The following is a 141,819-nucleotide window of genomic DNA, read 5'->3' on the forward strand; positions in this document are numbered from 1 at the left end:
TGGCTAAGTGTGTTAAATATAAAAATATATAAACATCGTTATCTAACGGCTTAAGTTTTTGAGTAATGTTTCTATACTTTTTTTTTTTTGTTACCATTCATTCACGTGTATTCAACGGCTCAGATTTAGTTTTTTTAAAATTGTGACCTGCAATAGCAGGTCACTTTAGGAGAGGTACCGATTACTAGGTATCTCAAAAAAGAATATTTTTCTCTTTTAATACAGGGGCAATTTAGTCATTTTACATCTACTATATTTTCAAAATTTTTATTTTTTCTTTGTTTCCTTTTTCTCTCTCTATCTTTCATTTCATAATTTGGCATTTCATACAAGAAAAATTTCAAATGATTTGACAATATAATCATTGAATTTAAACTTTAAATAGTAATATGAAATTCCTCTCATTTAAATTTCACTTTTAAATTTAAAATTTAATATTATATTCAAATTTATATTTTAAAAATTTAAGTTTCATATAAATACTTTGAAATATGGTAAACAGAAATAATTGTTTGAATTCTAATCTTCTGGTTTAGGTTTGGTTTTGGGTTTCGAAAAATTGGTCAGTTTTGAATTTGGATATGGATTTTTGAAATCCGTCGAGTTCGGAAATAAGTTTTGTAATTGTTAGTCAGATTCGAATTCAAATTCCTAACTATTTTTTTTCTCACCAATAATTCTAATCTTTTTAATTTATATGTTTAAAATTATATTTAAAATATTTATTAGCTCTAACAGTTAAATTATCATTCTGTTTAAAATATTTATTATCTTTACCGGTTCCAAATTGTTCTTAATGTTATTCGGTTCAATAGGTTAAAATCAGATTCTTGATAGAATAGGTCAAAGTCTGATCAGTCAAATCAATCGGTTCAATCTAGTTTTTAAATCATTGAATTTAAAATTTAAATAGTAATATGAAATTCCTCTAGAGAAATCTAGTTGTAGAAATCTTACTCTCTAAGTTTTTTATGCATTACGTTTTAAACTGGTGCGAATAAACTGTATTTTAAATCTTGGTAGAAATTTAGTTTTTAAATAGTAATATGAAATTCCTCTAATTTAAATTTCACTTTTAAATTTTAAGTATTTAATTTTTAAAATTTAAATTCATCGTATTTAGAAATAAAACTATTTCTAAAATTTCTATAATTTAAATTAATGCATAATTTGAGAAACACTAAAACATTTAAAGTAGATTCCTAAATTAATGCCTAATAATTGCATAAATTTGGTTAATCAATTAATTTCCTAAATTAGTGCTAATTAATGCATAAATTTAGGACCTCAATTAAAAGTTTCTTTAAATATTGTATTATTTAATTACCAAACTAACCTTGAATAAAATAATCCTTTTACCTGCTAAGTATTAAAGTTACATTTCTACCCTCTATTAATCAATGGTTAAGATCTTTTTTATTTTTATTTTTTACAAAGTACCGAATCATTTCTCTAAATTTTTAGAGTACAACGGTTGTTTTACATGGTGTCAAAGTAGGAGGTCCTAAATTCGAGTCACGCCAGGCTCCTAGTATATTAATTTCCTCCCAGACGTGAGGAGGGGTGTTAAATATAAGCTTAAATTTTAGAGTACAACGGTTGTTTCATAAAGTGCCCACTTTTTTTTTTTGTTTTTTTTGTTTTTTTTGTTGTTTTTTTTTCAAATGCCTAACTTTTTCATAAATGAAACAAACTTGCTTGAAGTGAAGTTCACTGAAAGTAATGCTTCATGTCTGAGTTTACTGAAACAAATAAGAGTTCATGACTTTTTAGTAGTCACTGGGTGCGGAGTCTGTTTGCTTTACCATATTTTTAAAGATGCCTGAAAAAGGGATGTCAGAATTATGAAATCCCATGTTGGTTTTGTCACAAAAAATTTATGTGACAGAAATTAAAAATTTTCGTGGAAAATTATCTTAGGGAAGATAATTTTCTTTTTCTAAAAATTTGATTTAGAAAGACTAAATATCCGTTTGCAAATTTTATATAATTTCCAAAATTTAAATTGAGTATAAGAGATGAATAAAATTATGAATTCCCTAAATTTAGGAATATTTAAATAGATTTTATATTCAAAGAATTATGATTTTTATGTAATTAATTTAGCGTAGATTGATATATAATTTGTGTCTATAAAAAGGGTTTTGTGGTAATTTTATTAATATAGTTGGGTAATTTCTATATTCAACCAAATGCAAAAATTATATATATATTTATCTATATTCTAATATATTTACCAAAAAATTCATAAGACAGGAATTTTATCATAAGAATAGATTTTTCAAAAATTAATTTTCAGTAAAAAAATTAAATTAGTGTTTTTATTTTATAAAAAAATCAAAAAATAAAAATACTAGTTTTTCATGAAATATGAAAAAAGATTTTTCAAAATAAATATTTTTCTTCAAAGCAAACGGGCGAAAAAAGATTTATCAATAAAATTTTTACTTGCAACACTTTTTCCAAGGAACCAACAGCCCCTAAAGGGGAAAGGTCTAGAATGCAGCAGTTATATTGCTAATATGGTGTCCACAACGAATCAGATTATTTTTTTGGGTTCATCCATCCCATCATGGTTATTAGAAAAATATTGTTATTGTATTTTCCTCAAATAGAAATATATGATTAACTGGTTATTAATGATGTGGTGTAAGTGTTACATAATAAACTTCCTCTCATAAAGGAGTGGATGTTGTATTACTTTGTTATATAATATCTCCTGCTCTGATACCATATGAATCATTTAACTTCTTTTTGCTGTTACTCTGGTCTATCTTAATGTATGATAAAATAAAATAATGTCTTTCATTAAGTCAATCTTTCCTTGAAAAGGCTTAAAGATCTTCTTTCTAATGTGAAAAGGTTAATCAAATGCAAGCAATTAGGTGTTTAGTACTTTGAGCTACAAGTTCCTCAAAGTTAGGCTCTTTTATGCAGTGGTCCAAGAGAGTGGAAGAATAAGTATTAGCGGGCCGGGTCGGCACAAGTGATGTGGCCCAGCCCAACATTTCGCCCGCATGCGCGTCGTAATCGGGCCGCACTATCTCCCTCTAGCAATCAACCGATAAGGGTCTGTTTGGTCTAGCTTATTTTGCATCTGCAAGAGCACGCCAATCCATCTTTGTAAGTTTCGCAATTAAATGAAAGAAATTTTTTTTCCCTTTTTGAAGGGGGTAAATATACATGTTCTATGAATAATACTTTTTGGGGGGTCATTTTATATATTTATTTATTTATTTATGTAGTTATGAGACTCAATCTCAGCTCCATGAGCACTAAATAAAGAGTATGTTTGAATTTTGGTACATTTCCAAAATTTTTGTAAACATTTTTAATCATTAATCTTAGTGATTAATATATGAACTTTAAATTGACAAGAAAGTGCTAGCTCTTTCACAAAAGTGATTACAACAAAAATAGCACTTGTGGTGCAATCACACTCATAAGTGGCATATTCCATTACCTTGAATTAATTATTCTCTTCAAAAAAAAAGGGGGGGGGAGATTAAAATATTAAGATATTGTGAGAGAAAAGTGAAATAGAATCTAGCCAATAAAGTCAACAAATATATTGAACATGAACATGCTACTGCTTTAAAAAGCAACATTAAAAACAAAGAGCATTGATTCATTATTACTTGATAATTTTTTTATGGGGTGGCCACTCACTTACTGTTGCCACCATCTATGAATGGATAGGGATAGGTGTAAATTGCACTACTAGTCCCTAAACTTTTGCTCTAATTTTGTTTTAGTACTTGAGCTTTTTAGAATATTTGTACTTTGGTCCTTGTTCATTTCACTATGAAAGGAAAAAAATTGAATGCAATTTTTTCTTTGCTTTTATTATTATTATTTTTTTGTTTCAAAGTTGTTATCTATTATTTAGGATGTGCTTGTTTCATTTGAACTTGAGAGAGGTGAAGTGATTTTTAGTTGTAAATTTTTTACTTTTATTGTTTGATTCACTGTAACTTTATCTAAATTCAAAATTAAAACTTAATTCACCTAAAATTCTATTTTAATCAGAATTTCACTTTCCGTGAAACAAACAGCACCTTATCGACTAAAAAAATAATAGAAAAATTTTGCCACTACTGCATCAAATTATATACAATTACTATTAAACAAAAATGGTAACAATGCCAAACAAGCCTTAAAAAGTTTGAGAATGAAAATAAAAGTAGGGACTAGTAGTCCAATTTATCCAATAATTAATAATAAATTAAGAAGAGATTAAAGTGGATCTCCATGTTTGTGTTGGGTGATGGAGCTCCACATCAGCTTTTCTTATACGTCCAAAAAAGCCCTCGTGCGTTACACCTGTTATCTACTGTGCTCAATGATTAGGAGTTGTTCATGGCCCATGCAATATGGGGGACAAAAATTTGGTGGGCATTATACCCAAACAACGGATGGGCGCTGCATGGCGTGCGGCGCTCATCGTGACCGTCAAAAACGGGAAAAAAAAAAAGAAAAGAAAAATATGTGGTCTCCTATTTTTAGAGAGAGAGAGAGAGAGAGAGAGAGAGAGGGGCGGTGGCGATGGACGTCCGTACACACACGGCGCCCATCGGCTTCATCACGGATGCCCACCAAATTTTTGTCCCAATATGGAAACAGTATATGTTATACGTATCTCATCTAAATAAATTCATTGTTTTTAATTAATAAAACATAAAATATTAAATATTTAAATATTATGGCGAAAAATCTCTCTCGCGATTACACTTTTCGAACCAGTCATTTCAAATAAGTGCTATTAAGAGCACGGAGGTCTCTGTATTCTTAAGTCGTTTTCGATGATGGAGCTTTCGAATCGACGATCGGCTCCATTAGACTTGATCTAGCATATTTGAAATATCTAAAAAAATATATTTTGTAATTTTTCGATATTATTTACCAAGTGATCAAAAGGATTTAACATCAACGGCTGAAAATGAAAATCTAATAAAAAGTGATGGTATAACACTAAAATTTTCGATGAGAGATATTAATCTAGTAGTAAATAATATAAAAAAAATTTTATCAAAATTTCATCTGATTTGAATACTTCTATCTTTCAAACGATATACATTAACCTTCTCCTTTCTCTCTCTAGGTTGAAGCCGTTCGCAAAAAGTCTCTTACCTACCCTAGTGTACCGGTACAACATCAATGTTGTACCGGTACACGCAGCAAAGATGGCAAACCCGAGAGCAGTCTGCGCTGGAAAACTATATGGGGTACCGGTATACCCCTTTGTACCGGTGCAAAATATAGAAAATCTGTAATTTGCAGATTCCAATGCTGATTCCTGCTCTCGCATCCCCACTGAGTCCGTTTTGCATTTATTTCGCGCCAACGCGACTCGGACTTGTCCCGACACTCTCCCAACGTGTCGACAAGTCTCAATTGCTGCACTCCAGGAATACTACACAAATATTTTGAGGCTTGATGTATATAGAAATATATATTGTTTAAAGATAATGATTTTTTTTTTATATTTTATATATATCCAGCTAAATTGTACTTTTGATACTCAAACTTTAATTACATACTTTTCACTCAAACATGTTAAACTATTGCAATCTAAATTGTACTTTTGATACTCAAACTTTAATTACATACTTTTCACTCAAACATGTTAAACTATTGCAATCGGTCCGATTTACTTGGTTAAATACTGGTGTACTGCTAATATAATACCGATGTGATATTGTTATAATTGATAACGTGGCAAATTATGATGCCATAGCACCACCATATAAGCAAAATATCAGTATCTAGTCAAATAAATTAAACCATAGCATTTAATTGAATAATTTTAAAAACTTAAATCAAGGAATTAAAATAAATTGGAGGACCAAAAAGTCACGTGCCCTAAAGTTTGAGGACCAAAAGTGCAATCTAGCTTTTATATTTTCAACATTAACTATGAGAACTAATTGTTAGTGCGAAACCGTTCTTCATGCTTGCACTCGGATAAATGCATGAAGTTGTTGGTAAAATAAATATATTTAATATTGGATTAATTGCGTACAGCTCTATGTAAATATATCGAATTGCTGGTATACCTTTTAAATATATATCGAATTGCTCTATGTAAATATATTTTATTCCTGCAAAAGTCCTATCGTTTTCGAATATACCCCTTGCTGTTAGAATCCATTAGAAAAATATAGTTAACCACAAGTAAAATACTTAACCCTTACTAATGAATAAGTTAAATTAACCATTTTACCCTTCTTATATTATTTGGTAAAATACTCTTTGGGAAGACATTTCTGCATAGCAGGCTTTTGGAGGGATATATATATATTTGTAAGGGTAAAAATATAATTTCATATATTTGTTGTAAAAAATAAACAACGCTCTGATGGTAATAAACCAGAGGGATAAATATAAATATTACTGGACTTTTGTAGGGATAAAAAAATAAAAAGTTAATTAAACCTTGTTGGGATATATTTGCTATTCGATCTGTTTACAGAAAGCTATATGCAATTAACCCTCTAATATTATATGTTGTTGATGCTAATTCAGATTAAGATTATCTTTAGATTAAATTAAATATAAATTAGTTGTTATCCATATCTTCATCAGTTATTTAGATTAGATTTGACTTTTAATCTTAATTAGTTTAAGATAGAATTGAAATATTTTATGTTGTTAGTGTTATCTATGCTTTTCTTTTCCTCAAATTATTATTTTACTAGTGTAGTTATCCGCACGATGCAGCGGACAAATATTATCGAAGCTATTTTTTTATTATTGTTGATCATCGATGATAGTTTGAAATTGTACATATATCAAAAACAAAATACAGTGAGGAGATGAAGAAAGAAAAAAAAAAGAGAAAAAAAAAAAGAGGCGCAAAATAAAGGAATGACAAAATAATTTAAATAAAATTATTAGCCAGATTAATAATTCAATTAATTTAAATAAAAATAATTTAAATAAAATTAGCTCAAGGTGCTATAAAATTTTCATATATAAACTTTAATATGATTTAAATTGTATTTGTTGAATTAGATTTTAATTGTATAATAGTAAATTTTTTAAAATTATTCAGTGTATATATAAAATTGTAAATTGGGGTAAGCAATTATTTATAACATACATACAAATCCTTTAAAAAAACATCTAATTCTAGAAACAAATCCTATAAAAAAAATATTTTCTATCAGCTTATTGTTTAACAATTTTACATACATTTAAATAACTATAAAAGAAATTGAAAAAAGCTAATAGATAAGGTAGTTTAAAAAACAAAACATAAAAGAAAAAGTAAATACAAAAAATTCCTGATTACTTGATTATCACCATATATATATACTATCAATAATAAGCCGCCGCATCCAAGATCTTCATCTTCTACCACCACTGCCATCCCCACCAAATACACGACGGGATCTGCGGATTCTATGGACTTGACGCGATGTGACAGTGATGAAAGCGAGCGACTTTTACGGGAGAGGGAGAGGATGAAAAAAATTTAGCAAGAGTTGAAGAACGAAGAGATTAATGGAGACATTGGGGGAAGAAAAAATTAATTATTAATTAAATACAATAATAAAGAGAGAGAAGTGGGGTTATTGGAAGGTAAAGAGGTGAACATTAAAGAAGAGAAGAAGAGTTAGAACTTTTGAAAGAAAAAAATAATTTTGAATTAATTATAATAATAATAAAAAGAGAGAAGGTGATGTTATTGGAAGGTAAAGAGTTAGACGTTAAAGAAGATGAGAAAGAAATAATTAAATTATTTAAAAAAATAAAAAAATGAGAGCTTGCCACATCATCATTTGATATTGGGGATTCATATAAGAGTATAGATATGCTTCATTATTGAGTTGATTAAGGCTTAAGCCTCCCAACATATTTAACTTGTCCTTGTTTGTTTAATCAGATAAGCAACTACATATATTACATATTATATTCATGGAACTCTAGCTTCAAATTTTACAACTGCATATACATACAATAAGTTTACTTATTGAGCTGCATTCTGCTCTGATACTATATAAAACAAAATTAATTTTTGTTAACTTTTGTGAGTTTTCATTCTAAGTAGTGCTTGATTTTTTTTTTTAGAGAAAGATAGCACGTTACTCATTTCATTCATTCAGACGATGATCATGGTGAGGCAGCACTGGCCTCGGAGGATGGCAGAAAAAACACTACGGGTTACAGTTAACACTGGCCAACACTAGCTATCATTACTAGTTACAGTTAAGTCGCTCTGCTGGACTGAGCTTCTCCCACAAGTTCATCAGCTGATTAATCTTGTGAATTCCGAGGGTCGGGTCTGTGTGTGTTATCCCGAAGATCGTTCTATTCATGATATCCCAAATAACCTACCAGCATGCTATAAGTTTAATAAGCCTAATAAATTTAGAATGAGGCCTCATCTTTCCTGTCCATCTATTCCAAATAAAATGCACATCTTCTCCCATATCTCCCAGTTGGACATTCTCCACGGTCAAGATCATAAGGAATTTGATCTTTAATAAGGCTCTTTGATGCTAAAATATGGATGCTTCGCAAACCCTAGATATTGAAACTAAAGATGAATGTCATGAAGCAATTCACATGCATAATGTGACAAATTTTCTCGCATCTGGACTAGAAATTTTTACAAAAATTAATTTTTTTTAACCTCCGCCACTTTCGGATAACTAAATATGTCCGGAATAAATTACGAGAAAATTAAATAAAATTGGAGGCTGGTGAGGAATAGAACTTTTAGAACTTTTTACTCTAATTGTGAAAACTAAAACGTTAAGCAATCGCCTTATGATTAATCTCGAATAACTTAAATTGCCATAAAATAATATTTTTATATTTTAAATTCCTTACCATTTTAACGAAATAATTTTTTGATTTCGTGCATGTGCATGAGCAAACATAGGCGAAGAATCCGGTTCTAATTAATTTGGTCGCGTGTCTTAGACTCTGGAACCTACTATTAAAATAAATTTCTAAAAATAAAAAATCCCACTTTTACTTTTATGTGAAGGAAATATTTCCTTGCTTAAAAATCGTATCGTTTTAAAATCATATCTAATATAAGATAAAATATTTAATAAACGATCTTGATGAATATCTTCGGAATTGAAGCAATAATATTAAACTTATATAGATCCTCCTATTCTCTTTTAAAGTTATGGATCCTATACCTTTTGATATTTTTTAAAATATCATTTTTCTACTTGGGTGCAGCATAAAAAATCTTTAGTTAATTATTATTATTATTTTTATATAAAATAATTATAATAAAGAATACTTATGCTTAGTTTTGTATTGAGCTACATCCGACGTTATTAGATAAAATGAACTTAGAAATAAAATATATATGGATATAGTTCTGCGTTCTTCGATAGAATCGCAGAAAATATCGTAACTAATTTATCATAATGTACGAAACGAAATATCACGTACAAAAATAAATAGAATATTTTTTTTATGATAATGTCTCATCGTGGGTGTGAATTGATCAATCTTTTTTTTTTCTTTTTGTTTTTTTTTGAAGAAAATAGATGCTAAGTTCCTCTCCCCCTTACCTTCTTTTTGTTTGCATCTAACCCTAGTAGTGGAATCTAGCCTGGCACCACTTTGTCATTTTTGTCGTTGGTGTAGCTGCGTGGGGAATCGCTTCTCCCAAAAGTCATTAATAACTAGCTCCACATTTCTCTCCAGGCTCAAGCTCTTCTACTTGAAAAATTATTTTGGCTACACCACGTGTACAAATACATCTCCGAACTGTTAGATCATTGGCGCTAATTATTAATCCCAAAAGCTTGAGCTGTTAGAAATACGCAATCAATTCACTTAAAGCGTATAAATACAGCGTCCACGGATATCGATTGTGACTTGATCCAACCAGCCTCACGCCACTTCGAACATGACTCGACCCAACCCAGTCTCACGTCATTTCGAACATGACTCAACCCACATGGCCTCACAGCACAGGACAGGATACTAATCCATTTAAGCCAACACTAACATCTCAAAATCACGCGACAAAAATCTCAAAATCAAAATTTAATTTCTCAGACACTAAATAATCAAGACTATTTTTGATGCTATACTTTTTATAGATAATTGTTTTAGATAGTGTATGTTGTTTGTGTGGAATTAAATTTTGATTACAAAAGTATTTATTATTATGAAAAATTATATGCCGTACACAGAGTCATACATATACACTATGTTTACGCAATAATTTTGGTCTTTCTCTTGTCCCCATTCAACTCTTCTTATCCGTACATTTCATTTTCTCCCTCTTATATTTTTTTCTTCTCTTTCTCTCTTTTTGTGTGGAATTGGGATAAAGTTCATTGTTTCTTTCCTTTTTCTTTTTCTGATAGAAAATAATATTTTTACATTTTACAGTGGAGTGTATATCTTATACCTTGTATTAATTGAGTAGTATATAATGTTTATATTTCATGATGTAAATTTTGCAACTACGTTATTGTTGTACTTATATCATTTCTCATATTTTATTCCTCTATTTTAGTTATTTTTTTATTAGTAAAAATATACAGAATATATCTGAACTATAGACGCTTTCAAATTTTAATTTTACTATTCAATTTTTCAATCTGTTTGATTTGAGTAAATCAACCGCACTTGAACCTCAAAATTTGAAAGCGTTGGTTATTTTTATAAGTTCAGTATATATACTTCATAAAATTCTAATTAATTTTATGATGATATGTCACTAATGTGATAATGATATAATATTTTATTCATCGCTATGTCATAAATTATGTCGCCATCATATACTATCATATTAGCTTATTTAGTCAAAATAAATTATACATTGGGACTCAATTACAACAATTTAAAATTTTAAATTCAAAATATTACAAATTTTGAGAACTAAAATATCACTGTCCCACAATTTGAGGACCAAAGGTGTAATTTAGCCTTAATTTCCACGCCTTAATCGGCCTTATGTTAGGAGTATGGTAAACATTTTGATAAATTAATAAATGTGATCTTTCACTTTAGTTATCAAATCTTTCCATTTTTATAATACGATCCTTAATTTTTATTATATTCATTTCAATTAAATTAATAATAATAATTTACTCTAAGAATTAAAAGATTAAAACTTAAAAGTAAAATATCAGAAAAAGTTTGGAAGCCAATTTGAATTTTACTCTTCACCAATTTGAATTTTCTTTTGACCCATTCAAACTCCCATCTTTAACGGCTACTAAATCCAACGTATATATAGTGCGGCCGTGTGAGCTACTCACACGTGCGGTAGCACGTGCGTTGCCATGCACACGAGCTTTCACGCTCGGCGTCGACGTCGTGTGGATTTGTAGAATGGGTGCGTGAACGTGCCCTGCGGAGACACGTGTGGCGTTTTTGTGAAGTTAAAAATTACAACGTATGTGGCACGTGTCACGTGCATGCATGCTACGTGACAAACACTATCAAATCTTAGGATAAACTTCAAATATCACACCTATAATTTTATATTTTTTCACTTTAATACCCTATGGTTTAAAGTGTATCAAATTAGTATCTTGTGGTTTTATTTTTATGTCAGCTTTTTTGTTAATATTTTATTAAATTATATACAAAATTTCAGATACCCTATCTAGATTTATCGAATATTCACTTTAGTACTCTTTACTATTTAACTTTAACATTGATTTAACGAAAAAAACAATAGAATCAATAATAAAAAGAAAAAAATACACTTTAAACAACAGAGTATTAAAGTGAGAAAGTATGAAATCACATAGATGGTATTTGAAATTTTTCCTAAATTTTAAGTTAAACCTGTTTTAAATTCGAATTCAATAATTATGCGTAGTTGATTGATACCCTCCAATTTCGTCCCATATTTAAAACATATTTAATTTAAATTACGCAATTATATCCACATATTATTTTTATACATTAATAAAATAATTTTTATTTATTGAAGCATGTAAAAATATATATATATACATATTTATTAACACATGAATAATATATAATAATAATATTGTGAAAAATTCATAGCAATGGTCATTTTTAAATAAAAGTGATTTTTATAAAAAATAAAAAATTATAAAAAAGATATGGCGCACACCTTGTTAATTAGAAATAATTACAATCTCATATTGTAAATAATTTTTGATTTGTAAGAAATAAATAGACTTAATTAATTACACTTTTTTTTTTTTTACTTTTTATACCGTATTTGTTTTTTCAAAGACACGATCGAACTTTTTTTTTTCATTTTCTAGAAAATAAACAATAAATCTATAATTTAGATGAAATAAAAAATACTAATTAAAAGTGGTAGAATATATATTCAGCTTATTTTAACAAAAAAATAAAATGTAGAAATAAGGAAAATATAGATGAACATAACGTGATAAAAGTTTCAATGAGCTTACCATAGATATTCATAATATGTTTTTAATATTATTTAACTAGTTACTCTTAATAAAGTTGTTAGATTTATTAACAATAACTAGTTGACTGTACTTGCAAATGCACGTAATAATTATTTTAATTTAGTTTAAATCAATATAAATTTGTATATTATATTTATTTAAAAATTTATAATAAAAATTATAATTTATAAATTTATATGTTATAGTTTATTAAAAAATATTTTGTAATATTTTACATGTTACTTTTTATATATACATTAATATTTTTATATTTTTTTAATTTATGATGAATTAAAATTAAATATCTATTTTAAACTAAAAATTAAAATTTAATTGATATTTATTTCAAAATTTAAAATTTAATTTTTGATCCATTATTAATTTAATTTTTTAAATTAATTATTCAGTCAAATTGATGTCAAAAATAAAATTACAATTTACAATTAAACTCAAATTTAAATTTTAATATAAAATAGATGAAAAGAAATGCTATTTTCAACAACGTTCATTTTTATTTAAATATTTTTAATAAATTGATTATAACCGTTCGTAAAATTAAATTTAATAGATAGATATAAATGCTTTTTTAACAGATTCATCATAACCGTTTGTTCTTATTTGAGATTTTTTAACAAATTGATCATACCGTTTGCAGGGATATTCTTTTTTCTTTTTAATTTCGTCTGTCATTTCTATATATTTTATATATAGTATTGATATTGATATATAGATTGACGAGAAAAAAATAGTTTTGTAATGTATATAAACAAATAATACAAGTGAAAAAATAAAAATAAATCTAAAATACAGCGTAGAATAAATTTCATTTTTTTAATAATAGAAGAGTATTTTGTAAAAAAAAATTGTAAAGTCAAATAAAAATAACACTACATGGAGGTCCAATGTACATCACATCCATCTAAAAACTACATTAAGTTTTAATATTGTTTTTAAATTTATACTTGCATAATATTATCATCCAATAGTATTATATATATATACTATATATATTATATAATATATATATATATATGAATTAAAATTAAAAATTATAATAAAATTATTGATTGGGTATACAGTGCACCGGGTTACGTAACAAAAAGGCGCAACGGAAGGGAAGGAGGGGAAGCTATGAATAGAAAGAGAGAAAGAGAGACTTCTTTATCATCCATTAAATTAGATTCCGATAATTAAATCTTAATTCATTAAATTAGTTTAATAATAAGATTATTTAAAATTTACGTTACTAGTGATAAAGTTTAAAATTAATGATGAGATTATTGAAAGTGTATTACTATTAGATATATATTATATATTATAATATTAGTATATATATATATATATATATATCATTGTAGCTGGACTCTATACATGTATAGGTATAAACTAATTGAGTGTACTTGCAAATGTATTTAACAGATATTTTAATTTTTTTTCAAACTAATATAAATTTGTATATTATATTTATTCAAAAAGTTATAATAAAAATTATATTTTATAAATTTATATGTTATATTTTATTAGAAAATATTCGCAATATTCTATATTATTTTTTTATATAAATTGAATATTTTTATATATTTTTAAATTATGATAAATTTAAAATTTAAGTATGTGTTTTAAATAAAAATAAAAAACTAATTCATATTTAATTTAAAAATTTAAAATTTAATTTGATCCACTATAATTAAATTTTTTTATTGTTAATTCAAATTTGATATCCAAAATTAAATTTAATTCACGATTTTAACTATTATTTTTTAACGGATTGATCACAACCGTTTGTTTTTATTTGAAATATTTTTTTATAAATTGAACTCAAAAAAGGACATGCTCAAACATTATTACAAACGTTTGTATGATTGGATTTATAGATGTATATAAATATTTTTTTTAATGAATTGATTATAACTGTTCATTTTTGAGATATTTTTTAATATATTAATCATAATAACTATTTGTAAGGAATTTTTTTTTTGGTTATTATATGATTTTTTATATTCTTTTATTAGTAGATATAGAGATAGATATAGATATAAAAATAGATATAAAATATAATTTTGTTTAATAAATATAAATTTTTAATTTCACCAATAATAATACTGACTCTCCTTACCGCACTCGAAAAGCACGTACAGAACGGCATCTCCCTCCCTCGATCCTCGTGACAGGGGAATCCGTTTCCGAACCGCGATTCCCAACGCGTTTCCCCGTGCCAAGATCGGGTCTAGGGTTCGGGGCCTATAAATAGAGGGGCGAGGGGCAAATCACCATCGCACACGATTTCGAAAGCGTCGCCGCACCCTCTCTTCCATCTCTCTCCCTCTCTCTCTCTCTCTCTCCTCGATCGAGCATTATTTCTAGGGTTTCGATTCCTCCTCTTCGTCGCCTCTCTCGGAGGAGGATCGCATCGTTCGTCGCTTTGGTTTCCTTCGACGCCATTGACGCGGTGCATCCATAATATTTGTAATCGTGAGTTTTCTCATCTGCAATTCGCTCGCAGTGTTCTCGTGAGCGCTTTTGTATTTCTCGTTGTTCTGATGTGATTTTGGGTTTCGTAACGGGTATATGATATTGTTCTTGTTTCTTGTTTGGTTTTGATAGTTTTGCTTAAATCTGTAGTTTTCTCTTCTTTATCTCTCTGTTCTCTTACTATATTTGGTTTTTGTTGTTTATGATGTGATTTTTGGTTTGGGAGCGGGTATATGATCTTGATCGTGCTTGGTTTTGCTTTTGATTATGATTTTTCTTGTTTAAATCCGTAGTTCTCTTCGTAATATCGCTGTTTTATTAAGATATTTGGTTTTGCTTGTTGTTTTGATGTGATTTTTTGGTTTGGAAACGGCTATGTGATCTTGATCGTGATTAGTTTTGATTTCGTATCTCTCGTTTTGGTTTTTCTTACGGAGTTTCTTGTTTAGGTCGGTTATTCTATGTTAAGGATTTAGAAATCGCTTTGAATCCGTAGTGTTTACTCTTCTTAATCTCCCTGTTCTCTTTTGAGATCTGTTTTTCTTGTTGTTCTGATGCTCTGCAACTGGTATGTGATCTTCCTCGTGTTTGCTTTTGATCTTGATTCACTCGCTTTAGGTCGGTTATTTCATTGTAGAGGAATAATAAGTTGGTTTAAATCTTTTTTATATAATGATATTTGTTTTGTGATCTCTCTCTCTCTCTCTCTCTCTCCAATATTTTGATGCGTGGGGTTAGATCTAGAAGTTATGGATTATGTTTTAGCGGATCCTTTGATTCAGGATCATTACTACGTTTCTTTGTTGCAAATTGTTTTCTTCTCTGCGTTTCTCTTGTGCTTGTAATATATATATATATGTTGATGTTCTCTCTTTTTTACATCTTTTCCTCCTTTTCTTTTTTTGTGTAGATGTATTGTTTGATCCGAGTTTATGATCAATACTATTTAGCATATTCTGTTGTTGTGTCGTTGTGTGTACACGGAATAGTCTCCGAACTCGTTTGAATCCTTCTTTGTTCGCAGGAGGCGTTGATGTTTTAATGGAGTCTAAAGGTGGGAAGAAGAAGTCTAGCAGTAGTAGTTCATTACACTACGAAGCTCCCCTCGGCTACAGCATTGAAGACGTCCGACCCGCCGGCGGCATCAAGAAGTTCCAATCCGCTGCCTACTCCAACGTAAGTATCACCACCACCACAACAACAACAACAACAACAGCAAACGAACAAACAACAAGAAACGAAGAAGAGAAATAACAGCTCTAAAACCATTCAATTTCAATCTCATTTACGTATCATCATCATCCAATGTTGTTTTTGTGCTCTGTTTCTAACACCGATTCCAATCCCTTGTGTGCTGTGCAGTGCGTCAGGAAGCCATCCTGATATCCCTTCTCATGCCTTCCTCCTCCGTAGAGTAGTAGAATCCTCTCTCCTTTCCTTTGCAGATTGATTCCTCTTTTCCTCTCTTTGATCAAACCACCCTCTCAAATCTCTCTCTTCTCTCGTCTTCTCCCTCTCTCTTCTCCTCCATCCATCCCCCTTCCTTGAGCTCTCAATCCCTCGCGATGGCAATTCTGCTCTTCGACTCCCCCCCGGACCCGCCCCCGGTCTCGGCAATCGGGTTCGAGGGCTTCGAGAAGCGCCTCGAGATCACCTTCTCTGCGGCGCCCGTCTTCGTCGACCCCAAGGGCCGGGGCCTCCGCGCTCTCTCCCGCGCCCAGATCGACTCTGTCCTCGACCTCGCGCGGTGCACCGTCGTGTCGCAGCTCTCCAACAAGGACTTCGACTCGTACGTGCTGTCCGAGTCGAGCCTCTTTGTTTACCCTCGCAAGTTCGTAATCAAGACCTGCGGCACCACGAAGCTTCTGCTGTCCATTCCGAGGATCCTTGAGCTCGCCGGGGAGCTGTCGCTCTCTGTTCTCTCGGCGAAGTACTCTCGCGGCACCTTCATATTCCCCGGAGCTCAGCCCTCCCCGCACCGCACCTTCTCGGAGGAGGTAACTGTCCTCGACCGCTTCTTTGGCGGGCTGAAATCGGGTGGCAATGCCTACGTGATCGGCGACTCGGCGAGGCCCAAGCAGAAATGGCATGTTTATTATGCTACGGAGAAGCCCGAGAAGCCCATGGTCACTCTCGAGATGTGCATGACCGGATTGGATGCCGAACGAGCATCGATCTTCTACAAGAAATCGAGCGACGGGCATCTCTCATCCGCCAAGGAGATGACCAAGATCTCCGGGATATCCGAGATCATCCCTGAGATGGAAATATGCGACTTTGAATTCGACCCCTGTGGGTATTCGATGAACGGCATCCATGGTCCCGCTCTCTCCACGATCCACGTCACCCCGGAGGAAGGATTCAGCTATGCGAGCTACGAGGCGATGGGGTTCGACGCCAACTCGTTGGCCTACGGCGATTTGATCAAGAGGGTCCTCAAATGCTTCGGCCCGTCCGAATTCTCTGTCGCCGTGACCATATTCGGCGGGCGCGGGCTCGCTGGAACCTGGGGGGAGAAGGTGGATGCCGGCAACTACATCTGCAACTGCGCGGCGGAGCAGGCCCTTCCAGGCGAAGGGCTTCTCATCTACCAGAGCTTTGCGGCTTCTGCTTCTGCTGCCGAGATGTCGCCGCGGTCGATTCTGAACTACCTGGCCATGAAAGAAGACTATGGAAAGTGTGGCTTCTGGGAGGAGGAAGCGGCAGAGGATGAGGAGGTTTTGGTGGAGGAGAAGGAAGAAGATTGGGAAGAAGATAGAGAAACGAGTTTCTGAGAGGTATATCAATTTTCCTGCTTTCTTGGACAAGTGCTTTACTACCCCTGTTTATGTCAGGCCTTTCTTATCATTAGTATGCGTAGTAGTCTCGAATAAGAGGTGGCTCTAGGTGGTTTGCTGTGTCAACCACAATGAGCCACCCCCGAAAAAAAACCACTAAAAATAATTGGAATTGCATTATATTAAACACGTTTGCTCTGTTTTGTACTTGCATGGGCACGTCGTTGTGATTTTGATTGCAAAATCTTTTCCCATCATTTGATTCGATTTAACTTCGCTTTTTAATGATTATTATTATTATTGTGGAATTTTTATCGCCGTCGTGATAACGACCTGATGATAATACGACCACGATACGTCCCACTTGTTTGTGCTTTGTGCTTTGTGCGGTTTTTCTTGTATGGGCCTGTGATTTGACTTTGTGGTTTGTTACTGGGGCCTGCGGTTTGAATAGTTTTTGGAGCCTGTGATTTTGTTGTTTTGTATGTGTATTCCTGAGACCTCGACTCTGTTCTGTTTTATATAATGGTGTTCGCCGCATAATTTGAATCTGAGACTCGTCTAACGATTTAGCATCTTAGCTGCAATCTTGCCTTCAACAAGAAGAGAGCAAAAATTGATTTGCCCAGCTTGCTTAGTTTATGCTAGGGGGTTGAGAGAACCATGTGTGCTGAGTTTTGCTTTGTATTGTGTATAGGTCACATTAGGTCCAAAGGTATTTTGTCCTCTCATAGGTCCAAAGGGTTTTTTTTTTTTTTTTTTTTTTTTTNTTGTGTTGAGGGAGAGAAAGATTCGTTTATTTCTTTTAGAAATAAATTTACCTGAAAATATGAATAAGCTAGAATTCGAATCTGGGACTTTGGTTATTAATCACCAAGCTCTTTGTCATTTGGGCTAGGTATAATCTCATGTATTCTTAGTTTTGTTTTGAGGTTGATAACTGGCAATCCCAAACAAAACAAGAACACTCTCATCTCTACAATGGAAGGAGAGGAAGAAATCCAGGCCTCTCTTTACCCCATGTTGGGTATAAGCATTATTATTTATCAACCAAAGTTTTTCAAAAATAACAATTATAAATATTATTATAAGCATTGTTCTTTATCAACATAAGCTTTTCAAAATAGGAGCTTGGTGTTTGGTATTCGAGGTTTCATGTTTGCAGCCAAGTTATTTTATATTTTTAACTGAGTTTATTGTTTTCAAAAATTTAATGAAGCAGATAGTCTGCTATTTTTCTCTCTCAAAAATAATAATAATACTTATTTTTTATGATCTCGGACTAAATTTTCATATTTAAAATTTTTCCCAAATGCCAAGACTATTGAATACGAATATCAAAAATAATATTATCTATTAGCTTATAATAATTGTTCGTCTCTCTTTATATCTCCATATGTATATATGTGCATGTAATTCGAATATTTGGATAATCCAAACCGATAGTCTCTAGAATAAGTGGCAAAGGGCTTGGTGGTTGGTATTCGAGATTGCTTCATATTTTCAGCTAAATTTATTTCTAAATTTTCTTTTTTCTCTTTTAGGAAAAAAAAAGGATAATCCATATAAGGGACTTAATAGTTTACAGGATCAATCAACAAAAGAAGAAGACAAAGAAATTTGTTTTAACTAAAAAAAACTACAAAACTTGTATATATTATAATGTTGAAAGAAGAGGAATTTAAAATAAGCAATTTAAACACGTGATTGAGCCTACAATGAATCTTCAAGAGTGAACAAACACATCCACACAACCTGATGCATATTCATCTCTCCATCTTCAACAACACATCAAGTGCTTTTTTTAAATCTTTTAAATCCATGTTAATGTGAACTTCCTCCTCTAGTTTCTCTGAACTGGATCAACCTGGCAACCACTCTTTGTAAGTGTTGATCTGTTTCTTTTCTTCTCTTTCTCTGACTCTCCTTTCTGCTATTTGACTTTCAATATTTCCAAAAGAAGTCTGGTAAGTTGTAAGTAGTGGCTACGAAGAGTAAGAGATTGTTTGGGGCTGCATTTGAATCGATAAAGTTATGATTCGATTGTAAATCAAGTTATTAATAGTAGAAATATTAGTATTGTGATTTATCTTAAAGATATCAGGAAGATCTGGCATGTAATCATGCAGTTAAACGTTTGAAAATGAAGTCACTTTCAAATGGTCTGAAGTTATTTTTTTAGAAAGACCCGAAATCTAAGTTACGATTAGACGGTGAGTCTCTCCAGCATTATATTACTTGATGGCAAGATCAATGTTTTCACTTGCACCAAATAACTACCTTAATCACAACGCCCCCTCAATCGAACCGTGTAGCCCATCGAAACTCACGACCTCGCAGAAGTCGACATCAGGCGATGGTTGCGAGATGTTGCGATTTCCACCGACACGAGAAATGGAAAGCTCTTGAAGGAAAATGGCTGTGAATTCCGCACAGATTCCACAAATCTCCGAGTTCGATGGTACGATCCAAGCGACCGGACTCCGGACTTCGAGCGGGTTGAGAGTTCCACCATTAGTTGTACTTATGGCTATCCAAACAGCCCCTAATCGCAACTTACATATTTGTTCGATTTGAATGTGGCAGAAGACGAAGTTGTATTATTTGAAAACAAATTTTGATTTCCTACAATCCCGAGTGCTAAAAGGTTCCAACATAAGTTACAATGTTACGGTCCATCACAAAATAGGATTGATCTCAGAGTTGACTATTGGCCCTCAACTCCGATGTAATCCCAAGGGCCCAAGTAAAAGGTAAGAAGAGAAAAAAATATCTTTCTATAATCCAATGGAAAGAAACTACATCAGTAGTTGCTGCATACAGAATCTGCAGGACTAAAGTAAAGACATTTTACAGCAGCAAAATCCTTCTACAAAGCATCAAAACTTCAACCATTTCTTCTCTTTTTCCTTGCTAACAACTGCGGTTGAGGCCGACGCATGAGTAGCTTCAGCATCTGCCAGTGCCTTCTGTGTATCACTCAACTTCCTCGAAGCCGCTTCATAAACCGCCTTATCCTTACCACGATTCCGCTTCACCATCTCTTCGAGCTTCTCGACTCGACTCCTTAACTCTTTCACTTCGTCTTCGTACACAACCAAAGATCTCCTATCCTCATTCTTGGGTTGTCTGTCACCCTCACCAGACCCCTTCTTATACTTTGCACCAGAACCATTATCATCATCTTGCCCATAAAGCTGCTTATTTATAAAGCTGAAGACGTCGGGCTTCTGCCCTTCTTCGGCTTTAGCGGCCCGGGCTAACTCCGCGTACTTCTTTCCCCTCTTTCTTTTGCCTCCCCTGCTGCGCTTTTTGCTTGTAGCTCTATCGACTTTGTTTTTATTTGAAGCAACAGCATGATCAAGGGACTGCTTTGGCGGAAGCACTTTTACAGACACCGGATCGACAATACCTTGGCCTGATACACCTAACCCCATGCCTTCGCGATAACCCATGCTAGCCATCATCTTGGAAGCGATGCCCCGTGTGTGATGTTCCCACTTGGCAAAAACAGCAGTCTCTGTTTGAATCCCTCTTTGTAGTGTTGCTGCCTGAAGAAACCCTAGACCTTGATTGTTATCTTCTTCTCCACTAAGTTCAGATCTTTCTGAAAATGAGCTATCTTCTTCGCTGTCTTCATCGTCGTCATCAGTTATTTCTGCATATTTGGATATAGAGAGAGAATCAGAGCCGAGCTTGGCGGAGCTCCCATCATGCAGGAAGACGACTTGACCAAGCTTGTGTTCATCGTCCCATGACTCGAGCTCAGCATTCCTCCAAACGCCAGGCTGGTTTCCAGAGGCTGCCAATACATTGGTACCTACCAAGGAATGATGCCATAGAGTAGGAATGTACTCCTTCAATGAGGATATCGGAATGAGGAAACCTAAAAAGGGTGGAATTCGAATTAGATGATGCATAAACTGTATTTCGTTCAAGACAAAAAAAGCGAATGAGAGGAAATCAGGTGCAAGATTCTGATTTCACATAGATACAATAGATGAACAGTTATCTAAACCTCATTGCACAAGAAAAAAGAGGAGGCAATAAACATGATGCGATGCAAACCGCTCCTTATGAAAGAGAATAACTAAGCAACATACCATGTGATGAGCGGCAGTTACTACCAAACCGACATCTTTGCTGTAGAAAGAACTTGCACATCTGCACTAGGGTGGACTTGTATTAGTATGTTTTCCACTAGGGTACATTACTGGGTGCTCGTTGTTCAGGGAGTTGAGGTTAGGCAATAAGTAAAGTAGAAGCTCAGCGTGTGAATCCAAGAGAAGCACACGATTAATGCAACTGTTATCCAAAAAGGTGAAGCGAGAAAGTCTAAAGCTTAAAGATTGACGACTCATGAGCGCTCGCTTAACATAAGTAATCTGACAGTTTGATCGATACTATTCATGAAAGGGAAATACGACATAAAGATCCCAACAAAAGCCTTGTTAAATACTCTTGCCATTTTCTTATTTTGTAAACAGAGATTCTATGTTGTTGAATCAGCACATAAAAAACTAGCATTTGTAATTAATTTAAACACAAGAAACTGATGATCAATGGCAATAATCAAACTCAGAAATCATATAATAAAGGGGATAGGTCCATGGAAGAGACTAAAAAGGAGATGTTGATTCAGCGGTTTAGGCAAGAAGTCATAAAACTTGCCGAAAATGGTCTTCAGACCATCTTTGCACTGGGAACTACTAAAGCATATCAAACCTGAGTCAGTTTGGGTGGCTCAACCGAGTCGATGCTGGTTCTTAAACGAGGAGTTAAAAAAGTGGACCCAAGCATTCTCGTGAAGAATACTAATTACTGAAACATGTGATTACAAAGGTGACAAACGGGGTAATCGGACATACCAGCATGCTTTCGGATGTTGGAGTAAGAAATGAAACCCTAGCAGTGTCACTGCCTTCTAAACCTACTACACGCCCATTATACCAGCGCCCATCTGTGTGCCGGAATCTACACTTTGATCCAACAGAAAATTCTTCTAATTCCAAAGGTTCTGGTTCAACCTGACTTGGATCCAAGGGTTCAGCTTTGACGTTCTCATCTGCAGCTGCTGATTCATGATCAGTAAAGATGGTATCCATTTCCTTTAGAAGTCTCGATTGTTTTAAATGAAGAAGCCCTTCCTCTGTATCTTTAATGGCCAAGAGAAGTTCCTCGTGAACCTACAAAATATGCACAATAACTCATCTATGCATGAAGGAAGCTGGCAATCATGCAAATAGGATGTAACTCTCATCCTGTTCAAGAATGAACAGAATAAGCCTCTCAGGGCATGTTCGGTTTGAAGGATTTGAGGCTCAGAATGGAAATCAAAATGAGCCATTCTCATTATTTGTATTTGGTTCAAGCGATTAGCATTCCAATTTCTATTCCGGGGTGAATCGAATCCCCCCAAAATGACTCCCACCATGGAGGTGGGAGTTAACTTTGATTCCGAAAGGGATTGAGAAAAGAGCTCCTCCTTTTTTTGAATATAACTTATTTAAAATCAAAATAGAGCAAGGGTTTAGGCCCACATCGCTGAATTGATATATTATTCTTTTAACATTATTTTTCCTTCGAAACTTCAATCGCATAAGAATCCTAAGTTCCTTCATAACAAAGAAAAGTGTAGAATCAAATGACAAAATTTCCATTTCTTGCATCTGAATTAAGAGCATTGGAAAAACAGAAAAGTTTAGATCTTCTACTACAGTGGGAAGCAAAAATAAAGTGGTTCTGATGCATAGAGAAGTTAATTTGGGATCAATAGTACAGTATCTCTCCTTATAAAACTACTCAAATAGCAATTCATCTCTTAAAACTAAGCCCTACATCATCAGCGCCAATCGCGCCTCAAATCTAATCAGAGCACACACAAGTGTGCCCAAATCTTCGATCAGCCACGCCATTCCTGAACAGATCGAAGAGGAAACCAATCTATGATCGGAATCCAAGGTAAGGGATGATCAAACCCTAGAATTTCAGGAGGGAGGAGGAACGTACCGCGAGGAGCTCGGCGTTCGCGGGCTCCGCCGCTAGGGCTTCGTCGACCGCGGCGATCGACGCCCTCTGCTCCTCGAGCTGCTACTCCTCGAGCTGCTGCCTAACAGAAGTTGCATGCCAGCAAAATAGNGAGAGAGAGAGAGAGAGAGAGAGAGAGAGAGAGAGAGAGAGAGAACCCTAGAGCGAGAGAGACGATGATCGAACCCAGGAGGACGAAGGGGCGGTGGCGGAGTGCGATTTTACAGTTTGGGATAAGTTCACATGTATCCCTATAAAACTTTAAAATTACGAATTTCACTTGTAAAGTTTAATTAACAAATATATCCCTCCGATGGGTAATATTTTTTTGTTTGTTGATCCCAGCTTTTAAATAAATGGAATATATAATATACCTTTTTTTTTGAAAATTGAGGTGTATGAATAGTATTACTCTATATATATATATATATATAATTTAAGTAAAACTAATAAATATTAAGAGTACGTAATTTATCGAAGAGAAGGGTATATGGACCGTCGCTGGACCTGAAAAGATTAAATTTATGAGTAAATTTTATTAATGGTCCTTGAGCTTTTGTACGGAACATTAATGGTTCTCAAATTTTTTATTTTTAGTGTTAATGGGTATACAGTTCTTTAGTTATAATAATCTTACATGTTATAATATTGTCAAATTATAAAAGCTAGTCTCATTATTTTTTTTATTTATTTTATTCTTTTTTGGAGGTCAAAATGTATGATAACCCCATAAACTATGGCCATTATGAAACTGCCTTCTCAATTAATTTTCTTTTTATTGATCTTTTTTTTTTTTTTAATTAACTAACATTAATCCAACGATTTTGATATATTTACCAAATATAGCTGCTTCAATCACTTTTTAAAAATAAAACTAGGACAATTAATAATTAATAATAAATAGAGTTGTTAATTTGATATAATATTTTGGAATGTTGGATCTTTATTTTAAATTAGTTTATAGTTCAGATAAGTTATATACATTTTTACTAAAAAAAAAAAAAGTTGAGGGGCGAATTCATAAGTAGCTATATTTGAGGGGGCTATCATGAAATTCTCTCACTAACAAAGTGAGAGAATCTTTATCTCGGTTCCAGTCCCCGGCCCTGTTGCGCTCTTCTCCACGCCATTGAGATATCAAAGCGCGCACGCGCACCTCTCTCTCTCTATATATAATAATAATAATAATAATAATAATAATAATAATATATATTGGAACGCGAAACCCTCGTTCCGATCATCACCACTTCGCTCCTCCTCCACGTCCATGGCGGAGCCCTACCCTCAAGACGCCGAGCTCCTCGACGTCCTCACGCGAACCGGGGAGAAAACCGGGGTCTCCAAGCCCAGGTCCCGCCCCCTCTCGCCATCGCTCGATCCATTCCACCCCCCTTGCCCTGAAAGCCCTAATTTTGTTTTGTTTTTTTTTTACTCTGCTGCAGGGGCCTCGTTCACAGGGACGGGGACTACCACCGCGCCGTGCACGTGTGGATCTACGCGGAGAGCACGCGCGAGCTCCTGCTCCAGCGCCGCGCCGATTGCAAGGAGTCATGGCCGGGGCAGTGGGACATCTCCAGCGCCGGGCACATCTCCGCGGGCGATTCCTCGCTCGCCACCGCCAGGTGCGCTTCGCCCCACAGTCTATGGTTTGGTTTCCGTCTCTTGATTGTCGTAGTTGTATTTTGTGGAGAAGAAGATTAAATCTTGGTTTGGTCTTATTGGTTCTTTGGCTGCGTTCTAAGGTTTGGTTTTGGTCTCGGGGTTGTTGTAGTTGCAGTTAGTAGTGAAAAAAGATGAAATTTTGGCTTGATCTAATTGGTTCTTTGGGTGTGTTTTAGGGATTGGTTTCAGTCTTTTTGGTTGTTGTAGCTTTAGTTCGTAGAGAAAAAGATTAAATCTTGGCTTGGTCTAATTGGTTCTGTGTTGTGATATGAGACGCCATGCAGCGCTTTTCGCTCTTTGAATCGGCATCAGACACTCTCTTTGATTAATTCTTGGCAAAAGCATACAAAACTTACCCGAATTAAAGTGTCTTTTTAAACAGGTGGCTGGACTTAACCACACATCTCTACTGGCAATTCGTCACTTGTGAATGCGAGGTGTGCGGAATGTGAAATGCGTTCTAGGGTTTGGTTCAGTCTCCTGGTAGTTGTAATTGTAGTTGAGAAAAAAAAGATGAAACCTTGGCTTGATCTAATTGGTTCTTGGATGAGATCTAACGGTGCCATGCAGTGCTCTTAATTTTTTGCCGTTTCCGTCGTATATTCGTGTTCTCTAAGTAAATCTTGGTAAAATGTACGGACCTTGGTGGAACCAAAGTGCATTTTGGAACAAAAGTTCTGATTTTTCAGTAATTTTTGAAATAGGTACCTAAAAGTTAAGAGTTTTTCATTTGGGCTCTTGTTGTAATTGTATTTTGTAGAGAAAAGATGGAACCTTGTCTTGTTCCTGTGAATGTTGCAGTAAACCGAAGTCATACACATTGTCGGGTTGATTCTCTGTCGTGAGAAAAGATGGAATCTTGTCTTGTTCCTGTGAATGTTGCAGTAAACTGAAGTTACACACATTGTCGGGTTGATTCTCTCTTGTATTCCTTGATGTTGTCTTCCCCTCTCGAAATGCCATTCTTTAACCAGCTTGTAACTTCCGAAACATGTCATTGTAATATCCCCTGTGAAATCATCTGAAGTTTCAAAATGCCGTTGTTTTGCATTTTCTGATGTTGCTGAAGAAATTCTTTAGTAGCTTCAATGGAGACTTGGTGGGCAAGTTTTTTATTTGCCTTTTTCTTCAATTTGAATTATTCTTGACAGAACTACATTTTTTGTTGTAACTTGAAGCTACTTGACGGACAAGTTTTTTAATTTCGCCTTTTTCTTTAATTTAAATAAATTCTTGGGAGAGTCACAATTTTTTTTTTTGGTTATAACTTAATGGCCATTTACTCTAAATAACTTTATCTTATCACTTTGAAGATTCTTATCTGTGACTAAGTGGTATTATGTATGTTCAGGAGGGAACTCTATGAAGAGCTAGGCATAAGCCTTCCAAAAGATGCATTTGAGTTGATATTTGTTTTCCTTCAAGAGTGGTTGGTAATTCTTTTCTTATTTTACCTTTTGTAATAGCTTATCATGTATATAGTTATCTTGACTTGTACTTTGTTGTTATACTTGGTCTTCAAAGTTTTAAAGATACCGTTTACATTGCTTAAGTTGAGGCCTTCTTACCATTTCATTTTTTACTGCAGATATATAGGCCAGGGAACATATTTGTAATAATAACAACACATAAATTACTGAAGTTCTTTAGTAATTTTTCCTTTCCTTGAGAGTGGCTTAGTTTAATAGACACTAGTGAAGAGACCCGCGCTTTGCAGCGGATAAAAACTCTAATAGTAATTTATAATAATAAAATATTAAATATTCTCTTGTGTATCCCATTTGCTACATCTACCGAAAATATCTCACTGTAGGCTGCAGATATGAACCCGATGATGCCTTCTCCGGCGATGGTGATAGTGACAGCGACGACGATCTCTCCGATAGCGGCGGAAGAAGGAATTGGGCGCACATTAGTGAGAGAGAGAGGGAGTGAGGGAAGGAGGCGATGGTGTATAGCTAAAGATGAGAAATAAAGAATTGATGAACAAATCGAAGATAAAGGATTGAAAGTTCAGTGGAAGGAGGAAAATGGGCCATGATGAATAATTGGAGATAGAGGTTAGGATCGTAGATAGTAGTAGGACCATTTAAATATATTAATTGAAAGTTTGGTAGTGGAACCATTTACATTAATTGAAAGTATAGTGGAGGGAAGGTAGTGGGACCATTTAAATGTACTAATTGAAAGTTTGATTAATGAGACCGTTAAAATGTATATTGAAAATTTAGTGAACATGATGAATAATTGGATATAGAGATATTAGGATCGTAGATAGTAGTAGGACCATTTAAATATACTAATTGAAAGTTTGGTAGTGAAACCATTTACATTAATTGAAAATATAGTGGAGGGAAGGTAATGGGACCATTTAAATACACTAATTGAAAGTTTGGTTAATGGGACCATTAAAATGCATATTGAAAATTTAGTGATGGAAAGAAGAAGAGTAACATTAGTGAGGGTGAAGAAAAACTTGCCACGTGGCAACAAATATTGAGGATTCATATAGTTTAATAGATGATTTTGCAAAGGTGCGGAATACCTGAATGGACAGAACTTTGGAACCCTTACTTCTCTCTGAAATACTTGTTGGTCCTTGCAGTATTTTGTAATGTACAGAACCTGTATTTCGTGTAAAACTTACTTTATCCAGCCACATTTCAGGAACCTGAGATATATGGTTCAGTTGCCTTGTTAACAAACTATGTCATGAAATTATGCAGGGCTACTCCCATGTTGGTGTTCTTTTTCTTTTTTTCTTCCTTGGACTAACTGAAAGTGAAAACTCAAAAAGGAACTTACAGCTGAAGGGATATCCTTATTAGACTCATCTAATGCCCATATTTTAGAACTTGAGATTATTATGTTCACTAATGTACTTCATCCTGATCCAGATCAGCCCTTTAAATGAGCATGCTATTGTAGCGAGCGTATGTTTTGGCCCCACTATGTTGATTAACCAAGGAGTCTATTTAATAATCTTTACTGGTTAGTAATGCAACCTTAGCATGAATCAGCAGGCTATTTATTTTTTTATTTTTATAGTCGGCTAAATTGCTGCTTCATCTTATGCTTGCACCAATGTATTCCATGATCATGTCCTTTGTGAGTGAATTCACAGTAGATAATCTTAAAGATCTTGTTATGTAAAGTTACTGCTAATGCCATATAAAGTTAGTGCTAACTATCATAGTACATCCGTTGAAATTTTGAAAGTCAGAATGGACAGTTAAAGTAAATTTTAACTAAGAGACTTCTGCAACTACCAGTTGTTAATATTTCTACGATGTACTTGACATACCATCATGTATACAATGCCACATATTAGTTACTGAAATTTTGTTGGTTTTAAACCTTATGAAGTTAAAAAAGCATTTATTACTTCTTTTTGTGCAGTACCATCAACAATGGAAAATACATTAACAATGAATACAATGATGTTTATCTTGTAACAACTTTGGTTCCAATTCCTCTGGAGGCCTTCACTCTCCAGGTAAGCTTCTTATTGTTTGTGCATTTAGTAGTGCTCAAAATTCCAACCATCTTGTTCATAGCATACTGTTTGAGCATTCTTGCATATATAATAGTCTATAGATCATTTTTTTCACATTAATATGATCACCATTTGTACCAAACTCTTGTCATGCTGCTTTGATTTGTAGGGTTTTCCTATATAGTATCATACTATATGGCTCGTATTTTCCTGCTACCTAATGCTGATGCATGAAAGCATGTTGGATATTGGTATATCTAGCTAAAACTATCGTGGCTGCTTCAAGCTTTTATAGATTAAGGATTGACCTGGCTTTTCAGCATATTATAAATATTTCTATTACGATATTGTAATTTTTTTCAGGAAACAGAAGTTTCTTCTGTAAAGTATATCCATATCGATGAGTATAAAGATCTTCTAGCAAAGGGTGACGAAGAATTTGTACCTTATGATGTCGAAGGGCAATATGGCCAACTATTTACTATTATTGAGCAAAGGTAGATATTCGGAACTTCAAAAGATGAATAAAGAAGTGTTACATTTGATTTTATTCTGATTTTCAGTCTTTTAGATTGCAGAGATGTTGCAAACTAAGTGAAATAGAATTCTCCTGTCTTTTCTTGCAAAATACGAATTGAATACTTTTAGATTGTAGAGATGTTACAAACTAAGTGAAATAGAATTCTCCTGTCTTTTCTTGCAAAACACGAATTGAATATTTTTGTGTGTTTTCCCTCATTAACTGGAGGCTTTTCAGCATCACTGTTTCATTCAATAGACAATGCTGAAGTAGCTTGATATAATGTTGAAGTCTCGGACAGACACAGATTTCTGGCCAGGCAAAATTAGATGTTTGGGTTTTGAATCTTTTGAGTTGGCAAAGTTACTATGGTCAGCGAAACTGAGAAAACACTCTCGGAAAATATTAAACTTGCATTGTACTTTAGTCATACTAGAGATTTACTTAATAGAGTTGTGATATTTTAGTCCTACATACCTAAAGCTACTTCCTAATCTCCTTATTGTTTTCAAGAAATGGAAGTATTATACTGGTATTCATAATCTTGACTTCCCTATTTCTGCATAGTGAGTATTAAATCTGGTGACCTCTGTCATGGTCATATGCTTAGTTCCTGGTGCATTCTTACCATGAATTGCATGTATGTGACACAGATATAAAGAGAATATGGAGTCACGAAGTCTAGCTTTGCAAAAGCAGCTTAGTCAATATGCTCCCCTCAAATTGGATCTGGAGGTAATTCGCATTACTTTTTCTTCTGCCCTATCTTAATATTATCTGCTAATCTTTATGCTGTGGTGAGTTAGAAATGTTATGAGTTCATGATTTAAGTGGTGACTTAGAACAGCTATATTGATTATGTGGAGAATGTATGGTAAGATTCATTTATGAGCTTAGGAGGAGATTGCTAGAGGATACGCAGAGGTTGGATTGACAGATGGGACTGTGGGAAATTATCTTTGATACCTTAAACCCTTCTATATGATAGATTGGAAGGATTCCAATATTGGAACTTAGAAGATGATAAAAATATCAGAAAAAACGTGACCTCAAGAAACTGTTTCAGTGGAGGAATGGAAAATCAACTGAAAGAGTAATGGTCGTATCATGTAGTTGAAAGAATGCTTCACAGACAAATATTTAACAGTTGTGTTAGATTTAGTGATAGTCATTATTTCGGCATTTCATTCTGAATAAAAAACATGATAATTCTGTTATTGGTGCTGGGTGGTTGGTTGGAAGGGAAGATTTTATTTATGTGTGTGTGTGTGTGTGTGTGTGCGTGTGTGTGTTATATTGAGAAGACCTTTTGAAGTGTGGGTGGCTATCAATACCACATGGATGTTCAGGGGTGTCTGGCATAACTTTTCTTTTCTTATTGTTTTACTGGTAAGGTGATGCAGTCAGTTTATAGTTCTGCTTGTTATCTTGCTACCATTTGATGCAACGGAATACCTCCAATATACTTTTTTAAGTGGTTAAATAGTTGATTCTGGAAGTAGCAGATCTTCTAAATCTTTATTCAGTAACCTAGCTATCATCTTAGAGTGTGAAGTATAACACTGTTTCCTCTGTCCTGATGCAGTTAACTGGTCTTTCAGAAGCAGACAAGGAAGCCTTGCTCTACATACTTAAGGCGTCAATGGTCATTGATGACATTTTCTATGAGCAGGTTACTTTTTCCCTTTCATCTTACATATTGCCTATGATAGTGGATTGATATTATCTTGTGTTAGTCACCATCATTTGCATTTATTCTTGAATGAGTTAAATATATATGACCAACCATGCTAGGAAAATAGTGGATTTTTTACTATTCTTCTTTTCCACTTTTAGGTTTGGTATGGCAATAGTGCGTTGAGAGATTGGCTCAAGGAGCACTCCAATTCTTCTTATCTAGATCAATTGAAATGGATGTATTATTCTATCAATAAAGGTCCATGGTAATTACTTTTCTTTGTATAATTGGGTACTTTTGTCTTAGTAGACTTATTGATCTTATGGTTGAAAAAAAAAAATCATACGAGTTATATTTCAATAACAGGTCATGCCTTGATGAAAACACGGCATTTTTGACAACAGCAGATTCTGCTGTGAAGTTGCTCAGAGATTCCACCAAACCAGTTTCTGGTTGGAAGGGAATTGAATATAGAGTGGCCTTTCCTGTGGTGAAGCCTCCCGGTGCAAGTTTCTACCCTCCTGATATGGACAAAATGGTACGATGACATGCACCTGTTATCAGCTTTCTAGTTCTAAGACTGCCTGAACAATAAGAATTTCTGTTTCCAGTACTCTGTGATCTGCTACAAGCAGGAAACCAAATTGAACCAAATTAGCCAATTTTGACTCATTTGATTTTTGGCGGTTTGATTTTGAAAATCAACAAATTTTCAGTTTTTGACTTTTGAGTTTAGGTTTGGTTGCGAAAAATACCAAATTCAAGCAACAGGTAGTAACATAAAACATCTGTACACGATGTGTGGTATGTTTATTGTGTAAAATTGTGTAATAGGTAAATATTGTTCTAATATATATGATTGGTACTATGTAATGACAGATCTCCATTTCACTCAAATATATAACTCAGAAGGGAATCCCAAATAAAAATGTTTAAACCAAACTAAAACAATTTAGATTTGGATCTGTTCAATTTAGTTCATAACTTCATATAGTATATTGCCTTGGCTCATATTCATGATTTAAGGTGAACATTTCAACTCGTTTGAAATGCAATTGAGCTGTATAGATTAACTCCCTATTATCGATGGTCATGTAGAAATATCTCGTATTCCATTTTAAGTTATTGGTTAAATGATATACTGAAATTATGAGGCCATTTAGATACATGTATATATAACTGTCTCCTATTCTCTTTCTGTTGTCAATAGGAATTCAAATTGTGGAAGAACACTCTAAGTAGTAGCGAGCAAAAAGCTGCAACAGGGTACTTTAGCGTCATTAGACGCCATGGTGATTCTTTACCACTTACAACATCTCATAACATCAATCAGCTTGAGTCTGAGAAACCCTTGAAATCAGATGATCTTTTCATTGTTCCATTCTCACAAGAGTACAGTTCATCTCTTGCTAAAGCTGCTGAGCTGCTTCGTAAAGCATCAGAACTCTCTGATTCTCCTAGGTAAGTTGCTTATATACCAAAGACTTATTTCCATTACAAGCACTTGTACTTTCTGGTTGTGGTCTTACCTCTTATTTAAGATTTTGTTGCATTATTTCTTTAGCCTGAAGAAGTTGCTGAAAACTAAGGCAGATGCTTTTTTGTCAAATGACTACTATGAATCCGACTTAGCCTGGATGGAGTTGGTTAGTGTGCTTACTATTTGACTTAGCATTTTATGGGGTATCTGCAATAATTAGTTTTTGTTACTTAATTTTCTCTGTGCATTTGATTTTTTGGAAATTTGGAGCTCAGCTCCCTACTAAATTCCCGCAACTGGGACTTGAACCCATGACCTCTTGTTCGAGCATGGGGTGTGCCAACCGTTAGACCTGAGCCGTAATTTTCTTCTATTGATTTTATTTTTTGACATGTTTTGATCTTCATCTAATCCTGCATTAATTTTCTGTCACCCATCTACCACTCCAAGCTTTTGGTTGTTGAATCGAAATACGAATTGTTCTATATTCTACTTGTGAGCAACTCTCTTTTCAATTTAAATTGGAATAAATCGTGGAGAAAAATCTAAGTATTTCAGAAGAACAAGCTCATTATGTTTTCTCACATTTCAAGTGTTTAAAGCTTGAGCTGGAAAACCAATACATTTCTTGTTTTAGTATCTAGAAGAGATTTAAAAAAAAAACTATCCACTCTTGTTGATTGGCCAGTGAGATGGTGCTGAGCATGGCCTGCACGGTCATGGCAATCCTAGGGAAAATCATAGCAAATAAATTCTTACCTAGTAATGGAATTTACATATTACAGGTGATATTGTTTTAAGCGATATCATTTCTTTCATGTCCCACCAAAATCTGTTACTGTTCTGAGTCAACTTCTGAGTCAACTTCTAGCAACTACTATTTATTAAGTATTTAAGGTATTCCAATATTCCATTCTTTTCATATCTTTCTTGGTAGGACTCTAAATTGGATGTTACCATTGGCCCCTACGAGACATACGAAGATGCACTCTTTGGTTACAAGGTAACTCTTGTATTTGTTGACAGTAGCTGCAGCTTTTTCCTCCAAGATTTATTCCATTCCACGTAGACAAATGTGATCAAGAGACAGAGATGTAATGCAGTAATTTGCTTGCAAACTTTTTAATTTCTCTTTTCCATCTACAGATATTTACTACAGTCTTTGATTCCTGATCTGCCATTTGCTTGGATTTTTTTTTTCACTATTATTTTCAAACTACTTCACAGTTTAGTGCATGAGTTGTGTTATGTGTTTATTTTCCATAATTTGGTCAATGATATTTATAATTTACCTTGGTTTATCTTAGTAGCTTATGTCTATCCTTTTCTTCCCAACTTAACTGGTAAAATAGTAGCTCTAGTTTAGTGCAAGATATATTGGGATTTTATTTTTATTTTTGCATTACATTTTAAGATACTTGTATATGTTGATTATCATAGTTAAACTACTACAAGCGGAAGCATCAACATTTTGTCAGAAATATTTAAGAAAGGGTTGTTCAGACTTTGTAGTTGTTATTCTCCGTATGCTTTATCACCAAGGTTATTAAGAAATTTAACTGGAATTCACATAAGATAGATTATGTAGTTTAACTCTTCCTCTTATTTTCACTGGTTGTATTGCCAATGTTAGTCTGTTGGTAATTGTTCACCTTGTTTTTCTTTTTCCTTGTTTTTTCTTTCTGGGTTGGCGTGCCATATTAAGCATTAAAATTCCTGACATTTACTCATGTTATAGATCTTTACAATTCAAATCAAGTAAAGTGCATTTTGAGATAATATTTCTTTTATTTTTCTTTTTTCTTAAATTTTTGCCTGTTATTAATTAGTTTTATTAAATATCATGAAGGCAACATTTGAATCATTTGTTGGAATACGAGATGACATAGCAACTTCTCAAGTTAAACTCTTTGGGGACCACCTACAGGTATCTTTAGTCAATGTCGTATCGTATTAACTCTCTATACCTTAAATTTGTGCTAACTGTAAGGATCTAACTCAGGACTTGGAGCGGAATCTTCCATTAGATGATATGTACAAATCAGAAAGTGTAGTTGCTGCTCCTATCCGTGTGATTCAGCTTCTTTACAATGCAGGGGTGAGTTTTTAGCTTTAAAAATCTTAGCCCGTTTCTTTCACTATGAGTTTTATATGTGATCATTTACTCTGTTGTTTTGCTCATAGTTGCTAACATATTTCCATCAACGGCAACATATATTATATGTTGAGGTTTAATTTTGGTAGTTGTTTCGGCCTTGAACCTATCTGGTTCTTCCTTGGTTCCTTATAAACTTGAATGCTTGAAAATTTGCTGAAGTTTCGAAAATGTAAATAGGAGTAAAATGAGTGGATCTGAAATTGCTTTTAGTATAACCGTTGAGATGTCACCAAACTAGGAACAAATTAATTTATTAAAAGGTCGCTTTCGTGGCTGGCACATGTACAATAAACTGTTTGCTAATGTTGTTTTGACAGAATGATTGATTGCATTGTTGCATTTACGTTGAAGGGGGCAGATCTGAGAAGTTCAGAATGTTGTTTGCCAAAACATAAAAATTTAACAGCTGTTGATACATTTATCCCGATAGAGAATTAGATATTTGGTTTTACTCTCTATTTGTTTACTACATTTGTTTGTGGCTGCTCTCTTGGACAAAGTGGAAAGTTTACTTAGAAAAGGTCTATATGTCAATGCTAATGTTACTCTCTATAGCTTATTAATAGCTAGAATAAGTTTGGAACTCCAGGATGTGAAAGGCCCTCAGACTGTTGCTTTCAATTTGCCAAACGATGAGCGCATAGTAAATGAACATGGAACATCGATGGTTCTACTCAAGAACGTCTCAGAGGCTAAGTATGTATCTTTTTTCTAGTTACAACTTCACTGAATTTTTGCCGTCAAAAATGGACAATTGACTTTGTGAATTTCTCCATCTTTTGAAAAATAGCCATTGACAAGTCACATTCTCTCTTTCAGGTTCAACAATATTCTAAAGCCGATTGCTGATGTTTGCATCAAAGAGGAGCAGAAGGAGTACATTGATTTTGAGTCTTTCTACACACACACTATTTGCCATGAGTGTTGCCATGGAATTGGACCTCATACCATAGTTCTTCCAAGTGGTGAACAGTCAACAGTTAGAATGGTATGTGTACATATCGCATATCTCGAGTACTCCAGATAATGACATTAATATCTCAAACATTTGTATTACTTTTAGTTACAGCGAAATGTCTAAGGAGCTGTTTGTTTTCTAGGGAAAAACATGGAAAAAAGTTTTTATGGGAAAAAAGTTTTCCATGGAAAACTTATTTTTTAGTTTTATGCCCATTTGATTTCAAAGAAAACTAGCTTTTTTGAAATCATTTTTCCAGATTTCATGAAAAATTATTATCTTTATTTTCCAAATTTTTTTTTTCAGAAAACGAAAACACTAGTTTTCCATGAAATCTGATTATTTTTTCTTCAAAAATACTAGTTTACTTTGAAACCAAATAGACGGAAAATTGAAAAAGAGGTTTTCCATGAAAAACTTTCTTTTTCAGAAAACCTTTTTTCCTTACTTTCCCTAAGAATCAAACAGCCCCTGAGAGACTAAGCTTAAAATGTTGCATGATCTCATATGTTAAGGAGAATGATGTAAGGAACCTCTCTCTTCAGATTACCGTGTTATGATGCTTTGAAGCCGATAGCTATGATGTCGCAATGTAATCTGCTGTTTGGTTAACCATGATGGTGCACATACTTTTATGCAAAGTTCTTTATGGATCTGTTTGAACCTTTATGCATAATAATTTGCTGGGTTATTGTTCCTCAAATGATTTTTATTTGTTTGTTTGAAAAGCTCTCCTCGGATGCTGTGGTGTCATTGATGCATCATTCTTCCTGTTCAGCATGAGTCTCTTCCACATAAAATTGCCTGTTGTGATACCGTATAGCCCATGACACCTTAACCATTTGCATGTTTAGCTTCTCATGAGTAGTTCTGATTTTTGATTGAGAAAGGGATTTGAATTGAATTTCTTCATATTCCTTTTTGTTTCCCCCCTCTCCGTTTCCGTTAGTCTTTGTTGAATGGGAAAGTGGATTAAGTACAAAGTTAATAGAAAAATGTGGACCTAACAATAAAGGAAGCGTATACGACATGTTATACAAGAGATTTTGGACTTCTTTGATTGCTTTTATAATTAAAATTAAGGGATAATTACCTATACCCTTAAAAAATAGCCGACTTTCATATTTACTCTTTAAAGGTTTCAAGTAAAAAGAATCTACACTTTGAAGTTTCTTTACTATTTTTAATATGCCCTTCTGTCAACTGATCTCTAGTCAACTTCATCCTCAGCTTAACGCCGAGTTAAAATAGGGGGTAGATTTGAAAGTTGGGGAGGGGTAGTACTTTTTAAGGGGCATATTTGAATGGGAAAATGAATCTTTATGTAGAATTGACGACTATTTTCGATAGTAAACTAACAAAACTTAATTCTAACGGCATATTTGAAAGAAGTTGAGGAACTTGGATAGATTTCATTACTTAAAACTTTTAGGAATAAATATGAATATCGGGTACTTTTGAGGCGTACGTAAGCAATTGCCCCTATAATTAATTGGGAGATTGAAGTAACTCTTCATTGTCCTCAGTAGTTTAAACTTTCTTTAAATTGAATTGATTTGATCATACCTGACTAGTCTTTTTGATGATGTATAGGAGCTTCAAGAAGTTCATTCGGCCCTAGAGGAAGCAAAAGCAGATATTGTTGGCCTTTGGGCTCTGAAATTCCTCATTGACGAGGTAATTTAACATTTACTAATACACAATATCTAACTTGAACTTACAAATAATTTTTCCCTTGTGCACTATTAGGATTTCCAGGGAAATCTAGCCATAAGTGTGGCTAAGTTTTTACTCCTTTATACTTTCAAGTAGCTTAATATGAGTTTGTCCAAACTCTAAACTTGTGTAATGAGTTAAAAATTTAGAGTAATCAATCTTCTACTCGGGCTGATATCTTTGCCTAAATTTGCTATTAAATATCTAAATTTCATTAACCTTGCTCCTGTCTATTCATATTCTTGCTTTGTCAGGGATTACTTCCTAAAACTTTGGTGAGATCTATGTATGTATCATTCCTAGCAGGATGCTTTCGATCAATACGTTTTGGACTCGAAGAAGCTCATGGGTAAATTTGAGCTGTCGTTCTGTGTATTTGGATTCAAAGTTCTTCTAACTTCATATAATTAACAGGAATTGACAAATTCTATTTTGCCGTTTGGGAGCAGTAAAGGGCAAGCATTGCAATTTAATTGGTTATACGAAAAGAATGCCTTTCTTTTCCACTCTGATGAAACATTTTCAGTTGATTTTGCCAAGGTGAGAGGCTATGGTTGCTCTCTTGTTACGTTTGTGCGTATATGTTACGTATTATGTCCTGTTGCAGATTGAAGCAGCTGTTGAGAGCCTCAGCAGAGAAATCTTGACGATACAAGCAAAGGGCGATAAAGCTGCTGCGATTTTGCTTCTTCAGAAATATGCAAACCTGACACAACCGTTACGTATTGCCTTGGGGAAGTTAGAAGAAGTTGAGGTATGATTTTTATGTAGGTGCTAGCTTACGGATATAGATATACTTATTTTCAGAATTCATTGGGAATAATATATAGAGACTCTGAAATTTAGCACTCTTGCACATTAGCGTATGAACTTTTAATTTTGGCAATGAGATTCCGTTAAACTTTATTAAATACTATAATAGGCCCCTCTCATCAATCAAATTTACTAATTATATTCAAATTTACTAATTATATAGATGTTCTGATTGCTTGTATTGCATATAATCTTATAAACCTTTAAAACACAAACATGAAAAAGGCAATAAAAATTGAAGACAGATTCACTCTATTCGTCAATCTTGCTATTTAATTATCATGCCTAGACCAGAAGAGAAAAAAAAACAGGTTTTTTTTATGCGTTGATGTTATACGAACTTATATGTACATGATATGCTATCAAAACAACTCAGTGGTAACTTCACTCGAGGAGAGGGACTTATTTAACTAATTTTTTGCCGTTGAAGTGTGAAATCCAGCTGATGAAGCTTTCCTCGAGCATCTCATTTTGATCTTTTCCAGCATACCTATGAAATAGGCTGCCTTTTTCTTCGGATTCATGTGTTTCCTCTTTTGACTTTTCTATTGTTGCTTTTATCGTTTTTAGGTGCCTGTCGACATTGCTCCCATATTTGGAGCTGCAAACAAGATACTGGACATGTCATCTTGAGGAGGTAATTTTGCAGTATAAGTCATTAGAATGTATGATTGCTATCAATTATTAGATGCGACATTGCAGTTTTATTAGCTCAGGTGCTGTGTTCAATTTAGTAGCATAATGAAGTAATCTATTAAATATTATGAAAGCACAGTTGGGAGCAAAAGTGGAACCCCCAAGTCCACTTTTGAGTCCTCTCCCTTTTATCTCTCTCTCACATTTTGCATCAATTTTTCCTGTACAATCTATTTTTAAGTTAGTTAATATTATAAAATTAAAATTAAATTTAATGCATGTAATCTAAACCATCTAAAACGTCTCTGTAAAAAATTCATAGAATTTAAATCTTTATAATGAGATTTTAGAAATATCGTCTATAAATTTACTTCTACATTCGGTGCACAGAATATTTTTTCTCTGCCAGAGGTTTTTTTCTGCTCAAGTATAACAATATTGTCAGAACTTGTCTATTAGTACATCGCATGCACCAAACTTATTTTTTAAATATTAATATCATAAAATTAAAATTTAATTTGATTGATGCAATTTATGTTATATTGAAAGTGTATATATAAAAATTTATACAGTCGTCTGAAAAATAGTAGCTGCAGATGGACAGTAAAATAAGGGAGCAAATTTAATTTGATTTTTTTTTTCCGTCTTTTTCTTATTTTTCTTATATTTAGCTGCTTAGTTAGCTTCTTTTACTTTTTTTAATTTTTTTTTAATTCTTTAGCTGCTTCTATTTTTCTTTTGCTTTCACTATTTCCTCTTTCTTCAGTTTTTTTTTTTTATTTATTTTTATAAAATCAATTCTTCTCAATGCGCAGGTTCCTTCAATAGTGATAATTGAAGAAGCAACCTTTTCCATAGTGAACTTTGTATTAGTGTTTTAAATTTTCATTTTTGAATTATCACTTTTTATCAGGGAGAGTAGGACTGCTGTGCTATTAGTCTGGAGCAGGGAGGTCGCTGTTTTCGATGATGAAATTTTGGATCAATGACCGGTTTCGTTAGACTTGATCTAATGTATTAGAAGTATGTAGAAAATAAATTTTATGATTTTACACTATCATTTACCTAGTAATTTAAAGGATTCAAAATCAACAATTTTTAATAGATTTTTTTTGCAAGTTTAACGGTGTAGTAGTATTCAAATCATATAAAATTTTAGTTATTTTTTTTTTATATTATTACAGTAACATCAAATATATTTTTGATCTAAAAGTTTAGTGCTATATCATCGATTTTATATCATTTCGATCGATAGGGAAATGATATCGAAAACTCACAAAATTTATGGTTTAAATAATACAAGTATTTTGGATCAAGTCTAACATATTAGATTGTTAATTTGAAAGTTTCATCATAAAAAAGGGCTTTAGAGTACGAAGGTTTTTGTGCTTCTAAAAACACACGTCCCTCTCCTATAAAGTATGTGCGAAGTTGAACTTTTCTGTGTTTCTCAGAATTTGTTCACATGTAACTTAAAAATTGAACTACAATCGTGGGAATTGTTTATAGTGTGGATCGTAAGCGTTATCCAACTATCCTAAAAGCACATGTTGATAGGAAGGCGTACTCATCACATTTAAGGGCTCAATCATGAGTTTTGATCTGACTCAACCTACTAGATGTTAGGTCTATTGTTGCCATTAGGTCTTTTGTGGACTGCAGTCCCACTTAACTTGTTAGGCTCGTCTAACTCTTTAATTTCCTGAACCTGTTATCATAAGGCAAAAGGCTGGACCTATTTTTAGTCTAATGATAAATAGCCAACAATCCTACCCACACCACTGGGCACATGTGCATTGTTAATGCAGCATGTGGGAATCAAACCTGCGCTACTGGTTCGGATATTATTTGTGGATTGTAAGCGCTAATTAATTATTCTAAAAATACGTGCTGATAAAAACGTATTTAAGAGATCAATTACAATGCTCACAAGTTTCGACTTGATTTAATCTACTTGGATGTTAGGTCTATTGTTGGGGCTTTTGCCGTTAGGTCTGTTGTGGATCGCAATTCTACTCAACTTATTAGGCTCACTAACTCAACTTATTAGTCTTTTGGACCTATTGGCACGGGACAGGAAGTTGGATCTATTTGTAGCCCAATAGCCAACAGATAGCATTACTCATTTTCTCCATTATATGTATAGGATAAAGCTGCTCTTATTAAATCGTTTTCCATGATTGGATATTGGAATCAATGATTGAGCATTTAAAGTGTAGAAATTATTTTTGTGGTTTTTTAAGAAATTTTATTATTCAAACAGTTACAAGTGAACAACATTGCGAAAGTAAAGTTAGGACCTTCTCAATGCAAGATCCAAAATGTTAGATGTGATCGTTGATGTTGAGATTTTTTCACCACTGTGTAAATAATTTTTGAGGATCACTAAATTTAATTTTTAGATATTATAAATACTCTAGATTAACTTCAGTAGTGATGAATATCGATTAGGAGTTAAGATCAGCAAAAATGACTTAACAAGATAAGGGACTGTCTTATTAACTTCTATAGTGATTTATTAAGGCATGTTGAATGCATTTGTGAAGAGCTTCATTAAATGTTTGGAAATGCATAATATCAAGTCCTGTATCAGAGAGGAAAAAAAAAAGTGAAAGAGGAAAATTTTAGTAACGTTTGGAAATAAAAACAAAGGGGAAAATTTTAATAACAATCCACAATCTAAGCAACTACCNGAGGCGAGACGGACCGTTTCCACCTCCGCTCTGCCGGCGAGAAAAAAAAAAGAACGATAGAAACGAAGAAGAAAAAACTTGAAAAAAGAAAAAATAATAATAAATGATATAATTCCAGAAGTAAAATCAATGGTTTAAAGTTCGGAACTGATTACGAACCGAAAAAGATGCCGGGTTATGGTTAACCGGTTCAACTAGTTGGTCGACTAGATCAATATGATATCATTATTAATAATAAATTATTAAATTTTTTTGGTATAAAATGAAATATTACAAATAAACAAGATAAAGAAATATATTTTATGAAGTTTTCAAAGCGAACATATTAAACCGTACGATCAATAATCTATGGTGAATGATAATTCAAACCGGTCCGACTAATAATCAGGCTGGTTCACCAGTTTATTGATTGAACCGCCAATTCAGACGGCTCCATGTGGGTTTTAAAGCTTTTCGGTTTTACGGGTCGAACTGAATCGATCTAAGGACTGGATCACGATTCGGCCGGCCGGATTTGTAAAACACGGGTCGAACTGAACCGATCTAAGTTTTCGTGTATATCATTTTTTGTAATCAACCTAGCTTTGTTGGTTGCTTAATATATATTTATTGACATGCATGTGTACTAGAAAATAGGGTTGCGTGATTTATGGCGAAATAAGTGCCAGTAATGCTTGAAAATTTGCTTGCAACAAAGCTGAGTTTCAGCGGAACAAAGAACTAGAGCAGTGGTTTGTTCAAGTTCTGATATTGGAGTGACTAAAGGGTAGGTTGTACAGCTTCGATCGATAGAAGTGAATACTTTTAGTGTTATCATCTTGATAAAAATGTAAAAGAGTATCATAAGTACAGTTGCTTTTTCCCCTGCCTAGCCTTGATTTAGTTCTCTCTCTCTCTCTCTCTCTCTCTATATATATATAGAGTTCGGTTACTATACTATCGATTGTACCAAGCTCTTGGTACTATTAACTTAATAGTACCAAGCGCTTTGTACTATCGATAATATAGTAGCGTAATTTTATATATATATATATATATATATATAGGCCATGATTACTATACTATTATGAGTATTGGAGTCCTCGTACTCATAAGTTGTTTTTAATGATGGAGCTTCTGAATCGACGATCCACTCCGTTAAATGTGATCTAGAGTATTTGAAACTTCTAGAAAATAAATTTCGTAAATTTTCGAAATTATAATAAAGTCCATTAAGTGGGCATAAAATAAACGGTCAAAATCGAACGATGCACTAAAAAAAGATGATCGAAACCTTCAATTCAAGATCGGAGTTATTGATCTTTATCTATGTAGCAAATAAAATTTTCTATCAAAAATTTAACAAATTCCGATTCTTTTACACCGTTAAACTAGCAAGTATCTCATACCGACCGTAAAAAATTATCAAATTTGTGACGTCTTGATCTTAAGGTAAATGATGTCGAAAAATTATAAAATTTGATTTCTATAAGTTTTAAATGCTATAAATAACGTTTAACGGTGTGGATCGTCGATTCGGAAGCTCTATCATCGAAAACAACTTATGAGTACGTGGGCGATCGTACTCATTATAGTATAGTAGCCGGACCCTATATATATATATATATATATATATATATATATATATATATATATATATATATATATATATCTATTAGTATATAGTTGAGCTAGAAACTACCGATAGCAAACCTATACTTTACCACCTATTTGTTTTCGATGATGGAGCGCTCCAAATTGACGATCGCATCGTTGAATATGATCTTACCATTTGAAGTATTTAGAAATCAAATTTCATACATTTTCGATATTGTTCTCTTATCCATCGAGTGGACACAAAAATGAACGGCTGAAAATGAATATTCTTAAAAAAATGATGATAGGAGTCTTGTAATCAAGATCAAGAGTATAGATCTTGTTTTAAATAGTTTAAATAATTTTCTAACAAAAATTCAATTGATTTGGATAGCTTTACGCCGTTAAACGAGAAACGCCTCATATCGACCATTAAAATTATAAATTTTGAAACCCTTTGAACATTAGGCAAATGATGTCGAAAAGATTTGAAATTTGATTTCTAAACAATTCAGTGGCATAGATCATGTTTAACGATGCCGATTGTCGATTGGAGGCTCCATCTCGAAAACAATGGGTGCAAAAGTGCCGGTTTCTATCGATAGTATTCTAGCGCACTCTATATATATATATATATATATATATATATATATATAAGAGAGAGAGAGAGAGAGAGAGAGAGAGAGAGAGAGAGCTAGACTGGTATACTATTGGTAGCACGGAGGTTTCCGTGTTACCAAGTTGTTTTCAACGATGCGACTTCCAAATCGACGATCGGCTACGTTAGACTTAATTTACACTATTGAAAGTATTTAAAAACTAAATTTTATAGTTATTCAGTATCATTTATCTATCAGACCGGTAGTCTAAAAATGAAAGGCTCAAAATAAAAATCTTATAAAAAAGAATGATAAATGACTTGAATTAGGTAGTAGAGCTTCCATATAAGTGATAACTTAGTTTTTATCATCTTGATAAAAATGTAAAAGAGTATCATAAGTACAGTTGCGTTTTCCCCTCATATGCCCCAGCCATGATTTGGTCCTGTATCATCTTTTGCCACTTTTTAGCTTTTGTGTATATTATTTTATTTACCATACGTTGTTCATCTAATATTTATCTAAATGTGTAAGAAATATTAGGATCGAGCAATTTACGGTAAAATTTCTTAAAAAAAAAAACTAAGTTTCAGGCATATTTTTCGCCATAAGAAGAAATTCTTGATTAATCTAAAGAAGCAACAAGTCCAACCAACTGTAATATGATTTTTCCTCCCGTCTCAAAAACCTTTCTTTATGATATGAAATAGATGGTAATCTTTTATTAGAATGCACATAAGAAATTAATAGGACCAGTACCCTATATATATATATATATATAGAGTCCGGCTATTATACTTTTATGAGTATAGAGCCTATTGTACTCATAAGTTTTTGGCCGTTAGATCTACCCTTTAATCATTTTCACCCGTTAGATTATACTATTCAACCAACCACCCACTCAACCCTAGGGGGCTCACTATCAACTTAACTGTAACCATTTTCATCCTAACCACTCATTTTTTCATTTGAATGGTCGAAAACTTATGAGTACAAAGGGTTCTATACTCATATGAGTATAGTAGCCCCAGCCTATATATATATATATATATATATAGTCTAAATCGATTTTTTATTAAAATCTAATTAGAATTCTATTTAATTTAAATAGATGAAAATGAATAAAATATATCATATCAAGCAATTCTATATTTGTTAGCATTGATTTTATATATAATTAATTCAGCTTTGAATATGATTAATTAAGCCACATTTATGAAAATCCTAACACACTCAACTTTTGTCGGCCTTATAGCTCGAGCATCAATCACTCACCGCAACGAAACAAAATCAAATTCAGGTAAGGCCAGAATCATCAGACGAAACAAAAAAAAAAAAAAGGAGGATCGACCCGCATCCGTGAGATACACTGCACTTAAAATAAGCAATTAGAGGCGAAATTGGTATCAGAGAAACTCACACTTAATTTACCGCACTACTTAAAATGTCACGGGCATTCAACTTTTGTCGGCTTATATATAGCTCGCGCATCAATTAATTATTCACCAGAATAAAACAAAACCAACATCTCCGACTCTCACGAGAGAACGAGGCAAGGCCAGAATCATCAGACTAAACAAAAAATTTGGCTGCTGTGTCCGACAGATATTCGAATCTCAAACTGTTGACAGTACACTTTCGAGTACAGTTTAGGACTATTATCATATATATATATATATATATATATATATATGTCCGGCTGGGTACTATCGATAGCACCAATAATTTNGATGAAAAAATGTGCGGTTGGGATGAAAGTGGTTACAGTTAGATTGATAGTGGGCCCCCTAGGGTTGAGTGGGTGGTTGGTTGAATAGTATAATCTAACGGGTGAAAATGATTAAAGGGTAGATCAAATGGTAAAAAATTTATGAGTACAAAAGGCTCTATACTCATAAGAGTATAGTAGCCGGACTCATATAGGCTGGGGCTACTATACTCATATGAGAATAGAACCCTTTGTACTCATAACTTTTTGTACTATATATATATATAGAGTAGGGCTAGAATACTTGTAAAAGTATCATTGGGGTGATACTTGTGTGTTTTTAGCCCTTGGATGGAGAGATGTGAGGTTGAGATGATGGTGGTAGGTGGTGGTAGGTGGAATAGTGTTTAATCCAAGGGCTATTAATAATCAAAAAGTAGATCCAATGGCTTAAAACCTAATAGCACCATGATGGTGATACTTGTAAAAGTATCATAGCTCAACTCTATATATATAGAGTTGAGCTATGATACTTTTACAAGTATCACCATCATGGTGCTATTAGGTTTTAAGCCATTGGATCTACTTTTTGATTATTAATAGCCCTTGGATTAAACACTATTCCACCTACCACCACCTACCACCATCATCTCAACCTCACATCTCTCCATCCAAGGGCTAAAAACACACAAGTATCACCCCCATGATACTTTTACAAGTATTCTAGCCCTACTCTATATATATATATAGTACAAAAAGTTATGAGTACAAAGGGTTCTATTCTCATATGAGTATAGTAGCCCCAGCCTATATGAGTCCGGCTACTATACTCTTATGAGTATAGAGCCTTTTGTACTCATAAATTTTTTACCATTTGATCTACCCTTTAATCATTTTCACCCGTTAGATTATACTATTCAACCAACCACCCACTCAACCCTAGGGGGCCCACTATCAATCTAACTGTAACCACTTTCATCCCAACCGCACATTTTTTCATCTGAACGGTCAAAAAGTTATGAGTACAAAGGGCTCTATACTCATATGAGTATAGTAGCCCCAGCCTATATATATATATATATTTCTTAGTTTAAGTTTCTGGATAAAACTTCAGTGAGAAAATCACTACGCCGATTTGCTGGAGAAATATCAGTCTGCTGCCATGTGCTAGTTTTGCTTTCGTCCAAACGATTTTTAAACTTTAAAAAGAAGGATTATAATCCTTGAATATGTGTAAAACTGATACGTGACAGCAGATTGGAGGTTCTCTAACGAGAGATTGTTGGGAAGCCCCTCAATGAAGTTTTTTCTACTTAAACCTATCTCGAAAAAACAAATACTACAATGTAAATCAGTCTCAATCATACGATTCCTATAAAATAAGCTTAAATAGGAACATTACAAGAGAGTTTAGTCACTACAACAAAAACGGTCTATAGCAATACTTTTAAATATTAATATAGGTCAAAAAAAGTGCTACTGGCTAAATTAACGACACTTTTAAAAAGTGTTGCTACATGTGGGGTCGCTAGGTATATAGTGACAGTTAAAGAGTGTCGCTATAATTTAAAAAGAGTGCTGCTAATTTGCAAACATTTATTTAAGCATCTAGCAATCGCCGGAACTCTATCTCGTTGGCTGCGGTGGCGAAGAAGGACGAGAGAAAGGGATCTTCGTTTAGGATTTCAGTCGATTGAGTGAGAGAAGAAGGGAAAATGGTAATTGATTTTTCTTTTTCTTTTTTTTCTGTTTGTAATCGGGCCGAATGGACTTAGTGGGGTGGGTTGAGTATAGTAGAGTACCCTTTTATTTTTTGTTGGATTGTACTTTATATTTAGGCAGTAGTTTTTTTTTTAAGTTTTGGCATAAATGTGACACTTACACAAAATTGTCCCAAGCATGTGTCCCTATAATCTAATTCTGTTGTAGTGAGTTTCATTTGAATTGACAAATAAAATATTCAAAAATTGACATATGTGGTTAGTAATATAGGTGTTTACCTTACTATGATTTTGTGTGTTTTTACTTTATCATTTTGTGTTTCAAAAATTGTACATATGATCTTATAGTTTAGCACGTTTTCACCCTACCATTCTCAATTTTACTTTTATTTTTAGAGTAAGGAATAAATGTTGAACAAAAAATTCATCATATAATTCTTTAAAAATTACACTTATTGAATCGAGCTAGAATTACTATTGATAGTAATTGAATAACCTACTTTGTTATTCTACCAGACGACATGTTTTTTTTTTCTAGAAAATAAAAGTAAAACTCCAGAATAGTTCAATACAACTTTTTAATGTCTTGTATAAATTAGTGTAGCTCCTTAGCACTAAGTGTGCCATTAATTATTTTTGAAAGAATATTTTTCTACATAGCCAATAGAGAAGGAGAAAAAAAATTGTAGTAACAATAGTAAGAAGAAGAATCAAATAGCTCATTCTAATTTCATCGAGCCATTTGTTTATCCATTTTATGAAAATAGTCGACGGAGGCGTCGCCGGACGGCCGATCACTAGTCTCACGAGTCGAGCGCGCATTCGAAAATCGACGACGAAAAGGCGTCGAGGTCGCGAAAGATAGCGTCGTTGTCGTCGATGTAGTTCTCGCTGTTTTGGCCCTCGAAGAATGTTTGTATGTCCTCGGGAAAGCTGCAGCTCGATGGTCTCCTCTCGAACTCCGGTGGCAACATCTCTGTCGACGGTGACGTCTCCTCACCGCCTCCCCCCGCTGACGTCCTCTCCAACATCTCTTTAAACTTGGTTGATTGGAGTAGTAGTCCGAGCGCAGATGAGGCTGTGGCAGAGGGCGCGGGATGTGGATCGTTGAGTTGAGAGATCTCTTGATCCATTGCTTGCTGCTGCTGGAGGAAGCTGCATTCGTCGAGGGCGGAGGCGTCGTGTGTTAGGTCGAGAATGGAAGAGGGGAAAGGGATGGTAGAGTCGGGGCTAGGGCTAGGGCTAGGGCTAGGGTTAGGGTTAGGGCTTGCGTCGGTGGCGGGGCGGAGCCATTTGATGTAGCGGCTGAGGTCAAAGTTTGTGACGGCATTCAGGCCCCGATACTCGATCGCCGCCATGTCGTATGCTGTCGCGGCCTCTTCTTGTGTTGCTGTGTGAAATCATGCAAATTTTACACCATCGTAAAAAAATAACGATCACTAAGAGTTTCTGAAACGAAAAATATAACGAGCAGATATGATCTACGACACCTAAAATGCCTTTATACATACAAGCCATACGTTCCCGTATACCTATTATTAAGCATCTATTAATACACAAATCATTCATCTGTAATGAGCAACTCATAGATTCTTTTTGCCCTTCTATCACTTTTCCAATTCATTTTCACTTCCATACACTTATTTTACAAACCACATAAAATTAAAGAAAAGTAAGTTTTTCTCAACTACATTGTTGTACCAAACTTTTTCCCTAATTAGTAAACCCAAATCAACTAAATTTAGCTCCAACAAGATGTGTATGTAGCTAAATTTGCACCATTAATACAAGAAACACAAGTAGAGAGCTTCATTAATGTGTGGGAACCAAAGAGCTTCATTAACACCACCTAACCCTAGAAAGATTTGATGGGAACAAGTAGGACAAAAATTTAGGTAAAATTAAGTTCTTTATAAAAAGTATTGAATTGTGCACTTGAAATTTATTAGGGCGAATTGGTGCACCTACAAAATAGTTGTGTGGGTGTGTGTGTGTGTGGGCTAAATAAGTAACAACTTAATTATTGGGCATGCTTTGGTGGGTGAGTGTAAGCTTCAACAAACAAAATGGCAAATTGCAAATGGACTGTTGGAGGTTGGTAGTTAATGTCCTCAACTCCCCCCAACCACAATCGGAACGCGACCGAGTCGACTCGGTTTGTACTCGTATACGTCGACTCAGCAACATCTTATTTTCGTGTTCGCTCAAGTTACTAGGGTTAGGGTACGTGCCCGTGCATTCCATGGCCCGCAAATATGTACCATGAGATTTTTCATACACCTCAACTTAAGAATTCTCAAATGAAAAACTTAAAATCGAAATCTAATTCAGTGGTCCAGATAATAAGTACGTATAAATTAGTTAAATAATGTAGATTGTATCTATCGGGTTAGATGAATATACTGAGTGCGGACAATTATTTCCGGGATTGGGAGAGCAATTTTTTTCCTATGATGGGGATAGGTGTTGATTAAATTCAAAGGGTAAAAATGTCATTTTGACCATGCTTAAGCCATATAAGTACATTTGGAGACTTTATAATGGGAGATGATGTTGTTGTCAATGTGTTTACTTTTCAATGGCTTGCTAGTTTGGAATGAATTAATGGAATGTACTAATATATATACTCCCACATGCTCTATTAATTATGCTTAATTTTATTTTTTCAAAGAAAAAGAAAACAAATGAATTATCTTAGTAATACACCAAACATATATATTAATTATTATATGTGTATATAAAATTATGGATGTAATTGTCTCGCGAGAGTATATCTGAATTCATCGAAACTGATCAAATTTAATAATGTTTCGCGTTAATTTTGTTTATAAGTTTATTGTATGAAGGTAAGGTTTAATTAACAAAACATTTAAAATTTTAGGCTATATAGTTGAGCTATTTATGATAGGTCAAATATAGATAAACTTAGCACAACAATAACAACCAACAATTTATGCTCCAGCAATAATTATTGGGCTTGTCACATTTAAATTTTGCTTTCTCTTAATTAATTAATACCTGTAACCTAACTGTAATAGAAGGCTTGTTCAAATTGTTGGTTAATCCACTGATTTTGACATGTCACACATAGCCATGGACATTAATACTATGAAATAAACTAATAAATTTTTTTTTTCTTTAATATTTTTGACCGATAATAACTCTATTATGTTTGATTAATTTTATATAATTCTGACAGTAAAACTTTTAAAATTGACAAAATATAAATTCTACATGGAATAACAGTCATAGAGAAGAGAGATTAGAAACAGATATATATACCATAAGTTCCAAGATAAAGATATTTGTTGCCGAAAACTCGGCCAATCCGCGCTTCCCATCTTCCATTATGGTGATGCCTAAAGAAATAAAAATAAATTAATTGTTGAAAGGAAATATTGTTATGACATGAGATGAACTACATGAATTGATATTTGCATGATTGATTTGCTATTTATAAGGCTAATATATATAATGTATATATATATTTTGAGATTATTTAGCCCATCTGTTAATAGTAAAAATAATTCTGTAAATATTAATTTTTCAAGTTCTTAACATTTTTTTCATAAGCACCACTAATTTTCTCCTAAATTTTTTTTGTTTATTTTAAACTCTCCAAAGTAATATTTTTTTTTAAAAAAAAAATTATTTAACATATTTTCTGTTGGAATATTTCAAAGTAACAAAGTACATACAGTTGAGGAGCAACATAAAAAGCTCTAATTCCATACCCCACATTTGACCAAGTCTTATATATATATTTATATATATCATAAATGCACAAAAGGGAAACAAAAAAAAAAAAAAAAAAAAAGTAAAAAGGCCAAATTTAAAAATTTAAAAATTAAAATATCTATTGAGAAAATATAATTACCTTGCAACTCCTCTATACTTTGAGACTCCCCTTGAAAACCCACTACTTTTCCTGTAAATTATAGACAAATTAATTAGTTTAATTGGTGATTAATTTGTGTCACAAATTACTCACTTAAAACATATATAACTTGTTAAACTTTTAGATAGTGTAATTAATTAATTAATTAATTAATTAATACCTTCTTAAGGATCCAATGTACTCTTCCTTGGATAACCCTTCCATGTCTTTTAGCTCTTCTTCGTAATTTGATACCTGTAATTATTACATAATTAGATTTAAAATTTTGAAAAAAGAAAAGGGTAAAAATGTATGGATACCCCCTCGACTACAAGCCGTTCTGAAATTACTGCCTCAACTTTGAATTTTTTTATAATCGAGATCGGCTTATTTTTTTTCTACGCAGAATTTCGTAGTTTTAATAGAATAAACTAAAAATTTTACGCAATTTCCCATTAAATTTAATAGCTTAAACCACTTTGTAGCGAATGAAATAAGATTATTTAATGAGAATAACTACTCTGTCCGAAAACTTAAGCGAAATTTTTTAACCAAATTAACTAAAACAATTCAAATAAAGAAAAATAAAATTAAGAGTGAGGGGTGGATTTCAGAATGACTGATAGTTGCGGGAGTGTCCATACAATTAAAAAAAAAAAAAAAAAAGAAAAAATGGGAAAATTACAAAATGGTCCTTGAATTAAAAATTGCTGTACCGGGAAGTTGAGGATGGTGTCATGGCCCCAGTATTTTAATGCAGCCAGGTCATAAGCTCTTGCTGCTGCTTCCTCATCATCATAAGCCCCTGACAAAATAATTATTTACAACCCAGTCCAAAAATCACCAAAAAAAAAAACAGTGTAAAAACAAATATATATAATATTTACAATTACAAATTAAGAAATTAGTTCATGAACTTGGTTGGTTAATTAACTCACCAAGATAAACTGCAGTTTCCATTCAATGGAAAAACCCATCATCATCATACATACATAAAAGAAGATGAATATTATTAGATCAATCTAAAGAAAAATACTCAATAATTAATGTTTCACAAAAAAAAAAAGAGAGAAAAAAAAAAAAATTCAACCAACCTTGTTTACCCTTCTTGTTCTGGGACTCATTCCAGCAATTCTTGTCCCACAAATGAGCCTCGTATCGGCCCGTCCACCGGTGCCTGCATGCGTTGTTATGTTATCATCGTGCGAAGAATCTCGAATTAATTCATTCATTGCGAAAGTAAAAAATTGTAAGGATAAGATGAGAGAGGTAAGGCGATTAAGGGAATTAACACCTCGTCACTCCCCTATACACGGAGCTACGTTGCAGAGGAGAGTCCCTCGGGACGCTCTTTCTCGTCCTCTTCGCCTTGACTCCGTTGTTGTTGGCGTTGTTTGCGTTGTTGGTGTTCGCGGAGGTGCTCTCGCGGCGGTGGGAGGTGTTCTTTTTTTGGCTCTTCGCCATGTTCGTGTTGCGTTGTATGTGTGTGTATGTGTATGTTGTGTGTTTGTGTGCGCGTGTGTGTGTGTGTGAGAGAGAGAGAGAGAGAGAGAGGAGGAGGAGGAGGAGACTAAGTCCTAAAGAAGAGGGAGAGGGGGGGGTGGGGGTTTAAAGGAGGGAGGGGGGGGTGAGGGGGTACGTACAAATTAAGAGAGTGTGGTGTGGGGGCGGCAAAGTTTGGGCTTTTGGAAGGCAGCTGATGAGATTACCCATTTGGCTGGCTGCCCTCACATATCCTAGAATTCCAATAAATGATATCCAAATATTAGGGTTTTTTTTTTTTTTTTTTTTTTTTTACTATGTGTTTGGATGTCAGAATAAGAGTCTGTTTGGTAATGATGCTCGTTCAACACTAACCGGCAAAACTATCTATTTTTTGTTCTTTAGTAGAATCACAAAAAAAATATCGTGATTGACTCAATAATACGTGGAACGTGAGGTTTTTTTTTTTCATACTGTGTGTTAATTTGGATGTCAGAATAAAAGTCTGTTTGGTATCGACGCCCGTTCAACACAAACTAGCAAAACTATATGTTTTTTGTATTTTGGTAGAATTGTAGAGAAAATATCGTAATCCACTTAATAATATGTGGAACGTGAAATTATATAGAAAAATAAGCAATATATATTTTGTTTATGGTATTATGTAATCTTTAAATAAATGTACTTTTGGATGCATAAGAGCCCATTTGGTATTATTGGCCATCTAATGGTAACAAATAAAACAGAGTTGGGACAAAAGCATACAAAATATGACTTTTTATTTTTTTTATGGTACCGTGGAGAAAATATTGTAATCAACTCGTTGAGATATCTGTAATGTGTTATTACGTATGGAAATGAATAGGTTATTTAGATCCTATCTGGGTGTATGGAATGAGGTGTCCAAGGATAACTTAATTCAATGAGTCGTAAGGATTTTGATTTTGATTTTTTGTTGTTAGTGTATTTTACGTGCGAGATAACCTATCTTATATTTAAAAAATAACTTAAAGGCTAAATTTAATATTTTGGTAAACCAAATAATACAAGCTTCTTAGGCTTTATTTGGTTTGAGGATAAGTAAGAATTATTTATTTCAGAAACATATACAAATTGAGATTATAAGTAGAAACTAAAAATTTTTGTTTGGATGAAAATTAGATTGTTTGTGTGAATAAAAAAATTTTCATCCAAACAAAAATTTATATAAAAATTTTCATCCAACAAAAATTAGTATTAAAAATAAAATAAATTAATCCAAAATGAAATAATTAATTCTTACTAGAAACTAAAAATTTTTGTTTGGATGAAAATTAGATTGTTTGTGTGAATAAAAAAATTTTCATCCAAACAAAAATTTATATAAAAATTTTCATCCAACAAAAATTAGTATTAAAAATAAAATAAATTAATCCAAAATGAAATAATTAAGAGTGTAAAAAATGTTAAACTTTTGAGTTTGAAAATTAACTTGACATCAAGTTCAGAAACTTAAAATTTATATTAAAAATTATTTTAATTTTATATATTTTTGTAATTTTTAATGTGTATTATATTTTGCTTCCAGATGTGGCGACGGATCCCACAATCTTAAATGGATAATTGGGGATTCCATTCCCAAACAATTTTTGTTCTAAATATAGAGTGTAAATCTTTTATCTATCTATCTATCTAAGGAATTAATAACTTTTATTGGATTTTTAATATGAGCAATATTATCTATCTATATATCCAAAGTGGGTGTAAATTTTACGTTGCTCCTATTCAAATTACTGAGTCTATACTAAAATTTCAGTAAGGTTAGGAATGCCGATGAATTTAGATATTCGAGATTCTACCAGAATATGAATCCGAACGGGATGGATTTAACTGATACTGCAATGTATGGTTTCGATTACGGGTATAAAAAATAAAAAATTGATGAATTCAAGTTCAAATAAGAATTTATCTATATCCGAACTAGAACCAGAACCGAACTCATTTTATATTTATACAATATATCAAATAAAGATTGTCTCAATCCTTGGATGGGAGGGATATACAATTTATACCATTTTTTTGAATGTATACTTAGTATTTCTCTTTTAATATTTTTTTTAAAAAAATAATAAATATTAGCCCCAGAATAAATAGGGTGTGAAATGTTTTTTTTGAGAAAAAGGTAGCGTGCTATCCGCTTCATTTATTGAAAAGATGAATTAGACTACAGGAATGAGGCAACCAGGGCCTGTAAGAAGGTGGGAAAAAATAAAAAAATAAAAATTTAAAAAAGAAAGAAAGAAAGAAAGAAAGAAAACTACATCTCATAAAAGTGTCGATTAGCCGAAAGTAAATGTTTCCAAAAATTCGATGACTGTTTAACCTTACGAACTGCTATCAGGGAGTCCAGCTGGATTATTCTAAAGATCGTATCATTTCTGTTCTCCCAGATGACCCACCAATAGGGTGTGAAATGTTTTTTTGAGAGAAAGGTAGCACGCTACCTGCTTCATTCATTTAGAGGATGAATTAGGCTTACATAATGGAGGCAGCCGGGGCCTCCGACGGGGGAAAGAGCGTCAAAAGAGGGTAAGGGGAGCGAAAGCGACAAATAACTAAAAACCAAAAGTGGAAGAAAGAAAGTGTAAAAGCGACAAATAACTAAAACCAAAAGAGGAAGAAAGAAAGTGTAAAAGCGACAGGCGTCAATCAGCAGGGATCCAGCAGGGTCAGCAATGAGCGATCCAGGTGTCAAGCAGCAGTTTCGCCCGTTCCAGGCACCGAGTAGGGTTGGGGGCAGTTTCTCGAAAGATTAAACCATTCCTTTCCGTCCAAACGACCCACCAAACGGCAGAAAGGAGGGAGAGGGAAATAAGTCTGTCTTTGGTGTCTCTTATATCAATAAGTTTAGACCAGAGGTCTCTCACATCGTCCGAGGGATCAGACAGAGCCTCCAAGCCGCCGACGCTCAGCAAAATGAAGCGAACAAAGACACAGGAAGTCATGAGGTGGTCGCAACTTTCCAAATTAACGGCACAGAAGAAACATGTTTGATCCGGTAGCCACCCTTGCTTATGGAGCCTGTCTGCAGTGGGGATCCTCTTACGAAGTAGTAGCCATAAGAAAACTTTGACCTTGCCAGGAATATTCAATTTCCAGATATGTCGACTTAGGGGGTCCACCATGCCTGAGTCCGTGAGAAAGTGATAGAGGGATCTGACTGAAAACTTTTGGTTGGAGGTCCAACGCCATTTGATCTGGTCCGGAAGCTGAGTTGGCCGGATGGGCCGAAGCAAGTCCATAAGCAGGCCCTTTTGTCTATGATAGTTCACAGGTAGAGGCCCCGCCGGACCGCGGCAGATATATTGCCACCGCCAACCATTAGGGCCCCAGCACTGAGCAATAGTTGTCTCCTTGTTTCGGGTATGGCCGTAGATGTCGGGGAAGAGGGTACGAAGGGGAGCCTCGCCGTACCAAATTGATGACCAAATCTTAATGTTTTTGCCGTTTCCGAGGTTGTAGGTTGTACCGCAGGTAAAGATGTCCCGGCATCGCATTACACCTTTCCACCACTGAGAGTATGGTACAAAGGCCCTACCCTCATGAAGAGGTTTGCGTCTAATATAATAAATCGATCTGACTAACTTCTTTCAAGGTAGATCTGGTTCGTTAAAGAAGCGCCACCACCACTTAGTTAAAAGCGCAATATTCATAGTCGCCAAATCCTTGATTCCTAGGCCTCCTTCTTTTTTTCTTTTGCAGACAGCCCTCCAATTTACGAGGCATGCCCCTCCAGATATGTTTGTGCATCCGCGCCAAAATAGGGTGTGAAATGTTAACGTACTTTTTGCGCGTATAAAAGCATTGCTCGTGTTTTCAATGCGTTTTAAATGTGATGTATCAAAGCATTGTTTTTAAGTCTCTCTCTCTCTCTCTAAAAGTGCTTTTCATATGATAATCAAATTATTGTTTTATAGTGGATCAAGGCCTAGCTTGGTAAGGTTAGTATTGTTAATTACGTGAAATATGCATCATGGGAAAGGTGCTTGTGTTGTTAAATAGTGTAAAAAAATAAGCATGTTATTTGCCAATTAGAGAAATCATGATCTTATGTTTTGATACTATATTATATAATACAAAATAATTAGGGTTAATTTTATATAGGTTCTTACAAACATAGTGAATGATAAATATATCACTACAAAATTCAACTTTTATATGTTGTTCCTATGAAAGTTCTGATGTTTTTAAATATGTCCCTACCGTTAAAATTTGTTAGAAAATTTTAGTTAGAAAATTTTAATTAACCATAGAGTAAATACTTAATCCTGATTAATTTTTGACATTTTTACCACTTTATATTATACGGTTATGACTTTTGAAGGGGTATATTTGTAATAGCAAAATTGAAAATATAAATAGTTCTCTAACAGTGCTCTAACGGTAACAAGTCAAATGGATATATTTGAAAATATCAGAACTTCTATAGGGACAATATATAGAAGTTGAACTTCATAGGGATATATTTGTCATTCACTATGTTTGCAGAGATATGTATAAAATTAACCCAAATAATTATTATTCTTGAAGAATTCTAAGTTATCAAAAAGTGTAGTGTTTAAATGTAATATGTTCAATACATGCTTGGGATATTATATTATATATTGAGGGCATGCTTGATCACGAGTAGAATGGAAATAAGAAATGGAATTGGGTTATATTTGAATGGAAAATGAAATAATGAATCATTTTTAAATGTTTAGTTCATCATTAGAATAAAAATTGGAATGGATAATTATGACACTTAAGTATTAGGATTTTGAGAGAGTGGTTTTTGTTAAGGAAGAGAAGAGTGATGCGGGAAGAGGAGGCGGAGTTATTTGTGAGAAAATGTTTTGAATAGTTTATTCTAGAATGGACTAATTCAGAATTTAAAGTCGGATTAGACTAGAAATGGATCAAATCGTTCTCATTTCAGACTGAATTGAGAATCAAGATTCGATTCCTGTAAAACACACAGCAACTATTAGAATCAGTTAATCTTATTTCAATTCGAGAATCTACCCTAAAAGGAATTGGGGCTTGCACACAAACTCCCAAAAAAGGGAAAAAAGAAGAAGAAAAATGGTTTATTTTGGGCTATGGTGTCAAAATATATCCACTTTAATAATTGGAGATATTCGGAAAATTCGAAAGAGCTTGACAACTTTCTTTTAATAATGTGAAATGGAAGTGGGAAGCGCCGCTGTTGCTTACTTTTTTCGGTAGTAGTTTCCACCGTAATATTATATCATTGGTAAAGCGAATCCTCAAAACATTTTCTTTCAATATTTTTTAGCCTTATATAAAGCATAAAAACTGGCATTTTGGCAAAACAAACTTAAATTTTATATGTTATCAGAGCAGAAAATTTAAAGTTCGACAAAAAAAAATTATCTTGGACATAATAGTGATGCATACTCCATATAACAAAGTATAAAATGTACTATTCGTTGACATTATTTCTATTTGAATTTATGATTAATTACATACAGGTCCCCGCAAACATGATGAATTGCAGATATATTTCTGTAAAATTCAACTTTCATAAGTTATTCTTACAAAAGTCCTAATGCATTCAAATATGTCCCTTTGGTTAGTATCCGTTAAAGAACTGTTTAATTTTTAACAGTATGTTCGTGAAATAATATTTTTGCCCTCACAAATATGTCCCTGCAAAACTCCAGCTGCTATATATTTGCATAAATGTCCTCACAAATCTCCATTTTCCTCTTTCTCTTTCTTTTCGGGCTGCTAGAGCGGGCGGCGGCGGCAGAACTTGTCGGAGTTGCGGCCGATGAAGACAAGGCTGAGGCCCACTGCGACGAGGCGGAGGGCGAAGGTGCGGCCGATTCAAAGAAAGAGGAGGAAAAGAAAAAGAAAGAAGGAGGAGGAGGAAAAGGAAAAGGAAGAAGGAGGAGAAAAGAAGGAGAAAAGGAGGAGAAGAAGAAGCAGAAGAGGAAGAGGAAGAGGAAGAGAAAGAGCAAGAAGAAGAAGGGTAAAATTATTAATTTACCTTATTAATTAATCATAGTTAAGTATTTTAACTATGGTTAACTAAATTTTTTTAACGGAACTTAACAGCAGAGATATATCTGAATATATTAGGACTTTTGTAGAGATAACTTATGAAAGTTAAGCTTTGTAGGAATATATCTGCAATTCATCATATTTACAGGAATCTATATACAATTTACCCTTGAATTTATTATATTATTATATAGTAACTAAATATTTTATTTCACGTGATTCAATGGAATTGGTTGGATGTAAATCTTATACGTCTTTTGGATCACTCATGAGCAGTTTCTAAATTGAGCATTTTGTATTCTTCAGAGAACGTGCTCTATATTCAATTTTTTACACAATGTACTTCTATTTAAATTTTTTTCTTTTTATTTTTTTTAAAAGTTTTCTGAGTGTGGACCCCTAAAAAAAAAAAAAAAAATCCAATTATGTCACAGCCTCTAAGTGGCCGTGAATTGTGAGAACTTTGTCTCTAGCAATTGTGATAGTATGAATTTTGCAATTCTAAAAAAAAAAAAAAAAATCATGGCATATATATATTGGGGTTAAGTTGCATGCACTAATTTTGTCATTTTCATATCAAGTACTGCAGAGTTGTGCTTCATGCATGGGAGATCAGATACAGGTAGGGGACATGTGGAGTTTTTAGTCAGAAAAAGAAAAATACTGCTTGTACATCCAAAAGCACGGATATACAGATGGGTCGGGATCGGCAGAAATAGCTTTCATCTTGATCTGTTCTTATCCGCTAGAAAAATGAGGTGCATAATCCCTTTTTTCTCTTGATCCATCTTAATTTGTCGAAAGTTCGTCAAAAATCCGACCTCGCCCTGTCCCCTCACATAAGAAAATAGGATTAAAAATCTATTTGTTCCGCATTCATCTCGACTCGCCAAGAAAATGGTGTAAGGGATGGGAGACAACGTTTGTCTACAAATGTGGCCCATTTGCTTCTTTATCTAAAACTGAGTGTAAATTTTATACTCTTTTCATCCAACGACAAAAAATTTTGCACTAGTCATATCGCTACATATTTTTATATTATTAATATATACGAAGGTGACAAGATTAGTATGAAAAAGGCTAAGAACAATGCAATTTACCCCTATTTTTGGGTGTACTTGTAGCATTACTCTTTGAATCATTAGAAATTTTTTATGAAAATCTAATTTAAATAGGTGATAAAAACAAGAAGGTTAGAAAGGTAAGCATCAATAAGAATTTAATAGGGTTTGCTTGATCCGGTGGAAATTTTTTCAGAAGTGTTGTTTGTGTAAAGAAATTTTTAAGTGCAAAATCTTGTAAAAATAAAAACTTCAATTAGTTATAGCGAGAAGCTGGTAAGTGAATCATATGTAACGCTTACTTTAATGGGATTACTAACTGAGCACTATTTTATCGAACAATACTGCACCTATAACATGGCTAAAAAAAGCATCTAAGTTTTTCTTATTCGAAATTTCTCTAATCATCTTTTGTTATTACTTCAATAAGAGGCGAGAGGATATGCACGACTGCTTTAATACCGTATGAAATATATATATATTTTTAACTTAGATTGTTAGAGGAAAATATATTTAATATTTTACATTCAACATAATCTTGGAATTTGATAAATTGGAATTTGGACCCTGGTAAATTGGAAAGTAAATTTAGTGACTTGGCTAAAATGGTCAAGGACGAAAGTGTAATTCTTTGAAAGTTGGGGGACCACCAATGCTTTTTTTCACCCCAAAATAACTTGCTTTTGTATTTTCGCTCTGACTTAATCAAATTTCAACTGTTAAAATATAGTGACATCAAAGCAGATCAATTTTGACTCAAATCATTTAATTTGTGGGAGACACTTTTGACAAATTGAGTGGCTTCAATTTAGTGGACTCTTACTTAAAATCAAATTCAAGGTCAAAAATTATTTATTAATTATGAATGATTTTGATTAGGGGGTGTGACACCAAAAATTATCCTCTTAATTAAGGAATAAAAGTAGCCAATCATTTATCGATTTTCACTTATACAAGTTTAGTACTAATTTGACTTGAACCGAATAAAGCTTAAGACTTAGTCCTCAAACTAATTAGCTAGCCAATTTACAAGACAGAATTACAAATACACCCCTGAAAGATTACCAATTTATCAATATACCCCTTCGAAAATCTCAATTTTTTTTACTTAACATTATAGAATATTTCGTCAAGTAATAAAATCATTAAAAAGGAGCCAAAAATGATGTTTAGTTCCTAGTTAATTTAAGATAATTATAAGGTTAGATAGTAAAACAAAAATTCTAAAGTTTACATATTCTAAAATCACAGAACTTTGGAAATTGTTTACACGTTTTTACCTACTAAATAATCACAATAGCTACAAATCAAACTCATTGGGAACAATTACAATTTTTTTTAAAAAAATATATAAATCCTTCCAAATTATCATCGGATAACTTGTTCCACTCTCGATGTCGGATTCACCTAGATTTAGTTAACACATGTACAACTGAAGCTTCAATAGAAGTGCTACTTCAATAAGATTGCTCGCAGATTATTGAGCGGGACTAGAAGTTGTTCACAAAAGCAAATAAAATAGTTGGTGATCGAAAGATCGAATTGAAGCTTCTACTCTTTCTTTCAGAAGTTTAGAAATTCGAGTTTACGATCTGGCCCTAAGCCCTCGATCGCTGGACGACGGTTCTTTCATTATACTACTTGAGCAGAAAAACTATGTCTCGCATCAGGCCAGATACGCACTTCTACGACACTTCAAGATTTCTTGCAAATATGGAGCTTCTAGATTAGCAAGATCCAAATCAAAACTAATCTAACGAGTCATTGGATGGAGACAAAACTAATGCGCGCGCGGCCACGCTAGTTTTATCTGGCTAAGACACAAGGAGCAAAGGACAACTTATTAGTTGTTGCCTTGATACATAAAAGTTTAAATGGCAACACCTAGAGGGAAGCTTCATTTGAGGTATTTAGCAACTTAATTAATTACTATGAGAGTTGTAAGAGTTGAGGTTTACATTTTGGCTTCTTATCCTTGGTGGTAATGGTAGTGTTAAGGAGACAAAGCCAAACCCTAGCAATTTTTAACTTAAGCATATCTTTAGGACACGAATCAAACTTTGGAGATCCATATGGCTTAATAAAGAACATGCATTGATACACTTTAGTGGTCCCTAATTTATTTTGGCACATACTATGTTTTCATGCATTAAGAATCACATACTTTTGTGAAAAATATACTCATATCATGGATTAAAAAAACAATATATTCTAAGGTAGCGTGCTATCTGTTTTATTCATTCAGCAAATGAAATTAGCTACAAAGGGTGAGGCAGCTAAGGCCTCAAAAAGGCGCGAATAACAGAAAAAGAACGAGGGAAGCAAAGAGGAAAAAAGAAAAAGAAAAGGAAAAAGACACGCAACCACAAGTATATTCCGCCAAAAATTATAACAGTATAATATAAGAGGAGTAAAAATGTTAAAAATTAATTCGGGTAAAGTATTTAACTTATGTTAACTAAACTTTTTTAACGGATTCTAACGACAGGAATACATCTGAAAATATTATAACTTTCGCAGGAATAACTTACGAAAATTGAACTTTACAGAAATATATCTGCAATTCATTATATTTGCGGGAACCAGTATGCAATTGACCTAAAAAAAATGCGCCGACCGTTTCTCATACATGTCCAAGAAGGTCCTTAATAAGCATTGGAATGTTTCCTTTTTTTTTAAAATACAAATATATATAGAAAATATTGTGGATGGCAAGTACAAGATACAGGTTAGCAAAGAGGATAAAAAAGCTACACTAAAAGCAAGGTTATATGAAGGCTCCCTTCAACAAATGGACATGGGGAAGAGACACATTGGGCTTTAGCATTTTAACACCACAGTACACAAGATGCTTGTAAAAAGAATAATTTTTTTTTTTAATGAAAAAAATTACTTTGCATACAAAAGAGTAATTGAAGCATGAGTCCTCAAACCATACACAAAAGTCTACATCTAACCTAATTTTGGGAATTATTTTTAACTAAGGACTTAAACTTCATCATCATATGTTACAATTAAGTCCTGTCATGAACACCTGTTTTACAACTTGAGATATTAAAAAAAAAAAAAAAAAAGGGGTAAACTTCAAATACCATTCCTATAGTTTCGCACTTTTTCACTTTAGTATCCTATGATTTAACGTGTATCAATTTAGTCCTCAGTGATTTTATTTTTCTATTTTCATCGGTCCTTACGTTAACTTTTCGTTAAATCACATAGAAAAAACTTCAAATATCTCACTTATAGTTTATTGAATATCCATTTTAGTACCATTTAGTTTTAACTTAGGTCACTAATTTAATAAAAAAAATTAGTAGAGGGAATAACAATAAGAAAAAAATTAAATTATAGAATACGAAAGTGATATACATACTTTAAAGCACAGGGTACTAAAGTAAGAAAGTGTGAAACCACAGGGCTAGTATTTGAAGTAAAAAAAAAAAAAAAATGTAGGAAGGACATTTCGAGAATCCATCGGGCACCCTTATCTAGTAATTAAATTCTTTTGTTAGTTGATAACTATGGGAGGTAATTACAAATTTATTAATCAAAATTTTAAGGTAAATTCCGCACCTAGTGTAATAACACAGATTATTATTAATATTAGAATATCTGATCCTTATATATATATTTTTTTCAATTATAATTTTTTTTTTATCTAATATTAGAATTTCTGATTCTTATATTTTCAATTATAATTTTTTTTTTATTCAATATGGGACTATTAGGGCTTCACACCTAGTCCTCAGATTTTTAGCCAAAGTTTTAGTTTGATACTTAAAACTTTTTAGTTTAAATATTCCAAAGTTGGAGTCTAAACTTTTAAAAGGGTGCTTACACCCGGTGCATATGTGCATCCATGCACCATTAATTTTTTGCTCGCATTTTATATTTTAATCCATAACATACTATTGAATTTCAACCTATTCTCAGCAAAAAATTTGGATGGTCGAATTGAAAAATATGAGATTGAGTGGCCCATATTTCAATCCATATCAAATTTATATAATTTTTGCTGCTAAAACTTGTCAATTTTGGAACCACTTGAAACACTAATTAAATGACACCGAAAACCCACACAGATCGATTCCTACATAATCCAAATACCTTCGATCATATTTAAGAGTGTTGATCGTCAAAATACCGAAATGAGGAAGACCGTAAATGGTCAATGTTTAGCATTCATCATCAACTACCAACATTAATTTGAAAAAAAATAAAATAAAATAAAAAAACTTTTACAGTAGGATCTTTCATATTGTACAAAGATATTAGCAGGAGTTTAAAAGAAAAGCAGGAATCACAAATAACCAATCCAATAGGTTTAGTTACATGCTGAATACTAGGGAAAAAAATAATAATAATGAATTCTTTCTGTTTACCAAATTCCAGGTATATGTAAAGAATATGTTAAGAGTCGATCGGACTGCGAGCGTCTCATTTCATTTCGCGAGACGGGGGTTCTTCCAGCCACTTCGCGTGGAAGCCCGTGCCTTTGCAATCAGAACAGGAAGCAGAACCCTGGGTTCGAAACAAAATAAAGCCCCGCTTATAGTCTTATTTTCTCGAGATCAGTTCGATTATAATTCACAGCGGAAAATGAAGGACACCGTGGTGTTTTCATGTCCTGATTACCTTCCCAGAACATATGACACATGTAGTGTTTCTCGAGGGCACTTCGCATAGCATGTTGTTACCCAGGATGAAGAAGCCCGTGCCCCCGCACCACTTGCATTCCACGTGGCCCTTCGACTCGCAAGATGAACAAGCAATCGGTCTTGGTTGCTGCACAGAGAAAGAATATAATTTTAATAGTGTTATTTTATTCAAGTATTGCACTTGTACTGCAGAGTGAAACAAGTATTACTTTTAAGTTCACGGGAAAGCTTACTTTAAACAGTTATAGTGAATCGCATGCATTAGTCTATTTGCGTTGTGCATGCCCTCAATGAAGCAATCAGAGTTTTTAACATTTTATCATTATACATGTGGGAGAAACAAGGGAAGCAATAATGCAGTTGGTGCTTTGCATTAGACCATAGAGGAGACAAGCGAAGAAAATATTGCAAGATATGTAATAATGTAAAAGTGTAGGAAGTCACTGGAGCATCACAATGAATCAAAACGTGTGGAATTCAATTGCTAGCTCTGGGAAATTTCAGAGACGCTATTTAACTACACAAAGGCAGTAGTGGTGATAATCTGGTTGATTAATCTCAATTGAACAATCAAGTTTATCACCAAATGAAGTCATTCTACAATCAGATTCAAATATAATTCTACAATCAGATTCAAATATAAAGAAATAAAAACACCAAAAAGAAAGATATTGCACAGTCAAATTACAGTGGAGGACAACGAGAACATGATGAACAATAGGCAAAAACAGTGGCTTCACTTAGTGCTGGCACAGCTAAAACTAGGAGTGTAATGCAGGTATTGCTGCGATGGTGACGGTTCACATTCACCCAGGCCAGGGCCGGCCTAGAATGGCGCCAGGCAGATTTCTTGGATCCACGGCCCAGCATGGTCCCTCAGCTTGGACGGCACAGGCTGCGCCAGGATCCGGGCCGGCCCTTTATTTTTTTTAAGATGTATAAATTTTAAAAAATAAATACGAACATACTCCTTGTTAAACTGATATTTTGGTCAAAAAATTAAAAATATTATAAAATAATAAAAAATTTAAAATGTTTTACATTTTATAAAAATTTTAAAGTTCAAAAAAACTATTTGGAACAAAATACCGTCCAACAGTCAAAAATTGATTGTTGGGGTCCTTAGGGAGGGTATTTTGGTCCAAATGGACCAAACACATAAACCATTCTCCTCCCAAGGGTTTACCATGGCAGACCTTTGGAGAAAGGGCCAAGGCCAATCCTTGGGATAAGGGCCTAGCTAGCTAGGTCTTTCTCCAAGAATAAACAAGGCCCCCAAGACCTGGCCCAGGCGTGGCCTTGGGGGCAGGGCTATGCTGGGCAGCGAGCCTACCTCTGGGCCTGGCACGCCCTAGACCCATTGCAGGCCGTGCCATGTCGGGCCAATGGGCTCAAGGAGGTTGGCTTAGCATGGCTCAAAGGGTCAGGCCGGCGTAGGTGCTACATTTCCGTGCTGTGCCTCAACGCTATACATACTCGTGCCGAGTCAGGCGGCTCACGGGCTGCTTGGCCCGTTTTACATTCCTAGCTAAAACAAAACATTTCTCCAGTAAAAAAGTGTTGATTGAAATTAAGAATTACTAAGTTTACAATCACTTATGAAAAACTAGGCATCAAAGGTCAGAAACTAATAAAGATGTAAATAGCAATACATTATGTTCTATTTTGAGCAATTGTAAGCTATATCATGTGAATGTAAAACGATGCAACTTAAAGAGTGTGGCAGCGCAAATTGAACCCAATCCATCAAACCTCAATACATAAATGTATGCCAGCATATTTTCCTTCAAGCTTCTTGAGCAAATATCAGTAAGTATCAGTAAACTGAAATGAACTTTAGTATCAGTAAACATCAGCCTAGTCAAGCTTTTGAGCAAGAGCACGTTATAATAATAGATGCTTGTCAGAAGGGGAAAAAAGAAAACAAAAAAATGCATGCTCATCTACCAAATGACAAGGTTAACTTAGCAGTGTTTTAGAATGTTTCATACTGTTTACATTCATCCATAGAGTCTTTTAGTTATTTAATTGCATGAAGCAAAGAACTACCCTCACTCTTAATATGAATACAAACATCTCACCATAAGGGCTAATGTATTCACAATGCAGGCACTACAAGTTCGACGAAATAGCAAGGTTCATCACAAACTTTATTTCGAAAACATACACCAAAAGGAAAAGATTAGCCATCAATCAACTCAAAAGATTCTAAAACCGAGCAAGGTGGTATAAAGAAAATGGCATTTATGAAGTGCTAAACCTTACAAAATGCCACCCGGGCACTACCGGTGGTGAAAAGAAAATGGCGTATATGAAGTGCTAAACTTTACAAGATGCCACCTGGGCAATACTAAGTAGCTAGTGGATTATGATTGATTTTCTTGGTTCCAATTTGAGATGATAATTATACACTTATTCTTGCAAATCACATGTTTATGAGGTTAATAATATTGTAAACATAAGATAGAATGCATATTAATTTTCTTAACAAAAACTTCCCATACTCTACAGGAATAAGATTAGACTACCAAAAGTACTTGGATGGTACTACTATCTAGTCACAATCTATGTTAGTAAGTACATGCAGATACAAGATGTTTATTATATTGTCCCAACTGTTTATCCGATAAACAACTTGTATCAACCGTTAGAATCAGCCAATTTGAGACAGTTTAATCTCAAAGTAAAAGATACCGACAACAAAAGATCTTTTTTACTTCAATATAGATCTCCTAGCATCAATTTGACTCAATAATATCAACATCAAATACAATTGGTAACGGCTTCTCCCTCCCTCCTTTCCACACCCCATCTAAATCCATCAACTAATGTTTTTGTGAAGTAGATGAAAGAACCTCACACAAGAGCGCCAAAGAATCTCGCATAAGGGCGCCAAGAGCAGTCCGATTTACCTCAAATCGGCATGTGAGCAGGTGACAGTTTATTACAACTAGGTTCCTTAACTCTGATAGAAGGGATAGTGAAGTAATAACAGCCATAACTCGTAGACTATATTCCACCTTTTATTGTACACAAGGATTACCAGAAAATACAACATTGGATTGTACACTAGCTTTCAAAGAACTGTTTGTTTTAAAATTTCATTAGGTTTCGAAGTTTCCCTCTCAATGAAAAAATTGAAACCAATAGGCAGATCCATGAGAATTATTGGACGTGAAATGATTTCGTCCCATAAAACTACCTACATACAAACATAATTCACAAAACCAAATTCATATCCCGAATCGCATTTCATCATTTCATTACACATAATTGATCACTATTTTCTAAAGAAAGTAATAAAATTTTGGGTCAGTTGCAAATTTAGTCCTTCAAATTTGTCTCAAATTTCAACTTCCTCATATTTCAATTCTAGCAATCTAGTACATAAATTCGGTCCCTGGAGTTTGGTCCCCACATTTCAATTTGATTTTTTATTTCGTTCTCAAGGTTTCAGAATAAACTTCAAGGACTAAGCTATTACAAAAGGAAACTACGGAGATGAAATTGACATGAAGATCAAATTTTTGAGACTAATAAATCGTCATAAACCCTAAACTTTGCGCATCTAAAACTCCAAATCCACAAAAATCGAGCCCAAATCTACCAAAAAAGGTAAGAGAACCCTAAAAATTCCTCATTTCCCCAATGATCTCAATCAAAGTAAGATCAAAAAGCTATATAGGTTCGGGGTAATACCTGAGAGATGAGCCACGCCAGCTCCATGCGCCTGGCGAAGCTCGCGGAGCTCTCGAAGGAGTCGACCGCGGAAGCCATGACGACAAGGGACGGAACCTTCCAGAATCTTCTAGTAGGTTCCAGGGCCCTCCCTCCTCCGCCGCTACCCCCTCGTCCTCGTGGGAGACGAGGAGAAGGGAGAAGAGATCGTGGAGAGCTCGCGAGAGCGCCATGGGATGAGTAGCACGAGATCGGCATCGTCGTCGTCGTCGCAATTAGGGTTTCGTCTCCTTCGTCTTCGAGATTTTGTTAATGGTGGTGTCGAAATGGGGGAGGTGGAAAAGTACAAGTCAAAATGTATGGAGACCCCTCAACTATATGAAATTATGAAACAGACCCCTATGTTCAACTTCTAATTTTTTAAAATTTAATTAATTTTTGTCAAAAGTTTAAAAATTTTATTAAACTTATTGATAGTGTTATCAAACTTAGTAATATTAGACTAATTAGTAAGTAATAATTTAATAAGTATAATTCAGTGTAAAAACTTAGGTTAAAATAGTTGGACGTACGCGTGTCTATGGAAAAAATAAAATTTGAGGGGTCTGTTTCCAAATATGCTATAGTTGAGACCTGAGTTTTCTTTTTTCTCTCACTGTATTGCTTTTTTTTAAAAAAAAAAAGTTTTGATAGTAATTGGGGTTTGTTAAACTTTCAATTCAAATTGAGTAAAATCAACTATTCAAATTCAAACTGGAAGCAACATAAATTTCAAATGATTCCTACAATTTTATAAATATAATTCAAAATTGAAAATAACTTAATGCTTGAAAGTGATTCAAAATTCACCACTTCTCTTTTTTTCCTTATTTTCATAAAAGTTTAATTTAGAATTCTAAAATATTCTAAGAGATGAAGCAAATAGAAATACAACAATAATGTTAGATTCTACTTTAAAAATATAATTTTGAAGAAATCAATTTAAAACAAGAACCTTAACTTTTGTAAACCAAAATAGGCTCTTAGGTAAGGCCTTAGTTAGCATTTTTGTTTTTTAATATTTTTTTAAAAATATTAACTTTATATAATTTGATGCATTATTAGAAAGATTTTTCTTTTCTTTTTTTTTTTTTTCGGTCTAGAGCTTAAGATTAGATAGCTTGCAATGCATTTCAACTAATAAATGACGGGTGGCAGCTTATTTTTTTAAAAAAATTAAAAATCTTAGAAGTGGTGAAAAAATAAAATAAATGCATCCTAGTTTGCAAGCAATTTGCTACCTACAGATGCACTAACCAGTAACCACTATTTTATGTAAAAATTTTATAAAAATAATTTTTAAAAAAATAATAAATACTAATCCTGTTTTTCTTTGAGATTGTTGGGAAATGGTGTTAATCTCAACTCTATTTTACTAAGGTTTCGTTTAGAAATTATAAAGAGATTGCGTTACGTACAGTGAGAAAGTACGTTGAAAGAATATTATATTTATTTTTATACGTAATATTACATTCTCTATATCGCGATGATGCCGATGAGTCGGTTACGATATCCCTCTATATTTTTAGATCGACTCCATTTTATCTAATAATTTTATATGGATCTCAATATTAAACTAAGCCTAAGTAGTATTAGATAGATGTTAATATCCAATGAGTCAAGTGGGATGCACAAATATAGAGGCTGAATTAAACAAAAAAATCTAAAATGTAATAGTGATACTACGCTCTCTTGTCCTTCAAAAATTAAATTTTATTTCTGAAGTTCACTCGTTCCATTATAGTTTTTATATATAAAAAAAGTTATTATATATANAGTGCAACTGCTATATAAAAGAACATGGCCTGAATAGAAGAAGGGTTGGAGCCTGAATCGGATCTATTACTTGACCCGATATAGATCGGATCCGGTCCGATATCCAACTATAGTTTGGCTCCACTTCCCGTCCCTTCCCTTTCCTTCTCTGGGTTTAGGGTTTCTAACCTCACTCCCCCTCTCCTCTTACCCTACGCCATGAGAGCCCTCTTCTCATCCTTCTCTTCCCCCTCCCTCTTCTCCCTCCCCGCACGAAACCCTCTCCTCTTCCTCCTCCTCCTCCGCCGCATCCCCTCTCCCTCCACCCCTCCTCCTCCCCCTCCCTTTCCCCCTCTCCCCCCCACTCTCCTCGCTCGATCCCTCCATGGCCTCGCTCCTCCCCCCTCCGCGCCTCCTCCCTCCCGGATCCTCCAATCCGATCCGAACCCTGGTCCCGCCTCGGAGGTCGACAATGGCGACGACGGCGACGACCCCATGGACGAGTTCCTCTCCCGCTTCGTCTGGGCCATCCGCGGCAAGCTCGCCGACGCCTTCCCCGGCCTCCCCCGCGAAACCCTGGACGGGATGCTCCTCGTCATCTGCCAAAAGGTCGTCGCCCGCCTCGACGGGGGCTCCTCCGCCTCCGGCGACGGGGACTCGCCGCTGGATCTGAGCGAGGACCTGTGGAGGACGATCTGGGAGGTGAGCAACTCCGTGCACGAGGCGATGCGGAGGGACCGGGTGCGCGCGGAGCTCAAGCAGTACCTCCACTGCGACGAGGTCAAGGAGATGTGCCGCTTCGCCGCCGATGTTGGCATCCGCGGCCCCTTCCTCCGCGAGCTCCGCTTTAAATGGGCACGGGGGAAGCTCGACGAGGTCGAATTCTACAGAGGCCTCGATCGGATGCGGGAGCAAGGCCAAAAGCGTGAGCAAGAAGGTGGGGAAGAGAAGGGTGCGCCGCCGATGGTGACGGTGTTGCCGCAGAGGAAGGGGAAGATCAAGTACAAGATATACGGATTGGATTTGTCGGATCCTAAGTGGGCGGAAGTGGCCGAGAAGGTCGCAGAAGCGGAGAAGCACTTTGTGCCCGAGGAGCCGCAGCCGATCGAAGGGAAATGCAAGAAGGTCGAGGAGAAGATACTTGCTTTGAATGCGAAGCGCGATGATCCTGCGCCTTTGCTGGCGGAATGGGCAGAGCATTTAGGGCCGAAGAGGGTCGATTGGCTCGCGTTACTCGATAGGATTAAAGAACGAAATCTCAATCTCTACTTCAAGGTTAATTTTTCTCTCTTTTCTTTTTTCTGCTTACTATATTAAGAAAACTATTGAATTGATGCAATATGCTATCGGAATGTTCTTCTTTTGCTAATATTATAGAAGCCTTTTCTTTTCTTGTAAAGTTCAGTGGGATCATAGCATTGTTATTAGTTGTGATTGATATACTTAAGGTTACAATATTAACTTGTCAAATTAGCTAAACTGCACTTTTCAGACCAGAGAGGCTGGAATCTCGGATGTTTAACTAGTTGTCTCCCCAAAGTAGTACTAATTGCTTGCGTTTATATACAGTCGGATTATCTTTTGATAGAATATCAGTTCATGCTCGTAGCGACATACCCTGTGAATTCACTGGATAAGACAAATCCTTTTATTTTTGGCTTGTTGCTGGGCCTTGAATGTACTCTGTAGTTGTTAGAAAACTTTTATTGTTTAACCACTACTGCTCTTATTAGTGTATATCACATCTTAGGTGATCTAATGTTGTCAGATAACATACTCTTCTCAAGGTGTAGCCTTTCGCTGAAAATATTGTGTTGGAATTATCGATTTTTAGCAGGTAAGAGGTCTAAATCTAACTTCTTTTCCCCTCTTTTTTTTTTTTTTTTTTCCTTTGTTCATTTGATCATACTCTAGGTTATACCTGCAAGAGAATTTTCTACAAGCCTCTTGGCTTACTGACTACTTGTTCTAACTAAAAGATTTAAATGGATTTAGTCGAAGGGATTACTCTAGCATATGTTCTTCTTGCTGTTGGAGTACCTCGATGACTGATCAATCCCTCTAATTTATGTACTGATTACTTTTGCGCGAAATGGTGACAGGCCTGTCAGATATCTCAATGATAATATGAAATTGCTGTGTTGTTATTTGACTACATCCAGCCATGTCAGCTAGTCAATTAGAAGGGCGATATTTCCTGCGGTGGATGCAGCAAACCCTTTTGTCTGAATTTAGAGAGTAGACTACAAGTATGTAGCATGACATGTTTAATTCTATGCTGCAAATGAAAACTTTAAAATCTCAGCAGCCATTACAATTACACCCTTGTTTTTGCTTTTCTTGTATATTTTCTTTAAACAATTTGTTATGACCCAGCCAACTAGTACTAATAACTCATTGGGCTCGAACCATTGATCCAAAATGCTTAAACCTAGTTCTCACACTTTTCTACATTATCCTATGTGGGATTACCCGTTTTAGGTCCTTACATTCTCGTCTGTTTAATCACACAGCCCAAGATTATCAGGCCGTATGAGGCTCATCTCATACTTTCGGCTGGTGAACCGGCAATGACACCAACTATAACGGCCTAGCCCACTACCACTAATGGCTCACTGGGCCCAAACCACTAGCTCAAATGTTTAAGCCTGGTTATTACTTCTAGTGTACCGCTCATATATAATCCCCTCGCATTCTTGCACATTGTCCGATATGAGATTATTAGTGTTCCACAATCTTTCTGTTTCTTTAAGGCGTCCTCCCCTTGTTATGCAAATGTAGAAAAAATTGTTTAGGAAGTCTGGGTTGATCGTAATAGAATGATGTGAATTTGGCGTCTGAAAGCCAAAACGAGATCGCTTTGATCAGTTTAGTTTTAATTGTAACTATTGTATGGGCAAGCTGACACACATTCTTTTTTCTTTATATCCAGTTTTCTTTCCATTTTTTTGAACCTGTTTATCACATCGGCCATCATAAATTAAAGGAAAAACTTCAAAAACCCCCCTGTGGTTTCGCACTTTTTTATTTTAGTATCATGTGGTTTAAAATGTATCAAGTTAGTACCTTGTGGTTTCGTACTTTCTCACTTTAGTACCCTGTGGTTTAAAGAGTATCAAGTTAGTACTCTGTGGTTTTATTTTTGTATCAAGTTAGTACCATGTGGTTTTATTTTTCTCTTAATGAAATATTAAATCACAGGGCACTAAAGTGAGAAAGTGCGAAACTACAGGGTATTAACTTGATACACTTTAAACCATAGGGTACTAAAGTGAGAAAGAGTGAAACCTCATGGGGGGTATTTGAATTTTTCCCTAAATTAAAAGCAAATGATTTGCAAGTTGTGTTTGATTTGTAAACTGAACTGTCTCATTTGCTTGTACATTTTTTTGGCATATGTGGTGGTCCCATGTCTAGCAGATTAATGTGTTTTTGGCTATTCTAACGTACTTAAATTTTGTAGATTGCTGAACTCCTCTTGGACGAAGAATCCTTTGAAACCGCCATCCGCGACTACTCCAAACTAATCGACCTACACTCAAAGGCAGACCGCTTAGAAGATGCAGAGAGAATCCTTCAGAAAATGACCGAAAAGGCAATCGACCCTGACATTCTCACATCCATCACCTTAGTCCACATGTACAGTAAAGCGGGAAACCTCGACCGTGCAAAGGAAGCCTTCGAGCGCTTAAGGAAAGAGGGCTTCCAACCCGACTTGAAGCTCTACAACTCGATGATCATGGCTTACGTAAAATCCGGTCTTCCCAAGCAAGGGGAGATGCTGATGAGAGAGATGGAGGTGAAGGACATTAAACCCACGAAGGAGCTTTACATGGAGCTACTCCGTGCTTTTGCCGCTCGTGGCCAAGTGGACGGCGCACAACGAATCATGAACACAATGCAGTTTTCGGGAATCCAACCTACCCTTGAATCATTCACACTGCTCATCGAAGCCTATGGACAGGCGGGCGACCCAGATCAGGCACGCGGCCACTTTGATCAGATGGTGAAGTCAGGGCACAAGCCGGACGATCGGTGTACCGCAAGCATGATAACCGCGTATGCAAAGAAGAACCTTCTCGACAAGGCCTTAGACTTGTTATTAACCCTAGAGAAGGACCGGTTCAAGCCGGGCGTTCTAACAAACACCGTGTTGGCAGATTGGTTGGGGAGGCTGCAGCTCGTCGAAGAAGCCGAGCAGTTGGTGAAACAAATAAAGGAGACGGGAGAAGAAGCACCTTTCGAGATTCACATCGGCCTGTGCGATATGTACGCGAGGGCGAAGCAAGAGGAGAAGCTTCGGAAGTCGATGAAGATACTGGAAGGGAGGAAGCAAATGTTGAAGGCTGATCAGTTCGAAAGGGTTATAAGCGGTCTTTTGGCGGGCGGTTTCGTGCAGGACGCAAAGAGAATGCATGGTCTAATGCAAGCGAGGGGCTTTGCGCCGTCTGAGTCGGTTAGGGTTGCGCTCATGGCGGCGCAGTCGATCCCTCGCCCAAGGCCGGCGTCTCGGAAAAGGGGGTAAAGCATGAGATGGAATAATACTCGGCTTTAAACTTATATCAAACTAGTTTTAGAGTTTTATGTCTGTAACATTTTTTCTTAGCTTTATTTCAACTACTTTGAATAAGTAGCAGAAGTTGAAACATAGTTAGAATTAAATTTCGCTCCCCTTTTTTTATGTGCTAGATTATCAAAAATGGTTTATCACGCAATTTACAGACATATTGTTGTTGTATTTCTCTTTGTTGCTATATATATATATATATATATATATATATATATATATATATATATATATATATATATATATATATATATAGTTGAGCTAGAATACTCTCAAAATTATTACTATTAATTGCCCTCGTTTAGTATTAAAAAAAAAGGAAAAACTTGGAATACCACCCTTGTGATTTTACAATTCTCACTTTAGTATCATGTGGTTTAAAGTATATCAATTTAGTACCCTATAATTTTATTTTTATCTTTTTATTATTGATTTTACTAATTTTTTTGTTAAATTAATGACAAAGTTAAAACTAAAAGATACTAAAGTGAATATTCGATAAATCTAGATAGGATATCTGAAGTTTTTTATATATAATTTAACAAAATATTTAGACGAAAATAACGAAAAGATAAGAATGAATTCACTAAGACTATTAACTTGATATAATTTCAACTACACCAATATTTAACAGTAAGAAATCGCAGAATACTTGGATGGTTGTGAGTTGTATTCTTAAAAAAAAAACTATCAATGTTGCTTTTTAGTTGATGTGAATTTTATTTTTTGAGCAAATCACTATATTTATTTGTTTTAACTTAAAAATCGTTACGGTCATGCGTCAAAACATTTTAGGCACTGACATATTCTATTTTCGGAAGATGTCATAAATTAGATCAATTGTTTATTTAAACGCAGCGTGGGTGAAAGTTGAAATTGTATCAGAAGTAGTCTTTATTTTCTTAGCTATATATATATATATATATATATATAATATATATATATATATAAAGTTTATTGAATAATAGATATAATAACGTAAGCTTTTCAAATTCTCGTAGCATCTCCGCGAGCTCCATTCCGTTTCCACCAAAAACCTTCGCCTCTCCTCCTCCCTCCTCCGCACAGATCCCAAAACCCCCCAAAAACCCATAAACCGTAATCGACCCAATCCCCCTATTCGACACCCTCCTCCTGTGCTTCCTCCGCCACTTACACCACCTTACGTGCAAGCCGATCCCCTCTCCTTCCGCGACGGTCGTCCAGCGCCTCACCGGCGCTCCGCGCCTCGGCCGCCCCGCCCGCGGCGGTGGCCCCTCGCCGTGCGCCATTCAAGCTCCGGGATCGGCGCGGGGGCGCGCTCCACCTCCGCCTCTCCCCCTCCCCCCTCCGCCACCACCACCACCACCACCGCTCCTCCTCCTCCTTCGCCGGAGCCCAATCGCCCACGACGCCGAGCCCTAAATCCCCGCTCGGATCCGACCCGCTCTTCTCCCCGCCCCCCGCCGCGTCCTCGCCGTCGCCGGGGAAGGAGACGGCGATCCCCGCGAACCGCTTCTTCTTCCTCCCCCCTTCCCCCCGCATCCTCTCCGCCGCCGCCGCCGCCGCCCCCCCCGCATCGCCGGAGCTGCTCCCGCTCTTTCCGCTCTCCTCCCCCGCGCAGCGCCGGCGCGGCGACGAGGAATCGAGCATCGGCGACAAGTCCATGTGAGGGGTAAGTTTGGAAATTCCACACCCTTTTTAACTCTCTTCTACATTTTTTTTTTTTTTTTTTTCGGTTTTGCAATGGCTGTAAAAATTGTGCGCGATTTTATCGTGGATTCATTTTTAGTTTAATTTACTTTTTTTTAAAATTTATTTTAATAAAGTTTAAATAATATACGTACTTAAATTTTAAAATTAAAATATTATTAACTGACCTAAATTAAAATTTAAAATTTTAAAAAATTAAATAGCGAATTTAAAAGTTCTCGATTTTCGTATTTTCTAAAGCTAAAGAAGAAGTAATTAATTATTGTGGGGCTAATTAAGAGTCAAATAATGCATTGTTCACAATTTAATTTTAGGCCTTTTATTTAAATTCTATATTAATTAAACTAAATGCTCTGCAAATAGTGGTTTGTTTACTCTCTCTGCATCTTTATTAACAGTTATTAATTTATTTTTTTTAAAAAAATAATGTCACTATAATTTTTTCCTTTTTGTTGTTATAAAATATTTTACAAATTAGCTCTTTATCATTAAAATCTTGCCATTTATTTAACAACGAATTCTTAATAAAAAAGCATAAAAATAATAAAATATTATAGGGTGCTATGCATATTTCTCCCATTTATAATTGGATTAATTAGTCAATGCATATTGGGGAGATCGATATATATTGCGTTTGTAACCCTTCAAATTTTAAAATATTTTATGTCTTTATAAATTTTAAAATTTTACAAATATATTTCCGAACCTGTTAAAATTTATTATATTTTAGTACTATTACTATTTTGCTCTTATCATGATCAATAATAATGGTGACTACTTAGAATAATGAGATCAAATTCGTTGCTTTTCATTACTAAATCAAAATTATTTGATCTTATTTTGTTCCTAATTCTAATTAGTCTTTGATTGCTACATTTTTAACAACAATGAAGCAAATAAGGATAAAATGTTAGCTTAATTTAAAAGTAAAAATATAGCGTCTTTTAATTAGTCGATAATATTTATTCGTAAAGTTTTTAAATTCATAGAGCTTCATATAATAATATTTTAAAATTCAAAGAAATACATGTACAATATTTTAGTTAATTGGTGTATGTGCGCTGACCACGTCGTATGGACCAATTCATGACCTTGTTTACGTCCACGTGTTTTTGTTCCTCACAGTGTATATACTACTTTTGTACGTACACGGTGTATATAAAAATCTATAAAAATAGGAGTACATTAACATCACATCAACAAGTTTTTTATATTTCTCATAAGTTATTTTCTTTGATAATAATTCTAATGAATTCTCTATAATCTATTTTATCCTAGTATTATTTGTATTCTAGAAACGTGTTATGGGTGCTATTAAATTTTCGACCATTGCATGAGGAATGTGCGGTTATGATGGAAGTGATCTCCTAAGATTTAATGAGTGATTGGTTGAATAATATAATTTAACAAATAAAAATGATCAAAATGATAAATTTAATAGTGAAAAATTCGGTAGCATCAAAATACTCGGTGCTATTATAAGCACCACAACTGAACTCTCTCTTTCTCTCTCTATATACATAGTTAACAACAGAAACCTGTGTTTTTTTAACTTTTTTTTTTTAACCATTCATAAAGGATTTTCTTATCATAAAATATACTTTGACGCCACATCTTCAAGTTTGCTGATGATCTTTTTATCTTCTAATGATGTTTTTGAGACAGAAAGGTGTTGAGCTACTCGCTTCATCCATTTTGTTGGAAATGACTTCAGATGGAAATGTAAAAAAATTAAATTTCGACTTAATTAAACTTTGATCAAGTTTTCAGTCCATTGCACGAGATACAACTAGTATTATCTTCGGAAGACTCAAAAGACGATTTGGGGAGGAAAGAAGAGGTCATAAGTTTTTTTTTATTTTTTTTATTTTGTAGAAATAATTTTTATGTGCTTGTCATGCATTAATGATGTACAGTGATGTATAGAAGGAAGTGTACAGAGATTTTGTTCTTCGGTTGAGCATGACTTCATCTGTATCACTCGATTGTGGGTGAAATGAATGGGTAGGGCTCCATCCCAAATCCTTCCCCAGTTCTTACTAGTGGCTTTTTATTTTTTTAATAAATGTTCATTATTGCTTCCGTATCGAATTCTAACAAATCTGTACCTATATTTATATCTATACTATTTATAAAAAAGAGAATTTTTGAATTATTTTCTTTTCCAAAATGTCGCTTCCTATAAATGTAATTGCATTACAATCAAGTACTATCAATGTCATTCATTCAATTATGATAGACATATATCATAGCCGTATAATTTTTATTTGTTTCAAATTATTATAAAATATATTAATTCTTACCGGTTAGATTTACTATATCTGTCACTTTTTTTACATGCAATTAATTCAAATTCAAATTTTAGAGTTTTCGGACATTCGGAACAACTTTCGGGTGCGCCTACGTAGGATTTGGAAACCCACAACACTACTCCGGTGTTCTTCCTTCTATCCGAGTGTTCGAAATGGGATTCGGGCGCCCGGAACCTCTTTCGGATGCACCTTCGTGCATTCCAGACGCCGAGATGGAGAAGACCGAATCTCACCTCCGGGCATTCGGTCTAGAGCCTGACACTTAATTACTTGTACATTTGTAGAAATTGATTTTGCATTGATTTAAATGCCCTTGAATTTTGATAAATAGAGTTTTTGGCGTTCTCTTTTAGTACAAATTTGATCATATTTCATTTTGGTCCATGTGTGCTTTTCGATGCCTAAAATATTCAATTTTAACTCAATATTTCTTAACTCTAATAAAAAGTAAATAAAATTACTTTTAAACTCTAAAAGGATCAAATGTGTTCTTTTCTACCTTAGCTTGGAGGCATAGATAGTTTCAAAATATGAAGCTCTTTTCTTTGCAATTTGTCCTTCTTGAGTTCTATCTAAATTAGGAGATCTAAATATAAAACTCAAAGTAAAATATTAGTCAAAATTTTGTTATTATTTATAATCATCAAAATTTAATTATAAATTAGTGCCACTAGGCCAACAGCAATATCATCCATTCAATTATGACGGGTATATATCACAGCCGGATAATTTTTATTTTATTTTTAAATATCATAAAACACATTAAGAATTAGTGGTCGGAGTTAATCTAAGGGCGGAGAGATAAAATATTTGCCTTTTTTTAAAAAAAAACCCTAAGTTGCCCTAAGGCATTTAGTGGTATCTTGCATATTTTCAAAAAAAAAAAAAAAAAAAAACCTTCGGACTAAATCTTGAATTGAAATTTTACGCCATTTGAATGGCGTACTATCAAAAAGCAAGAATCTAACATAAAATTTAAACGTTAAAAATTTTAGAAAAAATTGTCGCGTCTTTTGGATATGTGTGGCGTGCATTGCACGTACAGTTAACTAGTAATGACTAAATGGCTAACTCAAAGTGAGACTAAACATGATTATAATTCCTCTAAGTTTTCAATGAAGCTGCTGAGCTCCTCTCTCCCATTTTGCATGCTCTTGGACAGTTGGAGCCTCTAACAAGCAAAATAGAAAACAACTAATCACTTGATAGTGTTAGGGGTGCAAAAATGAAAGGTCTTACATTATTATAAATGATGTGACATGGGTGTAAATCATACACCCTGGCCTTGATGGGACGCATAAATAACATTGCTCTGAATGGAAAAGTCTATCCGGAATAAACCCAAAAAGGCCAAAATCACATCCAAGTCCAAGTTCCATTGACACTTTTGGACCACTCTACGCTCTCGGACTATGGTGATTAAATGTAGTTCTCAATCCATTTTTATCTTAATCATTTTTTAACGTAAGCAACCGAGCGATTGAAACGTGTAGTTTGGCCATTCTTTAGGCGTAAACAAGAATGATTTAGAAGGGTCGATAAGAGTCTTAATCGCGTTCGAAATTGGATCAAACAAGAGAGGCACACTTGGCGAGCGCTGCTTATTAATCCTTGTTCTTTTCTTATATGATTGGAGATAAACAGTTTCCCCCAAAGTTTTAGCTATAACCTAGTTCTAATAATTGGAGCTTAATTTGGATAGTAACTAGTTATATATGATGGGGAATGAGACATTTTATGTGGAGCCCTATATGTGTATGCTTGCATGCATTGAACACACTAGATTTGGTGGAGAAAGGACATGGGAGAAGGACTAGCAAGCAGCAAAGTGATTGCCACAAAGGAAAGGGTACAAGGAAAATCTAATGAGATTCAATGTGTCACTCTCCCCACCTAAATATCTACTTATTATCAAATATTTCATTATTTAACTATGAGACTCCTAACACTTTAGTCCTTAAACTTCAATTTATATTTAAAGTTTCTGGTTCAAACTTTTAGAATTATCGTAATTAAGTCTCACAATTCAATTTAGTTTATTAAATATTATCATATTGCTGATGCATTATCAATCACAACACTGTTACATCACTTCTATATTAATAATACATGAAATAAACGTGTAAAATTTTACGACTTCTAATGCATTGATGTCTAAATATCATAAAATATATCTAGTAAGGCAAATTTTACTTTTGAGGTAGGTGCATGGAATAATTTCCAATAATTTAAAATGCAGGACGAACTAGCCGTGACCTGGTTTATAAAACAGTTCAGTTTAACTCTTTGAACTGGATAAATCAAAAAATCGCTCTGAACCGTTCGAACGGCTCTGATTTTAGTCAAATCGGTCAGATTTTTTTGATCAAGCCATATTAAAATCTAACGACTTAAAATCAATTTAACTAATTTTATTTCCAGTTTATGTACATTAGTCTTATAAAAAGTGAAAATTGAAAATTTATTTCTACTTAATTTGGTCTAAAAATAAGTACTTTATCATAGTTAAGTATGATATCAGAATACTAATTTATACATATTTTTTAATATAATAAAATTAAAATAATAATTAAATATATTTGGGGTCAACCAGTAATCCTCGACCTAGTAATATTATGGAATCGTTGTTCGACCCGATTTTTAAATCATTAATAATTTCTAGGACCCAACTCGTTGGTTGATTTGATAATGTATGTTGGGAAAATACTTCTAACTACACATAGTTTATGTATCGGACCTGAGTTGATTTTTCACGGCCCGACCCGGACCCAAGCCTAGCCCGGAACGCAAACGAAGCGGGCTCGTATCCGGCTTTTAAAGATCCGGCCCGGTCCGAATTATAAATAATGCGTACCTACATCGCATACTTAGGGATGCCAATGGGCATGAATATTCGAAATTTTATCTGAGTCCTAACCTGAACATGATGGATTTAGTTGATGCTAAATGGATATAGGTATGAAAAATAAAAATCTGATGAATTTGGATTCGAAAATGGATTTTGTCTGTACCCGATCCGAGCTCGAACTCAATATGAATCCAAATTGATTTACATTATATAATATATGTATATATATATAAATGTTTGATGTTTTTTGAAGTTGTATTTTAAGAATTTAGATTTAATTAATGTAATATATTTTGAAATGTGGTTAAGAGAAACAATTGTTTGGGATTCGATTTTTCAGGTTTGAGTTTGGATATAGATTTTTAAAATTCGTTAGATTCGCACTCAGATTCGAATTTTTGAATTTGGTTGCTGAATTAGAGTTCAAATTTTAGAAAATTCATTCCGAATCCAACCTGTTGATATCCCTAAGCATAAGTTTGAAACTTACATCCTCAAAAAGAACTACAAAAATAATAAAAATTTATCAGAAACACCATGTTACTTAAATTTTAGCATATCGAAAACCATTGCACTGTGAGATTATAATTATAAATAAAAATAAAAGAAAATAAAATAAAATCACCCCATTAACTTGTGTAGGGTACCACCCCTGAATCCTCATGCATGTCAACATTGCCACATAGGTCACCAATGGATAACCTATTTTAAGTTGTTCCTGTCTATGTTGTTGAGGATAAGGCATAAAACTTTTTATCCTTCTTGCTTTAAGATTCGAGCTAATCACCGACCGTCGTTAATGCAAATAGCAAAGAATTTGATGGTTGGTATCCGAGATCTCAAATTCGAATCCTAATTGATTCGCATTTTCTGCTAAGTTTATTTCTAAAAAATAAACGAAATAGATAGCATGCTATTTTTCTTTCAAAAAAAAAAGAAGATTCGAACTGATCCATAATAATTTTTTGATGGGTTAATTTCATACAGTTTTCTCGAAGTATATCGGATAGCAAATATATTTCTATAGAGTTCAACTTTTCATATTTATCTCTACAAGAGTCTAATTATATTCATATTTGTCCTTTTAATTTGTTAGCGTTAGAGCATTATTTATTTTTTAAACAGAAAATAAATGAAATGGCATTTTTGCCATCACAAATACGTCATTCCAAATGACCCAACTATTAAAATTATACAGAAATATTCTTTCAAAAATTTTCAACCATCATCTTCTTCCTTTTTATCATTTCAAATAATATAGTAGGAGTATATAAAAAGATCAATTTACCTGATTCACTAATCAGGGCTAAGCATTTTATCTATGGTTAACTATATTTTTCTAACGGAAACTAACAGCGAGAATATATTTAAAAACGTTAGAACTCTTGTAGGAATAAATATTAAAAGTTGAACTTTGTATGGATATATCTACTATTCGATATATTTATAGGGAGCTGTATGAAATTATTTTTTTTTTGATTTATCAGCGCGCAATATATTACTATTGTGGAGTAGTACTCTTAATCAAATAAATTTTTTTGTTAGAAAATGACTTTAACTAGATATCGCACACCAGGTGGAGCAAACTTATGTTGAAACCATTTTCATCACTACATCTATAAAATAATTAAAATTTATATTAACAACTAATAAAAATAACGCTCTGGGGATCCATAGAAAGTGATCTTTATTAGAATTAAATTTGATACTCATTACAATATCGAATATCTATAGCACATTTAATATACTTGTTATGATTTATAGAGATTTCTCACAAAGATAAAATGTATATATCCATCCTAATTTCAGCCGACTCAGGCCTGCTCTCGCGAGATTATTTATTGTATACAAAAATTTTACTTTGATAATTAATCAATTGATCGTCTCTAGCTAAGTAGCAAAGAACTTGGTGGTTGATATTTGAGGTTTCAAGTTCGAAACTTAGTTGATTCATATTTTTAACTAAGTTTATTTTTAAATAAAATAAACGAAGCTGGTAACATACTTATCTATTTCTCTCAACAAAAAAATCATCTTAAGGATAGAATTTATTTTATTTAAACTTAGCATGGTACCCTACTATAATTCTACTCCAATGCAAGATCCATATATATATATATATATATATATATATATATATATATATATATATATATATATAAAATTCTACTCCAATGCGAGACCCAAATATATATATATATATATATAGAGAGAGAGTTCGGCTAGAATACTATTAATAGCACCAGGCACTTGGTGCTTACCGGATTTTCCACCGTTAAATTTATTCTTTTGATTATTTTTATCCGTTAAATTGTACTATTTAATAAACCATTCATTCAGCTCTAAGGGACCACTATCATCCTAACCGCACATTTCTTCGTGTAAGGATAAAAAATAATAGCACCAATAACTTAGTACTATTACCGTCTGTCCCTAACGTAAGTGGCAAAGAACTCGATAATTCGATTTTTTGATTATTGTGGTTATTGAACCATGATAACTATCATAAGGTCGGATCAAGATATATATATATATATATTAACCTGACTTTTTTAAGATTATCATGATTCAGAAAAAAAATCTTTATTCGTCGTAGAATGGGCAAAGCAAATAAAGTAAAGCTTTATCTGAATCGATCTTTACACTTAGTTGACTCTAAGCTTGAACATTAGAGCCTATGGNTAACCGCACATTTCTTCGTGTAAGGATAAAAAATAATAGCACCAATAACTTAGTACTATTACCGTCTGTCCCTAACGTAAGTGGCAAAGAACTCGATAATTGGTATCCGAGATTACAAGTTCGAATCTCAGTTGATTCACATTTCTAGCTAAGTCTATTTCGAAATGAAATAAACGAAACGGGTAAGATGCTGCTTATTTCTAAAAAAAAGACTTAGTACTATTAGAATTTTTTCAGTCCAATTATATATATATATATATAGAACTAGGCTGGAATACTATCAATAGTACCAAGTTATTGGTGTTATTAGTTTTTTAGCTCTTCGATTAAGAAATATGTGGTTAGGATGATGTGGGCCCCCTAAGGATGAGTGGGTAGTTGGTTGAATAGTAAAATCTAACGGATAAAAATAATCAAATGAGTTAATCTAATGGCAGAAAATTTGATTGTACTAAGTGTTTTGTGCTATCGATAGCATAGCAGCCGAATTTTATATATATATATATATATATATATATATATATATATAATTTTAAATTAAATATTAGTTAAATAATAAATGACGAATAAAACGATCTCACATGCAATAATCCCTTCCAATAATCCCTTCCATTTTCCAAACACATTTGTCCCTTCCCATGCTTCAAAGGGCACAAGAATAAATCTCAGATCCCCTACAACTAGGATTTGCACAATCATGCACAATCTATGAATACATGGCGCGTTTTCATTGGCCAATATCCTACACATGTTGTAGGGCACGGTGAGTTATCCAAACAGGTTAAATTCCATTGGAATTCCCTGGATTTTCACACAAATTTTAATTTATTTTTTTTTACAAAATTTAATTTTAGATTTTATTGTAGTAAAAAAAATGCTTATCTGATGTATCGATCGATCTTTGCATCTTTTTTTGATAGATTAATGAGACTTTCTCATATTTTGACTCAAAAATTCTAACTAAAAAAAAATAGTAGCTGTGACATGAGACGAACCAAACTCTGCGGTTAGAGCCGGAATTGCTATGTCACTATAAAAATCGAATTCAAATTTAAATTCAAACTTTATAAATTTGCAAGACTTTGGGTGCGATAACTCAGCAACACAACAAAAAATTCTACACGGGTGATGTTAAATATAAAAATGTTTAAACACCGTTCTTTAACAGTTTAAGTTTTTAGAGTACAACGGTTGTTTCACATGGTATCAGAGCAGGAGGTCCTGAGTTCGAGTCACGCCAGGCTCCTAGCATATTAATTTTCTCCCATTTAATTCAAACCCACGTCATGGGCCGACTAAAAAGTCTCGAGCCCAGACGTGAGGGGGAGTGTTAAATATAAAATTATATAAACACCGTTCTCTAACAGTTTAAACTTTTAGAGTAAAACATATAACAAAACAAATTAAAAGAGAAAAGAAGACCAGCTATAAACTAAGTAGAAACGATAATTAAAATTAATTAATACAACTAATATAAGCCGATACGGTGTGTATGCATGTCTAAGCCATATATATATATATATATATACTAGTTATAGTGCACGTGCATTGCACGTAACATTTAATTAAATTAAATTTATATTTATATTTAAAATTTAAGTAATTATTGGTGGTATAAANAGATTCATAATTGGTATCCGAGGTTCTAAGATCGAAGCCTAATTGCTTCACATCTCCAGTTAAATTCATTGCTAAAAAAAATGAACGAATCGGATCAGAGCTGCTCTCTCTCTCTCTCTCAAAAAAAAAAACAAAAGAAGTAGAAACAAAATAAGTCTATCTCAAGCGTCACAAAGATACCAATCTCGATGTTATGTACAATGCTCAACTAATCACCAACTCCACCCTAAGCGACAACAAACCATAGCGTAATTTAAGCTCCAACCACTATATATCACTCCAAAATAGCAGTCATATTATAAGTAAGGATTTAAGTGCCGCGATATGAAATTGTGCGAAAAATTTACCGGTACAGTACGACAAGGTGCATGCCGGGCTGTATAGATGCGTGCCGATCACAAAAAATTTATGTGTACCGACACACAATAGTATGAAATATTTATTTTTTTAGTAACAAAATATTCTAACTGTTTATTATGTATTTTTATCAAATATTTTAAGTTTTATTGAGGAAATTACTTACTAATTTAAAGAATAGAGAGTTTTAAGCGGTGACATCGGCCCAAAGACTGTATCTTGCCTATATTTTGTTGGTATGATACGATATGATCGATACGGCCCGTATCGATGGGCACTTAAATCCTTGATTATAAGCCGGCATCCACTCGGCTTATATTATCCATCCCACTAGTGACAGACACATTCGTTAAGCATATCATCCTTGCACATCGCACATTCATGATATACCGTTACTTCGTTTGTGCCAGATATATGTGCAGAGTACGACTCTTAGGTCTGAATACGAACAACATCCGTTCATAGTATAACCATCTTTCCCAACGGTCCACTTGGGTGCAGTAACTCATGATCATCCTAACTACACCTGACATCCATTTATAGTGTATGGTATCTAATCTTCACTCTAAGACACTGCGGTACTCGACGTCCGTTTAGCGTATAGATCGCATGCATGTCTCAACGGCTTCAAATATCATATAACCTCGCAACCTCGGTCCAGATCCATAGGGTAGTAACCTGATGCACATCATTGTACTCATGACTACAACACCTTATAGTAAAATCACATTCATAATATAACCCAAGCGATGGCCGCTATTGTATCCAATCGGACCCTCTCTATCTCTCTATATATACATAGAGAGAGAGAGAGAGAGTCCGATTGGAATATTTCTAATAATACCAAGCACTCGATATTATTAAGTTTACTATCATTAAATAATCTTTTGATCAATTCTATTCCTTAGATTATGCTATTCTACCAACTATCTACTATATAAATCTTAGAGGATCAATACCAAATTCTAGAGGGCTATTATTATTCTAACCCTAGATATACGTAGTTGAGTTAGAATACTATCGATAGTAAACTAACTAGATTGCTACTGATTTATTTTCGATGGTGGATCCTCCCATTCGACGATTGACACCAATGAACACAATTTCGACTACTCGAAAATTTCAAATCTTTTCGACATTAGTGACCTAATGATCAAATGGTAGCAACATTTATAATTTTAATAGTCGATACGAGACATTATCTCGTGTAACTGTGTACAATTAGAATTCAAATCTGTTGAATATTTGTTAAAATTTTTTTAAAAATATTTATAAAAAAAATCTACACTTTTTATCTTTATTATAAAAATTCTATTATTATTTTTTAAAGAATATTTATCTTCAGCCGTTCATTTTTATGTCCACTTAATGCATAAAAGAGTAATATCGAAAAAAATTTAAATTTAATTTTTAGATATTTAAAGTAGTCTAAATAATATTCAACAATGTCGTCCTTCGATTCGGATATTATATTTAGAAGGTGGTTAAGTATAAAACATAATATAATAATAAGAGTCCGGCTATAATACTATCGATAGCACCAAACATTTAGTGCCATCAAGTTTTTTGTCGTTAGATCAATTCCTTTGACCATTTTCAGCCGTCAGATCTATTGGATTTTATTGGGTTTATTGGGTTTTTTGTGATTTAAAACTTATTAAAGCCTCTTAAGAGCCCAATAATTATTAATGGGCCGCTTGGGAGCCCAACTAAAATTTTTATGTGTGATGTTTAGTCCCACATTGAAAACTAAAAGGGTGTCTGTGGTTTTTATATATTTCTTTATTCTCAAACTAGTTGCTTGGAAGAAAATGAAAGTAATGCTCTTGTTTAAATACACACGCACGGCACGAGTATGAGCCGAGCCGGGTGAGCGGCGGCGCGCGCGGTCCATACACCCGATTTATTTTATCTTTATTTTAATCATTATCTTTATCTTTCGATTTATTTTATCTTTATTTTAATCATTATCTTTATCTTTATTCTAATCCTAATCCGTATAATCGTAGGTTTATCTTGTTCTACACGGATTTGACGCGTTGGAGCAAGATTCTCGCCTTAATTATAAATATTGGGCGATGTTGCACGAGTTGAGAGAGAACCCGAGCATACCTAAACCCTCTCGTCTTTTCCTACTTTCTCGCTATTAATCGTTTCCGCCGATTTTCTCTTTGCTGAATCTGAAGCTTGTTGGGTTCATCTTGCGCCACCTTGGAAGCGTGCCGACTAGGTGGAACGTGGTTGATTTTCTCTTTGCTGGATCTGAAGCTTGTTGGGTTCATCTTGCGTCACCTTGGAAGCGTGCCGACGGGGTGGAACGTGGTCGTTGTATCGCTAGGAGTAATTGCCGGAAAGCCCGCACATGGAGGGGCAATTTCGCTTCTAGGACAGTACTCTGCACGCCTCGATTCACAGGTCTTATCTAAGCCTTTTATTTACAGTATTTGTTATTTAATTTTGTTTCCGAATTTTTCTAAATCTGAAATTTAAATTTTAGAATTGATTTTTAAAGAATATTATAATAAAAAATCAGAACGAAATTTTCCAACAAGATCATACTATTCAACCAACCACCCACTCAACTCTAAGGGATCACTATCATCCTAACCATACATCGCTTTATCCAAGGACCGTACTTAATAGCATAAATGACTTGATGCTATTAATAATATTCTAGCCTAGTTCATAATAATAATAATAATAATAATAATAATAATCTCCATTTTAGGGCTAAAATGTAAAAATAAAAAAGAGATAATTGCTTATATATTTCTCAAAACTTCGAAATATCTCATTTACCCATATTTTTTTTTCCTTTCCAATATACCCCTCGTATGCTCCTCCCTTATTTCAGAATGCCCCTACAGTTATCACTCGTTAAATTAATTTGGATTAAACGTGAGTTATGCCTCTTTTGCCCTCAACTTAAGGGCAAAATAAAATACTGGTGATGGTAGAAAGGTATTTTTGAAAAGATCAAAAGTCAAATACATGTTATGTCCCTAACTTAAAGGTAAATAAGAAAAGTCGGTGACGATAGAAGAATATATTTTTTAAAAGGACAAAATAGTAATTTTATAGAGATAACGGCTATTACTAATAGTTCATTAACAGAATTTAACTCTAGAAATATATTTAAAATAGATTGAAATTTAAAATAATATTTATTTTTAATATTAACTTTTTAAGAAGGATAAATCAGAAACTCGAAAATTTTTCAAACTTATATAAGCAATTGCCTTNTTAATTATAAATAAATATTGGGCGATGTTGCACGAGTTGAGAGAGAACCCGAGCATACCTAAACCCTCTCGTCTTTTCCTACTTTCTCGCTATTAATCGTTTCCGCCGATTTTCTCTTTGCTGAATCTGAAGCTTGTTGGGTTCATCTTACGCCACCTTGGAAGCGTGCCGACGGGGTGGAACGTGGTTGATTTTCTCTTTGCTGGATCTGAAACTTGTTGGGTTCATCTTGCTTCACCTTGGAAGCGTGCCGACGGGGTGGAACGTGGTCGTTGTATCGCTAGGAGTAATTGCCGAAAAGCCTCGCACATGGAGGGGCAATTTCACTTCTAGGACAGTGCTCTGCACGCCTCGATTCACAGGTCTTATCTAAACCTTTTATTTACAGTATTTGTTATTTAATTTTGTTTCCGGATTTTTCTAAATCTGAAATTTAAATTTTAGAATTAGTTTTTAAAGAATATTATAATAAAAGATCAGAAAGAAATTTTCCAATAAGATCATACTATTCAACCAACCACCCACTCAACTCTAAGGGACCACTATCATCCTAACCATACATCGCTTTATCCAAGGACCGCACTTAATAGTATAAATGACTTGATGCTATTAATAATATTCTAGCCTAGTTCATAATAATAATAATAATAATAATCTCCATTTTAGGGCTAAAATGTAAAAATAAAAAAGGGATAATTGCCTATATATTACTCAAAACTTCGAAATATCTCATTTACCCATATTTTTTTTTCCTTTCCAATATACCCCTCATTGCTCCTTCCTTATTCCAGAATGCCCCTACAGTTATCACTCGTTAAATTAATTTGGATTAAACGTGAGTTATGCCTCTTTTGCCCTCAACTTAAGGGCAAAAAAAAATACTGGTGATGGTAGAAAGGTATTTTTGAAAAGATCAAAAGTCAAATACATGTTATGTCCCTAACTTAAAGGTAAATAAGAAAAGTCGGTGACGATAGAAGAATATATTTTTTAAAAGGATAAAATAGTAATTTTATAGAGATAACGGCTATTACTAATAGTTCATTAACATTAACAGAATTTAACTCTAGAAATATATTTAAAATAGATTGAAATATAAAATAATATTTATTTTTAATATTAATTTTTTTAAAAAGAATAAATCAGAAATTCGAAAATTTTTCAAACTTATGTAAGCAATTGCCTTTATAAAAAAAAAAAAAAAAATCACTTTACAAACAACGTTGGGGTGGCGGTGGTAGGTGCAAAGCAGAGCTGTACGGAATTTGCTACAACCCGCTTCGTACGGAGCATCTCGCGTTTCCGAAACGAAACCGACCCTCTCTTTCCCCTCTCCCCTCTCTCCTCTCTCCTCGCTCTCCNCCCCCGCACGATTGGGAACGCGGCGGTGGCGTCCTGCTCCTCCTTCTAGGGTTTCCGATGGTCCAGTTGCCCAGTTCCGCCAAGATCCGCCCCGATCCCGTGCGCCCCGCGGCCGAGGCCGCGGTCGCGGACAGGGTGGCGGTGAAGGTCGAGGTGGAGGTGGAGGTGGAGGACCCCTTGGAGGACGAGCATGGCCCCTTCAACAAGAGATCCAAGCACCTCACCCCTCCTCAACAAGTAGATCTCCCTCTCTCTCTCTCGCTCTCTCTCGCTCTTTCTCTCTCTCTCTCTCTCTCTCTGAATCGGTCTCGTATTCGATTAATGTTGAGTTTTTTTTTTTGTGATCTGTTTATCTGATTGAAAGATTGTCCCTGTTAAACCCCCTTTAGATTTGGGTTCCAAAGGTGAGAGCTTTTTGATCAGGAGAAGGGTATAAGAGTTATTGTTTAGTGGCTCAATGATTCTTAGTTTTGAGCTGAATTCTTGTTTTATGTAAATTTGTTAATTTGTAATAATATTTGCTTGCAATTATAGTAATGGTTTGCATCTTTATAGGAAATGTATAATAATGTACTCGATGAGCCTAGTCCGCTGGGTTTACGGCTCCGAAAGAGCCCGTCGCTGCTGGATTTGATCCAGATGAGGCTCACGCAAGCGAGTTCCGCTGCGGCGTCGGGCATTACGAGCATTGGGCTTTCCGAGTCTGGGAAGAAGAAAGAACTTAAGTCTACTGCAGTTTCTGGCACCATTGACAGGTTGAAAGCTTCGAATTTCCCTGCGAATTTGTTGAGGATTGGGACTTGGGAGGTAAATGGATTCTCGTTTCGTTGTAGATAACGATTATAATGTTTAATGCGGTGAGTCAATAAGATGCAAATAACTTTTTTTTTTTCTCCTGAGTTGTCCCATTATATTCTGGGGCACTCGAGAAAAAGATCATTGTTATGTTGATTTAGCATGAGAGAAACAACTGCAATGTTTGGAGGGATAACTGTAAAAAATGATAGTTTTTATGATTATGGGGCTAAGTGGAGACCACTCTATTATTTGCATTGTTATTCTAGAGCAATCCAGCTTGATTTGAAGTGCTATTTCTTCCGGATTTTGTGTAGTTATTATTCCCTGCTCAGCTTTCCTCCGAACAACTTAGAATTCTTTCTCTGTTTAATTGTGATCACTTACACATGTTTCAATGATAAATAGTATTCAATATGCCAACTACTGTTCATTATGTTGTATGCATAACACAAAGCCAATGCTGCGAGCAATTTTGGCTTCGCTTTCGTAACTTCTGGTGTCTTTCCGAATTTCTTATTTATCAAGACACTAGTAACTGAATTCTATCAATTAACAGTATGTATCAAGGTATGAAGGTGACTTAGTTGCAAAATGCTACTTCGCAAAGCATAAACTTGTGTGGGAGGTTCTTGAAGGTGGTCTGAAGAGCAAGATAGAAATTCAGTGGTCAGATATTACGTCTCTGAAAGCATCTTGTTCCGAGAATGAGTCTGGAACCTTGGAAGTAGTGGTAATACTTTCATTTGTCAATACATGGTATTTAAGTTTGTCTGCTTGTTCTTCATTTTCATAAGCTTTATGCTTCTTTTATTACAGTTGGCTCGGCCACCGCTTTTCTTCAGAGAGACTGATCCCCAGCCTAGGAAGCATACGCTATGGCAGGCGACTTCTGATTTCACTGGTGGTCAAGCAAGCATGCAAAGGTAAAGCCAATCACTCTTTGTGTTGGAAAAGTGGCTCAAAGCATTCTGATTACATTTGCATGTGAAGGGGGGGAAAAAAAGGGAAAAAAAGAAGACCACAAAATGTTTGGGTTTTGTGGATATGCTGAAGGAAAAATGATTATGCTTCGTATAATTTACACCATGTAATAATTAACGCTAGTATTTTAGTTGGCTCTATTACCAATTGGCACAGAAGAGCGTGAAAAGTTAAGTTGCTGTATTGTAATTAAACTGTTTTCAACTTTCAAGATTCCCTCTTTTGCATATGAGCATAAATTGAGGGTGGGCAGGTAAGGATGTCTATGAAACGGAGATCACAGAGGGAGGGCATAAACCATATTTGGCTAGGGGCGCATAGTCTAATATTCTCACCTTCTAGTGAAGTTATGAAGATGCGAGGATGCGGATATTAGGAGAGGATATGTAATGGTTGGCGGAGATGGTGGTGGTTAAGAACATGAAAGAAGAAAATTGGGTTGCAGTTTCTATTTCTTTAAAATCTTATTTGTGGGAAATACTTGATATGCTGCTCCTGTTTATAAAGCAATAGTCTGGGATTCACTGCAGATTTTTGAAATTGTACTGCATATATATTGTATACAGTTGTTATATGCTAATCTTTCTATGTTATGGAAAAACCTCCCCTTAAATGGGAAAAATCAGCTATGGAATTTTCTGGTCTTCTCATCAAACTTTTTCAATTCCTCCCCTTAATCAGAAAATCAGCTATGGAATTTCTAATCTGCTCATCAAACATTTTCAATGTGCTCATCTTCGCTGCCATCTTAATGGTGAATTTTGTTGTTAAACAACATATAGAACAGTAAATAGGACCATGTTATGTCAATGCATTATTTTATTGGGAGTGCTGGCTGCATGAGTAGTGCTAAAATGCACCACTTCTGCACTACATTGCATGTTCAGAAGCAGGAAGCGGATTTGGAGTAACATTTGATTATAGAGTGATGCATTTTGTTTTGTTATCTATTAACTCTCTTTTAAGTTGTCAACTTTTTATCTTTGCAATTTATAACAGAAAACTGACTAGTTTATGTTTTTAATTTTTTTTATTTCTTCAATAATTATTTAATCTACGATCCAACATGTTTCTCCAATTATAAACTTCAATTCATAGTTCTAAAAGGTTTAAAACCTTTAAATGCAGGAAGCATTTTCTACAGAGTCCACAAAGCTTGTTAAGCAAGAACTTCGAAAAGCTTATCCAGTGTGATCCTCGTTTGAATTTACTGAGCCAACAGCCAGATATAATAGTGGAATCACCATACTTTGAGCCTCGATGCTCAATATTTGAGGATCAAGTAGAACACAAAAGGTCTTATGGTTTTAATGATCAGAAGGATGACCCGACAACCACCTTTTCCGGTTTCGGTGATCCTGGTTCGCCATGTGCTACCTCATCAATATCCGGTAAGAGTGAAATAAGGGATTCTATTGGAAAGGCACCTGAAATTGTCTCTCAAGCGACTTCTGCACCAAGATCAGGTAATGTTTATTAGCTTACAATATATCATGGTTAAAATTTATTGACAATTTAAATAGTTTTTAAGTTCATTTTGCTAATCGAATTAGTTGACTAATTCTGTTTTTGATTCATTTGGATCACATGGATCACATGCGATATTGGTTAAGGGTGGGATTGACGTAATTGTAGTTCGGTTGAAACTCAAGTATGGTGAGAATAAAAATATTGGTCTTACCATCAACTAGATAAATGCTGGAGCCCATCTAGTTGTAGGCCAGATTTTAAGTCTTTCTACGAAAGATGATTTCAGACCATTTCAAAGGAAATTTGTTTTCGAGAATTTAAGTTCATGACTACCTGCCAGATTTTCTTAGCGGCTTCATGATGGATGGCAAGACTAAGATAAATACTCCTAGTATGTTTGATTTACGGTAGAATTACAACTTCATCAATCCATGGCTGCATCTTTAAGTACGTCAAGAAAGTCTTTTTTTGAGTTGCTTTTTTTTTTTTTTATTCTCATCGTTAATGCCGCTCTGTAACTTCTCTCTTTGTATTGCGGCAGCTGTGGTTTCAGTACCTAATACCCGAGTTTTGGAAAACAATGCCAAGAACCCTCACAAGTGGTGGGAGCAACTGAAGGTTCCCCGGCTGCGAGGATCAATGTCCGTGGACGACTTAGTAAACCACATAGGAAACTGCATCTCAGAACAAATTATTTCTTCCGGCAATGCATCGTTGCCCCCTAGTGCTCTTCCCACTAAAGAAATGCTGGAAGATGTGGCGCAATACCTTCTTAGCGACAATACTCAAGCCTCGGTGCCCTCCGACGATGATGAGATATCCCTCATGGCTAGGGTCAATTCCCTTTGCTGCCTGATTCAAAAGGACGGTACTGCTGCAGCTCAGAATCCTAAAGAGAACGGCGGAAGCATAATGGACGTCGGGGATGATTCGGATGGCTCTTCAGATGACGAGGCGGAATCGGCGCAGGAAGCGGAATCCGGGCTCGAGGCAAAACCGCAGCCCATCACCAGGAAAGAGTCCTTTGGAGAGCTACTGATGAACCTTCCTCGCATTGCCTCGTTTCCGCAGTTCTTGTTCAAGATATCCGAGGATGCCGAGAATGAGGCCAGATAACTCGCAGCTCGCGCCTAAGAACTTGATGTAAATTATGCTGGAAAGAAGTGATGAGCCTTTTCAAGTTAGAACCCTTGTGAATGTATAGTTGTTGTCTCTTTTCTATGTGTGGATGGATATTTGTAGCCTCAGCTGATGATCTAAATGTCTACATTTGCAAATGAATTGCAAATGAATGCTCAAACAGTTCAATTTGTTCTTTATTTTCTGTTTCTTATTCTTTTATTAGATCTCAATGTGCATTTTGGGCAATCTCTCTTTCTCTCTCTTATTATTATTATTATTATTATTATTAATAATTTCTACCAGCTCTGAAAACAACTTGAATCAAAATAAACAAAATTTGAGGAGGGTTACTCCTCAATTTCCATTTGAGATCAACTCTTTTATTCTTATTTATATAATTTTAAATTATTTTATTGTTCTCTAAAATTCTAATTACATTAGTCGGTTTCAACTCGAATTAGTCTAGATTTCGCTTAATTAGTCCAAACTTGGTCCGAATGCGTCGGTTACCGACCGAATCGGTTGTTTTCGATTTCGAATAATAGTGCAGTATGTTCGGTTCAAAAAACTGTAAAATTTAGATGTTCGGTTCAGTCTACCATTCCACTGAAAAATACTGATCGAAGCTACAGAACTCTGTCCTCTTAATCTTTAATTAAAGAAACTAATCTCTCAGCAGGTGACAAGCAGAGAACTTAAGCTTCTTTGACCAAGATATTTAAATGCCATCTGCTCCACGAGGCTTCTTAGTTTAAACATTTGGTAGGTAGGGTGGTTGCACTTCAATCCAATTGATTGCTCATTCTCATTTGTCCCAACTATATATATATATATATATATATATATATATATATATATATATAGAGAGAGAGAGAGAGAGAGAGAGAGAGAGAGAGAGAGCTAGGCTGCTATGTTTTCGAAAGTACGAAAGTCTTCGTACTTGTAAGTTATTTTCAATAATGGGACATCCGATTCGGCGATCGGTTCCGTTAAACATGATCTATGCTATTGGAACTACGTAGAAACCAAATTTCATAATTTTTTGACTTCGTTTGTCTAGCAAACGAGTAACCTCAAAATGAACGGCTGAAAATGAAAATCTCATAAAAAACAGTGATAAAGGACTCAAATTTCAAATCGGAAGTATTGAACTTTCTATTGATGTTAAGTAGAATTTTCTATTAAGTTTTTATCTAATTTGGATACTTCTACACCGTTAAACTTAAAAACGTACCACATCGGCCATTAAAATAGTCATTTTTGAGATCTTTCGATCACTTGATAAATAATGTCAAAAAATTATAAAATTTGGTTTCTAAATAGTTCCAATAGGGTAGATTATACTTAACGGAACCGATCGTCAAATCGGATTTCCTATCATTGAAAATAACTTATAAATACGGAAGTCTCCGTACTTTCGAAAGGGCTGGAGACTTACTCATATATATATANAAGTTATCTGGTGCTCTCTTACTTAAAATTGCTATTCACACCAACCTCTTCTTCTTCTTCTTCTTGTTCTGCTTGTCTTTGCAGCAAACTCGTCGCCCTACAGGCAGCAAGAAAACGACCGAATTCTCCGGCTCCCCGGCCAGTCTTTCAACGCTACTCCGGCTACGTAGATGTCGGCGAAAGCGGCTCCGGCCGAGCTCTCTTCTACTGGTTCTTCGAGGCCGCAGCCGACCCCGATGCGAAGCCCCTCGTCCTTTGGCTCACCGGAGGTCTACTTCCTTTCCCCTCCCTCTCTTCGGCTCTATTTAGGCTCACTTTTGCTTCTACTTTTAGTAGCTATTGCAAAACTTAGAAACCACTTTATTAAACAGCACTATACGCTCTAAAGCAGAGCTAGAAAAGTACTTAATATGAAATACTTCAGAAGAAGTTTTTGTTTTGAGCTACTCAACAAGTTCCGCAAAGCCCGAACGAAACTTCCAAGCCAAGTCTATATATATATATCTCTGAGTTTATATCTGAGTCGACTCGCGATCCGATTGACTCGACTCGAGTTGAATCGGTCGAGTTCTGAGTTAACTCGTTGAGTTTTCTATCCCGAATTTTATTTTTCTTTTCAAATGACTCTAAATTTGTGTGTGCACGCAGGTCGGAAACGCTCTGACCGACGACTTCCTCGACCACTACGGTGTTTTCGAGTACTACTGGATGGCCGGATTGATCTCCGACCGATCTTACCGGATGCTGAACCTGCACCGCACTTCTCTCTCATTTCTGCACAAGTCTCCAGAATGCGACGACATTCTTGATTCTGCTCTTGAAGAAATCGGAGATATTGACATCTACAGCATTTTCTCTCCCACCTGCACTTGTGCTGTCACCTTCTCAGGGAATAAGCTGCTGAAAAGATTGCATGTAAGCATGCATTTCACTCAAGTCGATCTGGTGCATTTCAGTAACTATTAAAAGAAAATTTGTTAAAAACGAACGTAGAAACTTGACAGAAACAGTCTTACCACTATCACTCACGTGCACTGACTGAAGAAGTAATATAGACGAAACAACGAGGCGAAGAAGCCTCTGCTCGATCTAGCAGTTGCTCACGTGCGTGATGGATAAAGAGTGAAAATGCATTATGTCATGTGAGAATTAAACTCGGGACATCGTGAAACATAGGAGGTTAATTAATTTAGGACTGACTTTAATATCATGCTATAGTTTTTAGCCTAACATGTACTATCTTTCTTATTTAATTTTTGTTTTTGTTTTTACTCTATTTGTGTGTAAATTAATTGACAAGTTATGCTATATATAAATATTGTGACAGGATAGTGGAAAAATGGGGGATAAATATGATCCATGCATTGAGAATTACTCAACAGTGTACTTCAACTCACCTGAGGTTCAAAAAGCACTTCATGTTAACCCAGCATTTGCACCACCTAAGTGGATAACATGCAGGTAAATATTTGTACACTGCTTATATCTAATAATATATATATATATATATATATATATATATATATATATAGTAGGGCTATTGTGCTATTAGGAATACAACAGTTCTTATGCTTCTAAGTTCTTAACCGCCCATCAAATTTGATGCGTGATTAGGATGAATGGGAGAAAAGAAATTGGAGAGAAATTCAAAGAGAAGAGAAATTAAAAAATCCAATTTCTCTCTAATTACTCTTTTCTCTTTCACCCTAACCATCCATCAAATTTGATAGACAGTTAAGAACTTATGAGCATAAGGACTGCTATGCTCCTAATAGCACAGTAGTCCTACTCTCTCTCTCTCTATATATATATAGAGAGAACTAGGCTAATATACTATTAATAGCACGTAATAATGTTTTTAAGATACACCTAAATTATAAAATAATTTGGATCTTTCATTAGTGCCTTAATCATTATTTTCACTTCCTAAGAGGTTACTTTGAACCTTATGAGTGGATTAAATTATGAATCATTTATAAACTTTGACTAATTTACACATAGCCACACTTGAACTTCAAAATTTATAGTTAAAGTGGCTATACGTACAGTTATAATTTTTAACTGCGTGTATCTTTAATTATATATTGTATTTATAATTAATGGCTCATTTCTAATGTTTACATCTTAATTAATTTTTTTTTTGCAGTAATGTTATTAATGAAAATTGGCACGACACTCCGAGTTCCGTGCTAAACATTTACCATGAACTTATACAACACGGGCTTCGCATTTGGATGGTTAGGTAAATTGATTTGATTTGTATATACTCTCTCCCTAATGTTAATTATGTATTCTTATGTAGGGTGTTAACTTAATGAGCATGCATGTTCTTGCATATTTGGATTATTTGCGTACACGTTCCTATAAATATAGTGAATTGCAGAAATATTTCTGCGAAACGAAAATTTCATAAATTGTTCCTATAAAAGTTCTAAGTTATGCAGATATATTCCTCTGGTTAAAATCCGTTAGTGAACTGTTTATTTTTTAACAGTTTTATTGTGAAATGATTGTTTTGCCCTTACAAATATATCCCTCCAAAAGTATCCTCTTTCCTTTCTCTTTCTCTTCCTCTTCGGGCCGTCGGAGCGGACAACGGCGGCGGCGCGGGGTCGGGTTCGCCGGCTACGAAGAGGAGGGAAGAGAAAGAAGGAGAGGAAAAAGAAGTGGGAAGAGGAAGAAGGAGAGGAAGAGGGAAGAGGAAGAGGGAGAGGGTTTGCCGCCGCCGCCGCCGCATCTCCTCCCTCGTCGGCGACGAGGAAGAGGGAAGAGAAAAAGGGAGAGGAAGAAGAAGGGCGAAGAGGAAGAGAGAGAGGGAGAGGAAGAGGAAGAGGGAGAAGGTTCGTCGCCGCCGCCATATCTTCTCTCTCGCCGGCGACGAAGAAGAGGGAAGAGAAAGAGGGAGAGGAAGAAGAAAGGGGAAGAGGAAGAGGAAAGAGGAAGAAGAAGGAGGAAGAGGAAGAGGGAGAGGATTCGCCGCCGCCGCCACCGCCGCTGCATCTCTTCGCCGGCGACGAAGAAAAGGGGAAAGGAAGAGAAGGATGAGGAAGAAAGGTAGAACCATAAATTCACACTATTAACTAATCGTGGTTAAGTAGTTTAACTGTGGTTAATTAAATTTTTCTAACAGACTCTAACAGTAGGGATATATTTGCATAACTTATAACTTTTACAGGAACAACTTATAGAATTTTCGTTTTGCAGGGATATTTTTACAATTCACTATGTTTGTAGGGACGTGTATACAAATAACCCTATTTAATTTGTATGCTTCAAAAGTAGCAATTTTGTTATTCTTTTTTTTTCTTTTCTTTGGATACAAATTCCAATAATCTTATTTATTTTCTTTCTCTACTGAACACGTATGGTTTAATTTTGTTACTTAATGGAATGCAAATTTAATTGGCTAAAAAATAAATGGAGTTGCTAAATGTAAGAAAATTATTGATATAATTGGCTAATGTAACTCAAATCAAAATGAGGAAAATTTAAAAGAGAATCAAAATGTGACACTTCTAGGATTTTGAATAGTTCTATATGTAAGGTAAAATATAGAACTAATACTCTTAATCCGGATAAAGCATTTTGAACTGCGATTAGATCTGATGGATTAAAATGGTTAAACATGCTAGAGTTAAAGTAGTTTTAAGATGAGTGACTTCCCGAGAAGTGTTGCAACACAGATGGAATTGAATCAGAGTCGATCATCAGTGGAAAGTATAAAAAATAAATCTCGGCTGAGCTAAGGTCATACGAAGGGTGGAACGCGGCTTTCAGGCCGACGATCGTTGTGGGGTGGAACGTGTCTCTCCAAAAGGTCGGCTCAGGCTAATGAGACGAGTCGGTCGGCTCAGACTAGTGAAATGAGTCTCACATTGTTTGATACTTGTGAGTATACTTAAGCCTAAGAAAACGTAGAGCTTAAAAAGGAGAAAGTGACTATGCCCAAAAATTTAAGAGGGTTAAATATATTAGAACTAAATTAGTTCTATAATAAGTGACTCCCCTGAAAAGTGGGACGTCACACGAAACATTGAAATTAGTTTTTTTTTTTTTTTTTTTTTTTTTTTTTTTGTTATTAATTAAATATTGCTTTCATTTTATCACTATACGGTTTCATGTGGTATGTACGTGGCTATTATTTTTAATTTTAGTATAAGTCACGTGAGCAATTAAATATACCAATTAAAAGATATATAAATTATAGTTTAACTTATTTTTAATTTAATATTTTGTAATTTAAAGTGAATTGTTCATTGTGCTATTCTGTAATTTTTTTATCCACCGTTATAATCTTATTAGTAGATGTACTATATTAATAAAATTTATATTAAATTACAGATAAATCTATAATTTCATACAGTCAATTTGTAGTTTTAAAAATATAACTATAATTATTCTTATTGATGATAATTTTAATATTTTAAAATAAAATAAAATCACAGAATAATAAATAAGCTACTTTAAATTTACATAATAACAAGCTAAATTATAGAATTAAAAAAGAAAATAAAGAGAAAAATTAATTTAAAAGAAAAGGATAATATCAACACAATTCGAAGTGACCTACAATAAACCCTTTGTGTGTTTTTTTTTTTTTTTTTTTTCTCCTAACAACAAAAGAAGAGGAAAAAAGGGGAAAAGGAGAGGAAGAGAAGAGGAGGAGCCATGGGATCTCTCCACCTCCTCCCTCTCCCTCTCCTCGCCCTTTTACTCTTCCTCTTCGTCTCCTCCACCTCCGTAGCGCGCTCGCCATTGGAGCAGCAAGAGAACGATAGGGTTCTCGAGCTCCCGGGGCAATCCACCAACGTGAGTTTCGCCCAGTACGCGGGCTACGTCACCGTCCACGAGGGCCGTGGCCGAGCCCTCTTTTACTGGTTCTTCGAGGCTATTGAGGACCCGGATTCGAAGCCCCTCGTTCTTTGGCTCAATGGAGGTGGCGGCTACTTTTATAATCGCTTCTCTTTTTTTGTGGTTTTTTCAACGTTTTTTTCCTGTTTATGGGGGATTTGGGTTGTGAATTTGAAATGGGTTGGGCTCAAAATTTGGACTTTTGATGAGAAAATGGAACTTTTGGACGTTGGTTTTGGTGCAATTGCGGTTTGCGGAATTTAATAAGAGAGTTGATATTGAACGCTCACTGTTTGTGTTATTGCATCAGAAAAAAGAGGTTTCAGTTTAATTGGCTTGGTTAAAACCCTTTTTTTAGTTTTTTTTTTCCCTGTGTTTTGGGGTGTTTTGGTTGTAAATCATAATGGGTTGGCCTCAAAATTTGAACTTGTGATGATAAAAGTGAACTTTTATACACTGATTTTGTGCATTTTCTATGCTGAAACACACTGTATGATTTTGTGTTATAATCGTAATTTGTTGGCCTCAAAATTTTAACTTTTAATGGACTTTTTGAAGTTAGTTTTGGAGCATTTCCTATTTTGGACACATACTGTTCGATTTATTGCATCAGATAACAATTTTGTAGTTCAAGGTTTAAAGGAGTTTTTTTTTCCTTCCTCTTTTTGGTGGATTTTTTTCATACATCGTAATGGGTTGGCCTCAAAATTTGCACTTTCAATGATCAAGTTTTTCATTTTGAAGTTCATTTCGCTACACTTTCTGTATTCAGTGAGAAAGTTGATGTTGAACACGCACACTGTTTGATTTACTGCATCAGATAGAAGTGGTTTCAGTTTAATCTTTCATATCCTTACCAAAATTTTTGCAATAACTTGCCTTTTGTTGGGGGCAGATTTTGGGTTATTAATGAAGCTAGTGGTTTTGCAGGGCCCGGGTGTTCTTCAATTGCTTATGGAGTGGCAGAGGAAGTTGGGCCTTTTCATGTCAATGCAGATGGGAAGGGTTTACATATCAATCCTTATTCTTGGAATCAAGGTAATACCAACAAATTTGTCCTTTTACCTACTTGCATTATTACTTGATCAGATAAGTGCGAGAAATCGCCATGTTTATGTGATGGGATAACAACAAACTGGGAAAATGCTCCAAGTCCGGTACAAAACATCGGGTTGTTGATGTGATGAACCAATCAATGGTATAACAACTCAGCCAATTAACATTAATAGTTCATTAGACTCAAACCACCGACTCAAAATGCTTAAGCCTAGAGTTTTGTTCCCACCCAATCCCAACCCCCCCCCCAACCGTGACATCCTTGTCGTGTCCTATTCCTAGTCCAAAATTACCAGGCGTTGTGAGATCCATCTCACACTTCCGTCAGACAAACTGGCTCTAATACTAAATGTAATGATCTTGCCCACTAACATTAATAACTTGTTGGGCCCAATCCACCGACCTAAAAATGCTTAAGTCCAATTATTAATGAGTACTAGGGCCTCTTATACCCACACACAATGTCTTTCTCATCCAGCATGGACTACTGAGGGCGTCACAATTGGCCCCTACCTTCTCTATGACAGTGCATCAAAAGCTCACAGGAGTGGCATTCTTCTTTTTCTGGGCCAGTACTTGTATTCCAACAAGTTTCATCCTTACTTCAATTATGTTCCCATAATTTTGATTTTAACAATTTTTTACGATTGCATCGAACTGATAGTCTACTGTTAAAACGAAAAGAGTTGCATATTTTAGCATTGTCGTTAGAGTTTGCTGATATGGCATTTCCGTATCTTTCAATTTTAACAACTGATGGCTAGGCACTTTTTCATGGCTGACTAAATAAAAGACTTAATTCTTACATAGAATGAATTTCATGGCTAAATTGTAAAATTGAAACTCTTAAGGAGGTTATATGGTGATTAAACTTCAGGTACTAAATATGTTTTTTACTCTTTTGTAAGTGAGTTTATCTTTCGCCTCTTTTTTACTTTTATCTTTATGAGGTGGTTCGCTACTAGGATTGTGGATTTCTTATATAAAAATCCTGGTAATTATTGATTCAGATATCGATACTTTTGTAGTGCTTCAAATTTGTGGACCTCAGTTTCCTTCTAGGGCCCTAACGGTGGTTGAAAAACTGTATCATGCTTCGGCTTATGTAATTCTTTTTGCAGTTGCAAATATGTTATTTCTTGATTCCCCTGTTGGAGTTGGTTATTCGTACTCGAACAATTCGCAAGATGTGTTGAGCAATGGGGATGCAAGGACTGGTAGAGCTTTCTCTTTCTCCTTCTTTCTCAAGATATGTCTTTGATTGCAGAGTGAAATGGCTATATTTTGTGTATTAACATTCTACTCTTGATTTTGTCTTTTCCCCTCTGAAGCTAGGGATTCCTTGGAGTTCCTGAAGAAGTGGTTCGACCGATTTCCGCAGTACAAGGGACGAGACTTTTATTTGACTGGAGAGAGCTATGCAGGTACATGATAATGAAAATATCATTTCCATTGTAGTTTATTGTCACAAACCAAATTGGAAACATCACGATTGCTCTTAAAAACTAACTGTTTTCTATTACATATATTTTCTAGGGCATTATGTTCCTCAGTTGGCTCAGGCCATCGTGATTTATCAAAAGCTCACAGGAGACCTTTCAATCAACCTGAAGGGATACATGGTATGGGTTAAAATGGTTAAATTCCTTTTTCTAATTTTTTTGAATGAAAAGATGGTCAAATAGTATGACCCATTTCATCAAACATTACAGGTTGGAAATGCTCTGACAGATGATTTCCACGATCACTATGGCATTTTCCAATTTATGTGGGCTGCAGGAATGATTTCAGATCAAACATACAGGAAGCTGAATTTGTTCTGTGACTTTCAATCGTTTGTGCATACCTCTTCTGAATGTGAGAAGGTTCTTGAAGCTGCTAATGAAGAACTCGGAAATATCGATCCTTACAGCATTTTCACACCTACCTGTACTGCTAGTGTCACATTCTCAAGGAATAAATTGATAAAAAGATTGCATGTAAGCTTATATACCAAACCTTTATACCATGAAGCATGAATTTCAGTTTTTGCTAGTCTAATTTTTTGTGTTTTGGTTAGTACTTAGGACTTGTTTGGCCTGACTAGAGCTTCTGAAAATTGCAGAATTGCTATTTGAGTGAAGCTGTTTGAAGATTTAATAATGGCTTTTTCTTTGAAATCTCCTCATTGATTCTTACTGAGGTAGAAGTAGAAGCTTTCGAAGCTTCTACTTTTGAGACCAAAAAACTTATCCTAGCTTCTCTCCGTCGCAATAGTTCTACAATTTTATTAGCCAACCACTTGATTTTTGGAGCTTCCGTTATCTAGAGTAGAGAAGTTGTTCGAGAAGTCAGGCCAAACAGGCATTTTAACTGGTTGGCCTCTAATTCAGTAGTGTGTATTAGCTACAACAAAAGAAACAAAAGTTGGTTCTAGTACGGTTTTTTGTATACCTTTGATATAACTAAACTTATTCTTCTTCTTTTTTTTTTCTGCTGATTTATGAATTATGGCCTCCTTTAACAGTCAGTTGGAAAAATTGGAGAGAAGTATGATCCATGCACCGAGAAGCACTCAACAGTTTATTTCAACTTACCGGAGGTTCAAAAAGCACTTCATGTTAATCCAGCTGTTGCGCCATCTAATTGGGTAACCTGCAGGTAAAAGTGTATGAAATATAGCTGATAAAGTCGACATTCTAGTTGTAATCTGAGCTTTCTAAGTTCTGACGTATAGATCTCCTGTCAATAAGTTATTGCTATTACACAACAGCGAATGGTCTATTGCGTTATCCTGTAGGAAGAATCAATTGCAACCAATTTCTCCAAAGTACAACTATGAACATTCATTAATTTGTATTTCACGTCCTAGTGTCCTATGACTTTTAAATTTAAAGGTGTTATATGAAGTTTCAATTGTTCGTCTCAAGTGATGTCACTAATCTAAAATGTATACTCTATTAGTACATCAATCATTTGCTAAAGTACTTTCTCTGGTTCCATTATAGTTTTCTGAAACCTGAAACTGAGTACCCTATTCACTCGATGAAGTTTTACCTTTCTGATGTCCCACAGCTTACTTTGTTTGCAGCGATGTTGTTAACGAAAATTGGAAGGACTCTCCAAGATCCGTGCTGCATATCTATCATGAACTTGTACGCCACGGCCTTCGCATATGGATGTTCAGGTGATTTACATTCTCACTTATTGTCATTAGTTGCTGTATATATAGACATTTTACTAAACAAACTACCCTTTGCTAAATAAGCTTAGGAAGTAGTTGATTCCTTTCGGTTTGCTTGATTTATTCATGCATGGGCATAGTTGCTAAACAATGATCTGTGGTTAACCATTTAATATGCAGGATTGCATGCCATTTGTAACTTCTGCTAGCATTTTTGATGTTTTAGGGACAGGAACTCCTCATTACTGTTAGCGTTCTCTTTAAATGATACGGACGGCCTGCTATGTACTAAACTAAACACTTTTCTAATACAAGCCGTTCTTTTTTGAAAGAAAGATAAGAGAAAACTGAGCAATGATCTATCCTTTTTCTTTTTTTTTTCAATTCTGGTTATCTTTGTATAAATAATTTATTTGATTAGATCATAAGTTACTGAATAAGCATGCAAATTCATTTGTTAGTTGTTGGGAAGTTTATAATGGCATTGTTACTAGCAATTTCCTCATTTTAATGCAAAATGTTGCATTTGTATCTGTTCAGCGGAGATACCGATGCGGTGATTCCGGTAACGTCGACCCGATATAATGTTGATTCACTCAAGCTTCCGACTGTAACTCCTTGGCATGCGTGGTATGATGACGATGGTCAGGTAAGTAATCTCTTTCTTGTTCAGTTTTATATATGTTACATTTCACATTGCTGTAATTTGTATAGAAACTTACCCTCATATTATTTTTCACTCACATTCAAAACGTGAACTTGAATTATTTTGGTTCTTGGCCTTCAATAAAAGGCATAGAATTATCCACTTAGTTTTCTTCTTCTTTTTTTTTGGAGTTGTTTTTCATGTCGACATCATTTATATCAACATAGGTTGGTGGATGGACACAAGCATACAAGGGTCTCACATTCGTGACGGTTCGGGGAGCTGGTCACGAGGTTCCGTTGCATCGACCTAAACAGGCTCTCGTTCTCTTCAAGTCGTTCTTGTCGGGGAGCCCGATGCCCTCACCGTCCCAGATCGATGACTCCTAAAATTTCCTTTCGAATTCAGCATCCCATTGCGAACAATAATATAACACGGGGATTGCAGTTCACCCCTCAGGGCGAATAAATACTTGGTTCTTGTTGTTGTGTTTCCGCAGATCGTTGAATAACATCTGTACTGATTCTAACATTGTAGGGTTTTGAGTGTATTCCTCGTCCCACGAAGCGCGATAACTGCGGAAAAAAAAAACCAAGTTACTGTGCATTCATTATCTCGCAACTATGCTATGTTAGATGTGTTTTACTGATTTGAGCTGTTGAATTGGATGAACTGCGAATTCGGATGATTTATTGTGTTGTAAACAAATTTTAGTGTTGCCAAATTTGAAAATGTTGATCTCTATTATGATGCCAAATTTTGTTGGGAGTTTTGCATAAATTGAGTAGACATGATGCCAATATGTTTGAACCTGAAAAAAAAGACTCAATCTGATAGAATCAATTTTATTATTGGAGTGGTTATGAATTACTTCAATAGATACAATAATGAAAGTTTAGTTTATGTTAACTTGATGAAAAAAATCAAAATACTTTTCTTCAAAAAATATATGATAATACTTGATACTTCTCTGAGATTTGAGTAACTTTTGTGAATTAGATTACAGATTTTATTAAATTTATTGGAGGTTCTCTCAAATTTATTAGTTTTAATTATCTTTTGGCAAATGGAATTGAAATATTTAGTAGCTGATACTTAACAGAGTTATTGGATCTAACAAATTTTTTAACTATATTAGCTTAAATAACTCAAATAAAGTAAAGAAAAAAAATTGAAATATTAAAGCAGTGTTGATACTGCACAATTTGATTTGATACAGACAATATACCAAACAAAAATCTATGGAGATGATTCATAACATGAGATTGTCTTATAAGCCATCAATCTCATGTATAATACAAATCTCAAAGCAATATGAACGATGCTCAATCATTAGTACGATCAGATAACGGATCACTGCTAATTATTAATATCTATTACATATTTTTGGTGGACGGTTAAATTACAAGTGTCGTAATTTTTACGCTTATTTTAATCTTCAAAAATAAATAAAAATTTTTAAAAATATTATTTTAATATAAAATTATCATATTATTCTTAATTAGCTCCATCGGCGGTCCTTTGTGGATAGCACGAATTTCAAAGTCAGATGAACGGCAGATAAAATAGTGTTATATTTGAAAGTATTTTTTTTAATTTTTTTTAAAACTAAAAAATCTTAAAAATCTTAAAATGGGAAATAAGCGGTGGTTTAATTCTCTTTTAAGTACGGCGCACGACAAAAACCCTAATTACACCAAGAAGGGCCCAAACCCTCTCCCCCGAAACCCTAAAAACCCGTCCCCCGCGACTCCTCTCTCTCTCTCTCTCCCTCTCTGCGGCGTCTCCCTCTCCGTTCGATTCTCGTCTCGATTCTCTCCGACCAGGTGAGTTCGATCTTTCGTTGGATATACGATCTCTACTTTGTGTTTTTTTTTTTTTTTTTGTGGTATTTTTGGTAATTTGTGGATCTAATTAGTTCTTTTTTCTTTTCGTTTCCCCTTGAGGTGGTAGGGTTGATCAATCTATATTTGTCTTATGTTTCTTTGACTTGTTTGATCTCTTTGGAAATTTATGGAGTTTTTCCATATTCTCCATTGGAAAAAGCGTTGTGTTTTGGTTATTTTTTGTGGTAATAATGAATCGGGAGACCCTCAATTTCACTTCTATTTGATTGGCACATCATCAAGTTTTGATTTTGTTTTGCTAAGGATTAGTTTGGACAGGTGAAACTTGGGGATTTTGTTAGCATTCAAATAAAAAAAAATCAAAATTTGAGAGGGTGTCATTAATTTATATTAAGGGTTTATTTCAAAATGACTGATATTGATTATAAATTATAGGTATACAAAAACATGTTCCTTTGTTGTGTAAATTGTACAAATTGCTTCAAATGCCTGGCTTTGTATTGCTGATCATTTATCAGTACCGGAATTGGATTTTCTTGTTGTACCGTTAACTTCGTCCTATTTCATTACCTAATTGAATAGTCGCCTCATGACCGCGGCATATTAATGATGCCCTGATTCATCACTTGCATATCTTTGGTTCTCATGTTGCAGCTAAATTATATATAATAAGAACAGCAGGTCTCGGAAGCTCGCAGGATGCGAGATGCTAATTGATGGTTTAATGTGGTTTTAATCGCATTGAACTTTCTTATCAAGTTGTAATTTGCACATGAAGCTTGGCTAATTTCAGTTCTCTTTACTAAAACAGATATTTTGTTCACATACATTTAGTAGATTAAATTATCTTGTACAGAAATAATAATGACTAATTAGGTAATGAGCTTTATATATTAAAGTTATTTGGCACAACCTGTTCAAAAGGACAAAAAAAAAAGGAAGAGAATTGATGCATTGATTTCGAGAGCCAAATTGGAGGGGTATGTTATCCTTTTCTTAGTTTCAAGGGACATTAACTGGAGTTGTTTGGTTTGGTCACTCGAGTGATCAAGAATGCTTAGAATGCTAAACCTTTTGCTAGGGAGTATGTAACGTAAAAATGTTTTTGTTTTTCTGCCATGCGCACAGAGATTGGTATGAAAATATATTATGTGAAGAGTATTGCTCCAAAGTTTGCCTCATAGTCTTGCTTGCTGTCCTATAAACTTGAGTGAGCTGCATTACATTTCAGCAACTGCTGCTAGGTAACGTTGGAAAGTTAATTGTACATTAGTAACATCATGATTAATGCTGTAATAATTGTTTTAATTGCTGGCCATTTGTAATTGCTTGATACTTCTGTTTGGCAATTTAAGCAACAAATTCTTATTTCAGGTTCTTGACTCAGATACACAATGAGGTTAGAGAAGTGTTGGTTTTGTTCATCAACCATCTATCCAGGGCATGGAATTCAGTTTGTGCGAAATGATGCAAAGGTTTGGCCAATTTCTTATTTATAATCCTTGTTATTTTGAAGGATTTGGCACTTGTCATGTTTTTATGTGATATCTTGAAAAGATTATTGTCCTTAAGCGCATAACAAGTTTTCCCTGGTATTTCTCTGTGGTTTTTACTAATGTGGCAGAGTACTATTTGTCTATCTGGTACTGTAGACTTCTGTGCGTGATAAAAACAACATGTGTTGCTGTGCCCACCAGCTGAGGCTTGTTGGGCATCATTTAAGTTTCTGAATTTTTTTGGTTCTTGTACAGAAGCACTTTTTTGTACTGTAGCATAATCTACTGAGAGGTTAATTTTAATTCTTGCATTGCTCGTGGAGTTGTACAAAATGATATCTCCAGTGGGTTAGTTAGAGTCCCAAAATTCTTGTGTATTCTTCCCATACCCTATCTTGGCTACAAATATACTTTATTTTGAAGAAGAAAAAAAATCTAGAAAACAAATGATTGAAAGTGACAGAGAGTTAGCTTCTATGGTTTGAATTAATTGCAGCTTGATTAATTGGTTTATGTGAAGATTGTTGTCCGTCCATAAAGAATGCTAGTATACTTTTAAGCTGCGCAAATGTCTTATTAGGTTGTGTATACGAGATTGAAGGACATGATTTCAAATCTAGGCATTTATTGGCACAAATATAATAAATGGAGTGAGTGTTAAGGCGTATGTAATGAGAATTGTTTATGGCCAATATAGTTGTGGTTGTCTCGCACAATATGGTAATAGACATTGGTTGATCAATCTTCTTTTAAGTTTGCAGGACAAAGCACATTGAGCATTCGATATAACTGTTTTTTTTTTCCTCGATTTCCATGCATGATTTCGACCACTACCTCTTTGCAGATCTTTCGGTTTTGCCGATCCAAATGCCATAAGAACTTCAAAATGAAGAGAAATCCTCGTAAAGTTAAATGGACGAAGGCTTACAGGCGTGCACATGGGAAGGACATGGCGCAGGTAAGAAATGTTTCTTGGCATATCTGTTCTTGTATTAGCAGATCTGTTGAGATGCATCGAAGCAAAATCTAATAAATGCTATTTATGATGGCAAGGACACGACCTTCGAGTTTGAGAGGAAGCGAAACAGGCCGGAGAGATATGACAGGAATGTTACCGAGAACACGTTGAAGGCTATCAAGAAGATCGACAAAGTTAGAGTCGCTAGAGAGGCTCGGCACCACACAATGAGGTCCGTCTTCTTGAAATATCCTGTGTTGTTTTGTTACAGCAAAAATAAAGAGAGGAAGAACTAAGATTCCAAAATTTCTATTTATATATTTATTTGTCGGCTGTGATGCAGGATGAAGGGTAAGAAAGCCATTGATAGGAAAGCGTCGGCTAAGGAGTTGGACCAGAGCATTCACCTGATCAAAGCACCAGGAGCCCTGGAGCAGGACCCCTCACTCACTCTTCCGAAGAAACAAATCAGTGTTCCCGAGCCGATGCTTGAAGAAGCGAACTAGTTACGGTTTGAGCCATTCTCCTTGTTGGTTTTGATAGATTCTGGATAAAGTTAAAGTTGTTTTTACGTAGCAGCCGGAAGTTAAGAAGCTTGATGTGTATTGCTGGTTTCGAAGATACTTTTTCTTAACATGTTTCATATCCCTGTTGAATGACACTCTTTTTGGATGCGGATGAGTTTTGTACTTCTCTAGTATCATTGCTCTATAAACTAATTTTTAACTTCTTTGGTCGTCTTGTATTATTGTTTACGAAGTTTGCTCTAATCTGAAAGTGGAGTTATGTGCTTTGTCGAGCTATAAATTTTGGATCATTTGAATACTCTATCAAATTTGGTTTACTCATTGCCGCATGTACGACGTGGTTTTCTCTTCTGCAATTTCCTTTATTTGCGTGCCCCCCTATAACTTGCTCTTTTCACATTTTGTTTGCAGAGAGTGATCCTGACTCTTGAATCAATTCGTAATGAGGTTGTGATTAAATAGAAAATGATCTTTTTAGCCAAAATCTTTCGGTAGATCCTAATCTGGGTTCATAAACTTCATTGGCAGCTTGGAAACATCTTCAGTTCATATATTTAAGTTTGAGCTTTTGTTTTTGCTTGTAATTTGAAGCTTGAGCTCTCCTCCTGTGGCCATGGAATCATATTCTCTGATTGTAATATTTGATTACATATTCCATATCTGCTTCAACCCATGTACTCATTGAATCGAGCTCAACCTACTTAAAAAAATTTTAGAAGCTGTATCGTGCGCAAAATTTAAGTTCCCAAAAAGTTTCAAAAGCTTGAGCACAAAATAAGCTCAAATAGGAACTTATTTAAGACTCAACTAACTGAGCTACATTAGCTAGATTTGAACTTAGGAAAGAGTTCTAAACATGAAATTAACTGCCCAAGTTGCACATGTTCTATCTTAGAACACTTTGAAAATCAGAAAGCTGTAAGCAAACTTAGAAGCCTTAAATGGGCTCTTTAATATTAATGCCGACAATCGATTGCGAAGTATTAAAATATGCCAATCTTAGTAGAGTATCTTAACCATCTTAACAATATCAAGCCTCTCCCTTCTTACTTTTACAGGGTCCACAAAATTACATACTGCATAGATATCGACAGCAACCACTAGCTTAAGCTCCGAATACACTCATCCAAATTGAAGCATTCTTAACATCGACAAACCCCCATCAACATACACAAACACATATATCAAAGACAAAAAGAAAAATTGGTATTACCTATTAAGTCGTATGTTTTGCTTACTGCGTTATAGGAATGGTACAAATTGCCGCCCATGATATTTATTGTTGGGCCAGTTTCTTCAGGTGTTGAAATATCCTTTGTTTTATCCATTGTCGGTCGTAGGGGAGATAGGCCTGAATCGAGTGATCGTAGCTGCAAATTGAACGAGGAAGAATTTCTAAGTTGCATAAAAGTAGCACACAATGTGATGTTCTATGTATTTAATAGCTGGTAGTTACTCACATCAGTGCACTTAGATCAGCTAAGCCATCGACGAAGTTGTATAGGTCCGCGATATCATAGGTTATGTTCCGGATAGTTGGGTTAATATCCCTGAGTTTTCTTTCATAAAGCCCACAGATACCTGTCAATTAAAGAAAACTTCAAATTCAATCATCATTTCAGGAAGCCAGCCAACAATTACCTTCTAAAGTAACAGCTAAAATGCCTAGGAAGGACGGCAAGAAGTTTGGTTTTAGGATATCATTGGCCACTGCTACTGAAAACATATACAATGATTGCCAGAAGGTATCTGAAAATTTGACATGGTTTCTTCAGGTCATACATATGGGCATCTAATGTAAGTATACAGCCTATAGTTTTCAAATAATACAAGCTCAATCAATGCTTTATATTTAACACACTTCTGTGCCCAATAGGTAATATGAGAACGTGAATAAAGCATGCTTCTGCATTGCTTTTGACACTGTTGAGCATTTCATTTGCAAAGCTGTGTGCTATTTACCTACGAATGTGATTCTATTTGGTCCTTACTAAGTACTGACTCGAGCCTCACTATGTTTGCACTTGCCATTTTCCTCTCTTACAGCCTATTCTATGCTAAAGGTACTTTCAGGCTGCTACTTACTGAAATGAATTACCACTAGTTAGCAGCATGAAAAGAGATATTTCCGTAATCTGCAAATCAACAAAGCGAACTCTTACCTGAATCTGATATGCTCTCTTTCTAATACAGCAACAAATATTAACAAAAAAAATCAGGTCAATGACCAAACGAATATTATAGTAATTAGAACTCAGTCAATGCCATTATTTGTTTAAAACACTACAAAAACTGTGTTCTACAAGAGATAGAAGAAAAATCAAGAACTATAGACAATTTCAATGAGTAGGGAAAAAGACCTGTATCAGAAAAAATGGGCAAAGTTATTAAATTCCAGTACAGTAAAATTATATCTCAGTCAAGGATAGTGTGCCGAATAATTTACTACATGCATTTTAATGAGCCCTCTATAATATAAAGAATCAATTGAAAATATACTTTAAAATTGCAAATAAGTTGTTGTGTAAAGACTGAATGTACCTACCATCCATGGCTTGACTAATCGAACTATAATCCATGAATGTTCTGGTTGCCCTGTTTTGAGATGTCTGCATCAAAATAATTGTGTGCCTGTTGGCCTACAATAACAATGACCACTCAGCAGTGGAAATTACAAAATAAAGCACAATCAAGATTCCAGGATTTGGATGCAGCAAAGCCATTTTCAGGCTAAAGATAGAAAATGAGTACAAGTGTCAATTATATGTTGCTTCATCACACAATCAAATGTAAATAAGCGTGATAGCTAGATTTAAATCTGATATATGAGAAAAAAATCGTGTTTGAAACTTATTTAAAAATTATACATTACCATAGAAGTCTTGCAGACCAATATATGTATCAATTACAAATAGTACAAAAGATCTGCTCAGCTAAGTTAACTTGAAAGAGGCCAAACTCTTATAGACTGTACCAAACTGCAATTCTCAAAGAGGCCATGTAAATAAATCCTCATGAAGCCCGGCAGAAGCCATGGTGCTCTACACCAATTTGTGGTCAAACCAACAATTTCAGTAAATTCTTTCACTACCTCTTTCTCCTCTTGTTTGCTATTGAGAAGGAGAAAATCATAAAAAGGTCTGTTGACTAAAGAGAGTAAAACCTTCCATATAACGTTGTTGATGACAACATCCTTTATTTATATACCCAACTTTTAGAGCACTACACACACCACGAAAGTCTCCAACAGGAAGTTAAAAGCAAAAACTTTTCAAATACGAATGTTTCTCATAAAATTGTGCTCTGTACCTCATATGCTATTATATCTAGTAGTTGTTTTCTAGGGAGGACATCTAACAAGCATTAGGATTTCAGCAGTCCAGTTAAAAGGTGAATACCAATTTAAAAAAGCTTGATGCTGAGTATATAATTGTCATCTGAAGCCCACGATATCTGACTAACAATCTTTTGCCTCCTTATAATACCCAAGTTAAGTGTGTTCGTTTAGGCAATGCATCTCTATAGAGAAATTCTACAGAAAGCACTAAGTAGACAAACATGTCTTCTGAATCTCTATACTAACTTGGGATTCAGTACTAAATGAAATTGGGAAACCAATCGGCCAGGATTATCTCGTCAACTCAAATGTTGTGTCGTTGGAAGATCATATCACCAACCAAAATTTCAGATTATTCACAACTATAATATAGCTATCCGCTGACGTTTAAATCCTATTTATATCCTATAAGCTTGATTAGTTGGCATAGATTATTGTTTATGACACAAAAGCAACATTCTAAAATAAGTTCGCACTCGCATCTTCTACACCAAATTCAGAATAGTGGCTTTAGGCACGACCAAAACATGCCCTTAGTTTCATAACCATGTCCTAGAAGACCGAAGGAAAAGGAGTGCCTCAAAAATTAAGATGCACAGCATTTTATCCATGATTTGCTTGTTTAAAACCACGGAACCCCTTATTTTAGAAATTACAACCATCATCAGCAAGTAACTATTGATCTTTGTTCCTCAACCAACTACTCAAAAAGTCAAAATTTTGAGCTTTTTCCTGCATCTTCACCTCATCTCGGCTAGATTAACGACTAAAACGAACAGTCACGAAACAACAAAACCATAAAAGAATGAAATTTCCTCGAAAACGAGATCAAACAGACCAAAAGAATGGATTAAGAGTGCTTCAAAGAAACTAGCCCAAAAGACCCCCAAAAAACCCTAGAAATCTAAGAAAAAGTGACCGAGAAATCGATTTTTTCAGAACAAGAGGGGATCGGAGAAGAGGAGGGATCGATTTGGGGCTCACCATCGCTTCGTTCGCGGATCGGAGAAAGAGATGTGAGCGGTGTAGAGAGAGTTCGACGCTAGGGTTTCGGCGAGAGAGTGGAGTCGATGGTCGGAGCTCGGAGGGCGAAGCGAGAGAAAAGCGAGCGGAGGGTAAAAATTAAAAAAAAAAAAAGAGGTAAAAATGTACGGAGCCCCTTCAACTATAGACTATTTTGAAGCAAACGCTTCAAATTGGGACCTCTTAAACTTCAATTTTTTTAAAAATTTTTTTGTGATTAATTAAGCTAAAAAATTGTTAAATTTTATAGTTCAAACAATTAATTAATGTAATATCTTTTGCTGTAAAGTACTTTAAAAGTATTAAATTTAATAGAATTATTAATTAATTTGATAAAATTCCTAGTTACCTTAAATAAAAAATATAGTTAAAATTTATCTTTAATTTTAAAGAGGATATATACATGTCTAACGTTCCAATCCTCATAAATTTTTTATGCATGCAAAGAATCCGACCGCTAATGAGCTACGGGATCCATCCAAATTTGGATAATTGCAGAATAATGCATTATAAAAAAGTTTTTTTTTTCCGAAAAAATGATGACACAGAGTTTCTCTATAGGATTAATTATATACAGGTTCCTATAAATATAGTAAATTGCAAATATATCTCTATAAAGTTCAACTTTCATATATTATTTCTATAAAAGTTCTGATGTTTTCAAATGTCCATATCGTTAGAATTCATTAGAAAATTTTAGTTAACTATAGGTTAAATACTTAAAGTAGTTAGTTAATGAGGTGAATTGATCGTTTTACTCTTCTTCAATTAACAGTTGAAATTCATAGAGGGACATATTTGTGATAGCAAAAATATCATTTCACTTCTAAAATAGACAGTGTTTTAACGATAACAAATCAGAGTGACATATTTGAAAACATTACGACTTTTGTAAGAACAAAATATGAAAGTTGAATTTTGTAGAAATACATTTACAATTCATTATATTTATAGGGACCTGTATAAAATTAATTAACCCTTGTCTATAACACGCCATTGTAGATATCTAAGTAAACATTTATCCCCATATATATTGCTTCTTAATTATTTGAAGATTGTGATCAAAGAATCATCATACAAGGCACCAAAAGATTGATTTTTTTTTTTTTTTTTTTTTTCTCTTCTTACACTTCCTCCCTCTCACTAAACTTTGCAAGCTCCAAACTCTCCTCTTCCTCCTTCTGGAAGCTTCTAGAAGATTCTAGAATATCAGGTGGAAGCAAAACATCAGTTTGATCAACCTTAGGCACAAGGAAGATCAGGCACAGAGTAGAAAGCCTCAGCAAGTTCCTTATGAACACCACCAGCCATAAGTTCCGAAAATCGGTTCGCGTCACATGCAATGCATGCAGAACAATTCCGCCCCCCGTCTTCGACGACAGAGCGCCAAGGCTATCGATGCACATCAGCAGCGCGAAGAACGTGCCCTCGATCCCCAGAGGGCACAGTTTCGTGCTCAGAACGATCATCGGCATCCACCGGATTCGAGATATGATTCGAGAGGTGCACTCCTCGAAGATCACGAAGAGGTAGTCGGGGATACCGAGCTTTCGGTTCCAGCGGAGGACGAAAATGAGGTCGAGCATGCCCGAGACGGCGTAGAGGAGCTGAGCATAGAAGAGTAGGCTTCTGAAGGGCAAGTTCTTGAGAAGCTTGTGGTAGATGAGGACTCCGATCATCGACGCCATCGCACCGATCGCGTAGATTATTCCGATGAATTCCTACACCAGAAGAGAAGTTTTGGTTTTAAAAACTTTGTGCAAGTTCGATTTCTTCTTGAGAACATTATGTGCTTAACTATCATTAATTTCATGTAAATGTAGTGAATATATTGAATACGAAACTATTAAATTGCCGTTCAGATTTGCTTAAGTTTTTAGTGAAAAACGATTATTTTCATACTACTTAACGTGATATTGAAATAGAAGATTCTGAATTCAAATCGCACCAATAATAATTTAAATTTTTAGATAAAAATTTAAATTCGATACGATAGAATATAATACTCTACACAGAGATAGAACAAAAGAAAGGAAAATTTTGCAATAAAAGCTCATTAATTGATTGTGACATTCACACAGTTTAGGTTCTTTTCCTTCTTCTTTTTTTTTTTTTTTTTTTTTTTGCTCACTTTTTTCGGTATGTATAGAGGTCTCTTTACCTTTACCCAATTGCAAACAAACTTCTTGAGTAAAAGTGAATGCACAAAAATAAAATGAAAAAACCTCCTTTAAGCTTTTTTTTTTTACTTTTTTTGAGGAGATCAGATGCATTCACCCGCCTCACAGGTTATTTCATTTGAGAAAATAACTTAGCTTAGAAAACGTGAATCAATTAGATTTCGTACTTGGTCTTGAGTGCTGAACTCCAGCCACTTTGCCCACTTGCTCTAAGGAACGGTCGGTCTCATCCCCTTAAGCTCTTGTTAGAACATAATTTTTGCCATATAGTTTTAGCAAAAATATCTCATTTCTGTGATCAAAATACTCGTTTTCATTACTTTTGTTATCTCTAACTTATGTTCGATATCTCGTGCATAGGATTTTTCTATGCACAGAGTTGCACCCAATGCTTGCGTTATATTTGAGGTGGTTATTACTCATTTTTACCTATTATTAATAGCCGTGTGATTGCGAAGATGATATGAACTTACTTGAGAAAATGCTGGACCTGCAGTTTTATCAGTGTACCAATAGAACTGCCCCTCATGCGTGCTAATGCTGAGGGCCAAAGAGAGATACATGTATAAGGATGGTTTCCACACTGCAGGATGAGTTATTGTCTTTCCCATCCCCTTTATTGCTTCCCCCATCTTGTCCCACACCTGAAACAGAGAAAGAATTTCATGTTATTCCTCTTCTTTTCCCGTCACATCGCACGAATTACTAGGTATATATTAATACGGATATTAAGGCTTTTATAATAAAACTAAAACAAATATTTAAATTTAGATATGTAGTTTTGATTGTTCCGCACATGCTTCAAAACAAATGTACTAACCAACTGCTCCATCAGTGATTACTGTATCATAAAAAATAGTGAAAATATGACGATATTAGTGAAAAAAAAAAATCTAATCTAGAACTTATTAGCAAGGGGCCACATACGCGCACTCGTTTCTCGCTTCAAGCGATATTTGAATTGGATTCGGTTAGCTTCAATACAAATATATTAACCAACTGCTCTAACAGTGATTATTGTGCATTAATAAGAATGTTAAGGCCTTAACATGGATGAATTAAACAAAAATAAATCATACTCAACAACTTTAACTTCGAGTGTTCACAATCGGAAAAATATAGAAAATGATGCAAATGTTAACTATCATTTTAAATGATTATAAAAAATTATAGCGGATAAGTCAAATTTTAAATCTTACATTAATAATAAATAAAAATATAAAAAAATAATTTATTATCTAGTTACTACTTTGTAAATGCTGTACCTATATGGCATTATTCACTCATGTATTAATAGGTTAATATTATTCAAACATACATAATTGGGCCCTTAAAAAACAAAAAAAATATTCATGACAGCTGGCAATATGGTCAACTCACGCAGTTGACTATTGACTTGTGAAAAAAGTTAGTTAATTGGGCCCTTAATTTCCCAGCTGGATGGAAAAGGGCCAATTATTTATTTTGTCCCAAAATACTACCAAAATTTAATAATATATATATATAGAGAGAGAGTGTGTGTTCGGCTACTAAATTCTTATGAGTATGATTGTCTTCGTACTTATAAGTCGTTTTTGATAATAAAACTTTCGAATCGACGATTTATACTGTTAAATATTATTTACGGTATTTAAAACTTCTAAAAATCAAATTTTTTGATTTTTTGATCTTATTTATCTTACGATCAGAAGATCTTAAAATTGATAATTTTCAACGCCCGGTGTGAGATACTTACTAGTTTAACGGTATGAAAGTATTGAAATCGATTAATTTTTTAGAGAAAAGTTTATTCATTATTTAGATAAAAATTAATAATTCCGATTTTAAATTGAAGGATTCTGACCGTTTATTTTATGCATGCTTAATGGGCTTTATTATAATTTTAAAAAATTACAAATTTTATTTTCTAAAAATTTTAAATATTTTAGATCATATTTAACGGTATGAATCATAAATTCGAGTTTCATCATTAAAAAAAAACAGTATCACTTATAGAGAACTCTGTATATCCCTCTTTCTCTCTCTCTCTCTCTCTCTCTATATATATATATATATATATATGAATTACTTTAAAAAAAAAAAAAACAGAAGAATGGAGTTACCTTATGTTTCTCAGACACTTGATTTGTTTTCAGCTCAAAAATCACAAAACCCAGCAAAATTAATAGCAATGCAGGTATTGCCATAATCCCCAATGCTCCCTTCATTTTTCACACCAAAAAAAAAAAAAAAAATCAAGTCAATTATTAATTACTTATAATTAAATAAAAAATATAGGCTATCTGATGCCAATCAGACGGTATTCATAAAATAATTATTTTTCTTTAAAAACTTAAATTGGTCAGGTCGGTGAAAGCCGACCTGGGCCCCGAGTTTGTGGACGAAAATGCCGCTGGTGGAGTAACCGACGAGGGCGCCGAGGGACGAGACGAAGCCGGAGAGGCTCTGCATGTCCGGCGCGAGCGACGGCTTCTCGATGCTGTTCCTCGCGATGCACGCGTCGATTGTCACGTCGGCGATCGCGACCGCCGCCGTCATGCCCACGAGGCACACCAGTGCCGCGACCGCCGGGAGGCCGCCAGCCGACGAGACTATCGTCGCGGCTGTCACACCTAAAATGCCTGTCGAAAAATAAAATGAAATAAACGAAGGTTGATACTCGAGACCCAAGTTTAAATCCTAATTGATTCACATTTCTAGCTAAGTTTATTTCTAAATGAAATAAATAAAGCGGGTAGCGTGCTATCTTATTCTCAAAAAAAAAAAAAGAAAAAAGAAAAAAGAAAAATTATGAATTTAGATGATTATTTATAACTAGTTTTTTTTTTTTTCAAATTTGATCTTTCATTTCCCATTTTATTGCTATAAACATTTATTTTAATTCAACTAAAATATAAAAGCATCATTTTTTAGTAGCTTAAACCTTTGGGAAGCTATTTTTTAAAAAATGTTGATTAATTTGTATCTTTAATACAAAATTTTCTAATTTAAAAAGAAAAATATAAAAATTTTTGGACTCTACCATATGAGTCAAACCAATAAATTAACCAATATCTACCCTAAATTTTTCTCAACCAATGAATCTACAAAATATCCAAAAATAAACATCATACTTTTCAAAAATAAAAAAGGCCCAAAAAAAGCCATCATTTCGCCTCAAGAACAAAATCGATCTATTTTATTTATTTATTTATTTGTTAAATTACATGAAATAACTCTTTATCTTAATAATTTAAGCAGCCGGAAAACAGTATTTTTAATATTTATATTTAACATTTAATTTTTTCAGGGATAATATCTAACATAAATTTAAAAAATTCAAAAGTATTTAGAAAGGTATTTTGAAAGTGTACAAATAAATTTGAAAATTTTGAATAGTAGTAAGGGGTACCTGCGACGATGAAATAGGGGCGGCGGCGATAGCCGCGGACGGGAACGACGTCGGTGAGGACGCCCCAGACGGGCTTCAAGACCCAGGGAACGTAGTACAGGCCCATGAACAACTGCACCGCCGACGGCTGCGCCTTCTGCACGTCCTTCCAGTAGTAGTCCGACACGACGCGAAAGAACGACCCCGCGAACCCGTTGCTCAGCCCGTAGACGAGCACGACGCCGACCACGAACGTCGCGTTCAGCTCCCGGCACAGCATCGCCACCCATCGGAACGGCTCCGCCACCAGCCCTGCTATCTGCTGCTGCTGCCAAACGCATAACTTTTGCTTCTTAGTGTCAGCGTTGATGGCCGACGGGCCTGCAGATTGCGACGCAGGCCCGTCGACCAGTTTCTTGGACTCTGAGGAGGAGATGCTCTCCATGCTTGAATGGTCACATATGAAAGAAAAGAGATCTGGGTCAAATTCTAATTAAGTTTGGTATGGGAGTGGGGACAAGTTTGGTTCTCCATCACGTTCGGATACGGCCATGTGGGATTATACTAATCAAAGATTGGTGTAGTTAATTAGTCCTAAATATTTTAGTCTTCAAATTATAATTAATTCGTTATAATTATATTAATAAGTCGCTGATATAGAAATAATGTAACATCATAATTATTGCCGCATTGTTACTTTTAATACTATTATATTATTTTCATGTTAACAACACATTAATATTTAATCAGCTGAATTGGATTGTAAAATTTGATTACAATAATTGGAAAAGTTAAGTTATAAGTTACAACAAATAAAAGTTTGAGAATCAAAATATCACGCGTTTGATAGTTTGAGGACCAAATGTGTAATTTACCCCTAATTAATATAGTAAATTTGGGTGTTGTTATGGTGCCTAAGAGTGTACACGAAAACCTATTTGATGAGGTTTTTTTTTTTTTTTTGGCATGCGTGAGAAAGTTTAGCCTTTTAGAATAGGTAATGCTATGAGTACTTGATGTGATAGCTTAATTTAATAACGGTTCTAAAAAATTTAGCTACTTATCTGTTAACACATAAAAATACTGACTTATCAGAAAGAATATTTTGAAATAAAATTAATAAAAACTCTAAAATTAATTCTCAGCTTTTATTTTTGTAATGAATTTTGAAAAAGTAAGTCGCCGGCCGGGTTTGGCCGTCACAACAACTTGTTGAATGATAATTCATGTGTCAACATCCAAACTTTTGTGATATCGCCTGCGAAGAGATTTATCTTATTCAGAAAATTTAACATGAAGGTCGAATATAGTACGAATTTTTCGGTATTTGATCATATTATTCACTTACCAAATATTATAAATTGTTTCAGTGAATTCGAAAGATATACTAAATAAGATATTCATAACAAATTTGGGCTTCAATTTATTAAGGAATGCTTACTTGTGGTTTTGTTTTTATTTATTAAGAAAGCATAAAGTTAGTGTGGGGAGTAAAAAATGTGCAATAATTACCTATATAAATAAGATTATGTGGAATAGATTGGTCAATATTGACATTTATGTATACTCTTGAAAGTGAGCATGCAATGCACACTTTATACAAAATAAATTAAAATTTTAAAAAATAATTTTATTTGTGAATTTGGATTTTAGGCCGATCTAAATGTAAAGATACCTATACTTTATAAATTTTATTTATTCGATTAAAATTCTAATTTTTAAATTTTCTTTCAACTTTTCACTTAGTAGTAGAAACAATCTGAATTATAGTTCACGCGCCGGTTCATATTTAGCTAATTAATAAACAAGTCGAAAACGAGCTGAGTATTTTAAATAGATATTTTAACAACTCAATTCGTTCATATTTGCCTCGTTTAATAAATGAGCAAACACTAGCAGCCCCCAACTTGTTCGTGTTCGGCTCGTTGACAGTTCTAGTACAAACAAGACGTCGAGATTTAGAATCTGTTTCACTATAAATATCATCTTTCATTACTTTTTTTTTCGTGTAAAATGTAATAAACGGTTGAGACTGAATTTTCATTATTATTTTGTTAGTGCATCCTTCGTTTAAAGCCACTGATCTTTTATAAATTGATAAAAAAAAATAAAAATAAAAAATTGAAGCACTCTAAAAATTTTGAAATGTTCAACATATAATCTCCAATAATCACTTAAAACTCTTTTCTTTTCTTTTCTTTCCCTTTACCCCCTCTCACTAAACTTTGCAAGCTCCAAACTCTCCTCCTCATCCTGGCTGCTTCCAGAAGATTCTAGAATATCAGGTGGAAGCAGAACATCAGTTTGATCAGCCCTGGGCACAAGAAAGATCAAGCACAAAGCTGAGAGCCTCAACAAGTTCCTCATCAACACCACTAGCCACAAATTCCGAAAATCGGTTCGCGTAACGCGAAAGGCGCGGAGAGCAACTCCTCCCCCCATCTTCGACGATAAAAAGCCGAGACTATCGATACACGTCAAGAGCGCGAAGAACGTGCCCTCGATACCCGGAGGGCACAGCTTCGTGCTCAAGACGTTCATCGGCATCCACCGAATGCGAGTTATGATATGAGAGCAGGACTCTTCGAGTATCACGAAGAAATAGTCGGGGATTCCTAACTTTCGGTTCCAGCGGAGTACGAAAATGAGGTCGAGGAAACCGGAGACGGCGTAGAGGAGCTGAGCATAGAAGAGGAGACTCCGAAACGAGAAATTCTTGAGGATCTTGTGGTAGATGAGGACCCCTACCATCGACGCCACCGCGCCGATCGCGTAGATTATTCCAATGAATTCCTACATGAAGAGACAAGTTTCGGTTATCACACGAATGGCACGTGAGCGGGAACATACCATACGTCAAATGTTATAGTAAGAGACACAATCGAACTCATAGTCTCGCGAATAGTGAAGAATTAGGACCGACTCTGATACCATATTACTAAAAGATTGCTTCAGGAGTTAGGAAACAATACAGAAACTATCTAAATTCTAAGCCTTTCTTTTAAATTTTCAATTAATATGAATACGATCTAACCCTTACTTTAGAAAATATGTCAAACATGAAATTTTTCTAAGGTAAAAACAAAAAAGGCTAAATTATAAAAAACCCCCTTGTCAAAACTCGATTTTTCACTCTCTCCCCCTATCATTTAAAAACCTGCACTTTGCCCCTTTGTAAAATGAAAAATGTTCACAGGGGGTACGGTGTGAACTGTGATGATAAAATGACCATTTTGCCTCTCACCATTTTGTCCCTCACCTAGAGATGTCAACGGGTCGGATTCAGGGCGGATTTTTAAAAACCCGAACCCGAATCTGACTCCAAACCCGAGACCCGAACCCGAACCCGAACCCAACGGATTTTAAAAATCCATATCCAAATCCGAACCCGACCAAAAATCCGAAACCCGAACCCGAACCCGAACCCGAAAATTTGAACCCGAAACAATTATTTCTTTTTTTAATATTTCAAAATATATTATATTAAATTTAAATTTTTAAAATACAAATTCAAATATAACATCAAATTTATATATATATATATATATAAATACAAAATAAATTCGGGTTCGGGTCGGGTTCGGGTTCGGGTTCGGATCGGGTACAATCAAAATCCATATCTGAATCCATATCCGTCGGGTTTTTATTTTTTATATCCATATCCAAATCCATATCCATATCTATCGGATATATCCGTTTCATTCGGGTTCGGGTTCGGGTTCGGATAAAATTTCGGATATCCATACCCATTGACATCCCTACCCTCACCATGTTCACAAGAGAGAAGGCTGAGGATATTTTTGGCATAAAAAATATATATAACAATATTTTATAAACGGAACCCTAACGGATTACTAACGGCAGGGGGCGAAATGAATATTTTTTATTTTACAAGGGGACAAAATGTAGGTTTTTAAATGACAGGAAGAAAAAGTGAAAAATCAGGTTTTGACAGGAGAATTTTATGTAATTTAGCCCCCCCAAAAAAAAAAAGAAAAAACGCCTTACTTGAGAAAATGCAGGGCCAACGGTTTGATCAGTGTACCAATAGAACTGTCCCTCGTGTGTGTTGATGCTGAGGGCTAAAGAGAGATACATGTATAAGGTCGGTTTCCACACTGCTGGATACGCTATCGTCTTTCCTGTACCCTTCACCGCCGCGCTCACCTTCGCCCATATCTATACACCATTTCAACACTTAATTATTAGGGAAAACTTCAAAAACCCCCTATGTGGTTTTCAACTTTCTCACTTTAGTACCCTGTGGTTTAACGCGTATCAATTTGCCCCCCTGTGGTTTTGTTTTTATTTTTTCTATAGCTTTTTTTCTTAATATTTCGTTAAATTATATGCAAAAAAACATTAGATATCCATCTAGATTTACCGAATAATTACTTTAGTACCCTTTAATTTTAATTTTGTTACTGATTTGAGAAAAAAAATAATAAAATTGATAAAAAAAAGAGAAAAACGAAACCACAGGGGGGGTTTTTGAAGTTATCCCTAATTATTATTATACTGCATTATTACCGATACTTCTCTGGTGACAGTTTCCACCACAATTTTACAGATAGGATCTAAATTTTTTTTTAAAATTTTTAGACCTTGAAACAAGGTAAAGTGGATGGTTTTGGGCAAATATATTTTCAAATTAGTCCTTAAGAATAACTATTTGGGAAGGACCAATTTATTGATTTGTCACAAAATAAGGGCAAAATAAAAAAAAGTAGTAACATAATTAAGTACCTTTTGTTTCTCAGGGAGTTGACTTGTTTTCTGCTCATATATGACAAATCCAACCAAAACCAATAGCAATGCAGGCATTGCCATAAGCCCCAATGCTCCCTTCATATTCATACACAAAAAATTATGTTAATTATTTATTTATCTCTAAGTTAAAAAAAAACCATAAATTTAATAAAATAATTATTTTTAAAAAAAATTAGGTTAGGATTTTAGCGATAAAAACGTATAAAACTTATCTGAATTATGAATCATTTTGATTTGATTATCTGATACTTTAAAATTTTGATTTTACTATCCAATCTTTTAATTTGTTTGATTTGAATCCGTCGATAGCACTTTCACTTCAAAATTTGAATAAATCGCTTGTATTTACTTATTTAGTTAGCATATTTTATATAATTCTTGCAGTTGTAAATTCGGTAAAGTAAAAAGTTTGATTTTTAAGCCAAAGTGCCGTTAACTGATTGAAATCAAACAAACTGAAAGATTTAGCAGTAGAATCAAAATTTTGAAAGGTTAGGTAGTCAAATTTCAAATGATCTATGATTCAGATAAGTTTTGTACGTTTTTATCTCTCAGAGAAAAAACAGTTATTTTACTGACTTGAGGGCCGAGCTTGTGGACGAAGACGCCGCTAGCGCAGAATCCGGCGAGCGCGCCGACGGAGGAGGTGAACATGGAGAGGCTCTGCATGTCCGGCGCGAGGGACGGCTTCTCAATGCTGTTCCTCGCGATGCACGCGTCAATAGTCACGAGCCCGATGGCGACGCTCGCCATCATGCCGACGAGGCAGAGGAGCGCGAGCACCACCGGAAGGCCGGTCGCCGACAAGACCACCACGGTAGAGGTGACTCCGACAATGCCTATTTCAAAAATCAAGTTTTATGAAAGTTATATTTAGTTCCGGAACAAATCGAGAAGGAAAGTTATCTTTACTATTCTGCCAAACACTATAAAGAAGAGACTAAATTAACTATTCTAGTATTATTAAGAATAATCCCGAAATAATCATTATCTAATTGTGTATCGTTTTCTCAATAATTACTCCACTAGTTTCAATATATTTTAGTACCAATTTGATAAGCTTAATTATAGTTTACTTCGATCGAAAACCTCTTAAGGGATCAGCAATATATAGCGACAATATTAGAGATTTCGAGAAACAACGGAATATATATTGTGGGACTTTTTGTGAAAATGTTTAAATCAAATCAGATGCGGTACCATTTACGGAATTTCCATTCAAATCTCAAGCTAATTATCGTATTTATATTTTTTTTTTTAAAAAAGAAATTATTGAAGACCGTCGCCAATCTCTCCGTCCGTGCTGCTTTAAAATTCGTGCATTTTGCTTGATTGATGAGGTAGATCGAACGAAAATCTACCATTCGATTAAACGCACGGATTTTAAAGCAGGGTGGACGGGGATCCGATGGTCTGGATTATCCCTGGTTATTATTATTATTATTATTATTATTATTATGATTAATTTTGTTATCCGAATAAAAATTTATTCGGGTAGGTTTGTAATACAAGACGATCCCCAAACGTGAGACTGTTCCATTCATCTCCAAAATTACTTTTTCGTTATTTACCTGCTATGATAAAATACGGCCGGCGGCGGTAGCCGCGGACAGGGACGGCGTCGGTGAGGATGCCCCAGACTGGCTTCAGGATCCAGGGGATGTAGTACAGCCCCAGGAAGACCTGCACGGCGGCCGGCTGCATCTTGCGCGCGTCCTTCCAGTAGTAGTCGGACGCGACGTGGAAGACGGCGTCGCCGAACCCCTTGCTCACGCCGTACACGAGCGCCACCCCCAGCACGAAGCTCGGGCTCAGCTCCCGGCACAGCATCCCGACCCACCCAAGCGGCTCCGCCGCCAGGCCTGCTATCTTCTGCCAAATGCATAACTTCTGCTTCTCAACACTCACCTCAATCGTCGACGGCTCTGCAGATTCAGACGCAGAGCCGTCGACGAGGCTCTTGGTTTCTGAGGAGCAGGTGTTCTCCATCTCCATTTTTTAACAGGGGTTTTGAACTTTGGAATTTGAAGTGTAAAACGTCTACAACTTCACGTGGGAACACAATAATGTGGGATTATTATAGTAATCCAAGAACGTTGTAGTTCATATTTTTATACATATTAATATGATATCATACTAGTGAATGTGACACAATTTATTAATTATCACGCTTAACATACACCAACAAGAGAGTGGTAATATATGAAATAATTTTTGAAGCTACAGGGGATAATCTATTCAAATACCGTATTATACTGTTATTAGAGAATAATATTTTTAATATATTATACTCAATACTCAGATTCAAGACACGAGCTTAAACTAAATGAAAGAAAATTTGAAAAAAGAGTCTCGTGAGATCAACTAAAAATTTCTACTGCTCTAATATCATCTGAAAACAACTATAAATATCATTAGATACATCTGATAGAAAATAATTTTAAAATATATAGCATTAATTATTATTACTTTACTATTACTATTATATATTTATTTATGTATATTTATTTGTTTATTTATTAGTATTAATATAGTGTGAGATTCAATTGTAAGAGGCTGTACCTGAGGAAGAGGTGGCCTGGGGGAGGCCATTAATGAGGGTTTAAGAACTTTGAATAATATAACTAATAAATATATATATATATATATATATACAAGTTGTTAAGGGAACCACATTATTATATGGAAAATATGTATGAAGACCCCCTCAAGTATAGGGAATTTTGATGCTGCACCTCAACTTCAACTTTTTGATTGAGATCCATTAAAGACATTTTCGGAATAATTTGAATATTTCAGTTGAAAATTTTGTTAAAAATTAATCATCAATTACCACAGTTTTATTTGCGAAAAGTGGATTGAAATTGTCAAATTGATGAATTTGCCGATAAATTCAATGGAATTCTGAATGTTTTTGACTAAAATTTCTCAATTTCTAAAAATTGAAAGTTAAAAGAGGGGTCTTTATCAAAAAGTTCAAAGCCGAGAGGGCCATCGCGAAATGACCTATAGTTTGAGGGGGTTCCATACAATTTTGGGAACAAATTAATCTCATGTAGAAATCATTCACTAGTCGACAAAGGGGGGTTAAACAAAAAACTACACACATATCTGAGGGCAATTACTTATACACCCCTAAAAAATTTATAAATATTTAATTTACCCCTCTTAGAAGACTAATATTAAAATACTCTTTTAACATTCTAACTTATTTCAAATATATCCCTGCAGTTAAATTCTAAAAATAGTCGTTATCTCTGTAAATTTACTATTTTTTCCTGTTTGTTCTTAAGATAGGGACAAAAAAAATATTTTAAATTTTTGCTTTTTCAAATATACTCTTCTACCATCACCAACTTTTCTTATTTACCCGACTTAACATGTATTAACAGCGGGATTACTTTTGAATAACAGAGAAATATTCGAAAAGTAGGGATATATAAGATATTTCAGAAGTTTTGAACAGTATATTAGATATTATCCCTAAAAAAATGAAAAAAAAAATTACGCAGAAACCCCTAGCCTCTGCTTTTCTTGCAAGTTACACCCCTTTTGTTCTATTCCTTGCACAATCAGATGGAAATGTCTACACTATGAGAAGCCAAAAAGTCACTTGTGTTGCAAATAGAAAAGAAAATTTCTGTAGGAAGCTCCTCAGAGAAGATAATATGAGGAGAGCTCGAATGCCGTTAATCCGATGCAGTACTTCCAATTCAATCCTTACGAACTCTGTACATAATCTTCTGTAAAGAGATTGTTGTATACTTTTCGTTCGACGATTATGAGACATCGAACTAACGAGTAAGATTGCATCGAAATTCGAAAACGGTTAGGATCCAAACTGAAACTACAGTAAAAGGTTGTATACTAGTCCAGGACAAAACTACAGTTGCAGTTCTCGGAAGTAGCAGGTGAAATAAGATGACCAGATAATTAGAATCTTTCTTTGAGTGGCGAAAGTGTTCGGATTCATATGAAGATGCCCAACTAAATGGATTCGAGGAATCGTTTCGTGTTGTTAGCAGCGAAGGATAGAGAAAACATATCTAGTAAATACAGATGTACAATTAGACTATCAAACATCAACGGTCGATCGCTTCATCCCGAACAAAAAAAATTGAAAAAGTAAAACTCGCAGTATGAAACTATATTATTAAGTAAAACTCACAGTTTGATCAGAGAATCACACCTGGATTATGAGGGGACTGGAAAACAGGAGAGCTTCTGCAATCTCCTCGAATGGTGCTCTTTTACTTATTCGAACTCGTGTAATCGTTCTGCGACAGCGTTTTCAGCTGGGGCACCCCATCTGCCTCATCCAGAGAGACCACTTAACAGCTTCTAGAAAATTCTCATTCCTTTGGAGAGCAGTGATGAGGTTACTGTAAGTCGCCCGATCAGGGTTTATCTTTCTACGTCTCATTTCCTGCACTATTTTAACCGCCTCTTCAGCCATTCCAGCGATCCCATACGCCTTTATCAGCGTATTGTAGCCATACAAATCGGGTTCGAGACCGCGCTGCTTAAGTTCCTTAAGCACACCGGCGACCTCTTCGATCCAACCCTTTTTCCCGTAGATATTAATTATAATGTTATACGTGTAGTGGTCGGAATCGCATTTTGCTTCCTTCATCTTTCTCAATACTTCATTGAACTCCTCGAGTTGGTCTGCTTTTCCGTACGCATCCAGCATGCAGTTGTATGCCTCGAGTGAAATGCTGTAACCGGCACTCTGCATTCTTCGAACTAACAATCGCATGCTCTTGAATTTTCTGCTTTGCCCGTAAGCTGCTATGATGGTATTATATGAAATAACATCGGCCAAACCCAGCTTGCGAGCCATCCAAAACACCTTATTAGCTTTTCTGAAAAGCCCGGCTTTTCCATATACATCGAGCATTACGTTAAAAGTGATTGTGTTAGCCGAATACCCACGCTGAATCATCTCATCGAAAAGCCTCGACAACTCATCCACGGGTAAGGCGCGCCCGCAACAGTTTATCACACAGTTATACATGGCCTCGTCAAAGTCGACTCCGACCTTAAGTATCCAATAATAGACATTCGCCAACTTCTCCAGCATTCCACGCCTTTGATAAGTCCGTAGCATGTCGCGAAAAAGATAAGTATCCGGAATGATGTCTTTTTGCTTCTCCATCGCGTCCAAAACTGAACAAGCTCTTTCGAAAAGCTCGGCTTTGATGTACATCCTCACGACAATACTGTATGCGATCATGTCGAATGTGGAGCCCGAAGCTTTTAGTTTAAAGTAAAGATTCTCGGCATCCGTGAATCTCTCCATGGCACTGAAAATGTCGATCATAGAGCATGCGATGTGTAGATTTGGGTTCATCTCAGATTTTGGCATTTGATTGTATATCTTAAGAGCATCCTCGTACCGACCCGACTCCTTGCAAGAACATATCAAAAGATGGTATAAATTGTCTTCATAGTTGGGATCCTCCCACTTCTTATCACGTAAAACTCGTAGAGCTTCATCCAACAAGGAATTTTTAACATACGCCGTGACTAAAATAGAGCACGACGTAGGATCGATTAGAATATTCTCGTAAAAAGAAGCTTCTAGAATAGGAAGGAGCTTCTCCATCCTTCCAACCCTTTCGTATGCCCGAAGAAGGGTACTAATCATGGACGAAAACTGACATTTCGATGCTCTCATATCCTTAATAGTTTGAACTACACCTTCTTCATCCCCATGCCTCGCTTGTAGATTAATTATCGTGGAGAAATTGGACGAGCTTGGATGAAACCCTAATCTCTTGAGTTCCTCGTAATAAAACATTGCCTCCTTATAGTTGTCCGCCCTACCAAAACCCTCTATCATGGATCTGTAAGTTGTTTCGTCAGGTACTAAGCCGATACACTCAAGTTGTTGAAATATACTTTTCGCAGCATTCGCATTAGATATCTTTCCGTACCCAGTAATCAAGGTGTTGTACGCAACAATATTTGGGGAAATTCTAGCCTCAATCATCGATTTTAGAATGGCTTCGGCCTCTTCGAGTTTACCTTGTTGGCTATAAGCGTTAAGCTGAACCAACCAATTCTCCAAATTCGGAATCACTTCGTCCCTTCTCATTAGATTGATGATCTCCTCCGACTTCGCGTACAAGCCCGAACGTGTGTATATGGTGATCATCGAAGAGTACGCATTTACGCACTTCAATTTGTAGCTTCTCATAAGAGAAAAAGTGTACTCGGCTTGAGAAAGATCGCTGCTTTTCTGATAGAGATTCATGAGCATGCCGATTGTAGAAACATTAGGCTCGACGCCTCTTTCTAACATCGAGTTAAACCACTTTGTTCCCCAGTCGACGTTGCCTCTTTTCGCACACACATATATTAGCGGGTTAAACACTTGAATGTCGACTTCGCACTCTGAGAGCGAAACCATTTCTTGAATCAATGACTCAGCTCTACACCACTCCTCCCTCCTCGCCAATGCTCTAAGGGCTAGACGATACGCGTCGGCATTTCTCGTAAGTTTTCCATTACTCTTCATCCGCTCGAAGAAATCAAGTGTTTTCTCATCGCTGATTTTCGCGAGATGCTTTAGAACAGAATTACACATTTCCACGCCAGAATTAGGGCCAATAGCAGATAAAGCAACTTTTTGTCTCGCCGGCTTCTGAATACCCACGACTCGGTTCCATACATTCCTTTTCTTCTTTCTACACACATTATCTCTACGACTCGTGACGAGATTCGGCAAACGCGCATTACTAACACGAGTTGTGTGAGATTTATCAGATAGTTCGGATACTGATCGGGAATCGCCGTCGTGCTTTGAACTGTGAACTTTAATGTGACTCAACCTAACCTTCGGATTAAATTTCGAACTACTAATGCCAGAAACATATGAAAACTCGCCACTTCTAACATCAAACAAAAACCCGCGACATTTTACATTTCCTCTTGCTTCCTTCTTCCAATCTACAACACGTCCGACGCTAATCGGCGATACCTGCGAACTAAAACCGACCAAATCCGCTCCGGAGAGCAAAGAATTTCGCAAAAAATTGCATCTTTTGCACTCAAAAATATCCTGTGGGGTAGGAAATTTCAAAGAACCCATTCTATCTAAACACCCATCTCAAAATTTTGTGAATAATAAGAGCTTCAGGGAAAAGCTGATTGCAGTGGAAGCTGAAACAAAAACATTATTCAAAATTTAAGTGTAGTTCAAAAAAAAAAAAGAAAAAGAAAAAGAAAATCAACAAATTATTCAAGATTAAAGTGAAATTGGACGATTTTGATGGGCGATTTTGAAATGGCACCCCTTTAACATCTGATTTTTTTTTTCTTAAATTAAGTGATTTTAGCCACATAAATTGGGAATTTTACAAAATTTATCAATGATTCCATCAAATTCAATGGTTTTAATCACTTTTTTAACAAAGAACCCTAGAAAAATTAATTGCTAACCGAAAATATAACCAGTAAACATAGCAAAAATCTTCGATTTAACCAACTAGAATAGCTCAAAAAAGAAAATAAATAAATAAATAAATGGCCTACATTTGAGCGATTATTCTCTACACATTTTTACCATTATTTTCGCTCAAAAATCCCTCTTTGATCTAGAGTAAGAATCTAATAGGGACCTAGAATTATATGTAAAAAGTAAGTTTAAAAAAAAAAGGAAAAAAAAGGGTTTTGGATTCACCTTGTGCTTCTTAGTTGGGAAGAAGCTGCTTTGGTGATATTGGAGATGAGAGTAGGAGAAGCCACAGTGCTTTTTGAAGAAGCGCTTTTTATAGGGAAGAGGATGGCCAACAATTTGGGCTTTTTTTTTCTTTTTTTTTTTTTTGGGGTAAACTTCATATACCATTTCGGTAGTTTTGCACTTTCTCACTTTAATATTCTGTGGTTTAAAGTGTATCAAGTTAGCCCCTGTAGTTTCGTACTTTCTCACTTTAGTACCCTGTGATTTAAAGTGTATCAAGTTAGCCCCTGTAGTTTTACACTTTCTCACTTTAGTACCCTGTGGTTTAAAGTATATCAAGTTAGTATCTTATGGTTTCATTTTTTCTCTTTTTATTATCCATTTCACTAATTTTTTTCGTTAAATCAGTGACAAAGTTAAAATTAAAGGATGCTAAAGTGAATATTCGATAAATCTAGATAGGGTATCTGAAGTTTTTTGTATATAATTTAACGAAATATTAACGGAGGAAAAAAAAAATCAGTAACAAAGTTAAAACTAAGGGGTACTAAAGTAAATATTCGATAAATCTAGGTAGATATTTGAAGTTTTTTTGTATATTAACGGAGACGAAAAAAAAAAAATGAAACCACATGCTACTAAATTGATGCACTTTAAACCACGGAGTACTAAAGTGAGAAAATGTAAAACCACGTGGTACTGAATTGATACACTTTAACTATAATGTATTAAAGTGAAAAATTATGAAACCACAAGGGTGGTATTTAAAGTTTTTCTTTTTTTTTAAATGTGGAAATGGATTAAGAATTTGAGGCCACTACAACCATACGTCGAGGGATGTAAATGGATTCGGGCTCTCCTTTAGATCCGTTTCGTATAAAATAGTAAATAAAATTAAAAATAAAAAAAATTATAATTCAAATTGAATTTGTTTCGATCTGCCAAGTAAATGAAAAAAGAGATTCGAGACATTTTCTTTCTTTGATTCGTTCTGATGTGTAAAAAAATTTTGTCGAAAATTAGCTCTTGTCACGATCCAAATCCGCCTTATCTGATAAGACACGGCATAGAAGGTGGAAAACCGCTCTCGCCCTAGATCCGTCCCGTTTGCATCCATAATACCCAAAAAAAAAAAAAAATTATGTTATCCATTTTGTTCATTAAAAAAGGGTAATTTTCTATATACCCATGACTACTATTCTACTTTTTTATTTATGCTTTATTTTTTAGAAAACCCTCTAAATATTTAAATCTTTGGAATAAACCCTCAAGTGCAAAGGTATATTTGAAGAAAATTGATACTTTTCGGGAATAAATTTGAAAATGAAAAAAGTAATTTTGAAAATTAGGGTTAAATTAAATATTTTTTAAGTTTTGAAAAGTACATTAGATATTATCCCTTTTCAAAAATAAAATCAGCTAAAATGTGAAGCAATTGAGCTTCAAATTTGAAGCCTCAGACATCGACCATTAAGTTCTCAGCCAACCGCGTAAATACGGCCAGTCAACTCTGAACGTTTTGATTGCGACTAGCTTAATATTTTATTTTTCCAAAATTAAATTATTTTAGTTAGTTTAGTTGAAAATTTAATTAAAATTTATGATTATATTATTTATTAGTTATTAATTATTTGAGTTTCATTCGCTAGAAAATGATTGAATTTGTTAATTATTTTAACTTTATTTAACAAAAAGTAAAAAATTCTGCGGTCCAATGTAAATATAATAGAAAATGTTTCTCGTACACCCCAGAAGAGAGTGTAGATTTTACACCGGCAATCTTAGAGTTGATAAAAATCAAATTTATTTTTAATAAAATTCAAAAATATTGATGTAACAAAAATGACCCTAAAATGAAGTTGGTGTAAGATATACATCCTACCTTAGAGTGTATCTGTAGTATTGCTCAAATATAATATAGTTTTGAATATTTATATATAAAATCGTAAGTTGGATTGAAATTCCTTCGGCCTCCGTTTGGATGTCAAAATAATATACGAGGAATTTTAGTATGACTGTAAATAAAGAGTTTTATTTTTGCTTCTTCAATTATTTTGCTATTATGATTTGGTAGAATAGTATATTTTTACCTACGACTGAATTATCCTATTTTTTTAAAAAAATAACTTAAAATTCAAATATTATATTTCATTCTAAATATTTAAAAGCACTTCTTATCAATCAAATATACATTTGAGAAAATAAAAGGATGTATCGAATAAAATATTCATATATCCAAACAGGAGCTTAGTTTTTATTTAACTTTGTTAAGCATACATTTCCCATATTAAAAGTTCTTAATCACCAATTAAAAATTTTTCTATCGTATGTATCTCTTCTTCAGAACCATCATTCTCTGTTAACAGATTTCATTTTACGCGACGCATAGAACGAAGTAGGGCTCAAAAGACACTTCTCATAATTTAAATTGCACTGTTTAAAAGGAACAATAAAAATATCTCTAATAATTGAATAAATTAATGCAATTTCCTCTTACTCATAAATATTAAACAATAAGATACTTTATTAGCAAATCCAAGATTCACACCATAACAACACCTTTATTCATTCAACCATCACCATAGCACAACCAATTAACATAATTCATAACATGCGCATACACACACATGTAATCAACAAGCTCCTTCTTAATCCCCTAAAAAAACCAAAAAAAAAACAAAAACAAGAAAAGAATCACAAATTCACAACCAAAAACACACAAAAAAATAAAATTAGAATGCATTCACGAAAATCGCGAACTACGGGTTGAGTGTGGTGTTGACAGCTCCAGAAATATTGGTAACGTTAAACGTGTCGACACTAAGCCATCCAGAAATATCAGTAGAGTTTTCGAACACAGAAATATTAGTAAAGTTTGTATCAATTCTTGCAGAATTGGCTTCGAGCAACATGGAGAAGAGAAGCAATGCAACGACGGTGAGAGCGACGACGACGGTCGCCTTCGAGGCCATGGTTAGCTCAAATATTCCCTCCTTGATCTCTAGCTAAGTGAGATCAATGTAGGTTTATGAGAGCAAATGATCAAAATGTCATTTGAGGCTCTATTTATAAAGTTCATAAGAAAAGTTTTATGTTTAATTTCTTGATTTATTTTAAAGTGTTAAGAGAGTGTCATGCACGTTTATCAAACTAAATAAATAAATTATTTATATTTCTAAGAGGAGCTAAAAGCCTAACATGGGTATTGTATGCTTTTAAGTTCAATATTTTAGGTAACATATTTTTTTGGATATATCATCATAATATGAAAGCTAGTTGCATAGGGTGCATCGTGTGCATAATTAATAACATATATACTCTGTATATTCTAAGATAGATACAAAACAAAATTATTTTCATAGAACAAAAAAATTTATCATTTAATAAAAAATTTAAATTTCGTAAATCAAACATGCTCTTAAAAGTATAATAAGTATCTAAGTAAGTTATTTGATTGTACTGCATAATTTATACACAGAATAGAAAATATGTTGGATTAAATGCCACATCTTTTAATTTTATGGAGGCAAAATAAAATTTTTTAAAGAGACAATGGGTGAAGTGCGAAAACAGATAATTCTAAATGTCCCCTCGCTTATCTTAAGAAATACAAATTTTAATATGTGTTACATATTAGAATATCTCAAACATTGAACATGGAGGAAACTATAGTAAACAATGAAATAAATAAATAAATAAATAAATAAATAAATAAATAAAAAGGCAAGGAGCACGAGGCCACATTTTATAAGAAACCGATTAGTTGGTGATTGATCAAAAATAATAAAAAAAATTATGGCATAGGAGGACACAGAGAATGAGAGTAATTTATATGAAAATAATTATAAATTAATTATATTCAACTTCTTATTCTCTTATCCACATAGTATTGTAAATTATTTAGCTATAAATTAATTAGTCACATGCTTTTTGAACGAGTAATGATCTCCATGACTCCATGCTATAAAAACTATTCTCTGATGAATTTGTTGAGTCAGATTTTAAATATAATATCTAGGCTAAATTACAGAAAACCTCCTGTAATAACCCGCTTTTTCACTTTCCCCTCCTGACATTTAAAAACCTACACTTTGCTCTCTTATAAAATAAAAAATGTGCACTTTCCCTAATTTTTTGGAATAAGATTAGATTCAATTAAAGTCAAATTTTTCATATCAACTTGAAATATGACTTTACATAATCCAACATTATCAATATAGAAATTTAATAGCTAGAATTAGCTTTCATTTTCTTTTAATAATAAAAAACAAATATGATTTAAAGAGTAGTGGAAGAATAAGTATAATATTAAAGAGGAAAAAATAAAAATCAAGGAGAGAGAGAAATGATTATCTCTGGGAGAATACAAAAACCAAAAAAAACACTTACAAGTGATGAATCATTAAATATTTGTAATTTATTTTAGCTACTTTACCAGTTGATAAGAAGTTTCACAGAGACCTTTTTTTTTTTTTTTTTTGTTCCCAGCAAAATAAGTAACTCTATGCATTGCACAAAATTACCAAAATATATAGTAGATACTTTTGCTAAAGTTGTTTCGCATTTTGCTTAAGGACATTAAGTTTTGCATAATTGATAAATTAAAAAAACAAAAAAAAAAAGAGCAACAGTTTAGGCTACATATTCTCAATTATTTTGTTGATAAAAAATTGCATCAATTGTTGTGCAAGCATCAGCCATAATACAGTGCTTACGGATTTTAACCAATAAAATCCACCCCTGAATCTTCTAAACTAGGGTTTAGTTTGATACGCGGAAAACGAAAATCTTTGGAACACAATCCATTCCACAACCCTTGAGAAAAGAAGATGAAATTGGTGTGCAATTCAAACCACTATTGTCGAATATCGGCTACTCGGTTTTCGCATTTTGATCCTCCCGCAAACCGAGCCTCGCGAATGTCAAGTAACCGGTGTGTCCCCTCGCAGTGGCGCATGGCTTTGCCGTGACAGAAGAGCTTCTCTCCGCGCTACAAGGGTTCAACCCGGTCGACGAGCATTGCCGCCTCTTTTGAGGCGGCGGCCCAATGGCAGCACCCTCTTCTTCTTCTTCTTCGACTGTGGTATCCGCTCGTTTGCTCTCGCGGACTTCGTAGGTTCGTAGAAGAACCTCGAATGTCCGAATATCTGCACATGAGGAGTGAATAAGCCTTGGTGCAGCATGCATTGCGAAAGAGTTCGTCGACGGTGATGTCGAAAGGGACTAACCGGTGAAGTTCGACCGAAGAGTCGAGCAGGTGCGCTGCACTTGCTCGACGCACGGGGAAAACGAGCACAACACTCCGTCTTGCTTCAACATTCTTACGGCGGATGGTATCGCCAACCACGGTTGCGGGAGGTCGAGGAACGCAGCATCAATCGATCCGCTGTGCTCTGCCGGAAATCCCTCCCCTTGAATGTCTCTAACATTGACGGTGATCAAACCACTTAAACCATTTCTCTCGAAATCTTCCCTGTTGAAACGGGACGTAAATTTTAAGCAACAAAATAGTATCTAAATGAGGAACAAGTTCCCAAGAGCAATTAGAGAATGTCGACACAATATGTATCGTACAGCAAGATAGTATCAGAAGAATCGGTTCTTTACAATTAGCAACAATGCAACCATTTGACTAGCTTCCGCGCCAGCTGCAGTAACCTCTGGAAGAGTCTAGAGCTTCTAGAATGGCGGAAACTGGAATAAGTTTTTGATCCTCGAAAGCTTATAAGCTCCAATCTGGAGCGTTTACTTCTGCTGCAGATTGAAGCTGTTCAGGAAAATTTTAATGCACAAATTGTTAACTTCTCTTCTACTAACATTACTCCAAACAGTAGCAACAAGACTGCTGGCCATTTTTGCAGCAATATGTGAGATAAACATGGGAATATAGCATTTAAGATGCAAATTGTGGGGCTTCTTACATTAAATCCTGGTATTTATACCAAGGATGTACGATGCCGGTGACAAATTGGTGAGATACTTCCTTATCACATGCCCAATCTCTCCTTCCCACCCCCCACGCCGCCTTATTTTCTTCAATTTGATGTGATTGGGTATTTTTCACAACCAATTTTGAGAAAGAAATAGTTTTAATATCAAAAAGAAATTAACTACACAAACTCGCATTCATGCGTGTTATCAGAAATCCTCCTTCTCTATGACATTTGGATCTTTAACAAATGAATAATGATTCCCTTCAATCATAATATTCAAGACATATTACTAGTAATCTCACAAATCATGCATTGCAGGTAATTTAAAAGATATCAGAACAGAATCGATCATAGATTGCAGATAATTTATGACTTACCTAGCTGACGCCGCCCTCTGCTCATGAAAATCAAATGTGAATACATGGCCAGAAGGTGCCACAGCTCGAGCAAGAGACGTAGTAAGAGAACCGCTTCCGGTGCCAGACTCGAGAACTACACAGCCAGGGACAATTTCCAGGTAGGAAATCACAAAGCTGATATCCGCAATGTATAATATCTGGGTCCTATGACTAAGCACAAGTGTCCATAACTCAGGGGTCGGGGCAAGGAGATACACGAACCCGCCCTTGCTGCTGAGCACCTTGGACCCAAATGGCTTTCCAATCCAGTCGGAATGCTTAAAGACTCCGAACCGGTTTTGGAGTTCGGAACCGCTACGTACTTTGACTGCCTTCATGATGTCATGCCTTTCGTAAACTATAACCAAGTCTCCGTCACAGATTTGCCGTTGGAATGAGATCTTCTTCGACGAATCAAGCGGCACCATCATCACTTTAGTTTATAACATCCAAAGTGTATATAACTATATATAATGCCTACAAGGAAACAGAAATCCAAAAAATTAGGCTTTGTTGTTTGTATTATTCGCCTCAAAAGAAAAAGCTCTAATTTAAAGCCCCATGTGACTACAGTTAAATTTCATTTTTTTCCGCTCACAGTCTATGTAATATTATGCTCTAATGAATGAGAAATCGTTTGCAAACCCTATAACTACAGGTTCTGTTTAGCAAAAAATAACAAAAATTTAGCTAGTAATTTCCATTTTGCTTCCTCGTACTTCAACCAATTAACTGCATAAAACTTGAGGAAAAGTAAAAGCAAGAAACCACTGATGTGATTATGATGAGAAAACCGATACTGTTTCCTCAAACAGCACTTTGCAAAAGCTTTGCCCAAGCAATAACACAAGCGCAAACACGATAAGCTACAAGAACAATACGAGAACTTAATTACGAAGCTCCACTTCCCAACTTGAATAATTAATCTTTTAATAGCATAAAACTTGAGGAAAAAACAAAAGCCGAAAAAACACTGATTTGATTACGACGAGAAAACCGATACGGTTCTTCAAACAGCAATTTGCAAAAGCTTCGCCGGAGCAGTAATAACGCAAGTGCAAACAGGACAAGCTACAAGAACATTAATTCCGAGACCACACAAAGCGTAAGTATCAGGACAACACAAGATCTTAATTACAGTGAAGCTCCACTTCTCAACTTGAATAATTCATCTTTTTTAGTGCTTATATTGCTCATCAAACTTGCTTCATTCCCCTAAAACCATCAACTTTAATCCTACTACTTTCCAAAGAAGAGGCCCTTATTGATTAACATTACATCCTAGTTCCTTCCTAAAACATGCTTCGATTAAGCTAACACACATCGTTTCTCTCTTATAATGCGAATTATTGCTCATGCTAAAATCCAAATTCCTCCTTTTTTTTCCTCGGATGAACCCATGCCATTCTCTCCGGTTAACAGGGGTTAGATTATTACCTCCGCCGCCGCCACAAGCAGGGCGGTGACAAGAAGAGAGAGAGAGAGAGAGAGAGAGAGAGAGAGCTTTACCTCCTCCTCGGCGTCAGCGCCGAGGCGGCGGCGGCGGCGGCGGCGGCGGGGGAGGAGGAGGAGGATTAGGGTTTCGGCGTGGAACACGAGAAGAGTGGGAGAAAGAGTTGGGGGTGAGTTACAGTGTAAAGTATTCTTATATTTCGAAATATTTAGTAGTTTATTAGAGTTTTAAACTTAAATTTTAGTCAAATTAATAGCAAAATCAACGTAAATATCCATTTTTTTTCACTCTTCCTTTTTAACTTTCAAAAATCTATATTTTACTCCCTTAAAATTCTAAAAAATATCTTCATAGGGGTACGGCTTTAATGAAGAGAGCAAAATAACCAAATTATCCCTTTTTTTATAAAAAAAATAATTTTTTAATATATTTTTGTTATTTTAAAGAATATTTTCCGTATAAATTATAAGAAATAGACGAAATAGTGATAGAACCCTGACTGAGAGGGGCTAAATGTAACAACTTGAAATATTAAGGGGGTAAAATGTAGGTTTTTAAAAATTTGGAAGGAAAAGTAGAAAAAGGTATTTATAAGAGGATTTTCTATAATTTAGCCTTAAATTTTTAAAATTTAAAATGATTTTAGCAAATTTTGATGGGATATTGAATTAAATTTGACCCAATTTGCCCATATCGAGTCCTATTAGTAGTAGGATTTTACTTGACCATAATCAAATCCAAATTCGAATTGGTGTAAAAAAATGACTCATATTTCTTACAGAATGACTAAGCTTATCGCGAAGATGTTATAATACATCAGTACAGAGGGATATTTCATGATTCATGAACTTACACAATTTGCCAATCTAAATTCAACTATTATCGACAAAATTTTCGTCAGAAGCATAAAATAGCAGTAATAATTTGCTGATGCATTCAAAT

At 34.7% G+C, this 141,819-nt stretch overlaps 15 protein-coding genes across 23 annotated transcripts; 8 read left to right on the forward strand and 7 right to left on the reverse strand.

The window, feature by feature from the left end:
* Positions 16,246-17,910, forward strand: LOC109705553 (S-adenosylmethionine decarboxylase proenzyme-like). The gene has a single exon (XM_020226288.1). The coding sequence runs from the start codon at positions 16,427-16,429 to the stop codon at positions 17,633-17,635; it is 1,209 nt and encodes a 402-aa protein (XP_020081877.1). The 5' UTR covers positions 16,246-16,426; the 3' UTR covers positions 17,636-17,910.
* Positions 20,239-24,934, reverse strand: LOC109706872 (zinc finger CCCH domain-containing protein 18-like). Its single transcript, XM_020227887.1, is given in 5 exon segments — positions 20,239-21,524; positions 21,742-21,802; positions 22,507-22,824; positions 23,648-23,747; positions 24,885-24,934. Coding segments are annotated over 5 exon segments (1,536 nt in total). The 3' UTR covers positions 20,239-20,517.
* On the forward strand, positions 24,768-39,790 carry LOC109705860 (nudix hydrolase 3). 4 transcript variants are annotated; one of them, XM_020226646.1, is made up of 22 exons: positions 24,770-25,015; positions 25,108-25,287; positions 26,679-26,756; positions 28,727-28,823; positions 29,187-29,320; positions 29,997-30,078; positions 30,929-31,015; positions 31,180-31,286; positions 31,388-31,559; positions 32,232-32,482; positions 32,586-32,667; positions 33,439-33,504; positions 34,351-34,428; positions 34,504-34,599; positions 35,249-35,355; positions 35,479-35,647; positions 37,211-37,294; positions 37,588-37,682; positions 37,783-37,873; positions 37,941-38,087; positions 38,717-38,783; positions 39,598-39,790. In XM_020226646.1, exons 1-21 carry the CDS (start codon positions 24,933-24,935, stop codon positions 38,777-38,779), a joined length of 2,349 nt encoding a protein of 782 aa, XP_020082235.1. In that variant the 5' UTR covers positions 24,770-24,932; the 3' UTR covers positions 38,780-38,783; positions 39,598-39,790. The 4 variants fall into 4 exon arrangements, with proteins under 4 accessions (XP_020082252.1, XP_020082246.1, XP_020082235.1 ...); XM_020226650.1 differs by having other exon boundaries at positions 39,696-39,790; XM_020226657.1 differs by lacking the exon at positions 33,439-33,504 and having other exon boundaries at positions 24,769-25,015.
* On the reverse strand, positions 47,549-52,488 carry LOC109725476 (AP2-like ethylene-responsive transcription factor At1g16060). Its single transcript, XM_020254679.1, has 8 exons — positions 52,250-52,488; positions 52,050-52,132; positions 51,894-51,902; positions 51,672-51,760; positions 51,137-51,210; positions 50,956-51,006; positions 50,361-50,437; positions 47,549-48,468 (listed from the first exon to the last, which is right to left on the reverse strand). The coding sequence occupies exons 1-8, from the start codon at positions 52,417-52,419 to the stop codon at positions 47,882-47,884; spliced, it is 1,140 nt and encodes a 379-aa protein (XP_020110268.1). The 5' UTR covers positions 52,420-52,488; the 3' UTR covers positions 47,549-47,881.
* LOC109724366 (protein EMBRYO SAC DEVELOPMENT ARREST 3, chloroplastic) lies at positions 63,748-68,218 on the reverse strand. The gene is made up of 3 exons (XM_020253162.1): positions 67,904-68,218; positions 64,182-64,331; positions 63,748-64,067 (listed from the first exon to the last, which is right to left on the reverse strand). The coding sequence occupies exons 1-3, from the start codon at positions 68,138-68,140 to the stop codon at positions 63,984-63,986; spliced, it is 471 nt and encodes a 156-aa protein (XP_020108751.1). The 5' UTR covers positions 68,141-68,218; the 3' UTR covers positions 63,748-63,983.
* On the forward strand, positions 69,847-74,414 carry LOC109706558 (pentatricopeptide repeat-containing protein At1g64100). The gene is made up of 2 exons (XM_020227474.1): positions 69,847-70,951; positions 73,140-74,414. The coding sequence occupies exons 1-2, from the start codon at positions 69,896-69,898 to the stop codon at positions 74,199-74,201; spliced, it is 2,118 nt and encodes a 705-aa protein (XP_020083063.1). The 5' UTR covers positions 69,847-69,895; the 3' UTR covers positions 74,202-74,414.
* LOC109706873 (probable transcription factor RL9) lies at positions 75,020-78,575 on the forward strand. The gene is made up of 4 exons (XM_020227888.1): positions 75,020-75,066; positions 75,417-75,897; positions 77,601-77,939; positions 78,301-78,575. The coding sequence occupies exons 1-2, from the start codon at positions 75,020-75,022 to the stop codon at positions 75,892-75,894; spliced, it is 525 nt and encodes a 174-aa protein (XP_020083477.1). The 3' UTR covers positions 75,895-75,897; positions 77,601-77,939; positions 78,301-78,575.
* Positions 90,360-94,952, forward strand: LOC109706590 (the record flags this gene model as incomplete). Of its 2 annotated transcripts, none has more annotated exon segments than XM_020227526.1 (6): positions 90,360-90,596; positions 90,915-91,166; positions 91,714-91,887; positions 91,974-92,080; positions 93,267-93,604; positions 94,147-94,952. In XM_020227526.1, coding segments are annotated over 6 exon segments (1,629 nt in total). In that variant the 3' UTR covers positions 94,725-94,952.
* Positions 96,353-98,428, forward strand: LOC109706876 (serine carboxypeptidase II-2-like). Its single transcript, XM_020227892.1, has 4 exons — positions 96,353-96,451; positions 96,831-97,097; positions 97,510-97,643; positions 98,329-98,428. The coding sequence occupies exons 1-4, from the start codon at positions 96,353-96,355 to the stop codon at positions 98,426-98,428; spliced, it is 600 nt and encodes a 199-aa protein (XP_020083481.1).
* On the forward strand, positions 100,820-106,655 carry LOC109706603 (serine carboxypeptidase II-2-like). Its single transcript, XM_020227545.1, has 10 exons — positions 100,820-101,118; positions 101,964-102,071; positions 103,211-103,306; positions 103,421-103,513; positions 103,626-103,711; positions 103,802-104,068; positions 104,596-104,729; positions 105,160-105,255; positions 105,793-105,901; positions 106,126-106,655. Exons 1-10 carry the CDS (start codon positions 100,851-100,853, stop codon positions 106,285-106,287), a joined length of 1,419 nt encoding a protein of 472 aa, XP_020083134.1. The 5' UTR covers positions 100,820-100,850; the 3' UTR covers positions 106,288-106,655.
* Positions 107,571-110,992, forward strand: LOC109724150 (probable ribosome biogenesis protein RLP24). The gene is made up of 5 exons (XM_020252869.1): positions 107,571-107,724; positions 109,120-109,220; positions 110,086-110,199; positions 110,295-110,431; positions 110,543-110,992. The coding sequence occupies exons 2-5, from the start codon at positions 109,140-109,142 to the stop codon at positions 110,703-110,705; spliced, it is 495 nt and encodes a 164-aa protein (XP_020108458.1). The 5' UTR covers positions 107,571-107,724; positions 109,120-109,139; the 3' UTR covers positions 110,706-110,992.
* Positions 111,676-115,194, reverse strand: LOC109723578 (enhancer of rudimentary homolog). The gene is made up of 4 exons (XM_020252012.1): positions 115,048-115,194; positions 113,272-113,365; positions 112,187-112,307; positions 111,676-112,096 (listed from the first exon to the last, which is right to left on the reverse strand). The coding sequence occupies exons 1-4, from the start codon at positions 115,048-115,050 to the stop codon at positions 112,003-112,005; spliced, it is 312 nt and encodes a 103-aa protein (XP_020107601.1). The 5' UTR covers positions 115,051-115,194; the 3' UTR covers positions 111,676-112,002.
* LOC109725559 (probable folate-biopterin transporter 6) lies at positions 116,086-121,184 on the reverse strand. Its single transcript, XM_020254802.1, has 5 exons — positions 120,658-121,184; positions 119,628-119,887; positions 119,369-119,467; positions 117,740-117,910; positions 116,086-116,807 (listed from the first exon to the last, which is right to left on the reverse strand). Exons 1-5 carry the CDS (start codon positions 121,079-121,081, stop codon positions 116,211-116,213), a joined length of 1,551 nt encoding a protein of 516 aa, XP_020110391.1. The 5' UTR covers positions 121,082-121,184; the 3' UTR covers positions 116,086-116,210.
* On the reverse strand, positions 122,745-133,206 carry LOC109726798 (probable folate-biopterin transporter 6). Of its 5 annotated transcripts, XM_020256605.1 has the most exons (6): positions 129,596-129,700; positions 126,978-127,446; positions 125,986-126,245; positions 125,383-125,481; positions 124,645-124,815; positions 122,745-123,429 (listed from the first exon to the last, which is right to left on the reverse strand). In XM_020256605.1, exons 2-6 carry the CDS (start codon positions 127,399-127,401, stop codon positions 122,842-122,844), a joined length of 1,542 nt encoding a protein of 513 aa, XP_020112194.1. In that variant the 5' UTR covers positions 127,402-127,446; positions 129,596-129,700; the 3' UTR covers positions 122,745-122,841. The 5 variants fall into 5 exon arrangements, 1 of the variants encoding a protein (XP_020112194.1); XR_002220616.1 differs by lacking the exons at positions 122,745-123,429; positions 124,645-124,815; positions 125,383-125,481; positions 126,978-127,446 and adding an exon at positions 133,094-133,206 and having other exon boundaries at positions 126,110-126,245; positions 129,596-132,573; XR_002220619.1 differs by lacking the exons at positions 122,745-123,429; positions 124,645-124,815; positions 125,383-125,481; positions 125,986-126,245 and adding an exon at positions 133,094-133,206 and having other exon boundaries at positions 127,250-127,446; positions 129,596-132,573.
* Positions 137,736-141,063, reverse strand: LOC109723653 (tRNA (adenine(58)-N(1))-methyltransferase catalytic subunit TRMT61A). The gene is made up of 4 exons (XM_020252084.1): positions 140,934-141,063; positions 139,404-139,901; positions 138,322-138,566; positions 137,736-138,240 (listed from the first exon to the last, which is right to left on the reverse strand). The coding sequence occupies exons 2-4, from the start codon at positions 139,853-139,855 to the stop codon at positions 137,966-137,968; spliced, it is 972 nt and encodes a 323-aa protein (XP_020107673.1). The 5' UTR covers positions 139,856-139,901; positions 140,934-141,063; the 3' UTR covers positions 137,736-137,965.

The sequence above is a fragment of the Ananas comosus genome, linkage group 2 (genome assembly GCF_001540865.1).
Source record: "Ananas comosus cultivar F153 linkage group 2, ASM154086v1, whole genome shotgun sequence".
Lineage (NCBI taxonomy): Eukaryota > Viridiplantae > Streptophyta > Magnoliopsida > Poales > Bromeliaceae > Ananas > Ananas comosus.

Excerpts from the sequence above, each read along its gene's own strand:
- LOC109723578 (XM_020252012.1), bottom strand. Across the intron at positions 112,308-113,271 it reads GATTAGTCAAGCCATGGATG|GTATCTGTGGGCTTTATGAA; the intron begins GTAGGTACATTC and ends TTTAATTGACAG. Across the intron at positions 112,097-112,186 it reads GCTGATCTAAGTGCACTGAT|CTACGATCACTCGATTCAGG; the intron begins GTGAGTAACTAC and ends TTCAATTTGCAG.
- LOC109705553 (XM_020226288.1), top strand. The coding sequence starts at position 16,427 with ATGGCAATTCTGCTCTTCGACTCCCCCCCGGACCCGCCCCCGGTCTCG.
- LOC109724150 (XM_020252869.1), top strand. The coding sequence starts at position 109,140 with ATGAGGTTAGAGAAGTGTTGGTTTTGTTCATCAACCATCTATCCAGGG. Across the intron at positions 110,200-110,294 it reads ATGGGAAGGACATGGCGCAG|GACACGACCTTCGAGTTTGA; the intron begins GTAAGAAATGTT and ends TATGATGGCAAG. Across the intron at positions 110,432-110,542 it reads GCTCGGCACCACACAATGAG|GATGAAGGGTAAGAAAGCCA; the intron begins GTCCGTCTTCTT and ends GCTGTGATGCAG.
- LOC109726798 (XM_020256605.1), bottom strand. The coding sequence starts at position 127,401 with ATGGAGATGGAGAACACCTGCTCCTCAGAAACCAAGAGCCTCGTCGAC. Across the intron at positions 124,816-125,382 it reads AACTCCCTGAGAAACAAAAG|ATATGGGCGAAGGTGAGCGC; the intron begins GTACTTAATTAT and ends AATGGTGTATAG. Across the intron at positions 123,430-124,644 it reads TTGGCCCTGCATTTTCTCAA|GAATTCATTGGAATAATCTA; the intron begins GTAAGGCGTTTT and ends CTCTTCATGTAG.
- LOC109706603 (XM_020227545.1), top strand. The coding sequence starts at position 100,851 with ATGGGATCTCTCCACCTCCTCCCTCTCCCTCTCCTCGCCCTTTTACTC. Across the intron at positions 102,072-103,210 it reads TCCTTATTCTTGGAATCAAG|TTGCAAATATGTTATTTCTT; the intron begins GTAATACCAACA and ends TTCTTTTTGCAG. Across the intron at positions 103,307-103,420 it reads CAATGGGGATGCAAGGACTG|CTAGGGATTCCTTGGAGTTC; the intron begins GTAGAGCTTTCT and ends TCCCCTCTGAAG.
- LOC109706873 (XM_020227888.1), top strand. The coding sequence starts at position 75,020 with ATGCGTCAAAACATTTTAGGCACTGACATATTCTATTTTCGGAAGAT. Across the intron at positions 75,067-75,416 it reads ATATTCTATTTTCGGAAGAT|CCGATCCCCTCTCCTTCCGC; the intron begins GTCATAAATTAG and ends CTTACGTGCAAG.
- LOC109725559 (XM_020254802.1), bottom strand. The coding sequence starts at position 121,081 with ATGGAGAGCATCTCCTCCTCAGAGTCCAAGAAACTGGTCGACGGGCCT. Across the intron at positions 119,468-119,627 it reads TCCACAAACTCGGGGCCCAG|GGAGCATTGGGGATTATGGC; the intron begins GTCGGCTTTCAC and ends TGAAAAATGAAG. Across the intron at positions 116,808-117,739 it reads CAGGTCCAGCATTTTCTCAA|GAATTCATCGGAATAATCTA; the intron begins GTAAGTTCATAT and ends CTTCTGGTGTAG.
- LOC109725476 (XM_020254679.1), bottom strand. The coding sequence starts at position 52,419 with ATGGCGAAGAGCCAAAAAAAGAACACCTCCCACCGCCGCGAGAGCACC. Across the intron at positions 52,133-52,249 it reads GTGTATAGGGGAGTGACGAG|GCACCGGTGGACGGGCCGAT; the intron begins GTGTTAATTCCC and ends CAACGCATGCAG. Across the intron at positions 48,469-50,360 it reads TCTTTATCTTGGAACTTATG|CAACACAAGAAGAGGCCGCG; the intron begins GTATATATATCT and ends GATTTCACACAG.
- LOC109706876 (XM_020227892.1), top strand. The coding sequence starts at position 96,353 with ATGTCGGCGAAAGCGGCTCCGGCCGAGCTCTCTTCTACTGGTTCTTCG. Across the intron at positions 97,098-97,509 it reads AGCTGCTGAAAAGATTGCAT|GATAGTGGAAAAATGGGGGA; the intron begins GTAAGCATGCAT and ends ATATTGTGACAG. Across the intron at positions 97,644-98,328 it reads CCTAAGTGGATAACATGCAG|TAATGTTATTAATGAAAATT; the intron begins GTAAATATTTGT and ends TTTTTTTTGCAG.
- LOC109706558 (XM_020227474.1), top strand. The coding sequence starts at position 69,896 with ATGAGAGCCCTCTTCTCATCCTTCTCTTCCCCCTCCCTCTTCTCCCTC. Across the intron at positions 70,952-73,139 it reads ATCTCAATCTCTACTTCAAG|ATTGCTGAACTCCTCTTGGA; the intron begins GTTAATTTTTCT and ends TAAATTTTGTAG.
- LOC109723653 (XM_020252084.1), bottom strand. The coding sequence starts at position 139,855 with ATGATGGTGCCGCTTGATTCGTCGAAGAAGATCTCATTCCAACGGCAA. Across the intron at positions 138,567-139,403 it reads CAGAGGGCGGCGTCAGCTAG|GGAAGATTTCGAGAGAAATG; the intron begins GTAAGTCATAAA and ends CCGTTTCAACAG. Across the intron at positions 138,241-138,321 it reads TCTTCGGTCGAACTTCACCG|ATATTCGGACATTCGAGGTT; the intron begins GTTAGTCCCTTT and ends CCTCATGTGCAG.
- LOC109705860 (XM_020226646.1), top strand. The coding sequence starts at position 24,933 with ATGGCGGAGCCCTACCCTCAAGACGCCGAGCTCCTCGACGTCCTCACG. Across the intron at positions 25,016-25,107 it reads ACCGGGGTCTCCAAGCCCAG|GGGCCTCGTTCACAGGGACG; the intron begins GTCCCGCCCCCT and ends ACTCTGCTGCAG. Across the intron at positions 31,560-32,231 it reads CTCCTGATATGGACAAAATG|GAATTCAAATTGTGGAAGAA; the intron begins GTACGATGACAT and ends TGTTGTCAATAG.
- LOC109724366 (XM_020253162.1), bottom strand. The coding sequence starts at position 68,140 with ATGCCGATCTCGTGCTACTCATCCCATGGCGCTCTCGCGAGCTCTCCA. Across the intron at positions 64,332-67,903 it reads TGGCGTGGCTCATCTCTCAG|CAACCAAGACCGATTGCTTG; the intron begins GTATTACCCCGA and ends TTCTCTGTGCAG. Across the intron at positions 64,068-64,181 it reads GTGTCATATGTTCTGGGAAG|GGTTCTGCTTCCTGTTCTGA; the intron begins GTAATCAGGACA and ends TTTCGAACCCAG.